Raw genomic sequence first — 125,634 nt, forward strand, 5'->3', positions numbered from 1 at the left:
GAGAGAGAATGAGAGAATGAGAGCGAGCATCTGCTAAACTGAATAGTGGGTCAAACCGAACAGCTTCTCTTGTTTTAAACTTTTAATAACATATATATATATATTTAAAAGTTATATAATAACAATCCTGGCATTTGATACATCGCCTTATCATGTATAAATTGGTCATTTCAATTCACGACTGCTTGTGGGACACTGCTGTGCGCAAATGCAAGGATTATTATTATTATATTTGTGACGTCTTAACGCGCTTCACAGAATATACTGCAAGGTGAATTGACTGTGTATTTTGTGGGCGAAACGCGGCAGCCAATTGCGCACAGCAGCGTCCCCACAAACAGCCGTGGATTGAATGATCAAATTATTATTTGATCACGTCCTCCCGACGTGAAAGGCGCTCTATAAATGGAATCTTGTTGTTGTTGTTATTATTTCTTTTGAAGGAATTGTTACCCGCGGATAAACGATCCCGTGGTTTGGAGAGTCTGCGGTACACAACAATCAAGGTAAAAAATTGATGGAATAATTTAAGCTGCAAAGCTCTCGACTACACAGTAAAGTGAGCTACAAACAGAGTCTCGTAGCCTGAAGTATGTTGGCTTATTGAAAGAAAACTGATCGAATGGCAGTGTTGTTAGGGGTCTATTAAGCTGTTTCTCTTTTTGCAGTCATACAAGACAGGTAACCACACATGAGCTAAAGTAACATAAGGCTTTTTTCTTTTTTTAAAGAAGCTGAAATGAAGCTGGGATTGAAGTGCTTTGGGAAATAATATTAACTTGAACACGAGTGGAATAGAAACACGATTGCAATGGCTGATGTTGCTCCCACACACCGAGATACCAAAACACCAGGATTGATTCATTGCGTCGATGAGTCTCATGGGCTTTTGACCCGATGTCTTATCGCATCATCGAGCCATCACAACAACACGACTAAAGCACCCTTCACACGGGGTAGGTTCTCGGAGTGCTTCACAGGAAACTTGTCTAAGGTTTTGCCCCACCCGGGAATTGAACCCGGGTCCCCTCGCTCGCGATAACCACTGCGCTACGGGACTCCACGAGTCAAATGGGGTTCAAATGGGCCAAAACGAGTCGTCTTCATCGAAAACCTCACCGGTTTGGGAAGAATTCCTTCTGTAGGATCCCAATTTCCGGCACAAACACGATGGGCAGAACGGCCTCCTTCTTTGCTGCATAATTCTACGTATGAACTTACACTCACTCGGCACATTTCACGTTTGGGAAGACATCCCAAAGTGCTCAAAGATGATTCAGGCAGAGCCCCAGGGAATGAGGGTCGGAGCTGAGGAGGGGGTAAGACGAATGAAAGTGCTGGTCAAAGAGATACATTCTGAGGCATTACCTTGAAAGGGGGGGATGGGGAGAGAGAGGGCCCTGATTATATATTTTCCATCAAGAGCGGACATGAGTGGCAAAACAAAATGAAGCAATAAAAATGTTCTTGACGTCAGATTTGATTGCTGATCAGAACAAATTAACACGGCCACTTATCTCCATTATCTATCTGCATTTCGAATCAGGCAATCAAATCAGCGCAAGAGATACAATTCCACTTAATTAATAATGGTAATAATAATAATCCGTGCATTTGATATATCACAGAGAGCTTCACAGAATATACTGTAAAGTGAATTGACCGTATATTTTGTGGGCGAAACGCGGCAGCCAATTGCGCACAGCAGCGTCCCCACAAACAGCCGTGGATTGAGTGGCCAAATTTTTTTTTTTTTAAGTAGATTATTATCCCCAGAAAAGCAATCCGCCAATTGACTAACAACCGGGTTCCTACTTACTGGAGTAAGGAAATTTGCCCAATGTTTCACCCTGCCCAGGAATTGAACCCACGTCACTCTCGCTTGTGAAGTGAGTGCTCTCACCACTGAGCTACAGTCTCCACAATCTGATTTCAGATGTCCTGTCTTCGGAAGTCTCTCAAGCTTTGCAGAAGTGTTTTGACAACCTATGGTTTAAAATTCCGGGCGGCCCTTCCTTGCGCAACTATTTTGTCTTAAACCTTTTATGATTGTGGCGCTACTCGCTGGGGAAAGAGTTTCCGTGTCAGCCTGGCTCGTTCAAGGAAGCCCTCTCATGTCTGTGTCAGAAGGTTGTAGGTTCAAGCCTCCATTCCCCCATGTCAGGGACTTTGAGCTCACAGTTTAGGCTGTCATTTTAACACCTCTGGCCCATTTCAACCTTTTTTTGCCTCAAAATTCTGTTTAAACCAAGGAGAACTTTCATTCGCTCTATAGAAACAAAAATAGCACAAACCTCCCCCATCCCCCCTCTCGACCCTCCTCCACCCCCGCTTTCTCTCTCTCCACCCCTCTCCATCTTCCCTCGTTTCCCTCTACCTCCTCTCTCTTTCTCTCTACTCAAAATACAGTCACTCCACTTTACAGTACGATCTTGTGAAGCACTTTGAGAAGTCTCAACAACATCATCAGTATCAAAGTGCAAGGATTATTATCATTGCTCCCTTCCTCTCCCCTCCTCTCTCTACCCACCTCCTGCCCACACCTTTCTCTCTCTCTCTCTCGCTCCCTCCTCCCAACCCGCTCCCTCCTTCCTCTATCTCTTTCTCACTCTCTTCCGCTCTCCAACTTCCCCCACTTCTCTCTGCCTCCTCTCCTTCTCTCTCTTCCTCTCTACCCCCTTTCCCCCTCTCTCTACCCCCTTTCCTCCTCTTTCTACCCACCTCCTGCTCTCTCCCCCACTTCCTCCCTCTCTCCCTCCCTTTCAACCCTCAACAGCTTTTCTCTATCCCTCTCTCTGATCCTCCCTTCACTTTCCTCTCTACCCCTGTCTCTACACAGCCCCCATTCCTTCACCCACCCCTCTCTCCCTCCTAAACCCACACTCTCTTTTCTTTATCCTTCTCTCTATCCCTTTCCCCCCCCCGCATCTCTCTCTCTCTCCCACCTCCCGCTCTCCCGCCTCCCAACCCTCACCATCCTTTCTCTACCCCCATTCTCTCTCTCTTTCTTATTCTACCCCCACATGCAGAATATTCTGTGAAGCGCTTTGAGACGTCGCGACGATGTGATAAGGCGCGTATCAAATGCAAGGAATATTATTATTATCATTATCATTATTATTATCATCTTCTCCTCTACCCCGTGAGCAAGCTCTGAATTAAAAAATGTCTGGCATTATAATCCAGCCATTTGCGAGCTCGGGGGAGTGTTTCTCTGGCTGGTCTGACGCACATTGGCTATGGATATTTTATGAGAGAACTTATTCATTCGTCCCTTCAGAACTCTGAAGCAGAACCCTGCGTTGGCTGCACAGTTCACTGGATGGTCAGGACAAGCCAAAGACCAACGGTGGGTTAGAGCTGGTTCATTTACCTTAATTGGGCAGCTCCCATCACCCCTCCCATCCCATTTGCATCGATTACATTGCTCTCCGATAATGCCTTAATCTCCTGTGATTCCTTCGCTAATTAATACAGCGTTCGTTCCGAAACATTCTCATTGTAACTCTCTCGGGAAGTGAGTCGAGGACAGACAACCTGTATTTGGGCTGATTTGATGGATATTTATTCAAGGTTACAGTACAGCCAGAGGCTATATCCGCTTCCCGGATCTTACTCTCTCCCTCTGCCCCCCTCTCTCTCTCTCTAAGGTCTTTGCGGACTACACAGAATGGCAGAGAGAGAACACAAGTGAAGTGTGTGGAAGAAGGTTTCTGAGGGCAGGGCTACAGTGGGTGAACGCTAACTCACACATGGTAAAATCACTTTTCCGGAGGTGATAACCCCTTCAAAAAAATAATAAATTGGCCACTCAATCCACGGCTGTTTGTGGGGACACTGCAGTGCGCAATTGGATGCGTGTTTCGCCCACAAATTATACAGACGATTCACTTTACAGTATATTCTGTGAAGAGCTTTGAGACGTCTCGAAGATGTGATCAGGTGCTATATCAAATGCAAGGATTAATATTATTGTAAGGATTATTTTAGGGCAGAAGGAATGGGGAATGAGCGCTGAATCCAATGGTGTGTCAAATTGGGTTCCTTAGGACATCCATTGGATGGTACAAATCCTTAAGGCAGCATCTTAAACATGTTCTTAACAAACTGGTCATGTAACCAGATCCTTAATAACATTCAAACTAATAAGCACTTTCTTGCTTATCAGCGAGACCCAGGCATGAGAGTGTAGGAACAAGATAAAGTCGGGGGCTTTTCGGCTTTGAAAGGAGCCTTTTACACGGAGGATCTTATTATCGCAAACAAGAATGTTGCAGAGTTAGAGAAAGTAAACCCAGAACATTGCTTTAGGATATTGCAAGACATCAGCACAAGAGGGCACGGTGCTGGAGTGAGAAAGGGCAAGGTGGAAACAGATACCAGTAGGTATTTTTTTTTTTACAGTGGTGTCCTGTAGCGTAGAGGTTAGAGCACTCGCCTCGCAAGCGAGAGGACCCAGATTTGATTCCCGTTTGGCAGATCGCTTTCTGGGGGTAATAATTTCTTCAAAAAAAAAATAATTTGGTACCACTCAATCCACAACTGTTGTGGGACGCTGCTGAGCACAATTGGCTGCCGCGTTGCCCACAAATATACAGTCAATTCACTTTACAGTGTGTTCTGTGAAGCGCTTTTGGACGTCCTCCCGACGTGAAAAGCACTATATCAAATGCAAGGATTATTATTATTATTATCCTGTGAAGCGCTTTGAGACGTCTCAAGGACATGATAGGGCGCTGCGTTAAATGCAAGGATTATTATTATTATTATTAACCCAGGGGCAAGGCCACCAAAGAGTTAACGGTGCTCATCGGAACACGTTTCAGTCAGTAACTCGGGGTAATTTACACGGTTTTTCGATGTTTGTGAATGCCTCCACAACTGTGAGTGTAAATGAAATTTGTCCGGCCTCAATTCAACGTGTTGTAACAGTTTAAAAGCTTTGCATTCGAGGAATTTAAAAGAAAACTGGTAACAGGACTGTGAAACTTAACAATCCTTATAATAGTACTAGTAAGAAAAAGCGAAATAAAAACACAGACATTTGCTAAAGTAACAAGACTGCAAGATTGGTTTGGTTGAAGAAGGCCTTTTGCCATCTCTGCTGCGCGTAATTGGTTGCCGCGTTTCGTTCACAAAATACAGACGGTCAATCCACTTTACAGTATGTCCCGTGAAGCGCTTTGAGACGTCTCAATGACGTGATAAGGCGCAATGTCAAATGCGAAGATTATTGTTATTATGAACCGGGAGAAATGGCATTTTGGTTCATGTTCGAGAGTTAAAACTTCTTTTCAAAATCAAAGCTGCAATTACAGACGGCAAAGCGATGCAAGATGCTGACAAGGGGAAGAGGAAAATTATTTTACGCAATTAACCGTGTAATTAACAGCACATCGCAAAGCCTGGCTGACACCTGTCACATCTTAATTGCAGAGAGGCTCACAACAAGAACACAGGGACATGGGGAGAATGACAGTTAAACAAGGCAAAAAATTATTTTGGTTCGTTTTTTTCCTTGCATTGGGAACGTAAGACATCTGTATTCTTCTCTCAGAGGCTAGGGATAAAACTATTTCCTTCTGAAGCTGGAAATAATGACATGGTAACTAGGACTCTGTGTTGCTTTGGGAGGAGATTTTTAATGATATTTTCCTCCTCTCTTGTTTGGGGTTCAGTTTGTAACTTTAACAGCTGAAAAAACAAATCTTTACATTTGCCATAGAGCCTTTTGTGTCAGGAAGATGACTCAAAGCGCTTCACAGAATATATTGTAAAGTGGAGTGACTGTGTATTTTGTGGGTGAAACGCGGCAGCCGATTGCGCACAGTGACGTCTCACAAACAGTTGTGGACTGAATTACCCATTTGTGTTTTTTTTTATTTTTATAAAGGATTCTTAACCCCGAAAAAGTGATCCGTCAATGGACTAACAACCGGATTGCTACGTACTGCCAGCTAAACAGAGGCGGGTGGAGTAAGGAAACTTGCCTACGGTTTCGCCCTGACCATTTGCGAATCGAACCTGGGTACATTGCGTTGCAAAAGGGGTACTTGTGTTCACATTCCCTCCCCCTGAGGGACCACCTGAATAATCACTCGCTGTTTAAAACGTCTTCTTAAAAGCTTGCTGATGACAGCTCAGGTTTTAATGAGCCGGAAGATTTTTACAAAAAAGGTAAAAATAATAAGCGATGATGCGGGTTTAAAAGCCTCGCCTTCAATTATTTATGGACTAAAAGAGAGAGAAAAAGAGAGCGACATAATTAGATTGTAGGCTGTCCATCTCACACCTCCTCTCCGCAATCTCTATTGAGTTCTTTGTGTTGGTTGCAATCAGAGGGGAACGCAGACAATGAGACAAATTTCGGGAGATAACAAGTTAGCTTCTGCGGGCAAATTAGGCTGTTTCCATCACTCTGATTGCAGTTGGCACTGACTTCAGTTGGCACCTGATGGGAAGCGGGAGAGAAGGTTCGACTCTGATGTAATCTAATCTAAAATCTAATCTAAGGCTCCAACCCAATAACCACTTGGGGCTCGTTTAAAGGGAAAATAGCAATTAGCAATCCTCGCCATTTAATGCACAATCTTATCTCGGCGTTGAGACATCTGACGGGATAAACAATAAAGTGGGGTAACTGTGTACTTTGTGGGCATTCAGCAAAAAGGTCTTTTCTTCCAGACAACAATAAACAACAGAGTGATTAGAACCCGAGCCCGACCCGACTGCGAAAAATAGACCCTCAAACCTTCCACAAACCAGCTTGGCCGAGACAGGGATTATTTTAAAAGCATCTCTCTCTACCCGACTATTCGGGGAAAATGCAGATAATACAATGCTGGATAAATCAGCCGCCAAGCTATCCGCCAATCAACTAACAACCGGGTTCCTACTTACTACTAGGTAAACAGAGACGTGTGGGTTAAGGAAACTTGTCTAAGGTTTCGCGCCACCCACGAAAACCCTTAGGCCAGTTTCCTTACTCCACACAAGAAAACATGAAATTCACATAGCGCCCACTGGCTGGCCAGATAGTAAGATCAATTGATGCCGAGAACATAGCATTTGCTATTGACAAGCCATACCTGACAGCTATTTAATATTCTCACCAAACACTTGCACTGACTTGCTTATAACTTCAAGGGTTAAATCAACAGTAATACCTCTTTGGTCTGCATCACGTTCTCTCCATCAAGCATTTGACTTAAGGTCAGATGTCTTAAATCTGACATTAAATCATCTTAAATGATGATGGAGGGTGGTTGTTAAACTGGTTGGAAAAGGGATTGTGTTAATGTACAGGGAGGAGACAGCAAAAATCAATTCAAAATAAAGAGATGCAATACTTCGATATCATTGGAAGGATACAGAAACGTGTCCAGTTCATAGTCAAAGGAGAAAGGTCAAAGGCAGTCACAAGCCATGCTTTCCTCTGTTAATTTCCTGGCTTTTAGTAAATTAACATTTTGGTAATTGTTGGTGGGAATGTTTTTTCACACACTCACAACACACACATACGCAAGGGATGGACAGTCAAGGATTTGGTCCGGAGTCTGGGGGTTGGGATCAGAAGGGGTGAAGGGCAGGGAGGGTGCAGGTAGGAGGGAGACTGAAGGTGGATTCAAAGAGGAGGATCTTGAGACGGGTCTTGAAGGAGGTAAGGGATTTGATATTGGATCTTATCACATGGATGAGATGTCCCAAAGCGCTTCACAGAATATCCAGTAAAGTGGGCGAAACGGGAAAATCAAAGGCGCACAGCAGAGTCCCACAAATAGTCGTGGATTGAGTAACTCCATTTTTTGGTAGGGATTATTAACCCCTGGATAAATGATCCGCAAATCGACTATCAACCAGATGCCTAATCACTGCCAGATAAACAGAAAACTGCCCCACCAGGGAATTGAAGTTGCCCCACCAGGGAATTGAACCCGGGTCCTCTCGCTCTAACCACTACGCCATAGGTCTCCGCAAGAATAAATCAGGCTCAGAGCCTGCTTTTGTAGCAATCTCCTCTGACACAGGTACACAAGTCCCTCGACAGCTCGGCTAAAGCACATGATGCATATGAATTGTACTTCTGTTGAACTCACCAAGTGATGAGTATGCTCTACCCGAAAAAATAAAAATCGCCAGTCGCGACTCTGAACCATCTTTCAACCTTTCCCGTGCAACAATCAGAGGAGATGGTTAGTGAAGGTCATTAAGGGCTCGATTACCTGGAAGCTCTCAGCATTTGATTCCCGTAACGTCTCACTCACAGCCATGAAGTCAATGACCAATTTTATCGGTCGTCCGAGCTGGGGGTTGGGATCAGGAGGCGTGGAGGGCAGTGATGGGGTAGGAGTTGTGACCGAAGGTGCGGTCGAAGAGGAGGATCTTGAGACGGGCCTTGAAGAAGGCAAGGGAGGGAGTGAGGCAAAGGGACTGTGGGATGGAGTTCCAAAGGGTTGGGATAGAAAAGATGAAGGCCCAACTGCCGATGATGGGACAGGTGGGGGCGGAAGGATTTGACCCGAGTTGGGGGTTGGGATCAGGAGGAGGGGAGGGCAGCGAGGGTGCAGATAGGAGGGTGATTGAAGGTGGATTCGAAGAGGAGGGTCTTGAGACGGGTCTTGAAGGAGGTAAGGGATTTGATATTGAACCTTCGTTTTTCTAGCAACGCCACGAGATCCACCTAAACAGGAGCAACAACAATATACAGCGCTTTTCATGTCCCAAGGCTGAGGGTTTGCACCTGAGATGGGGTGTTGGATACACGTTACTTCGGTTTATCAACAATAAACCGCCTTTGGAGGACATCCCAAAGTGGACATACTGTGAAGTGCAGTGACTTATAAGAGGTTGAACAATTCACCCGAAGGATGGTAACTCTGACAATATGGCACTCTCCCCAGCACTGGACTAACAGTGAATTTAAACTCTGCGTAAAATAGCTTTACTCACAAATGTGAGCTTCTCTTGTTTTCTTTTTAAATAAAAGAGAGTGAACGCAGTCTCTCTCTGTCAGACCCTCGCAAGTGCCACTGTTAACATTAACGCGAAACATGAAACAAAAGCGGCTTTACCATACGCAAGGATTATTACATTGCTAAGTTAATGACAAATCCACAGTCACCACACTTCACGGCGAAATTCTGCGAGACGTTTTGAAGACGTGAGAAAACACAATATCAAACGCAAGGATGAAAAATAATAATAATCCTACGCAACCTTGGCGTCATGTTTGACCCCCAATTATCCTTTCTCCCACACATGCGATCCCTCACCATCACCGCCTTCTACCACCTCCAACGCATCGCCCGTCTCCACCAATACATTTCCCCAAAAGCCGCTGAAATCCTGGTCCATGCCCTTGTCACCGCTCGGCTGGACTACTCTAACGCCCTACTCGCCGGTCTCCCATCCACTGCCATCCATAAAATCCAAATCATTCAAAACTCTGTCGCCCACATTCTCATCCGCACCAAACTCCGGTCCCCGATCCCACCAGTCCTGGCCAGACTGCACCGGCTGCCTGTCCCAGTGAGGATCGACACACTCGTATTCAAGTCCCTGCACTCCTCTGTACCTCCGACCACTCTGACCTCCTCTCTCCTCAGCACAGTACCCGTTGCTTTCGTTCCTCCGGGTCTGGCCTCCTCCTCATCCCCCGAGGCCTCCGCTCCACCCTCGGCGGCCGTGCCTTCAGCCACTGTGCCCTGAGGCTCTGGAACTGCCTTCCTCACTCCCTTTGTCTCGCTCCCTCCCTTCCTACTTTCAGGTCTCTACTGAAGACCTTTCTTTTGACCGCGGCTTTGGTCACCTTCCCCCACCTCCCCCACCCTCCCCCCCCGGCTCCTCCCCCTCCCCCCCCGGCTCGGTCCCAGGATCCGTTACTGTAAAGCGCTCTGAGACGCCGTCCGGCGTGGAGAGCACTATATAAATCCAAGTTGCTGTGGTTGTTGTTGATATAGTGTCTTATCCCGTCATTGAGACGTCTCAAAGTGCTTCACAGAGTATCTGAAAGCGGAGTGACTGTGTATTCTGTGGGCGAGTGGCGGCCAATTGAGAAAACATCAGACGAACCGAATCCCCCAGACAATCGAACTTCATTAGAGCACGAGCTCTTGCTAATGAACAGTACGTTGTTTAATGTGAAACCAATCTGTCACCTAGCGGGCAATAAAATAAAGGAGATTTTTGCTAAAAAAAAAGCCTCAGCGATAAATCTTCAGTCCGAAACCACGTAATAAGAGCTCAACGCTGATCACTTTCCTCCAGCAAACATCGATTGCTCGCTTCATGGATGCTTTGTGGGACTTAGTGGGTGTAAATTGGCTGCTGAGTGCATGCCTTCAAATACACAGTGGCAGCACTTGACACAAAAGACCTGTAAGGCACTTGGAGATATTGCAATGTTAAAAGAGGCTTAAAGAGAGCAGAGTGGGATCATGGAGGGAATTGAGAGGCTTAGGGTGAGGATCTTAAACTCAGTCTATTGAGGATCTGGCGGCATGAATCAAGCCAGGTGGGAGGTAGAGATATTTCTGCGGGTCAGCCGGGTGTCTGACACGTGAAAAAATTCCATCACCGTTACTTAGGAGTCTCCAAACCGAGCTGAGAATTCCATACCTCCATCCACCTACACATGAAAATCCCAGAGATAGATTGTCGGAATGGAATGCGCTCTCTCTCTCTCCCCCTGGAGGGATGCATCCTGCTTACCTAATTCCGGAGACTATTAGGCGCAGGTTGGCGAGAGCCAAAGCTTGGGTGGGGAGCCCAGAGTTGGGGTAACGGCTGGAGTCTAACCAGCTAAAACATCACTGATTGCCGTGGAGGGAGCGCTGTCTGGCTCGAATCTGCTGCTTGCCCAACTAAAACCACCCAACCCACCTCACCAGGCAAGGAGCACACACACAGGTAGGTAGGTCATGGTTTGATCGACAGCAGAGACCTGAGATTAATCTCAAATGCACAGCTCGTTAACACTCCCAAAATTTGTCACTCTGGATGTAATTGGATTTTGTCCAGTTTCAAAGTCAGCGGGCTGTCGATGCTGACATTTCAGCTGTTATTTCAGCTGTAGGACGGATTAAGAGAGACAATTACCTGGATATGAATTATGAATGAGATTTCCTCTAATCGCCTGTAACAGTCTCTGTAGTATTTACAAAAAAACATACATGAGCGCAGAAAGCAAAAAAACCCAACCAGCCTCTCAAAGCTTTCTTCCAGTTAATTCCTCAGCAAGGTGGGTTTTTTCTATAACATTAAAAGAAAATGTCATTCTTTTTCCTCAAAAGAATGAATTAACCGCAGTTAGATTGATTCACACCTCGTCAGCGGAAAAAAGAAAACTTGACAGCGGTTGCTAAAATTGGGTCTCGTCAGCCACGAATAGATTTAGGTGTTCAAAATAATGATAATAATAATCCTCGCATTTGATACAGAGCATCACGTCGTTGAGACGTCTCAAAGCGCTTCACAAAATATACTGTAAAGTGAATTGACTGTGTATTTTGTGGGCGAAACGCGGCAGCCAATTGCGCCCAGTTTTTTGAAGGGATTATTACCCCCGGAAAGCGATCCCCTAATTGACTAACAACCGGGCTTCTACTTACTGCTGGTAAACAGAGGCGTGTGGAGTAAAGAAACTTGCCTAAGGTTTTGTCCCGCCCGCCTGGGAATTGAACCCGGGTCCTCTTGCTTGCGAGGTGAGTACTGTATGACTGTGGCTCAAGCAATCTCCCCTTATCTACCAACGGAAACGAATGCTTGCTTTGAAGACGTGAGCTCGAGGGAGCGTGGCACGAGGTGCAATAAAGAGGAGTGAGACTGTGTCTATCTCTTGGTCCTGGCTCTGTCTCGGCAGATTTTCAATCTGATTCAATGCTCGAATGACAAACCTATTTCTTTTCCACCTAAATGTGACTTGTCATCTTCTGACCCGAATGACAAAGGAACAACAGGTAGGTTTCTGATAGTTTCCATTCCAAGCTATTTCCACCAGCCTCCTGGGATTCAGGTCAGCATCGGTTAGTCCAACCCTCAGAGCACAAGTATGTTCCTTCAGATCTCTGTGAAAGGCTCCGAAATATTATAAAGCAACAATTCTGGTTGCCATAGTACAGTAGTGAAGGTTAGGGCCAGAGGGAGAGGGAGAGAGTGGAGGAGTTAAAGAGAATAATGGCTGTGAAGAGAAGAGACTGCTTAAAAAAATATACATCATCTCTCTCCAAGATGACTGCACTGGACTGCAGATGCAAACGGAGCAACAATATTTTATTATATTATAATTATTACTTTTTGAGCGTTCCAAGGCCCTACTATGTGTGAAGGACACTGTATAAATAATAATAATAATAATCCTTGCATTTGATATAGTGCTTTTCATGTCAGGAGGACGTCCCAAAGCGCTTCACAGAACACACTGTAAAGTGAATTGACTGTATATTTGTGGGCGAACGCGGCAGCCAATTGCGCACAGCAATGTCCCACAAACAGTCGTAGATTGAAAATGACCAATTTATTATTGTTTCGGTTTTGGAGGATTATTATTAGGCTCTGTGTGGAGTAAGGAAACCTGCCCAAGGTTTCGCCCTGACCCCCCGGGGATTGAACTCAGGTCTCTCGCTTGCAAAGCGAGTGCTCCAACCACTGAGCCACAGGACTCCGATAAATGCAAGTTGTTGTTTCTAAGATTAATTTTTTTTGGTCAGCCGGGTGTCTGACACATGTGGAAACCCATCACCGTTGCTTAAGAGTCTCCAAACCAAGATGAGAATTCCCCGCCTCCCACCCACACACGGAAATCCCAGAGATAGATTATTGGAGTGGAATGCGCTCTCTCTCTCTTTCTCTCTCCCTGGAGGGACGCATCCTGATTACTTAATTCCGGAGAGTATCAGGCACAGATTGGCAAGAGCCCAATTTGAGGGGGGAGCCCAGAGTGTGCGTTGGGGGTAACAGCAGCAAAGTATTTGTACATTCAAAAAAAATTATGGCAGGAAAGAAACCTGTAAATAAAGTGTAAGGGACTGGATGGAAGTCAATATACAGTGACACATCTGAGTTTTGCGTTGACTGGAAGCCTGAGTGACTGATCAATAACTGTGGCCAAATTCTTTTCAGGGTCAATTTGCCGCCTGTCAGGCACATGTCTTGCTGCAGACAGTATTGTCCCTATCAGCCACCTTTCCCCCCCCCACCCCACTCTGCCCAGGACCTCTCCTGGTCGCTCGCTCACTCTCGTTTGCCAACGTCCTTTACCTCAAGGCAGAAAGAAAAAAATCTTCCTTAAAAATTGGGTTGAATTTCCCCGAAGGAGCCAGAGAGAGAGAGAGCGAGAGAGAGAGTGAGAACCATTAACACTTTTAAGAAACGGGATAGTTTGAGCCCACAGTCTACACTGACTGTTGTTTCATTATTGGAGTCGCTGTTCTTCAGACGAGGTGTTAAACCTGGATCCTGGTGCCTGTTAATAATAATAATAGTCCTTGCATTTGATGCACCTTACCACGGCATTGAGAATATTTTTAGCTTCTGCTTCAAGCTTTCGTTATTATTATTTTTTCTAAACTAGATTGACAGTAAGGCTGGAACGTACTTAATAAACTGTAATATGGGAACTATCATATCGTATTCCCTTTTGCATCATTAACTCCTCTTTGAAGCATCATCTCCTGCCCCCCCCTACCCCCCACCCTTCTCTGTTATACCTTAAAAGCCTCTCCCTCCCAATATGCCCCAGTTCTGACGAAGGGTCGTGGACCCGAATCCTCGACTCACTTGCCTTTTCCCGGAGAGGCTGCCTGAGTGTTCCCAGCGACTTCTGGTTTTATTAATAAACTGTAATGCTATCTTCCCTTTGGTGCAGCCGCTCACAAAACAAGCTGTGGCCACTCTGACTGCAAACAAAAATAATCCTTGCACATGATAAAGCGCCTTATCACATTGTCAAAAGTCTCAAAGTGCTTCACAGAATATACTGCAAAGTGGATTGACGGTGTATTTTCTGGGCGAAATGCGGCAGACAGTTTGCGCACAGCAGTGTTCCAGAAACAGCCACGGAGATTGATTGATTGATTGATTTTATTTGGAGGTTTTTATTGTTTGCAGGATACCAGGAGAGAGAAATTCCAAGGCGGTCATTACGGTAAATTCTGTGAAGTACTTTGAGATGACCTCCTGATGTGAAAAGCACTATATGGAATATAAGTATTATTATTGTTAGAAGCATAAAAACAACAACAACAACAAGATTCCATTTATAAAGCGCCTTTCACGTCAGGAGGACGTCCCAAGGCGCTGCACAGTTGGGTCATGACCCGAGCATTGGGGGGAAATGGTCAGGGTGAGGGGAGGGATGGGAGGGAGCGAGGAGGGGGGAAATGGTCAGGGTGAGGGGAGGGAAGGGAGGGAGCGAGGAGGGGGAAGAGAGTCGAGAGGGGAGCTGAAGGCTCGGTCAAAGAGAAAGATTTTGAGACCGGCCTTGAAGGAGGAAAGGGAGGAAGCGGCGAAGGCACTGGGGATGGAGTTCCAGAGCCTCGGGGCTGAGAGGCTGAAGGCCCGACCACCGATGGTAGGGCGGTTGGGGCGGGGGATGTGGAGCAGACCGGAGCCAGAGGAACGTTTAAAACCTTTAGCACCTATAGTCACTGCTTTTTCCACTCAAACGTAACAGCCGCCTTTGCTGTGGGCACATCCCACAAACACCCCTGAAGTTAATGGTACATTTTATCCTGAGGACTGTCAGTCAGGACATTGGGAGAAACTCCTTTCCCTTTTCGTGATCTTTAATATCCCCTGAACAGGAGTGCAGTCTTGTGGCGTAGTGGTTAGCGCATTTACCTCAGACGCGAGAGGACCCAGGTTCGATTCCCGGGCGGGGCAAAAACTTAGAGAAGTTTCCTTAGTCCACGGGCCGGTTTACCAGGCAGTAAGTAGGATTGTTGATTGGTGGATTTCCATTCTGGGGTTAATAATCCCTTAAAAAAAAATTATTTGGTGACTCAATCCACGACTGTTTGTGGGGACGCTGCTGTGCGCAATTGGCTGGCGATTTTCACCCACAAAATATACAGTTAATTCACTTTACAGTATATTCTGTGAAGCGCTTTATTAGTAATAATCCTTCCATTTGATATAGTTTTTCACGTCTTCTAGACGTCTCAAAGCACTTCACAGAATAAACTGTAATGTGAATTGACTGTATCTGTGTGAGCGGAAAACGGCAGCCAATTGCGCACAGCAGCGTCTCACAAACAGTCAGGGAATGAAGTGACCAATTTATTATTATTTTTTTCTAGAGGGATAATTATCAGCCGTATGGAATAAGGAGATTTGCCCAAGGTTTGGCCCTGCTGGGAATCAAACCCAGGTCTCTCGCTTGCAAAGTGAGTGCTCTAATCACCGAGCTACAGGCAAGGGAAGGCAGGGGATGATGCGTTAAAGAGGTGTTAATGATGCAAAAGGGAATACGATATGATAGTTCCCGTATAACAGTTTATTAAATCTGTTCCAGCCTTACCATCAATCTAGTTTAGAAAAATAATAATAAAAGCTAGAAGCAGAAGCTAAAAATATTCGATGCAAAGGATACAATTATGTTTTTTTTTAAACCAGATAGGAGTACGATATGAAAGATCCCATATTTAGTGGAGCAAGCCATTAATTTTATTCACACAGATCTTGAAGTGGTTAGGATTGGATTGCTGTGTTAGGCTCTAATTGGCCCATCTATCAGCAAAAGACATATGGCAGAAACGCTACACACTTGGAATACAGGGAATATTTTCTGTGTTCTGCCCTCTCCTCCGAGGTATTGTAAATGTAAGACTGTAATGTAGATCGGGTCACAGACATAACCCTGATCTCCTCCCTGCAAACGCCGTGCACGAGCGAGTGCCAAAAGCATTTCGATGATCTAAATGCTACACTTAAAGTGCAGCAGCTAACACACATACACTGTACAACCGACCATTATAATAATCCTTGCATTTGATACAGCGCCTTATCACGTCATTCCACGTTCCACTGCGCAATTGGCTGCCGTGTTTCGCCCACAAAAATTACACAGGCACTCCACTTTATTTTGCAAAGCGCTTTGAGACAACTCAACGACCTGATAAGGCGCTATATCAAATACAAGGATTATTATTATTATTATAATATTATTATAATATAATTATTATTATTATCAATGCACCCCGTGGAGCTCTCAGTCAAGTGACTGATTATTAGGTAGGCAAACTCAGCAGCCAACTGGCACACAGTAACGTACTACAGACAGCCATCAACAGCCATCATATTAGCCGGTGCGGGAGGGGTGAGAAATATCAATAAGAACACAGGGAGAATATCCCTTCTCTGTTCTGAACAGGACACAGATGGTTTGCCGGTATCAAATGCAAGAATAATTATTATTATTATTATTAAGACTGATAAGAACAATAGCATGTCTGACAATGCACCAATCTCCTTACCCCACCCTCACACATGCCTAGTACTGGAGTGCCAGCCTAGACCGGGAGGGGAGTCGGGGGAGAGAGAGAGAGAGAGAGAGAGAGAGAGAGAAAACAAACCATGTTCATCCCCCAATAGCAAGGAGCGTCTAACCAGCACGCCTGGGATTCTGAGCTATTCCCTCAAGGGACCGTTTCCCGCTTCTCCAAACAGTGTTGTGATAATATAATCTCTGTCCAGACTTGCCCTTATAACCTCTGAAGGTACCCGCCTGGTTCAAGCACTTCAAAGAACAAACAGAGATGCAGCTGAAGGGCAGTGAGGTTCAAATCCCTGGGCCGTGCGTTTTAGCTGTCAGGCTGGATATAAGGCAGACTGATATGACAACCATCGTGTTTGCTTCCTTTTTACTTAAAAAAAAGCTACCAGACACGTCTCTCGTACATCACCTGCCTCTCCGGCTAGCAATTTCCCAGGGGACACTCAGCGAGAACTATTTGGTGCTGAAACGAGCGACGGGAAATATATTCACTTGTGTGACATTGTCACCCTTCCCTCCCCTCATCCCATCCCCCAAACTCCAGCATATGCCTTCGTGAGATGAAACAGACATATCGAGCTGCCTGCACACAATCTGTCAGAGGAAATATATTCCAACCCACATCAGAACTTCGGCGACGAAGTTTCAGCTTCAGTGCAGCGCTGGAGGGAGTCCTGCACTATAAGAGAAGTTGTCCTTCCTTCGGATGAGACGTTAAACCCTTATCAACCTGTCCCCTCACTTCGCTCAGTGGGCTTTGGCGTGCTCCACGGTCCCCCGCCCAGCTCGCCTCACCATCGATGGTCAGATCTTCAGCCCCTCTCCTTCCACCCTCTGGAACTCCATCCCACATTCCCTTCGCCTCTCCCTCCGTTGCCTCCTTCAAAGCATGTCTCAAGACCCTCCTCTTCGACCGTGCCTTTGGCCACCCTTCAAACCCACCATGCCCTCCGCCCTATCTTATCCCAACACCCCCACAGCTCGGGTCCAAATCCCTGACTGTCCATCGCCTTGGGATATCGTCCTGATGTAGGCGCTGTGTAAATGTAATTTGTATTGGATTGTAAACCCTCCTTGCCTGGTTTGATGGACCTTAAAAATCCTGCGAATTCATGCACGGGATTTTCTCTCACTGTTTCCTGGCCGATGATTCCTAAATAAAACTCTCTTCACGGCTGTTTGTGGGACGTTGCTGTGCGCAGAATAGCCTGCCCCGTCTGCCTACAAATACATGGTCACAGTAAGATCGTTTCACCCATAAAAATCCGCAGTACAAATATCGCTTTGCAATAAATCCCGTGAAGCTCTTCGAGACGCGTCGAAAACACAATAAGTCGCTGCACCGGAATTAGCTGCTGCGTTCTCCTGCGTAGCATTCATCGCATCTCACAGAGGAGGACATTGACTTGCGGGTCACACACAGTCTACGCGGAGAGAGTGCTTCAGGTGCCCGAGAAAGCCAGAATCAATCTGGTCGAGCACTCAGTGGCAATAACCGGCCGACGTGATGCACTTCCACAACCCGACCTCTTGCTCGGCCTCCCAGGCTGAAAAAAAAAATCACATCTCACTCGACGACAAAAACTAAAATTTGCTACAAAAGAAAAAAAGAAAGGCAGTAATCCCGTATCAGTCCACAGACGAGAGCAAGGAAGCAATTACTTTATGTTCAACTCGTCTCGCGCGCTGGATGAAACTCGCACAGTTTCGAATAAAATTAGTCACTCGTTGGCGGGACATTGCCGTGCGCGATTTCACTGTTGTGTTCGCCTATAAATACAGTCTTTCCTCTTCACAGAAAATAGTGTGAGACCCTCAGAGACATCATGTCATTCTGACGTGATCAGGGGCTTCACCAAATGCAAGCATTATCATCATTATTATTATTATCAGTTACTTGTTTTGTCATCCATGGTCTTCAAGGCCATCCATGGCGTTGCCCCCCTCCTACCTCTCTGACCTGCTGACTCCCTACCAACCTGCCCTCTCCCTCCGTTCAGCGGGCTCTGCCTGCTCCATGTCTCCCGCCCGACCCGCCCTACCATCGGTGGCCGGGCTTTCAGCCTCTCTGCCCACACACTCTGGAACTCCATCCCACAGTCCCTTCGCCTCGCTTCCTCTCTTGCCTCCTTCAAGACCGATCTCAAGACCCTTCTCTTCGACCGTGCCTTTGGTCTCCCTCCCACCTCTCTGCCTTCCCTCACCCATACACCAACCCCCTCCCTCCATGCTCGGGTCCCGACATCTGACTGTCATTGTGTTGTTGTTGTTGTTGCTGTCCACGCTGACAACCTCGGCCATTTTGAGAGCACTTCCCTCTGTATGCTTTTGGCTACCGAGCTTGCCTGCCTACAAACACACAGTAACTACACTCTGCAGCCACAGAGGGCTTTTGAGATGTTTCGACGTTTCGCCCACAAAATATACAGTCAAATCACTTTACACTATACTCTGTGAGGCGCTTTGAGATGGCTCAACAACATGGTAAGGCGCTATATCAAATGCAAGGATTATTATTATATCCAGCGAAGCTCTTTGCGTTGAAACGTCCTCCCTCGAGGCATTAGAAGGCGAGTGTTTTAAATTTAAATATTTTTATTTCTACTAATAAATGATATTTATTTAATTATTATAGTGTATTAATAAATCATTCATCATAATACCTATTGATTCTTCAACTCGGTTGATACATCAACCAAGCTAAGAAGTCGAAGTATTGAGATTGGAGTTAGATTCGAAGCCTAGAATCATTATCATGTAGATTTTTTTTTAAATCACCTAATTTTAGATATACTGCTCAGATGTCCCATCGAAATTCCGTAAGAAATGGGTCAGCCGGGGATTTGTGACACAGGCACAGGAGTTTTTGCTGGAAAATTTCACAATGTAGAACTCACAGCCTTGTTACATTTCAGTTCCACGTAGGAAATTGGTGTTGGCGGTTTTGGGAGAGGGAGGGAGGGGTGCGGAGAGCAAGGCCACTTCTTCTTCCACGACTTGCTTAGGATCTAATACCAAATCCGTACAGGTGATCAAATTAGCAACCGACCTCGGGTAAGAGATAATATTCATAATAATCCTTCCATTTTGATATTGGGCCTTATCACATCGTTGAGATGTCTCAAAGGGCTTCAAAGAACGTACTGGGCAGTAAATTGACTGTGTATTTTGTGCGGCAGCCAATAGTGTCGTAGATTGAGTGACCAAATGTTTTGGGGAGAGGGATTATTAACTCCAGAAAGCGATCCACCAATTGACTAACGACCAGGTTCCTACTTACTACTGGGTAAACAGAGGCGTGTGTGAGGAGTAAGGAAACTTGCCTAAGTTTCTGCCCTGCCTGGAATGGACCCCGGGTCCTCTTGCTTGCAAGGCGAGCGCTCTAACCAATACGCTACAGGACTCTGAGATGACTCCAGGAGGAGTGCGAAGGTAAGGATGGGGAGGGGTGGGTGGTGGGGGTGGGGGGAGATAAAATGATAAGCAAAACCATTTAAATAAATCTCATTGTTCCAATCTCACTTATAATCACTTTGATACAACTCTCCTGACATGGTATGTCGAAAGCAATGTTCTCTGCTAATTTATTTATAGAATAAGGAACCTTGAGCCCCCCCCCCCCCACCCGCCTTCCTCCTCCTCCCTCCAAATGAAAAATATGTTTTGTGGAACTTCTCCAAATGCATAAATAATAAAAAAAATTGGATTATTCCTGCCAACAGCCTTGAATATTGATAACTTTCTGACAATCTGCCAACAAAAATCAATGGAAGGCATTCTCATTGGGGTTTGAAACAATGTCATGTAGAGCATTAGAGATAAAATGAACCTCCTGTGTCCCTTTACCAGTCAAAAAAAAACCTTGCATTTTATACAGTGCCTTTCACGTCAGGACATCTCAAAGGGCTTCACGGCATACAACAACAGCAGCAAATTACACTTGCTTGCACTGGAAATTGTAGTGACTGTGTGGGTGGCTGTACCTTCAGCCACTATGCCCCGAAACTCTGGAACTCTCTACCTCGATCCCTCCCGCTCCCGCTTAAAGACCTTCCTTTTTGATCGTGATTTCGGTCACCGCTCCCAATCCCTCTCCCCTTGGCTCGTTGTCAGACTCCGCCAATGTCAAGTGCCTCCAGGACGTTATCCCGGGTGAAGGGCGCTATGTTGTTGTTGTTTTGTAGTCAAACGCAGCTGCCAATTTGCGCACAGCAACATCCCGCAGACAGCCACAAAGGGCACGGGATCTGGGTTTAATGTCTCTTCCGACATGACGGCACCTCCGACAACTCAGCGCTCTCTCTCCATCCCCCCTGCCAGTCAGCGTCAGTTCAGCTTATGGTGGGGGTTCAAGTTCTGGCGTGGGATTTGAACCCGCAACCTTCTGAACCAGAGAACAACTTGCTGCCAGCTGCGCCAGGCCGTCTGTGTGAATGACGCAACTGCCAACAATAATAGATACCTCCTTCTAAAAGCTGCGCTTGCAATCTCCGAACCAGTCCCTAAATTGGCCGGGTCTGTGATATCTGATTACGCCATTAATATTTACTTCATACAACATCGTTCATCATTCACAAACACAAGCTATTACCCACCTTAACCTATTTCCTCCCTCATTGCGACTGAAAACTTTACTCCAGCAAGTTCCTTAATACATGCCATAAATCATTCATGGCATTGTAAAACTAACAGCGAGGGGGAAAGATCAAGTGAAGTGCCGTGGTGAGAATCTCAAAGTACTTTGCCGTAACTGGGTTTAATCTGGTGCTCCTCCAGTCACCAAGGACCAAGGTGGTGCGATCATGAAAGGAGAGACATGGCGACATTCGCTGATGGAAATGGGCAACGATATTAATCCATGTTTGCATAGCTCTGTCGCCATAATCGAACGTGATCTGCGTTGCAGATCCCACCGCAGCTCAGTTCAGCTCCCGATAGCACTTTGAAAAGGTTTGAAGCTTACCGAATACTCAAGCCAACCCCATTTCAGATCCGCCCAAAATTCGGCAGTTACATTTAATGCTCTTGATCGAAAGGCAGTCACTTCAATTCTGTGGGTAGCGCTCTGGCCTCCTGGTCAGAAGATCGTGGGTCTAAACCCCACGTCAGGGGTCCCTGATCCACAAGCTGAGGTTGACAACAACAACTATTACACTTATAGTGCTTTTTATGTGAGGGGGACATCCCAAGGCGCTGGGCAGTCAAGGATTTGCACCCGAGCTGGGAGTTCAGATCAGGAGGGGTGGAGGGCAAGGAGGGTGGGGATAGGAGGGTGACGGAAGGAGTGGTCAAAGAAGAGGGGTCTTGAGACAACAACGACACGCCCCTCAAGCAGGATAGCGCTTAGAGCGCTTGACAGTGGCGGAGCACGACGCTGAGCCGGGGGAGAGGTGACCATAGGCTTGGTCGAAGAGGAAGCTCTTGAAGGCGGCAAGGGAGGGGGCGAGGTTTAGGGACTGTGGGTTGGAAAGGAAGAAAAGATGAAGGTCCAAACGCCAAGCCCGCTAAATGCACACTCCAGAAACGAGCACCAAATGTGCCGGCCCATCAGATGAGATCGTAAACCAAGACCCTCTGTCTGCCTGTTCAGCTGAACATGGATCCTGTGGCCTTATTCAAAAAGATTCTCCCAGTGACCACGGCAACAATCTGCCTTATTAATTGGCCAGACTCATATTTGTCTACAAACACACAGTCACTACACTTGACAGCAATCCCCTGTGAAGCCCCTGAGACACTAATAATAATCTTAATACTTGCATTTGGTATAACACCTTATTATGTGGTTGAGATGTCTCAAAGAGCTTCACAGGATATACTGTTCAGTTAATTTTGACCGTGTCTTTTGTGGGCGAAACGAAAATACTAACACTGACATTATAGGGACTTTACCAAATGTACGGATTAGTATTTATAACCAAACAAACAATCAATCAATGCTTATACAATAGAGAAAGAGCTCCACCTGTGGGTCTCAGTTGTCACTGCCTCCTCCTCCTGGTCAGACTTGGAAAAATTCAACCTGGAAAAGCAAGTTGAATTTCTGCGGAACAGAAAATCTCAAAGCGCTCAGCGCTGCGCACAGAGCAATAAGTGGGAGAAATTCAGAAGTGATGAAGGATGGCGTGGCAGAAAATAGCCGTAGGTAAAAGAGCAAAGAAGCATTATTAATGCACGTCTGCATTTATATAGCATCCATAATATTAATAATAATCCTTGCATTTCATACAGCGCCTCATAGTGTTGTTGAGGCGTCTCAAAGCGCTTCACAGAATATACTATAAAGTGGAGTGACTGTATGTTTTGTGGGCGAAACGTGGCAGCCAATTGTGCACAGCAGCGTCCCCACAAACAGGTGTGGATTGAGTGACCAAGTTATTATTTTTTTTTGAAGGGAGTATTACCCTCGGAAAAGCGATCCGCCAATCAACTAACAACAGTGTTCCTAATTACTACTGGATAAACAGAGGCATGTGGAGGTTAACCCAAGAGAGCCAAACAATCCTCTGACTCAACCCAGGCAGAAAATTAAGGACAACTTGATTAACGACAGGAAAATCTCAAAATCAGACGCAACAGAAAGTTACCAAATGCTGTGAAGCCTCTTCCCTGGAGCCAGTGATAGATTGATGTCGCATAAATGTTAGACAGCTCTGTTTTCCTCTATATAAATGAGTACATACTCCTTTATGTGTAGGATAATAGAACTGGTGTGTAATAAGCCAGGATAGCTTCTTATCACACACGAGCAAGGGATCATTCTCTGTACCTTTCATCTCAAGCCTATTTCATCTCAACAACAACAAATTGCCACCTTCCAGCAATGCTAATGTACCAGTGTCCTATTTTGACACCGAGTCATCTCTATTCAGTACAGGTTTGATGTCTTGCCAGGGCTGGAAAGAATTAATGGTGAAGAGCACTCTCTCTGCTAGCAGGGGACTCGAAGACAAGAAAAGCTGTGACTAGGCAAGTGAACGCAGAGGTTTGGAAGAACTTCCATCTCCCAGAGGGTATCCAGGGCAGGGAATGATTTGCCAGGGGTGGCTGTAAGCCCAGAGTTGGTTGGGCTCTTTGAAACATTTCTTTTAGGCGAAGAGCACTGTGTAAATGCAAATTTGCTTGCTTCCAGTGTGCCAGTACCTCCTTAGGGTTGGTAGACACCTTCAAGATAAGAAAAAGCCTTGCATTTGATACAGCGCCTTACCATAATAATAATCCTTGCATTTGATATAGCGCTTTTCACATCTTCTAGACATCCCAAAGCGCTTCACCAAATATACTGTAAAATGAATTGACTGTATATTTTGTGGGTGAAACGCAGCAGCCAATTGCGCACAGCGACGTCCCACAAACAGCCGTGGATTGAGTGATTTTTTTTTTGAACGACCACTCTTGCCCTCCACTTTGTCTCTCTGTCTCAAGTTTGACACCATCTGCACATTTAAACGAGACCAAGGAACAATCGGGATGCAGGGAATAATTTCTCTGTTCCCTTGGCGAGGAGTGGAGAGATATCAAAGGCGAGAGATTCTGTTTCTCAATCGCGGCAGTGGGTAGGTTCTTGTCATCAAAGCACAGTGAGAACTGGTTGTTCTGAATCACATCAAATGAAGTTCAACATGTGAGCGAAAGGTTTAATGTCGGTGTGAATTTAATCCCAGGAAACCTGGTTCTGAAAACATACATGTGGTCTCTTAGCGCTCGCGTTTACACTCATAGCCCCGAGGCTTTTGAAAATCATAAAATGTATCCTTGGAGTTCTGTACTTTCGTGGTTAGAGCATTCGCCTAGCAAGCAAGAGGAAGATTCCCAGGCAGGGCAACATGTTGGGCACATTTCCTTACTCCACACGCCTCTGTTTACCTTGGAGTAAATAGGCACCTGGGCGTTAGTCGATTGGCTGATTGTTTTTCCGGGGATAATAATCCCGACAAAAAAAATGTAAAATAATTTGGTCCTTCTGTCCACGACTGTTTGTGGGACTCTGCTGTGCACAATTGGCTATGGCACTTTGTCCACATAATATACAGTCAATTCGCTTTGCAGTATATTCCGTGAAGCGCTTTGAGACATCTCGAAGACGTGATCAGACGCTATATTAAATGCAACGATTATTATTATATTCTCTAAAATCACAAAATTAACAACACTCCAGCCAAGTTACCAAGGAAAGCTCTAAAGTCACACTGCAAAAATGTCCAGGCTATTTCACAGTAATAGTATATGAATGATAGAGGCTTGCAGAGAGATGGTATTAAGGCAGAGTTAGTGAGATTGATTGAACAATAGGCAAAATACTGCAGATACTAGAAATCTGAAATAAAAACAAGTCGCTGGGAACACTCAGCGGGTCAGGCAGCATCTATGGAGAGATGAAAGTGAGTTAACGTTTCAGGTCAATGACCTTTCGTCTGGTCATTGATCTGAAACGTTAATGCACTTTCCTTTCTCCATAGATGCTGCCTGACCCGCTGAGTGTTCCCAGCGACTTCTGAGATTGAATGAACACCGTTCTCTGACACCCAGTGCAAACGGGTTGAGCCAAATGGCCTACTTCTGCACTGTCAATTTCTACAATTCTATGCACCCAGCTTCTAGCAAAAGCATGCAATATAAATGAGTAAATGTCCAGATCGTAATTACACACCAACATAATGAATGCTGGAAACCCTGGAATATAATATAGCATTTAATTATGATCGGAATGAGATTTCACAAGAGAAAGTGAACCAATATTTGCAGTTTAAAGTACTTTACCAGCTTTATAAATTCAAATGAAACATCCTTCCTACCTTCCTGGAATAATTGCCAGCCTTCGAAGAGTTCCAGGGAGACAGTTAATTGAAGGCAACGCACTATCAATACAGAGCCATGATCTATTGAGGTTGTTACCCTCTAGTAATTGATTGCTACATAACTGGTTCAAGACTAGCATTCTCCCCAACACCAGACCTCAATGTCACCTCTGACTAAATGTTCTTTTGTAATGTTCTTTTCGACATGTGAAGCACTCAACGAGCAATTATTTCAAAATTAAGCAATTAACACCATCCTGGGGCGTAAAAGTAGCCAAAGCTATGATTGTTCTCCTCAGACCGGGGAAGGTTACAGGTGTTCAAAATTACAAAAGGTTTTGATAGAGTAGATAGAGAGAAATTGTTTCTACTGGCTGGTGGGTAATCAGGCCACAAAGATAATTGGCAAAAGAACCAGAGGGGTGATGAGCAGAATTTTTTTTCACAGAGTTGTTACGGTCTGGAATGCACTGCCTGAAAGGGAACAGATTTAATAACAACTTTCAATAGAGTTTTAGACAGATACTTGAAAAGGAAAAGATTTGCAAAGATATGGGGTAGGAGCAGGAGGAGTGGGATGGATTGGGTAGCTCTTCCAAAGAGCTTTGAGACATCACAAAGACGTGATAAGGCTCTATGAAATGCAAGGATTATTATTATTATCCTTGAGAAGCACGTCTCTTATTGATAGTTCCAGTGAATGCCCTGGACTCAGTTTCCAATTTTGAATGCTATTCTACCTGGTTTATTCGAGTAATGGAGTACGACCAACTCTATTGCCTCAACTTAAAGCAATTATGGGCACCGTTACCAATCTTACTTGTGGTCGAATTAACTCTCTGAGTAGTAGCATGTGATTTCAGTCCCTGGCCTCAACAATCAAACTGTTTCCCAACTTGCAGTTGAGCATATTTTACAACAATCAAAGCAGTTACAAACTGGCCAGCCTCGTAGACCTGCTTCCTGACACGTCCGGGTCTGGCCTCCTCCTCGTCCCCCGAGTCCTCCGCTCCACCCTCGGCGGCCGTGCCTTCAGCCACTATGCCCCGAGGCTGCCTTCCTCACTCCCCTCCTTCCCATTTTCAGGTCTCTGCTGAAGACATTTCTTTTCGACCGCGCCTTTGGTCACCTTCCCCACCACCCCCCCTCCCCCTGGATCCTCCCCCTCCCCTCGGCTCGGTCCCGGGAGCCGTTACTGTAAAGCGCTCTGAGACGCCGTCCAGCATGGAGGGCGCTATATAAATCCAAGTTGTTGTTGTCAAACTCTTCAGCCAGCTTCAGTGAACTTAGGATCAGTCACTGGGGTCAGGGACTCATCCCGCTCAGCTCCTGTTAACCCCGAAAGCCCAAACCCTAACGGGTAGGGTGATCCTAGCTGGACAAGCACAGGAAAGCTTGCCACACAGCAAACATCAATGGCAAGTTACGCAGTTTTAGCTGCTTGGATTCCAGCAGTTACCCCAATGCACGGGTTGCTTTCTGGAATTGGGTAACCGGGATACATCCCTCCACGGAGAGAGAGCGCATTCCGTTCCAACAGTCTATCTATCTATCTATCTCTAATGTGTAGGCAATCCCACATGGGCTCAGCGGGCTCTGGCCTGCTTCATGTCCCCCATCTCGCCCACCCTCCCATTGGCAGACCTTCAGCCACTCTACCCCTACCCTCCGGAACTCCATCCCGCCTCACCCCCTACCTTGCCTCTTTCAAGACCCATCTCAAAACTTTCCTCTTCAACCGTGCCTTCAAACACCCTCCTTACCCCCCACTGCTCACCGCTCTCCGATTCCGACACCCAGTTCTGGTCTAAAAAAACTGTCTAGGGCCTTGGAATATCCTCCCGATGGAAAAGGCACTACACAAATGTATGTTGTTCTATAGGTGTGATGTGTGGGAAACTGAGCTTGTTTGGATACTCTTAAGAACGGTGATTGGTTTCCGTGTCAAGAGTGAATTTAGCCGTCAAATCAGATTATAGAAAAAAAATTACAAAAAAAAGTGCATCTGCATTGGGATTGAGAAAGCGTTGGCCAGGGAGAAATTTGGAGCCCTGTAGCATATTGGTTAGAGCACTTGTCCTGAATTAGGTTATTAGTCAAATTGGCAGAGCACTTTTCTGGGGGTAATAATCCCTTTCAAAAATGATAATTTGGTCACTCAGTCCACGACCGTTTGTGTGACCACTGCCGTGCACAATTGGCTGCTGCGTTTCGTCCACAAAATAGCCAATTCATTTACCAGTATATTCTGTGAAGCGCTTTGAGACGTCTCTGTGACTTGATAAGGCGCTATATCAAATGCAAGGATTATTATTATTACGTTGTTTCAAGGGAGTGCACTCCCCGTGCACTGGCCGATAATCTATCAGATAAATTGTTTATCGCTTTTCGTAGCACTCAAAAGACATGATGAGGCGCTACATCTAATGCAAGGAATATGATTATTATTATTATTATTGTTACATAAATCAGCCTGGAGGCAGATTTATTTCAGCTTATTAGCTTTTCTATGTGTCCAGAATTTGACAAATTCTTGAAAGTCTTGAATTTGAAGACCCATTTCAGGCCGAATCCCCCTTTAAAAGCAACTATCAAATCTGCTTCCACCACCATTTCAGGCAGCGAGTTTCAGACTTGGCGGAAATTTAATTCCTACTTCCCAACAAGCAAACAAACATTGTGAAATAAGAGGCATTTTTATTTTAATAACACACAATCGTCAGTCTTCGGAAGCTTACGGAGACCTCTTATGTATTGCTGTCATAATCCACAAAGTCTGCATAGACATCGGTTGCTTTTTAAACATTCAAAATGTAACAAATTTGAAAAGATAAGTGTTGGTTTCCAAACCAAATATATAATCGACGCATTTCCTTCTCATTGAACGCTATTTACACAGAAAATAGGGCTCCATAGCAAAAGTGAGAGAGAGAGAGAGAGAGAGTGAGAGAGACAGTGAGAGAGAGTTGTAAACGTTCATTTTATTTTGGCCAAAGCTGCCGCTCTTCGCTCTGTGTTCTGGAACAAAGCTCGGATCAGGCTCTTTGCCTCGTTTGGAGAGAATTCCGCAGCGAGTGGACCTTTCCCGTCCGTCCATCTAAAGAGGGGAAAGGGGGGGGGGGGGAGGAGAAGGGAGAATAAGCAAAAAAAGTTTTAAAGACAGAAATGGCCAACAAATTACAATTAATAACCCCTCCTCCCCCCACCCAATCCTTTTGATATTGAAAGATTCTGATTGTAAAAATTCTGACAACTGTAAGCGAGAGGTCTATAAAGCCAGGGAAATGGGACGTCTCAAGGCACTGGACAGTCCAAGGGGTGGGATGTTGGGGAAAAGAAGGCTGAAAGTATGGTCCGTCTTGAGGTGGACCTTGAAATCTTGAAGGAGATGAGGGAAGGGGCAAGTTGAAAGAAATCCAGGATAATAGCGAGAGTTCCAGAGAATAGGGACAGATAGATCAAAAGCCACATCTCCAATGGCAAGGCGAGAGATGTGATGCATTCCTTCTTATAGGAAATACCTCAGGATACAGTGTATAGTTTGAGCGGGATATGACATGTGCCAGAGACTGCTAGGATCAGCGAACTCGATGGATCTTGGTCTTCTTTTACCCGGCAAATTCTTATGTTCTTATGTAGGATGGTGATGAGAGCGAATGAAGGAGAAAAAGGCCACCATTTACTGACGAACACTCACCTGTCCACCAGCTCTTGTAAACTGGCCTGCAGCACGATCATTAGTTCCTTGAATTTCAGCCATTTGGGCACATAGACCGGAACCTCCTCCTGGTACTTCTTGTTTTTGCTCTTGCTCTCGTCAGACAGCGGCTGAAAGATTTGAGGTCCTTCCTCCAGCATGGTCCTGCACAGTGAATACAGGCGGTCGGCATCTTCTGAGGAAATGTCCTACAGCAGCAACAACAAATTGTATTTACGCAGTGCCCTTCGTGTCGGGAGGATGTCCCAAGGAGCTGGGACGAAGCAGAGAAACTTTCAAGACTGCTATAACCATTCTAACAAAAATCCTTAATACAAAACAAACTGGAGCTCGGATAGATATTTCCCATGAGCACAGACCAGAGAACAGTTCCTTCACCTCATCATTTGTTTCAAAGCAACCCAGTCCATCAAACAATGAGAATTACCGATTTGCTAGGTACTGAACTATACATATTTGGGACAATGGCAATTGAGCCTTCCTACACACAAGCATGCATACATATGCTCATGCACACACACCCCCACACAGACGCACACACACAAATAATTTGGGAAGCAAATTTTCAAAAATGCAACAATACATTCATTGCATTGATCACAAAATGGGCCTCAGGAGAAGTATCTCAATTGCTCATCGGTCTCTCCCTCCCTTGATGAACTCTTAGTTTGCTATCCTACAAGTCACTTGATGTCATTTCTTCGACTCGTTTATTTTCACAGAAAATATTCAGAGTGAGGAGAGAACGAAAATATTGGAGATGCCAAAGATAACAGTTGCGCAGTACGTCAGGTCCATATTGATGCGTCCGTAGGAAGGGACAGTAAAGGACTAGCGTAAGGCCTCACCGGTTCTTCCTTCCCTCAAGCCCGAAACTTTAAATGCCAGACACTATCGTTTGTTTAAAGAAAACAGAGGTGATCCATCATATTAATGTAAAAAGTCAGCTCAGAATGCAATATCTCTTGTTACAAATGTTATCTCCGCGTCCTTTAAATTACCTCTAGTGTTGTGACTTTGTTGACAATCTCTGTAATTGCCGTGTTAAGTAAAGTACCCATGGCTTTGCAGTATATATTAACAGGAAGTACATCTTGCCAAACTTTGCCCAGTCTCTTCAACTGATGGATGACCTGCAATCAGACGAAACAAGCAGATTAAAACCAACTTTTGCCGACTGCGGTGATAATACTCAACTAAGTTACATTCATCTGCAACAGTGTGCTGACCCTGCTCTCCACATAGCAGAACACCAAACAGCCAGACTATTCGCTGATCAGGGACACACATTGGCCATCTTCCTGCAGTTATAAACGCACTTTCTTATTAACGCAGCTTCGCTTTGTGTGATTGGGCAGTATTTAGTTTCCCTAAAAATGGGTCCAACATCGCTCGCAAAACCAAGGCCAACACAAAATGGTCGACAGGTTATTGGGTCATCATTTACAGCATCTGCAGTGGGAAAGCTTGCCACATCAATGATAAACTATGTGGTTTTAGCTGGTTAGACTCCAGCAGTTACCCCAATGCACACTCTGGGCTCCCCCCAAGCCTTGGCTCTCGCCAACCTGTGCCTAATACTTTCCGGAATTTGGTAAGCAGGATGACTTCTGAGAGAGCGCATTCCATTCCAACAACCTACCTCTGGAATTTCCAAGTGTAGGAGGGATACCTGGAAATATGCTTAGGGTTTGGATACTTTTAAGCACAGTGACTGGTTTCCGCGTGTGTCAAGGCACCCGGCTGGGCAAAAAAAACGTCATCACTTCCTGGTGGGAAGCAGCAATGGCGGTAATTTGATGAACCTGAAGTTGTTCCTTTTTTTGCTTTCGACTCGCTCTGTCCGTGCGGGGAGTGAGTGCGGAAATGCTGACCAGCGATCCTGCCGGCTTTAGTGCCGGTTGGGATTATAAAGATTCCATCTACCCCCATCATATAACAGGGCTCTGCACTGTATTACAAAGGTGGGTGGGAAATCATGATTAGGTTCTGAATGACAACATGATGGAAGGTTGGGAGTGAAACCACAGAAGCAATCTACATCAAAGGATCTAGCTGATAGCATCGACTGATGTGTGAGATAAAGCCAAAAGCAAGTTCTGCTCTCGTCACTTACAAGCTATGAAGGCGGCTGATCTTCGAGCTCAATCTCACTTGCAGCTAGAGATTCTAATCTAGGAGTTTTATAGTTTTAACAGTTTTTATAATGCCACTAAATAGGACACATTAGTCTCATAAGGAGGCCGTTCAGTCTGTGTTGCCATTTTATTAGATCACAGAAGATCTTTTTAATCCATCACTTTTCTCTTAATACCTTTCCCACGAATCTGTCTCTCAATCAATGGCCGTTTACAGCCTTCTAGAGCAGTGAATTATACTCCCCAATCTATGTTTTTTTTTCTCTGCATTCACCACGTTCATTTGATTTTCGTATTTAGCACTGGAGAATGTGGTTATTGGCCGTTTGTGGGACATTGCTGTGCGCAGATCGGCTGCTCCGTCCACCTACAAACCCTGTCACTACATTTCACGGTACATTTTACCCACAAAATATACAGTCAATTCACTTTACCGTACATTCTGTGAAGAGCTTTAAGACGTCTCAACAACGTGATAAGGATTATTATTATTAGATCCTGTGCAGTGCTTTGAGACTTCCTCCCAACGACTGCCAGGATGGTGGAAGGCGAACTGGTTGGACTTTGGTGTTCTTGCACCTAGCAAATTCTTATGATGTTCTTATTATGTTTACTTGGTAGCTTGGTTGAAACTTTGACACTCAGCAACAGGAAAGCTAATTATCACAATTAAATGCGTTAGTTTTTCCTGCGTGGCTGGTGCTCATTGGGGACAGCCGTTGCAAAAACAGAGGCTGCGAGAATTGGCTAATTTTGCGTCAAAACAAGCTGCTTAAAATAAATGCCAGTTTCAAACTCCCGCTTGTCATACCATTGTTGAGATCATCTGGTGACAAAGACATCGCCCACACTTCTAGGTGCTAAACTAAGCAGTTGGCACACCATGAACAATCACAAGATCTCCAAGAAAATAAAATGTTTCAGTCGATAATTAAGGTGCTTTATTGAAGTGGTCTCATTCTACCGCCATCCTCCACAGTCATTATTGGGATTGCTATGCTCGATCGGGCAATTTGAGCAGCGGGATACTCAAAAACAATTAATTGCACGGCTTCCGCTTACAATTTATGTGCCTCTAAAGGACAAACTCAGGAAAAAATACGAACAAAATCCCACCGGATATCATTCAGAGTTTTAAGAGCTTGCTACGGAGAAATTAAAAAGTACTAAAGATTTGCAGGGCAAAGTACGACTTGCTGAGTACTTCATCGATACTCCCGTTTTCATGACATAGTCTGATCTAAAAGTCACCCCGAGATCTGCACAGATTTTTGGCCTGATTGATACACTGTACACGACAGAATAATAGTAATTGATATAGTGCCTTATCACCTCGTTGAGTTGTCTTAAAGCGTTTGTACGATTGTAAAGGCAGTCTAACCTGTCTGACGGCTTTGTTCGCAGCCGAGTAATTATCCTCATCGTCGAGGTTGGAAAGGTTTCTTGCATTTGACAACCTTTCCAGCAACTCGTCCCTCTGCGAACGCAGCTGGGCCAAGAAGCACTCGGTCCCTGGCCACGAGAAAAGCATCGAGGTTTCAACAGGAGAAAGCACACACGCAAGCACTCAAACGCACACTCACAAGCACGCGCACACTCACAAGCATGCATACACACACAAGCATGCAAAGTTACACACATTCACTCGCGCACACACAAGCACAAAAGTTTGTCTTCCATATCAACATAGAATGCACTTCAACATCAATATTGCAGTTGAAATGATCAGTTCAAAACTTATAAAGCCACCAATCCATCAGTGGCCGCAACAGATTGATTTTAATCTCGCTTCAGCCACAGAATTTACAATCATGAGCAATTCTGAAGAATGAGGTGAGGGTAAATTAAAATCCATTCAGGCAAAACACACAATTTTCCTCGCCATTTTTTTAAGGGTTTATTACTTGGGATCTTCTGGGGAGAAATAATGAAAGCACAATTATACATCAAGAGTGATGGGAGTACTGTGAGCGACATCTGAAAAAACAACCTTTAAAGTGAGTGCAAAATAGTCTCTTTCCCAACTTCGGAGGTCTGTGCCAGATGCCAATGAGAGGCAAGAGCCATCTCAGTGAGGAAGTGAACAAGACAGGATGAAAGGGAAAAACATACAAGAAGACAAACTGTGCACACACCTGGTCACAGAGAGGAACTTACAATAAGAATGGGACAGATATTTGAACAGAACAAAGTTGCAAGGCAATCGAGAAGGAACTGGGGAGTGGACGTCGGCAGCTCCTTCAAAAAGCTGGCGCAGACACGGTGGGCCAAATGGCCTCTGTGCTGTAGGATTCTATGGTTAAAAAATATTACACTCCTTGCATTTGATATAGCGCCTTATCACGTCTTTGAGACATCTCAACACGCTTCACAGAATATACCGTAAAGTGAATTGCCTGTATATGTTGTCGGCAAAAATAAATATATATATTCTACGAACATCCACATTCTGAAATGCTATCCGCTCTAGAACAGTTTTGTTTAAATGAAAGAAGGAATCTTTGCTGTTCACTGCTAACTGAGTGTTACCATTTCCATTAACAGTGTTGCATTCACGTCGGGCAGCTGGCTTTATTGACGCACTGCGACGTGGGCAGTGTGAAAATCATGCCTATGAAGTGATGCCGCCTGCAGCTAACAAGCAGGATCACAAGGATCCCAGTTCTCCAACTTTCCCAGCCTGGACTGAAGTTTAATCTTTCATCAGCTGGAGAAGGAGAGCAGTGAGTGCTGCCCCCCCAGTGGTAGGTTAGAGCACTTTCCCCGCAAGCGAGAGGACCCAGATTCGATTCCCGGGAGGAATGAAACTCGAGGCAAGTTTCCTTACTTCACACACAAGGCTGTGTTTACCCAGCAGTAAGTAGGAACTGGTTGTTAGTCAATTGGCGGATCGCTTCTGCGGGTAATAATCCCTTAAAAAAAAGTTGAGTTATTCATTCCACGACGGTTTGTGGGACACTGCTGTTTGCAATTGGCTGCCAGTTATGCCCACAAAATGTAGTCAGTTCACTTTACATTATATTCTGTGAAGCGCTTTAAGATGCCTCAACGACAAGGATAATTATACATAATAATAATTATACATTATATCAGTCTCAGACTCAAAACCTCTACCTCTGCCTGAGGAGACGCCCAAGCCCCACTCACTCTCAATCAGAATTCACAGCAACATTCACCGCAGGGAGAAGAGATTTTTTTTAAAAATCACGCATAAATGACCCACATTCCACTTGAGTAACTTGCTCTGTTGGGCTGTGGGCATCTTTTTTTTTCCCCTAAAGAAAGGTTAAACATTTTAACAGGGCAACAAATTGCGGAGGGGGCTGGCGGCCCGGGGTGTGTCGTGTCTAGGATTATCGCAATCAAAGACATTGACTGTGGATTTGTAGCTACCGCTAAGCAGAGTTTCAGTGGCCAAATGAGGACAATATTCACAAGAGTAATAGCAAAAATAATAATAATCTTTGCATTTGATATAGCGCCTTATCACGTCTTCGAGACATCTCAAAGGGCTTCACAGAATATACTGTAAAGTGAATTGCCTGTATATTTTGTGGGCGAAACGCGGCAGTCAACTGAGCACAGCAGCGTCCCCACAAACAGTCGTGGATTTAGTGAACAATTGTTTTTTAAATTTCCTGCTAAATACTAACCTTGTGTTTGATGTAATGCCTTACATTTCGGAAGGCCATCTCAAAAGCGCTTCACGGGATTTACCGCAAAGTGTAGCGAACATGTATTTTGTAGGCGGCCAAATGCTTCCGATAGGAAACGTTTCGAAAGATTAGAATGAGGTCGGTGCTCAAATAAATAAGAAACCCAAAGGGAGCCTACCTAGGCGTCTAAAACTCGGCACCAGGTCGACAAAGGTAGCTGCTCCGTCACAAAGAGGGCTTGGCAAACTATAGCGGAACTGGTGTCCCATGGTGATCAGCTGATGGGCTATATACATGCAGTTGTTGTGGTGAATGGCTGCCAGCTGGGGCAACTTCTGCAGGTTCTCCCTGAATGAGATAAGAGGCGATTGGATTCAGCGAGAGGGGAAGACAGTCGGGTACATGTTTTGATTTACTAAAGCCGCGTACAGTGAGATGAGCAGCCAACAGCTCAGCGGCTTAGTGCACGCACGGACATGTACGAGAGACTTAATGCGGAGGTGAAAATTGTAGCCAGCCATGTGTTAATTAGCACATCATTGAAACAGCCGCCTTCCAGAACTGAACCCACAGATGGGTTGAAATCCCACCGTGTACATGCACAAAATCCCAAAGCCAGCCTGCCGCACCATGCTGGGCCACAGATTGCACGATTGAGTGCTGCTTAGCAGATTCATTCTGATATTATTGCCGAGTTAAAGCCATCTTCCGTCCCCGCAGTTCAACAAAACACGACCCCACCTCGCAATTTTCACCCCCACCCCGTGGTTACAAAACTCTGAACGCAATGGTGAAGAAATGAAAGGGTAGAGGGGATCACAGACTTACTTGTGATAGGTGGGGACCACATCATAGAATAAGTGGAAAATGTTTCGCACTGTGTAGAACAGCTGAACAGCACTGGAGAGAGAAAGCAATATGAAAAAAGATATAATCACCTCCAGGTGCACAAACCCAAAGTCTGCGTAACAATAATCCTTGCATTTGATATAGCGCCTTATCACGTCGTAAAGACGACTCAAAGCGCTTGACAGTAAAGTGTAAAGTGGTGTGTGTGACTGTGCGCATTTCATTGGTTAAACGTAAACGTGAATGTCAAAGTTACTGCAAAATCCAACTCTGTAATTGTGAGAGACTTCAAAAAAAACCTTTTGTTAAATTGATATTGATTTAAAGCAATGCAACGACTGGAAAGTAAAATAGGAACAGACAGAGCTATTCGGACAAGTTCTAAGATACATCTCTCCATTGGGAATTGGGCTGATGAGCTAGTGTACAAAGGAACACTGAAATTGACCAACCGATCACGTACCATCAATGAGCAGCTCATACATCAATTACAGGCCGTCTCTACCATCAATTACAGAAGAAATACCCACTAAGCAAGAGACATTTTGAATCTGAATCTGCAATGCACCAACCAGATAACCCGATGTGGAGTCCTGTAACGTGTTGGTTAAAGCACTCGCCTCACAAGCGAGAGGACCTGGGATCGATTCGCAGGCAGGGTGAAACCATAGGCAAATTTCCTTACTCCACACGCCTGTTTAGCGAGCAGATTACTTAAGAACCCGGATGTTAGCTGATTTGCTTAGCGCTTTTCTGGGAGTAATAATCCCTTCATAAAAAGGATACAAAATTATTTATTCACTCAATCCTTGACTGTTTGTGGGACACTGCTGTGAACAATTGGCTGCCTCTTTTCGCCCACAAATAGTCAATTCACTTTATAGTATATATACTGTAAAGCGCTTTGAGACGCCTCAAAGTCATGATAAGGCACTATATCAAATGCAAGGATTATTACTATAATCTTTTTTCTCAGTTAGTGTGAGACTGCATCAATTCAGCAATTTGTGTTTGTTTCATAGAAGGTACAAACAGCTCAATTAAAATGCGTGGTTAAATGTGAAATCTGTCTAGTTGTTCACTCTATTTCTATTACTTTTAAGTAATGACTCTGTCTGGCTTGTTCATCCCACTTAGAAAAAAAAAGCTTTGATCTGTGACCAGCTGGCAGAGTAAATAAGAATAATCCTTGCATTCTTGCCAGCAGCTCATTACAGAAAGTTGGTATGTAGGCCAGGCAGCCATTTAATAAAGCCTGGCACAGACTAAACCAATATAAACCCTGAAGTGGGCTAGATAAATATGAACATATTGATAACTATCTTCCCTAAAAGGCTGTGGATGCTGGATCCATTCAAATTTTCAATACTGAAGCGGATAGATAGGTCAGGGTATCAAGGGATATGGGGCAAAGGCGAGTATTCTGGAGTCGCGGTACAGATCAGCCATGATCTAATTGAATGGGGCTGAATAGCCCCCGCCTGTTCCTATATCAATAGCAACCAAATTATTCAACCAAGTAAAAATGGCAGCCTCTTGGCTTCATTGTGCCTCTACAATGTCTCCCAACAACAGATGGTGATTGGGACATTGAAATTGTCACTCTACGAGAAACAATATCACCACTATTCAGTAAGTTTCATTTTTGGTTTAATTGGACTAGGTTTGGCCTTGTTAAAGCGTCAGACCCATTTGCAGCAACATTCTTAATGGTTTTATTAAGTGCCAAGTTAGTCCAATCAAATCTCTCCTGCATTCACCATTCAAAATTAGAATGTTAGGTACAGTTTGAAATGAATGCGCTGATTAAAGCACTTTGAGATACCCTCCTGACACGGAAGGCTCTATATAAATGTAAACTGTATTAACAATAATCCTTGCATTTAATATAGTGGCTTATCACATCTCAAACCACTTCACAGAATATACTAGAAAGTGAATTGTATCAAATGAGGCACAATATCTGTATTTTAGTGAAGCACATGCTGTGTGTTTGAGAGGCACACATGTGTACTAAGTGAAACACGTGTGTGTTGATAAATATGACAATAGAGCTCTGTTTCGTTGGCTATACCTGCTTGTCTTTTCCCCCTCTTTACCAGTCTTCAGTTCACACCTGAAGACTTTCCTCGTTGACCATACCTACAGTCGCCTCCCCTCTCTTGCTGGTTCATCATCAAGCTCCACCATGGTTAAGCCCTCAGAAACGCTACCCTACTTGAAAGCCACTGTATAAATTCAAAGCGTTGTTTTTCTTCTTATGTGACATAATAGCATATTTCAAGACAGAACCCAGAACAAAAAAATGCCACCACAAACTAAGAGGCAGAATTTTAGAAGTAGTGGGCCGTAGTAAAGTAAAGCCTTATACAGGGTGACCAAAAAGTCAGGACATCATTTATTTTACTAATAATTACTTTATTTCTTCAAAGAGAGTTCATTGCATTAAAAAAAATCTTCATTTTAAGATTTAAAAATAAATTAAAACACATAAAAAGATATTGTTGCAATGGTATCATGACTTTTTGGTCACCCTGTATAAGGTGGTGGTCGGGGTAGACGAACGTTCCAGTTAAATTGACCATTGACGCTTCTACAAGAGCACACGCAACTCAAACCATGTAATGAAACAGCATCAGGAACAAGGAGACCAAAATCAGGAATGTACTGTAGATACGAGTATCTGCTGCCACCTGGTGCTCCACAAGCAAATGCGAACTGAATGCGAAAAACAGTTTGAAAGTCCTTTTGTACAAAATGTTAACATCTTTAATGTTTGTATCTCAAAGTCCCTTTGAGGTGCTTTCTGTGTTGACACGCTAGTTAATTTTCTGAAACCCTCTCCTGAGCTCAATCCCTCCCGCCTAGCCCCCTCCTCCCCATCATGAGGTCACGCCTGAATACCTTCCTTTTCGACCGTGCTTGTGGGACGGGACGTGTGTGCGTATGTGTGTGTGTGTGTGCGCTCAGTGTTGTGCTCTGCCACTGTCAAGCACTCTGGGACTCTACCCGGCATGAGGGGCTCTATATAAAGCAACTTCTCGTTGTTGACGTAAACACAAGCAAGTTTATACAAAGTTAGCAGCGGAGAGAATGCTGCCCTCTATTGTACAGATTTTCTTCGAAGAAAAAAGTTACATCTGGACATTATATTATTACTTATAACAATAATTATAAATAATCTTTACGTTTGATTATAGCACCTCTCATATAGTATATATATACACACAAACATATAATTATAATAATCCTTGCATTTGATTATAGCTTTTTTCACACCTGAAAATGACTATATTTGTGGGTGAAACACAGCAGCCATTTGCGCACAGCAGCTTCCTCACAATCAGTCGTGGATTGAAATGACCAATTTTTTTTATTTTTTTTTTAGGGATTATTATCAGGCTTGTAGAGTAAGAAACTTGCCCAAGGCTTCACAATGCCGGGAAGCAAACCCAGATCTCTCGCTTGCAAAGCGAGTGCTCTAACCACTGAGCTACAGGACTGCACAATAGCCTGATATTAACAGTGAGAACCTCTATATAGTCTGATATTAACAGTGAGAACCTCTATATAGTCTGATATTAACAGTGACACCTCTATATAGTCTGATATTAACAGTGACACCTCTATATAGTCTGATATTAACAGTGACACCTCTATATAGTCTGATATTAACACTGACACCTCTATATAGTCTGATATTAACAGTGAGAACCTCTATATAGACTGATATTAACAGTGAGAACCTCTATATAGTCTGATATTAACAGTGACACCTCTATATAGTCTGATATTAACAGTGACACCTCTATATAGTCTGATATTAACAGTGAGAACCTCTATATAGACTGATATTAACAGTGAGAACCTCTATATAGTCTGATATTAACAGTGACACCTCTATATAGTCTGATATTAACAGTGACACCTCTATATAGCCTGATATTAACAGTGACACCTCTTCATAGTTTATATGTGTATATATACACACACACACAAAAAGCTGTGTTTGGTTGATTATAAGTGACGCAGCAACATAGTTTGGTACCATCATTCAAAACAGTGAGTCAGAGCCTAAAGAGCAAAAGCGGAAGAAAGAAATTCACTCATTTAAGTCATTGCGACCAATATAAATATATTCAATATAAAAATGCGCAAAGTACGAATTATGTCAAACTTGCATAGAATATTATCTCTTGAAGGGACTTACAACAACAACAACAACAAATTTGTATATCGCCTTTCACGTCGGGAGGATGTCCCAAGGCGCAGATGACTTCGGCAGATGTACGACTTAGGTAAGCGACTGCACAATTTATACAGATCAGACCTGCCCAAGTTTTACTTTATTTCTCACCCTGTGAGCTCCTGTCAAAAGAGGACTTAAATAGTCATGTTCGGAACTGTCCTCTGAGAAAAGTACAGCGTTAAGACAGAATCTCTGTGATAAGTAACCATAGGTCGGAGACGATATACAAATTACTTTTGTAATCCAGGAAGTGAAAGTGTACTCATCAACTTATCCTGGATTTCTCCCACTCCCTCTTGAGGAATGAAATAATTACAGATGTGAAGGAAGCAGATGCACGGTATACAGACACTTATAATCAGTCCCACCAGGAACATTGCAGCCGTACAAGTGACAGCTATTATATTCAGTGAAATATTACACAAGACATGGTGGGGGTGGACAGACAGATCAGCATCTTAGAAACTTGAGCATGGAGGCAAACTTGCAATCTTACGTGAGAACATCAGAATTGCTAGACAAAAGACCACCAAGATCCATCCAGTCGCCTTCCGCCATCCTGGCAGACACATGCGCAGGTCATGTCCCAAACTATATGCTGTACCCCACAATATTATTTCCCAATAGAAATCTATCTGATTTGTGATGTACCTTGAAATGTCACAAAGGACTTGCATAATTTTTGTCAAGTGTAACGACTCCGTTTTCTTAATGCATCCAAACAGGAGAGATTATAAATGGTATTACAATTATTAGAATCTGCAAGAAAATGAGATTCTCATGAGGTGAACACCGCTATTTATGTGGCTGACCCTAAAAGCTACAACTACAGAGGTCATTACCAAAACATTAGTATCAGCTACAAAGCCTGTGAAAAGAACCTGTAGGGAGTGTATTTAACAAAATAAATATTTGAATAGCCAGTTCAATGTTGTATTTAAAACCCAGCGAGAAACACTGCTGAAAAGAGTAAATTCATCCGGGGTTAATAATCTCTTCCAAACCAAAAATATTAACAATAATTTGGTCAATCAATCCAAGACTGTTTGTGGGACGCTGCTGTGCGCAATTGGCTACTGCGTTTCGTACACCAAATACACAAATCAATTCACTTTACAGTATATTCTGTGAAGCACTTTGAGACGTCTCGAAGACGTGCTATATAAAATACAAGGATTATTATATTATTATCACTGTCTGTCTGACCCATCTCTTACCACTCATTGGTTGCATCCGTGGCTTCTGACAGGGTTTGGTAGGCCAACTCGATCAGGTTCTGGACAGATTCGCTAATGCGGCAGGCAGGCAGGCACAGCGAGCGGTAACCGAGCTGCTTCTCGTTCCCTAAACTCACTATATCTTGGGCAGCCGGGCTGGTCACTTTCGGCACTTTTGCCTTCCTGGCCGGGGCGGGTAGTTTTGGTAAAGGCATTTTAGAATCTAGGGGTATCTGAAGGTGAAAAAACAAAAAATAGTCGACCGAGATTTCAGATTAGCAATTTTGTATCACATTCAAATTTGTCTTGCAAAACGAAAGCTAGAATTAGAGAATACAATTTTCATTTATATTGCGCATTTTATGTGGGGTGGCGGTGGTGGCGGGGGGAGAGAGCGCTTCACACTAATTGTTGAGCAACCAAGCTGGAGGAGAATTATACAGCCTTAAATGAGCATTCAGCCATTAGCCATGGGCTGACAGGGCTATTTAGTTGCACTCCTATGTCATTTCTCCATTTATAATAATAGTAGTCCTAACATTCGATATATCGCCTTTTCACATCGTTGAGAAGTCTCAAAAGCGCTTCAAAGAATATAAAGTGCACTGACTATTTTTTGTGGGTAAAACGCGTGCAGCAGTTTCCCACAAACAGTTGTTTTAAGCTGCAAGGCTAACCAAACAAGGTTTCAGAACAACAAAGTCTTTCTCACTTAGTCACCCAGATCACGAGCAGCTTTGCTGAGATCTCCAGACTTGCTATTGGCAGGTTTTTGTCAAGTTACATCCTAACCTGCAAGGTGCAATGTTCCACATCCTGAACATAGCACACCTGAAGATTCAAACATCATTTGCCCACAAAATAGTCACTCCACTTTACAATATATTCATTCTGTGCAGCAGAACGTCTCAAGACGTCTCAATGATGTGATAAAGCACTATATCAAATGCAAGGATTATTATCATACATAAGCAAATGTAGTGCTGATTGGTGTTTTTAATAACACTACAGTACTTTACAGGGAACAGTCCGATGCTCTACTTGAGGCGCTACATTGACCACACTGGCAGGCAGACCTTCAGCCTCTCTGACTCCACCCTCTGGAACTTAAACCCAGTCCTTCCACCTTTCCCCCCAAGACCCGTCTAAAGACCCTCCTCTTCATCCTTCGGTCACCCTCCTACCTCTACCTTGCCCGCCCTCCACCCCTGCTGATCCCAACCAACAACAACAACAAAATTCCATTTATAGAGCACCTTTCACGTCGGGAGGACGTCCCAAGGCGCTGAAACCACCAGCTTGGGTTTGGATTCCCGACTGTCCAAGTGAAAGGCGCTATACAAATGTAATTTTGTATTGTTGGATTGCATTTAGGTGCTTCACCTTCACAGTGTTGTGGATCTCGGTCGTCATGAGGATCCTAGCAGTCACAATCACGTCTTGGCATTTTTTGCTGGCAAAGTGAGTGTTTATGTTCCTGGCGTATTCCAGCAGGTCAGTGGAATCACTGTTTAAAACCTGCAACTCTCTGAGTTTGTCCTCAAACCTTTCCGTTTCTTTTATCACCTAGGGGAGGAGAAAGAAATTTTTAAAAATCAGCCCATTACAATGCAGTGTCTGAAGGGGACTTAAACCATCGCGTTAAGCATTCAGAGAGATCACTGACCGTGAAGGGTACTATATAGAATCATAGAACCTTACAGCACAGAAGGAGGCCAACTCGGCCCATCGTGCCTGCGTTGACTTTTTGAAAGAGCAATCCAATTAGTTCCACTCTCCTGTGTCTTTCCCCATAGCCTCGCTAAAAAAAATTTCAAGTAACTATCCAATTCCCTTTTGAAACATATAAAGTTGTTGTAGTAAAGGGGTCAGCCTCAGCCTGTATTTCAAAACATAAAGTAAACAATTTGCATTTAACTAGCGCACTTCACGTGGGGTGGAGTCCTAGAGCGCTTGACAGTGGCGGAGTCTGACTCCGAGTCAGGGGCTTCCCGGGTATCCTTTAAATCCAAGACTTCTGAAGCGATCCAAGCTTTCTTTACTCAGCAGATTCCAACGGTTGCCAATTAATTTTCCTGATCTGCCAGCAGGCAAGCTTTAGTGTCGCACATCTTCTTACCTCTTCATATTGCTCCAGTTGGCTGCTGTTGGCTGGTATCGAATTTACTAAACAGTTCTTAATAATGCTTTCGGATAAATCCTTCCAGATCATGGCACCCAGCATCTCTGCCAGGATTACATCCTGCTTTGGATTAAAGTCCACAGAATCCCCAACAGGCGCATCTAATACCAACATGAAAGGAAAAGATAAAACAGATTTTAACCATTCAATGCTAACCTTTCTTAAAAAAGTTATAAATGATGCAGGTAAAATTATTTCACAAAACAGCTGTTAGAATAATCCTTGCATTTGATATAGCGCCTCATTGAGACACCTCAAAGCGCTTCACAGAATATATCATAAAGTGGACAAAACGCTAAATGCAGATCCTGGAAATCTGAAACAAAAATAGAACTCAGCAGGTCAGGTAGCATCTATGGAGAAAGGAAAGTGAGTCAACGTTTCGGGTCCACAAAACGGTTCTGACGAAGGGTCGTGGACCTGAAACGTTGACTCACTTTCCTTTCTCCATAGATTGTGCCTGACCTGTTGAGTGTTCTCAGCGACTTCCTACATTGTAAAGTGGATTGACTGTACATTTTGTGGATGAAACGTGGCAGACTATTGCGTTTTATTTAGTTTTGAAAGGATTATTACCTATGGAATGCGATCTGCCAATCAGCTAACAACTGGGTTCCTACTTATCGTAGGTAAACTATTAGTTAGGGGAGAGAGTACCAATCACAATTTTGTAGTCTTTGAGAAGGAGATTGGAAGAGAGGGAAAGATTAAAAAAAGGACATACTTAGCAGATGTTGATGGAGAAAGCCCATGACAACAACCATCTTGCGGTAAACCTCAACCGGCGTTGTGTGATTTGACTTGCTTTTCATTGCACTGAAGCGCAAAATGGCGTCGTGTGTCTGAAGTTCAATCTCAACATCGAGGAATGGATCGACTATCAGTGGCTTCAGGATATATTTCAGCAGCTTCTGACCTGTAACATTCAGAAATGTGCATGCCATGAGCTTTAAAGGACCTGGTGGGAGAGGAGGCTGGAACATATGCACAAAATTATATGACTCATTCAGTCAAGTGCGGAGTCATTTACTCCACAAATTGGAAGCTTATTATTTTGGATTGTAAGTGAAGTTTTACCAATTACATTTTATATGCCTGCTAAGCCATTATACTCAATTCCGACTAACCCAGCCAAGAATGGAACAGCAAACTACAACAACTTGCATTTACATGGCGCCCTATAGGAAGAATATGTGGAATGCAATGTGGTGAGATTAGCAGCCCCCATTCCACCACCCTCTTCTGCACCAATCATATTCTCCCCTCACCTTGCCCTTTATCCAACATGGAATTAAAACCAGTTTGTAATGGATAACACCCATAGTAATATTTGTATTTGGAAAAAATAATTATTTGAGCCAAATTTACAGGGGAAACTTTCTTACTGAAGAATTTCAACTTGCTGTTCAGTTCACCGAGGATGGCAAAGGCCTGAAGGATGGAAACCAGTAGAGGCTCCAGGTCACTCTTTTTCTTCGGTGTCATGTTACACAAGCGCAGCTCGGTCTTCAAAGTCCACTCAAGTAAATCATCCGCTGGACAAGACATAGGGGAAATTCAAGATTAGTTCCAGGGCTATTCTCACTTGCTACAAGTCAAGCTGGAAGCCAGGTGCACTGCTCTTCCAGTTAACACAGGTCCATTGACTACCCCAATCACCAACACCATAAGTGAAGCAGCACTATTCTAAAGATTGCTGTAACAGTCATAAACCCCAATTTTTTTCTTACACGGAATTACAACCTGTTCAGCTCCATTTGGAATGTATAACACTCGTGTTCCACAATATTAATTCTGCGCATGAAAAAAAGCGCACAAAATTCACAAATAAAACTTTCTTACTAAAGAATTTGCTGAAGGAGGATTATTAAACACTTTTTATCAAGAGGACAATACAACACATCCCAACGGAGCAAGAGAATGAAACAGAAGAGACAGGGAGAGAGAGGATAAAAAAAAATGTGGTACTTTGAACATTACAATTTTAGAATGTACAACCCATTGGCAAAAGATGCAAAAGTTTTCAAATGAATTTTTTCAAATTAACAAGACTTATTTTCAGAACTATTTTACTTTTGTGCTGTGAGCTGCCTCACCCTTTGTCGGAGCTGGTGAAGGGGGCAGGTTCCAGACAGCCAGCTTCCGCCACTCCTCGTTCAGATGATACAGCAGGTTCTCCTTCTGGATGATGAGCTCAGTGCTCAATGCCTGCAGGATCTTCAGCTCAAAGCCCTTCCTTGATTTGAGCTGTTGAAGGCTGCACTGAGCCTGCCAGAAACAAGCAAGCACACAGTTCAATGTTAAATCCTTTCATACAAAGTTCAAATCTCCAGCTTCACAAATCTTAACAGCGTTGTGACAAAAATGTCCTGCGTCCTTATAACAACAACAAACATTTACATAGCGCCTTTCATGTCGCGAGGATGTCCCAAAGCAGAGTATTGCGTCAGCCTGGCACACTGGTAGCACTCTCGCCTCTGAGTCACAAGGTTGTGGGTTCAAGCACGTCTGGACTTGGAATCGCATCGTCTATGTCGAGATTCCAATGCAGTGCTGAGTGGGGAAGGGTGTGTTGAGTTATTAGAGGTGCGTCCTGTGGATGAGATGTTAAACTGAGGTCCCGTCTGCCTTTTCAGATGGAAGTTAAAGATCCCATGACACTATACGAAAAGTGAAGGGAATTTCTCTCTCCCGGTGTCCCAGGCAATAAATCTCCCAAATAAATTGGTCACTCATGGCTGTTTGCGGGATATTGCTGTGCGCAAACTGGCTTCCTTCCACATTGCGCTCACAAAATACAGTCAATCCACTTTACAGTTCATACCAAAGTACTCTGAGACGTCTCGACAACATGATAAGGCACTATATATAGAATAATAGAAAGACTTTCAAATGAGATATTAAACAGTCTGCCAATCATATCAGTGAAGTGACAACTCCAACAAACTTTTTTGTAAGGTGTCCCCATTGCTCGAAATGAACATAAATAGTAAACAGTAAAGTTATTTCAAAAGCCACTTGTGTGGGGTGGGTGAGCCTTACCTTGTTGAGGTGAGTAGCAGCTTTGGAGTAGTTCTTTTCTAACAAAGCTCGGTGGTTGCTTTCAAGGGCAGTATCAAACTGAGGGAAAAAAAGCAAGAAAAAATATTGTTATTAAAACAAATCATTAACATAGGAACAGGAGTGGGCCATTCAGCCCTTCGATCCTGTTCCACAATTTAATTAGATCATGGCTGATCTGTACCTCGACTAATCCTTTCAATTCCAATTTCCTGCTTTCTCTCCATATCCCTTAATATCCTGACCAACCAAAAATCTATCAACTTCACTCTTGAAGGTGCGGCTGGATCCAGGATACCAAACACAACGAGTATTCTCAGAGATCTTGAATTCCAAAATGTACAATCTCTGGACTAAACTCTGGCATCACAAAACCTAGACTAGCAAACTAAAACTCCTATACAGAGTAAGTGATCAGATTTGGCTCACAGCGCTGGGATATTGTCAGATTTTGTAAATCTCAATTTAACACTTCACATCACAACAAAAAATTACATTAGTATAGCGGCTTTCACACTGGGAGGACGCCCCACCGATTTGCCAATAAAAGGAATAGTCACTTCATTTGGTAACAATTACTGGTTATGTACTTTAAGACTCGCTTTAGTTGCTATCTCAAATGTATATTTATTATTAAATTGATTGTCTTTATATTTTAAAAATATACAAGTATTTAAAGGACAAACTCTGGTTGCCAACAAACATTCACTGAAGACAAATCATAAAATACACCTCTTCTTCCCCTTCCCCCCATGCCCAACCCCCAACTCACCTCCTGTAGCTGCCTCAGCACACTGAGTAAAAGTGTGCTTTTTTCCAGCTGTTGCTTCAACTCACTGAACTCAGTCACAGCAACTCGGAGGTCACGTTGCACCTGTACAGGCAAAGCAAGATCACAGGGCTGATTTAAGGATTGAAGTGCAAAGCAATCAGGTATTCTGTGCGCCAGGATAATTTCAAGAGGTTTCTGTTTTATTCAGAATCAAACCCATCCACACTCGTAGATTCACAATAGAAAACGTTAATTAAACTTCTCTCAACTCTTTGAACCCACGGTCACAATACGAGATATGCAATCTGCCAGGCAGCTAAAAAGAGCACTTGAAGGCTTTATTATTTTACATTATTTTGTACATATGTAATGGCCTTTTAGCGGCTTGTAGTCGCAGCTTCTTGGGGGGCAGAATAATTGCAGCAGCCGGTTGTTCTGCCCTCCAACTACCTCTCAATGCCACGGCCTCAGTATACTGAGTGCTCCCAGCAACTTCTGTTTTTATTTATTTCAGATTTCCAGCCTCTGCAGTATTTTGCTCATTTCCTTCTTGAAGATCCTCTTCAGTCAATACCTCGTTTTCAATCTGTGATTTCAGAAGGTCGATCTCCATCGAGATTCCATCCACCTGAGATACCAAATCCTCTGCATTTTTCAAACTTGGGATAAACTCCTCGTACTTCTTGTTGATCATGTCGCACACCTCACCCTGAGATAAAACAAAGCCGTCTTACAAGTGTCACAAGTCTTTTCTTCGCCTCAGCAGCACAACAAACCGACAGGAAAATTACAGCAACCGCTTGACTTATTCATTACAACCAGAAAACTCCCCCTTCCTCAGCAGCAATCCTCTCCCTTCACCTGCACACCCCCCACCACCAGGAGCCTCTCCCCCACCCCCACCACTCTCCCCCTCCCGAACCCCTCTTTCCCCCCTTCCGAACCCCTCTCCCGAACCCCTCTCCCCGAACCCCTCTCTCCCACCCTCTCCCCCCCTCCCGAACCCCTCTCTCCCCCTCCCCGACCCCCTCTCCCCGAACCCCTCTCTCCCACCTTCTGCCCCCTTCCCGACCCTCTCTCTCCCCCTCCCCGACCCCCTCTCCCCCCCTCTCCCCGAACCCCTCTCCCCGACCCTCTCTCCCTCCCTCCCGACCCCCTCTCCCCGAACCCTCTCCCCCCTCCCGAACCCCTCTCCCCCCCTCCCGACCCCTCTCTCCCACCCTCTCCCCCCTCCACGACCATCTCTCCCCGCCTCCCGAACTCCCCTCCCCGACCCTCTCTCTCCCCCTCCCCGACCCTCTCTCTCTCTCTCTCTCCCCTGAAGACTCCCTCGGGTCCCTCTCCCCCTCACGCCAGCGCCAGCCCCAGCCCGGCCCCCTCCCCGGTGCCAGGCTCGCGGCCTGGTGGCCTCCTCAGGGCCCCCGCTTTGCTTTTCCTTCTTACAACAACAATAATAATATTTTTTTTTAAAAAAAACTCCTATTTCACGTCCTTACCTTCACCTCGTCCACCCTGCGCGACAGTTTGCTGATCTTGATGCCGATATCCTCCTTCTCCAGCTTCCCCGACGACGCCAACACCTCAGCGACGAACGACGACATCTTCCTTCCTCCCCTTCCCGCCGGCGGCGGCCGACGCCGACCGTTAGCGGCCGAGCTGCCTCTCACTGCGCAGACTCCGCCCCGCCACGCCTGCCGGGAGCTGTAGTTCTTTTTTCTCCCCCCCCCCTTCTTCACGTCAGCGCCCTCGTTCTGCGCCTGCCCCGCACCCGCGAAGCACTCCGGGAGTTGTAGTTCGCGCACTCTCTCCCGATCTCCGGCTTGCGGGCTGCGACCCACTCCGGACGCATGCGCGTCGCGCGCATAGAGCTTATGGGAGTTGTAGTTCTCTTGCTGCCGCCCCGCCTCGCTTGTAACTACAACTCCCGTGAACCATCGCGCTTTCTATTCAAACCCAAAGGCGGGAGGGCAGGCAGTCCACCCACCATCCACGTGGGAAGAGGATCTCTTGAATTATTTACTACTACTACTAATAATAATCCTTGCATTTGATATAGCGCTTTTCACGTCGCGAGGACGTCCCAAAGCGCTCCACAGAATATACTGTAAAGTGAATTGACTGTATATTTGTGGGCGAACGCGGCAGTCAATTGCGCACAGCAATAATAATAATAATAATAATAATCCTCGCATTTGATATAGCGCTTTTCATGTCTTCTAGACGTCCTAAAGAGCTTCACAGAATATACTGTAAAGTGAACTGTCCCAGATTGAAAATGACCAATTTATTATTGTTTTTGGTTTTGGAGGGATTATTATTAGGCTCTGTGTGGAGTAAGGAAACTTGCCCAAGGTTTCGCCCTCTGCCTGGAATTGAACTCAGGTCTCTCACTTGTAAAGCGAGTGCTCTAACCACTGAGCTACAGGACTCCACTAATCTACAGAAGCTCGCAAAGTAATATTATTAATAATAATAATCCTTGCATTTGATATAGCCCGGTGTTGAGACGTCTCAAAGCACTTCACAGAATACATTGTAAAATGAATTGACTGTATATTTTGTGGGCGAAACCCAGCAGCCCGATTGTGTTCAGCAGCACAATTATGGACTGAATGACCAAATTATTATTTTTTTGAAGTGATTCTTACCCCCTGAAAGTGACTAACCAACCGGGTTCCTACTTACTGCTAGGTAAACGGGAGTGTGGAGTAAGGAAACTTGCCTGAGAACCGAACTCAGATCCTCTCACTTACGAGGCGAGTGGTCTAACCAGTGTGCTACACGTCCCCATTATGCAGTAAAAGCAAGATCATTGGTGGTGGGGGGGCAACATTCGCACCAGATAAATATGGTAAAATTCAGTAAGCTCGGGAATTATTTTTGTTTATTGAACCGAGGTGAACATCAAGGCTGAAGATTGACATTAGTAGACATGAAAAGAAGGGACAAATATAGACTGGGGGTGTGGGGTGTGGGAGTCAGGCGTTGAAACAAGCTTTTAAAAGAGTTCGGAGCTCATAGCACTTTTTGAAAGAGATTCTGGAGGAAAGTACCACGAGTCAAATAAGAGAAAGAGTTTCCAGGGAAATAAGTATGAGAAGCTGTAGTGAAATACTCCATGCAGTTTAGTTTGGCTGCTGCTCAGACAGAAGAATGTACAACAGGTCATCAATGATCAGGGCACAATATCAGTTAAGGTCTCTTTGTGGTTTGGACGAGATGCTCATCATGCTCAGTTGCTCAGTTCTGATGAAGGGTCGTGGACCCGAAACGTTAATTCACTTCCCTTTCTCCATAGATGCTGCCTGACCTGCTGAGCGTTCCCAACCACTTCTGTTTCAGTTTCAGATTTCCAGCATCTGCAATATTTGCGTTTTGTTTATACGAGACAGTCTACTGCTAATTCATTATTGATGAGGCACATTGCCTTAGGAGCCAGAGGAGGCAACTTGCTGATATAGCCTCAAGCAATTCATCAAACAGCAGCCTGCTTCACATTTCGCCCCCCACTCTCCCTTCTGATCCCCCACACCAACGGGCAAGCGTTTTTGGCCATTCTCCTCCATTCTGGAGGCCCTCCCCTCGCGCCCCCTGGCTCCCTTCCCGCTTTCAAACCCAACCCCAACCGGATATTAAACCAGATCCTCTTTCTTTGGGGTGGGGAGTTATCGCGACGTTAAATGCTTCAGTGGGAAGGCTGGAGTTTAAGTGGCTTTCTCTCTCAATTTTAATCCCCACTTGGATTCAGAGTCAGACCTGATCACCAATGCGGTGGAATTATATCTCCAAATCGGACTCCTTAACGTCCACGCTCATTTCCTCCGTGATATTGTGAATCATGGAAGCCAGATTTCCATCGTAGTCTTCCTTATGCTGAGCGGCAGGGCAGGTGAGTGCCAGGTGATCCCAGTTCAGGCTGAGCACAGATTGCTCATTCATCTCCAGTTCCTTCGCCTCCTCCATGTCTTTGGCGCTGCCCGGTTGTATATTCAACTCAAACGTCTTGTCAAACAGGTTGTAGTCGACCTTGAAGGCGCCTTTGTCCATCGTGATGCATGACTCAAACCGGTGACCCCACAGAATCTCATCCTCTGTGTAGGATGTCCTGGCCTGGCAAGTCATTCCTGTACAAGAACATTCAACAACATGTATTAAAATCGCGCAACTTCACTCTGAATAACGTCTCGGAGTGTTTCACAACAACATTGTTTGGACACTGGGCCAAAACATAATAATGATAATAATAATCCTTGCATTTGATATAGCACCTTATCACGTCGTTGAGTGCCTTGGGACATACTCCTGATTTGAAAGGCGCTATACAAATGTAATGTGTTGTTGTTGTTGAGACGTCTCAAAGCGCTTCACAGGATACATTGTAAAGTTAATTGAAACACGGCGGCCAGTTTGCCCACAGCAGTGTCCCACAAACAGCCGTGGTCTGAGTGACCAATTTTATTTGGGGAAATTTTTGTCTAGAACATCAGGAGAGAGAAACTCTTTTTGAATAGTGATGCTGGATCTTTAATGTCCACCTTAACAGGTAGACGGGGAGCTTGGTTTAACGTCTCATCCAAAGGACAGCACCTCTGACAATGCAACACGCCCTCACCGTGCAGTGGAGAGTCAGCTTACATTGTGTAAATTCGAGTCCCGACCTCGGGGCTTGAACCCACAACCTTCTGACACACATGTGCCCTCCCGTGCCACCCGGACGCTACAGGGTTTAACCGAACTCACCAGTCGATTCCACGATACCCTCTAAAATTACGATGATCTCAAATTGCTCCTGCCTCAACGTCTCGGACCGCATCTCCCAGAAGGGGCTCTCATCGTTGATGTGGTGGCAGATGATCTGAGGTTCTACAAGGAAGAGCCTGTCCTTGCCAGTGTCGTAGCCAAGGTTGATTTCCGATTGCTCCAAAGGGATGAATTCCCCTTCCTCGGTGTGCCTGGACTTGATGAGCTTGGCTCGGATCTTGGCATCCACCATGTGACTGTCCCTCAAGTCTCCCAGACGGAACATGAGCTGGAGCTTCTTGTCCCTGTGGGACACCACACAGTGTTTGCTGAACTTTAGGGTCTCGGCGCGTTTTTTGGGGCGGGCGATCTTGACGAACATGCAGCCCACCATCATTGCGTCGATCATGGACCCCACGATGGACTGGGCCATGAGCATCAGGAGCCCCGTCACACAATTGGAAGTCACCATGCGCGAGCCGTAGCCAATGGTCCTTTGACTCTCAACGGAGAAGAGTAAGGCAGAGACAAAGCTATCTACGTTCTCAAAGCAAGGCTCCCAGTCCTCCTCGCCTTGGTGGTTTAGGTCGTCCCAAATAAATGCAGTCAGGAAATACACGATGCCAAAAAGCACCCACGTCACCATGTAACACATGGTGAAGATGAAAAGGAACCATCTATACTTCAGGTCGACAATGGTGGTGAAAATGTCAGACAGGAAGCGCATGTTCTCCCCGATGTCCCCCAGGTTGACCTTGCATTTGCCGTCCTTCATCACGTAACGCTGGCGTTTCTGCTTCCCCAACGCTGTGGCGAAGATTGGTCGATCATCATCCATCAGCTTGCACCTCTGCCGCAGGGATTTCTCCGAACCGGCCTTGGACAGGGCACTCCGGGAGAGAGTCCTGGTGCTCCGGGTGTAGTTTGGGATGCTGAGATCGCTCCCGGAGTGCCTGGGGTATACCCTGCCCCCCATGGAAATCCGGCGGTTGTGGGGCAAGTCGTCCGTGTTGATGGGGACACTCAACCTCTGTCTGGTGGACACTGCCGCTGGAGCCTGGCTGTACCTCCTCTGGTTGGGGGAGCGGACGCCAGGGAGGTTCGGGAACATTCCCGTCCACCTGGCAGAGGGGCACACGTTGTTTTGTAGCAGCCCTAGGCTTTCGTCCGTCACCGAGATGGCCACCGTCTCCGGCTGCAAGAGAGAAATTTTCCATCACCATTGAGAAAATCTTCTCCGTTCAAAATGAATCTGGGAAATTCTCTCCCGGTTTTCCGACCGGGCTCGTCAAGTCTCCTCAGAGCTGAATTGGCTCCAAGGTGACACGTTTGCCAACGGAATGTCGGAGTCGAGCCAGCTCTCTGTGGTGGTCTCGCTAGTCCAGTCCCTGAGCCAGGAAGGACCACAGTATATTCCAGGGTACTCACTGCTGATGACAACACAGCCCAACCTGGCTCAATGGCAGGACCAGGAAGGGCAGACCAGTGACAGGGGCAGGGAATCCTCCCCCTCAGCTCCTGTTAACCCTGAGCGCTTCTGCACCAGTGTTTTCTTCCCCAGGGGGCGAAGGCAACAGGTTATTCTTTGCGCTTGGGGACACCCCGAGTATTGAAGTGCGTCTCTCACCTTCTGCAGGAAAAGGGAATATCTGCTGGTGTTGATCAGAGGCTTCGGTAGGTACGCTAGCAAATGCTTCCCCTCGGGGGTTTGGGCCGGGGGATGGAGTTCCTTCTGGATCTGTTCTTGCCGTTCCTCGTGGTGGTGGAAGTGAGGTGGGTATAAACCCCACAAGCCCCCTTACCCCTTTGCAGGTCCATGCTGTAGCTCGTAATAACATTGGCCATCGTGCGATGCTCCTCACTGCCGGTGTCCACCCATTAAACACATGGCAATGATCCTGGAATACAAAAGAGACCAATTATTCCTTTTTTTTTGGTCAGCCGGGTGTCAGACGCACACGGATTTTCCCCGTGTTGAAAGTTCCCGCGGCGTTATTTGAATAGAGAAGGGAATTTCTCTCTCCTGGTCTTCCTGGCCGACAATCCTCCAAATAAAATTGATCACTCCCTCCATGGCTGTTTGTGGGACACTGCTGTGTGCAAACTGGCCGCCATGTTCCACCCATAAAATCCACAGTCACTCCACTTTACAGTATATCCTGTGAAGCGCTTTGAGACGTCTCGACGACAACAACAATGACTTGCATTTATACAGCGCCCTTCACGCAGGGTGGAGTCCCGGAGCGCTTGACAGCGGCAGAGTCTGACCCCGAGCCAGGGGGGAGAGGGAGGGGTTAGATGAACCGTAAGCCCAGTTAAAAAGGAAGGTCTTTAGGTGCGGTTTGAGAGTGGGAAGGGAGGGGGCAAGGCGGAGGGATTGAGGGAGAGAGTTTCAGAGTTTCAGGTTGTTGTGGCTGACGGCAAATTTGACATCTTTTTTAACAAGCAATCGCACACAAGGATAATAATGGTCTAAAAAAAAACCTGACCTTAATCCCGAGGAGGATACGAACGGATCTGGTCGTGTCACTATTAGAGCAGAACATTATGTCAAAATCTTTTAAAACAGACTATGAATGTGTTACATTTAAAAGAATTAAAAGGAATCTCAATTTTAATTTGGGGAAAAAATTCCTTCTCTATCGTTCTTCAGAATTTATCACAGACCTAAACCTCAGCTCAAAGTGAGATCTCATTAGCTCTCATTCCCTCTCTTGTGACTCTGAGGTCAGGGGGAGATTACAGAAGTACCTCAATGTCTTACACAATTCCTTGCTCCTTTGCTGTCCTGCAGCTCAGTGGTTAGAGGCACTCGCCTCGCAAGTGAGATTCCTGGGTTCAATTCCCGGCAGGTCCAAACCTTGGGCAAGTTTCCTTGCTCCACACACACGGGCCTGATTATAATCCCTCAGGAAAAAAAGAATAATAATTTGGTCACTCAATCCACGAGGGTTTGTGGGACGCTGCTGTCCGCAATTGTCTGCCGTGTTTTGCCCACAAATATACAGTCAATTCACTTTACAGTATACAGCGGTTTGAGATGTCTCGAAGACACGAAAAGCACTCTATCAAACGCAAGGATTATTATTCTTTCTTTACTGCTCTGGTAACGATTTCAAGATCCTCTCAAGCCCTGGCACCACTTTACTTTTCTGACCTCCTCTATACCCCCACTCCAATACCAGCTGCCTCCACTCCGCTGGCTCTGGCCTCCTGCTCGTCCCTCGTCCTCTCTGCTCCACCATTCGGGGCTGCGCTTTCAACCACTACGGCCCAAGTTTTGGAGCTCTCTCCCCCAATCCCTCTGCCTTGCCCCTCCCACCTTCCCCTCTTTTAGATCACGACTGAAGACCTTCCTCTTCGACCGTGCTTGCAGTCACCTCCTCCCTCCCTCATCCCAGCTCGGTGTCAGGCTCCGCCATTGTTAAGCGCTCTGGGACGCTATAATGCATGAAGGACTCTGTGTAAATACACATTTTATTGTAAAGATTTTCACAGACTACAGTATGAAAACAGGTCATTCAGCCCAACTAGTCTATGCCAGTGTTTATTCTCCACCCATTCCTTCTCCCACCCAAACCCTTATTTTCCCCTCTCCCTCATATATCTCTCTCACTTCCTCTTAAACACATCAACACTCTCTGATTCAACCATTGCTTCAGGCAACATTCTCACTATCCTTTTTGTGACGTAATTCCTCCAGAATTTTCTCACTCACTATCCTATATTATACATTTCACCCACAAAATACAAAATAATAATAATAATAATCCATGCATGTCCTTTAGTGCCTTATCATGTCATTGAGATATCTCAAAGCACTTCACAGAATATAATGTAAAGTGGATTAAGTGTGTATTTTATAGGCAAAACGGGGCAGCCAATCGCACACAGTATTCCACTAACAGTTATGGATTGAGTGACCAAATAATTATTATTATCATTATTTTTGAAGGGATTATTACCCCCAGAAAGCGATCCGCAAATTGACTGGGTGCCTACTTACTGCTGGGTAACAGAGGGGTGTGGAGTAAGGAGACTTGCCTAGTGTTTCACTCTGACCGGGAATCGAACGACCGATTTAGTCTCTTTCCCCCCATACAAATCCAGTAGACACAGGACTGCCATGCGCTGGGACGGGTATTTGACTGTAAAGAAGCTGCCTTTGCCCACCCTGACCTGTTGAGGTCATTGCTGGCAGCAGATGTAAAACATAATCCAATTCTTCAAACCAGACAGAATGCATTTAATCAAATTTATTGCAGTCTGAGGGATTCATTAGCCTTTTAAAGGCTGTGATTAAGATAAAGCCTTTCAGGCTGGAACACAGAGGGGCTTCATTCGTAAGATCTTTTGGAAGGATCCAGTGGGATTTGTGCTTAATCCTCACCCTCTCCCATGCCCCCTTCCCCCTTTCCTATGGTACCAAAATAGATCGTTAAAAACATAAGAATTTGCTAGACAAAAGAAGACCAAGGTCCATACATGTCGTGTCCCAAACTATAGACTGTATCCCCCAGATATTATTTCCTGAAGAAATCTATTCAATTTGCTTTTGAAAGAATCAACACTTTCTGCTTCCACATCTGTCATCGGTCCGAGACTACATTTAAAACTCGCTTACTGAAATAGTGTTTCCACAAACTCATTTTCAATTTATCCCCCTTCAATCGCAGGCCGTGCTTTGTTGGCTGTTTGTGGAAACCTGACGTTTCTCAGACTGCACTAATCTCACTTTAGCCAAGCAGGGGTTTGGGGCTCAGTTGGCTTCATTACCAACCGCCACCCCCACCACCACCACCCCACCGGCCAGTTAAAGAGTGGAAACACAGCTGGGCTTCCCCTGATCCTGATAGAGATCAGAGTCCCACATTGGTGGGTAGGGAATCCAGAACAAGTGGGGTATCATTTTAAAATGAGTGCTAGGCCATTTAGGAGTGAAATTAGGAAGCTTTTTTTTACACAAAGGGTAGTGGAAATATGGAACTCTCTCTCCCAAAAGGCTGTGGATGCTGGATCCATAAAAATTTTGAAGACTGAGGTGGATAGATGTTAGGTCAGGTATCAAGGGATATGGGGCAAAGGCAGGTAATTGAAGTTGAGGTAAATGTCAGCCATGATCTAATAGAATGGCTGAACAGGCTCTAGGGGCTGAATGGCCTATTCCTGTTCCTATGTTCCTATGGAAGTTTAGGACACAATATAGATCACAGTCTGTGACACTGAGCATAAAGACACCTCTCAATGTCTGTTAAGTCATAGAATCCTAGAATACAGAAGGAGGCCATTCGGCCCATCATGCTTGTGCCAACTCTTTGAAAGAGCTATCAATTACTCCCCCTCCCCCCGCTCTTTCCCCAAAGCCTTACAAAGTTTTCCTTTCCAAGTAAATATCCGATTCCCTTTTGAAAGCTATCATTGAATCTGCTTCCACTACCCTTTTAGGCAGTGCATTCCAGACCGTAACAACTCGCTGTGTGAAAAAAAAGTCTCCTCATCTCCCCTCTGATTCTTTGGCTAATTTTCTTAAAAGTGTCCTCAGAAACAACAATAATAATTATTGTTGCATTTGATATAGCATCTTATCATGTTGTTGAGACGTCTCAAAGCGCTTCACAGAATAGAGTGTAAAGTGAATTGACTGTATATTTTGTGGGTAAAATGATGGACCTCCTCCTGAGCTGTACATTTCTATGGGTGTAAACCTGTTGCAGTGGAAGGTAAACTTAACACCCACAGATCCCCCCTACCTGAGGTCTGGACGGAATTGAATTGAAAGCCTTGAAAGGGAAGGGAGCTCTCCTCGACCTCACAACGAGCTGATGGGATTAGCGCTCTCCTCTCTCTCCGAAGGAATCATTCGCTCGAACTCGGAAGGAACATCAACGCAAACCCTAACCCAGCTGCTGCATTTCCTTGGACCTCTCGACCTCCTGCTGGCCTGAGTTTGCCTGAGTCCTTCGCTGTGGGAGCTGTTCAGAGGTGGGGGTGTGAGGTGGGGGGAGTTGAGAGGCTGGACACTCGCTTGCAATCCCATGGAGATGTAACCTGTGTATTAATCTGCCTCAATGTCACAAAGTATTACTTTTGCATGAGTTAATCAGAGCGGCTGGGAGTGGGGGAGGGATTCTCCCCACTCGGCAACTGTTAACACTGCAAGACAAAGCCCCGAATAACAACAACAAATTACATTTGTGTCACGTCAGGAGGACGTTAGGGTTAGGGTGACCATTTTGAATCCCGTAGCATAGTGGTTAGAGCCCTCGCCTCACAAGGGAGAGAACCCGGTTTCGATTCCCGTGTGGGGCAAAACCGTAGGCAAGTTTGAGACGTCTCAACGACATAATAAGGCGCTGTGTGCTACATATGCAAGGATTATTATTATTAAGACGGTCTCTCTCTCTCAGGGTATAGATTATTATTTAAAGACAGGAAGACAAGGCAACCCAACCCTACTTGGTTTGGAGAAAAACGTAACTATTCTCTGACATTTGCAGTTAAGAAATATTAACCAATCTTCATTCCAGTCAATAGCCGGTCTGGTTGACGCGCCTACCGGTGGACGGGAAGGGGATTGCACGATGCCATTTCTGCAAAGGAATTTTCCACCCTCCCCCTTCCCTGTCAGGGAGATTCCCTCCCTCACTCTGTGCCTCCTTCGAGGGAACGGTCTTCACCGGAGCACGAGGGAGATTCAGGTGAAGAAGACCCTAAAGTCGTCGTTCGTCGAATGGCCAATCACTTTCTGGGGGTAATAATCCCTCAAAAAAAAAGAACAAGAAAAATGTAATTCAATTAAAATTTGGTCACTCAATCCACGACCGTTTGTGGGACCCCGTTGTGCGCGATTGGCTTCGCTCACAAAATACATAGTCACTCCACTTTACCGTATATTCTGTGAAGCGTTTGAGACAACTCAATATTGAATGCAAGGATGATTATTAAATAATAATAAAATTCTTCAGCCGTAAAATATAGCCGTGAGGCGCTGTGTCAAACGCGAGGGTCATTAGCACATTCAAAAGAAATCTTGAATCGGAAATATGGCTGAATGAACAAAAAGGACGAAAACTAAAAAAAGAAACTTTACCACTCAAAATTTACTGCAATTACAATTGACATTTGACTTAAGAGTTTTGGCAAGCTTCAGGCGATAAATGAACGGCTTGGATCTAACTTGGTGACATGATCTCAGCTTTCTGCAAGTTAATAAGTAACAGGGTCGTGTATCATTGCGTTGTACCAGGCCATTGAGTTCCAATTGCTAATATGTATTAAAACCTTTCATTTTCATTATCTTGCATTATTCATAACCTGCAGTGAATCACCCGTGCAGAAACTCGTGCCTCTGTTTACCAGCAGTGAGTAAGAACCCGGTTGTTAGTCAATTGGTGGATGGCTTTCTCGGGGGTAATAATCCCTCCAAAAAAAATCCAGTCGCTCAATCAATCCACTATTTGTGGGACGCTGCTGTGCGCAATTCGCTGCCGCATTTGGCCCACAAAATACACAGTCGCTTTACAGTATATTCTGTGAAGCGTTATGAGACGTCTCAATGACCTAATAAGGCGCTACATCAAATGCAAGGATTATTACGTTATATTATTATATTGTATGTAAAACAACAGAATGACCCACATCACAGACAGAGGTGTTATCAATCTCACTCAATCCAATTGTCCTATGTGCTAGTCCACGATTTACCACCAGATGCCCTCAGTTCCATATCCAAAGTAGGTCTATTGGAATAAAACACACAACAACAAAAAATGACACCTGTGAGGAGCCTTTCACGTTGGGCGGACGTCCCAAATCAGAGATTTCCACCCAAGCTGGGCGTTCTGATCAGGAGAGGTGGAGGGCAGGGAGGGTAGGGGTGGGAGGGTGACCAAAGGCGCAGTCATAGAGGCCCCCCCCTGACCCCCCACACACAGAAACTTCAAGACTACAACAGGATTTAAGGAATTTTGGATTTCGGTGTAGGGAACAATTCTCATTTACACAGCGCCACCCCCTCTCCCCCACCCCACCTTGGTCAGCGTCCCAGAGCGCTTGATATGGCGGAGCACGAAGCCAAGCTGGGGGGAGGGGAGGTGACCGTAGGCACGGTCGAATAGGAAGTTCTTTAGGCGCGACTTGAAGATGGGGAGGCAAGGGGCAGGTTGGAGGGAGGGATAGAGCAAGAGTGTTCCAGAGTTTCGGGAAGCAATGGCTGAAAGCGCAGCCACCAGTGGTGGAGGGGAGGGCACGAGGGACATGCAGGAGGCCGGAGCCAGTCGAGCGGAGGCAGCGGATAGTGGGTTGGGGGGTAAGTAAGCAGGTCGGAGAGGCAGGGAGGTGCCAAGGCGTGAAGGGGCTTGAAAACGAGTGTGAGGATCTTGAAATCGATCCGTTCGGTGATGGGGAGCCAGTGGAGCCCGGCCAGAACTGGTGTGACGGGGGTACGGAGTTCAGCACGGGCGAGTACGCGGGCGGCGGAGTTTTGGATCAGCTGGATCCTGTGCATGGTGGAACTGGGGAGACCCGCAGAGAGGGTATTTGAAAACTCTACAAAAAACACAGTCACTGCACATAAAAGCAGGTTCCTTGCGAAGACATTGTGGGAGTTCTAGATCAACTTAAATGCAGAGATTATTATTATTATTATTATTATTTTCTGGGACAACTGAGGTGCCAGTATAATAGGTGGGGTGGGATGGCTGGGGGAGGAGAGAGCAACATCTGGTGGAGCAGCTGATTACTGTATCACTGATCTCTCTCTCTATCTCTCTCAGTCACTCACTCACTCACTCACTCACTCACTCCTGTCCTTAGTTCATCAGTTTCGGAAATATCGTCACGTATGCGAAAGAAAAGTTAACTTTCAAAATCAGCTGTTCCTTAAGTCAGCGACCAGAGAGATAAACACTTGCACACACACACACACACACACAGCTAATTAATATCTAATTTATTCCACGTCTATAATTCCACCCGCTTGTAAAGGTAAGTTATTTTATTTTGCAATGTGAATTGCAACAAGTTTCTGGCGTGAGATTGTTTCATATGGAAATTTTTGATTTTTTTTAATATATATGTGCGTATAATAATGTATATTTCAGCACCTTGGGTCATCCTCTCGATGTGAAAGGCGCTCTACAAATGTAAATTTGTTGTTGTTATAATAATCCTTTCATTTGATATCTAATGTATTCTGCGGAGTGCTTTGAGACGTCTAGAAGACGTGATAAGACGCTACATCAAATGCAAGGATTATTATTATATATAGCACTTTAACACGTCTCAAAGAGCTTCACAGAATATACTATAAAGTGGAGTGACTGTGTATTTCGTGCGGGAAAACCGAAACCGATTGCACACAGTAGTTTATATAAATAGAAACTTATAGAAATTTGTAGAAAATGTGTATTATTTATCCCTCCCCATTGCACATTTTTTAAAAAATCATCAATCATCAATCAGAAAAGAAAATTGCAAACACTCCCCCCCCCATTTATTTGTGTCACATCCTCTGTTCTAGGTTTTTTTTAAAAAAGATTATTGCTTAAAAGTCTGTAAAAATGCTATTTGAGAGCTCTTCCCCCCACCCCTAATTTTTTTTAAAAAAAAGCGTGATCTTATTCTCCCCCCACCACCAAAAAATTGGGAGGGGGGGGGGATAATATCACACTTTTAAAAAGAACATAATTGAACCAACAATAATACAAAAAAATCTCCCTGTCATATCCTCTGTTCGTGCTTTTTTTTAAAGGTTGTGGTTTAAAAGTCTGTACGAATGCAATCTGAGCCCCCACCGCCCCCCCCCACCCACTCCCCCGCACCCCCACCATCAAAAAAACAACAGCCTTTGTGTGTTTTGGGGGATGGGATAAGATATTGTCGTTTCTGCGCCGTGGATTTTAATGCACTTAATGTGATTTTCCCAACATATGGTCCCCCGCTTGCTCGCCTCGTTAATGATCCTTTTTTTCCCCCTTCATTAATAGCCTTAAAATCACCCTTTAGCCGTTGCAATGCAGTTGAGTTGTGAGTTGCTGTGCGACCGCAAGTAACCTCTCTGATATGACCGAGAGTAATCCCAGAAGTCCACTGCAGCAGAGAAGAGAAACGCCATCACTTCACTAAACGTTAGATAGAATAGAATAGAATAGATCAAAGGCAGATACACAGACAGATAGACAGACAGACCCAACCCTGGATGGCAATGATGTAGATAGAGTGCTGCACAATATTATTATTGCCAAATAAAATTAATTAAAAATTAACAAATCACACACCTTCTCCTCCAATGATTAGCTCATTGTTTAAAATAAATTCTACGGATTAGTCACCACTGTTTGTGGGGACGCTGCTGTGCGCAATTGGCTGCCACGTTTCGCCCACAAAATATACAGTCGCCACACTTGACACTGTATCCTGTGAAACGCTTTGAGACGTCTCAAAGACGTGATTAGGGCACTGTATCAAATGCAAGGATTATTATTATTATTAATGCTCTTCAAAAAAAATTCATACTGTATTTCCTTTGCTGTCGCTGTTCATTCCTTGATTCGGTGGTTCCCTTATTTTTGCAATGCCATTTCTTTCCAGAGCAAACAATAATAATAATTATTAATAATAATAATCCTTGCATTGGATACAGCGCCTTATCACATCTTCAAGACGTCTCAAAGCGCTTCACAGAATATACTGTCAACTGAATTGACTGCATATTTTGTGGGTGAAACACGGCAGACAATTTGCGCACAGCAGCGTCCCACAAACAGTCATGGATTGAGTGACCGAATTATTATTTTTATTTTAAGTTTTCTGAAGGGATTATTGCCCCCCAGAAAGCGATCTGCCAGTCCTGACATGGGGGCTTGAACCCAGAACCTTCTGCCTCAGACGCGAGAGCACTATCACTGCGCGAGGCTGACACAATACAACAACAGCTTGCGTTTAGATCGCGCCCTTCACGTGGGGTAGCGTCCCGGAGCGCTCGACAGTGGCGGAGTCTGACCCCGAACCCGGGCCCTCTCGCTTGCGAGGCGAGGGCGCTAACCACTACACTACAGTACTCCAAATTGGCTTCACGACCGCAATCCCTTGCGAAGCCCTACGCAGTTATCTCTACCCGATGCAAGGACCTGGTGGGTCCCACCCTTGCTTAGAAACATTGCAAACTTTGATGAGAGAGAGAGAGGGACAGAGATGGGGCAGGGGAGGTGGGGGTGTTGAGGTAGGGGTGGGGTAAGAGAAGATGGCCAAAAAAATAGATGAAATTAGGAATATTCAGAACAACGCCTTTGGATGCGTTTCCTTTTTAACTAAATCAGCTCTTCCCTTTTTCTATGACATAACCTCCAGAGAGAGAGAGAGAGAGAGAGACAGACAGACAGAGAGAGAGAGAGAATAGAGAGAGAGAGAGAGAGGAGATGAGAAGACCTACATAGATAGCAGCTGTCACATTTGGGAGAGGAATACAATTTGAAGAGAGATGCAAAAAAAATTATGGTCTCACAACATTTGAGTCGTTGTGCAATTGTGCTCTGGTGAGTTGCATTTTTATTTCAAGGATATGGCTCATTTTTTGGGGGGTAAAATAAAGTGGACAATTCAGCAACAGGTAGAAAATCTTGACTTGCATCCCCCCCCCCCACCCCCACCCACCCAACCCACCACCCACCCACCCAACCCACCACCACCCCATCACCATCACCAACCCATCACCTCTCAAAGATGCTCAGTCAATTTTCATTGGGATGTTTTGGGGTGTGTGTGTGTGGGTGGGGGGGTGGGGGGGGTTGGGGGGGGAGAGAAGAGAGGAAAGGGAAGAGGCAATGAGGAGGGGGAGAAGGTGGGGGAAATGGGGAGAATGGGGAGAATGGGGAGGGAGAGAGGGAGAGGAGGATGAGAAAAAAAATGTGATGTAAATGACCGCATTTTCCTACTCAAATGATGTGGGACGAGAGAGAATAGATACACACACACACACACACACATCATCTGTCTATTTATTTATCTGTCTGGAGAAAGCATTCCACTTGGGTTGTGGGTGTGGGGGGAGAAAAAAAGGGAGAGACAGACTGAGAGATACAGAGAAAGAGAGAGAGAGAGGGAGAGGTGGGTGAATGGATGGATGAGTGAATGAAGAATGAATGAATGAATATGAATGAAAGGATGGATGTAGTAATAAGAGTCTTGTTCATTGCAATCTTGGTGTGTGAGGGTGTGTGTGAGGGTGTGTGTGAGGGTGTGTGTGAGGGTGTGTGTGTGTCTGTGTGTGTATTTGATGCATCGTTGAGATGATGTCAATTTAAAGGTCCGCGTTAAAAAGTGCATTAATTCCATCCGTTCCCACAGATGGTTCTCTCTCCTCTCTTTCTACCTCTCTTATCTCTCTCTCTCTCTTTCTCTCCTTCTATCTCACCATCTCTCCCCCCTTTTCCCTCCCGTGAGCACATTAAGGGGATAATTGGAAGGGGGAAAAATGGCTTCAGGCATTGCAACCATTTCTGGCTCCAAATCCATAAATCTCCCCAATATATATATATATAATATATATAATATTGGTATTTTTGCCTCTCCCTTATTCTTTGCAATGGATTTGAATTGCATTAATTCTCCCCCCCCACCTCCCCCCCCACCCCCACACACACACACATACATCTTTTGCAAAAAAAAATCCAATCCAATATCTCTGGACAGTCAACAGAAATGGATGGTTCTGTGTGTGTGTTTTTTTGTGTATTTTATACTTATTCAGTTGTTTGTCGAACGAATAAACCGATCCCTTATTCTTCAGTCCATTTGTGCATTTGGTCAAATGTAATTTCAGTCAAAGGCTTTTCCCACCTAATCCAACCTAATCCACATTTTTTTTGATGTTTTATTATATATAGATATAGATATATAGATATAGTTACTGGATTTATTTTAGTTATGTTGTGACATCTGTCAGAATGTCTAGTGTTTTTTTAATGCAGTTTTTTTTCTCCCTCTCATTACCTCCCTCTCACTCTCTCTCTCTCTCCCTCCATCTCTCTGTGGTGATGCAGAATAAAATTAATAATTCAGAAAGCTCTGTAAATCCATACAGTTATGCAGGAGTCTATCTCATCTTCTCTCTGCCTCCACCCATCTTCCTATGTTGGTGCGGGGGTTTTAAAAACAAAAACACACCAATCTCCTATTCTCTCTATGTTTTAACCTTTGCTTTTTCATTTTGTTTCGCCCGCAAAACATACAGTCAATTCACTTTACAGTATATTCTGTGAAGCGCTTTGAGACATCTCAATGATGTGATAAGGCGCTATATTAAATGCAAGGATTATGGTTATCTCCCCTGAGAGGACATAGCTCTGGTCAACAGTAGAGTCCTGCCCAATAGTGTGTCAATTCATTCTTTCACCTCAAAGTGATTTTTTTTTTGGTAAATGTTGATTTCTGAAGACTTTGTCTGGTACAGAAACATTTCCTTTCTATGATGTAATGTAACGGTCGTCAGGATGAAATATGTGACCTATAGCATCCTTCCTACTCCGATCCCTACCCCCTCCACCAACTTCCTCCTTCCCTCTCTATAAATTCAGTCAATCCACTTTACAGTGTATCCTGTGAAGCGCTTTGAGATATCCTTCTGAAGTAAGGAGGTGCCATATCAAATGCAAGGACTATTATCATTATTATATTATCTTAAACTGAGGTCCCTTCAGATAGATGCCAATGAGGACTGATGCTATCAGCAATATGGTGAAGTTTCTCCTAATGTCATGGCCAACAGTTCTCCACCTAAGTTGATCATTCACTTTGTGGCTGTTTGCGGGACTTGGGCTTGGGGACAAAATACACAGTAAATCCTTTGAGACGTCCTCCTGACGTGGAAGGTACTGTATCCCCAATTGGCCACAAAATGTTTGGATGAATCACTCTGGGACGCTACCCTGCGCGAGGGGCACGATACAAAACGCAAGTTGTTGTTATTGTTGTATTAAATACATGTATTATTGTTATTTTATTGTTGACTTATTTTTGGTCAGACGAGTGTCTGATACATGCGGAAACCCATCACCGTACTTCAGAGTCTACAAACCACAATGAGAATTCATTAAATCCCACTTACACAATGGAAAATCCAGAGATAAATCGTTGGAATGGAATGTACTCCCTCTCTCTCTCTCTCACTCTCTGGAGGGATGCATCCTGCTTACCTAATTCCGGAAAGAATTAGGCACAGGTTGGCAAGAGCCAAGGCTTTGGGGACTCCAACATTTATTATTTTATTTCTTAAATAATTTTAAAAATATTATTTTATTAACCTGCATTTGGAGCGTGTTGGGTCTAGTTGATCTGCAAAAATTACTTCGGTCAATAGAAATATCTGGACACCTATTGATTTCAAATATTCATTTAGGTCATTAAACACACTTGGTATATGTTGCTTCCCATTGATCTGTAACTCTTACCCCCTCAAACAAGAAGATTAAATCATCAGATGCATTTACTTGCAATTGAAATTCGTGCCTTAATGCAGTAATTAGGGAACATTAGAGTTGGCATTGTACAAGGATGAGATCAAATGGACGAAGGGTTTTTCTTCATCCAAATATTTTGCAGCCATTTTGGGATAGAGAGCACTTTGATAAAAATAATATAATAATCCTTGCACTTGATATAGCACTTTATCAGGTTGTCGAGGTGCCTCAAAGCTCTTCACACCATATATTGTCAAGTGGAGTTGACTCTGTATCATAGATTGAGTGACGCAATTCTTATTATTTTTTGAAGGGATTATTACCCCCTGAAAAGTGATCTGCCAATCGATTGACAACCAGGTTCGTACTTACTGCTGGCAAACAGGCGCGTGGAGTGAGGAAACTTGCCTAAAGTATTGCCCTGCCCGGGAATCGAACCCGGGTCCTCTCGCTTGCGAGGCGAGCGCTCTAACATTACACTACAAGACTCCACACAGCCCACAACATGACATCACCAGAGTATGATGTCGTTATGATCAGATTCCCACCATGTGATGATGTGACATCCTGTTCTGCTGATGTCATGTTCTCGGGTTCCTCAATGTCATCGAACATCTGATCTTTGTTTAGCATTGTTCACGTTTGGTGTCTTTTTTATATTAAATATTAAGTAATTGCCTCGAATCCACTTCACAAAGACAACTTGGGGGAAAGGGGAAGGGGTTGGTGGGTGGGAATGGGGGAGAGAATCCCTAATCAACAAGCAGATGGGAAAGGAGTTTCTTTTCTCTCTCCCGGTGTCCTGACCGACAATCATGGCTGTTTGTGGGGCTATGTTGTGTAATACAGCTCCTCGTCTTCGAGATGTCTCAAAGCGCTTCACAGAACACACTGTAAAGTGTAGTGACTGTGCATTTGTGGGCGAAGGAGGCGAGAAGGGAGAGGGGGAACGGGTCCGAGCGTTTCTGTTCATATTCAAGTCACTTACAGCATTAGTCTCACAAAGGTGCAAGTTCTCACCTGTCCCTTCCACCCCCTCTTACTCCCCCCTTACATCCTTTGTGAGGGCACACGTCTCGCATGCGAGAGGACCTGGGTTCAATTCCTGGGCCGGGCAAAACCTTAGGCAAGTTTCCTTACTCCACACGCCTCTGTTTACCCAGTAGTAAGTAGGAACCCGGTTGTTGGTTGATGGGGGATCGCTTTCCGTGGGCAACAATCCCTTCAAAAAAATAAATAATAATTTGGACACTCAATCCATGATTGTTTGTGGGACACTGCTGTGTGCAATTGGCTGCCGCTTTTCACCCCCAAATTGACTTTACAGTATATTCTGTGAAGAGCTTTGAAGGGACTATATTGAATGCAAAGATTATTATTATTGAGGCTCTCCTGACTGGCTCCGATCAGCGCCTCCTCACCTCAGGCGCTGACAGCATCACCATCCATGGTTGTGCCCTCCGTCTTGCTAAGCCAGTCCGGAACCTTGGGATTTGTTTGACCCTCAACTATCCTTTCTACCCCACATGTGCACCATGACCCACTCTGCTTTGCCCCATCTCTGCAACATCGCCCACCTCCGCCTCTGCCTCACACCGCAGGCCGCCAAAACCCTCATACACCTTCCCTGGATCCATCCCTCCTCTCCAGCTACTGCCCCCTCTAACCTCCCATTCCTCTCCAAGGTCCTGGAACGAGTCGTCGCGTCCCAGTTCCGCTCCTTTCTCTCTCGCCATTCCCTCTTTGAACCCCTCCAATCCGGCTTCCGCGCTGCCCGGAAACAGCCCTGGTCAAAGTCACAAATGACATGCTGAACATCTGTGATCAGGGCTCCCTCTGCCTCCTTATCCTCCTCAACCTCTCTGCCACTTTCGACACTGTCGACCACTCCATCCTCATACTCTGCCTCTCAGCTTTACTTAATTTTGACGGCTGCTCCACGTCCCCCGACCCACTCGCCCCACCATTGGCGGGAGAGCCTTCAGCCACTCTGCCCCCAACCTCTGGAATTCCATCCCCCAGTCACTCTGCCTCTCCCCCTCCTTAGCCTCCTTCAAGTCCCGCCTCAAGACCCTCCTCTTCGACCATGCCATCGGCCACCCCCCTTTCCCTGCCCTCCCTTCTCCCCACCGACCCCAGCTCGGGTCTGAAATGCTGTACACTGTCCAGCGCCTTGGGACGTCCTCCCGACGTGAAAGGCGCTATACAAATGTAATCTTATTGTTGTTGTTATACACGCCTTCATTACATTGAGGCTCGACTATGCAACCTCATTGCTTGGACCTCCTGAACTCCTCCCTTCAGAGGCTGCAGATCATCCAGAACTCTGCAGCCCGTGTCCTCTCCCGCATCAGGCTCCGTAACCCTATCGTCCTGATCCTCGCCCGACTCCATTGGCTTCCCATCACACAGAGGATACAGTTCAGGATCCCGGTCCTCACCTTCAAAGCCCTCCACGGTCTTGCTCCCTCCTACTTCTGCGACCTCCTAACCCCCTACCATCCTGCCCGCTCCCTCCGCTCAGTGGGCTCCGGCCTGCTTCATGACCCCCACCTCACTCGCCCCATTATTGTCGGGCGGGGCTTCCGTCACTTTGACCCCACCCTCTGGAACTCCATCCCGCAGTCCCTCCGTCTCACCCTCTCCCTCGCCACCTTCAAGACCCATCTCAAGAACCTCCTCTTTGACCGCACTTTCGATCCCCCTGCTTCCCCCCCTGCCCTCCCTCCTTCCCCCACCCCGACCCCCAGCTCGGGTCCGTAACTCTGTCTGTTCAGCGCCTTGGGACCTCCTCCCGACCTAAAAAGCGCTTTACAAATGTAATTTTCTTGTTGTTGTAATCTTAACAATGAACCTTATTCACATCAGAAATCCCTTTACACAAAGAATGCTGTAGTGACAGAATCGGGGTGTTTAAAAGGTGGATAAGATACCAAACCACCTTGATTCCTTTGCATTTTGGTTTTCCAATTGCATATTGAAGGACAACTGTAATTGCCCCTAATTACTGGAACGCTCTGTCCCCCCCCTTCCATCCCCACATCTTTCACCTATCTCTAAATAAATATAATAATAAGAATTTGGTCACTCAATCCACGACTGTTTGTGGTACATTGTGTGCACAATTGGCTGCTGCGTTTCATCCACAAAATATATATATATTTTAAATATATATATTCAATTCACTTTACAGTATTTTCTGTGAAAAGCTTCGAGACGTCCCAACGACGCGATAAGGCAGGGGACCTGGGTTGGATTACCAGGCCGGGCGAAATGCAAGGATTATTATTATTATTATTGTTCAATCCCAACTGAAAACCTCTTCATCCACACCTATGGTCACGTCCCTTTCACCTTCTCCCTCGGTGTCCAACTCCGCCATTGTGAAGCCCTCTGAAATATTCTCCTGTGTGAAGGGTGCTGTATATTGTGCGCTTGCTGTTGTGATTTCCTCTGTATCCTTGTGTTCGCTCACGGTTACTGTCTGCCGGTTCCCTGGCCAACAAATCCCCCCCCCAAATAGAATTGGTCGCTCACTCCATTGCTGTTTATGGGACGCTGCTGTGCGCAAACTGGCTGCTATGTTTCGCTCACAAAAATATCACAGTATATTCTATGAAGCGCTTTGAGATGTATCCTTTGAGATATCTGAATGACATGGTAAGACACTATATCAAATGCAGTATAATTATTAATAAGATCAATCCCATTTCACCTAAGTCTCTCTCTCTCTCTCTCTCTCTCTTGTAGAGTATGGCTGAAAAGCCAATTGACCCTGGCTGCGTATCGATTGCGTTGGAAGACACGGTGTGCAATGGGGGAGCCCAGGATGCCCCACTGCTAACCACCCACCTCAAGAAAGTAGAGAACCACATCACGGAAGCACAGAGATTCACCCACCTTCCCAAACGCCCTGCTGTGGACATAGAGTTCAATGACCTCTCCTACTCAGTCAGTGAAGGGTCCATCTGGAAGAAAAGAGGTAAGGAGGTGAAACGCTTGGCATTCACACAGCGCCCTTCACCCTTTGGAAGTCCTGCAGCGTAGGATTTAGAGCACTCGCCTCACAAGCTTGAGGACCCGGGTTCGATTCCCGGGCGGGGCGAAACTTTAGGCAAGTTTCCTTACTCCACACACCTCTGTTGACCCAGCAGTAAGTAGGAACATGGTTGTTAGTCGATTAGCGAATTGCTTTTCGGGAGTAATAATCCCTACAAAAATACAATAAGATAAAATGTAAAAAAATGCGGTCACTCAATCCACCACTGTTTATGGGAAGCTGCTGTGTGTAATTGGCCGTGTTTCACCCACAATATACAGTCAATTCACTTTACTGTATATTCTGCGAAGCGCTTTGAGATGTCTCGAAGACGTGATAAGGCGCTGTATCAAGTGCAAGCATTATTATTATTCATTCAGGGCAGCGTGACGTGGAGTAACAACCACTTATTGTGTCCAATTCGATTATCAATGCAACATTGACCTCAACAACAACAACAACAAATTACATACATTTACACAGCGTTTTTCACATCGGAAGGACGTCCCAAGGCGCTGGACAGTTAAGCGTTTGCACCTGGCCTGGGGGTTCGAATCAAGAGGGGTGGAGGGCAAGGGTGGGGGGTGTGGGAATGGTTGTGTGGCCGAATGCATCGTTAAAGAGGAGGGTCTTGAAACGGGCCTTGAAGGAGGCGAGGGAGGGGGCGAGGAGAAGGGACTGTGGGATAGAGTTCCAAAGGGCCGGGTGGGGGACATGGAGCAGGTCAGTGCCTTCTGAATGGAGGGAGTGGGGAGGATGGCAGGGTAACGGCTACTTTAAGGCTGAGATCGTAACAATTTTATGGCTACTTAAGTCTGTTTCCTTGGGGGCTTTTGACTTGCAAAAATGCAAGATTTTTTTGGTTTGTCTCTCTCTCTCTCTCTTTATTCTCTCTCCTCTATCTCTTCCCAGTTTCTTGCTGCATAAAAAGCAGAAATTCTATCGATTCCATTGGTCAAGTAACATGAACTTTACCACGGTGTTCGCTGGGTGGGTGGGTGGGTTGGGTGATTCCAAGTCCCGATGTGGTGCTTGAACTCACAACCTTCGGCCTCAGAGGCGAGAGCGGTACCACAATCTGACACAAAGATTAGCAGAAACAGGGACGAGAAGACAGGAGAAGACAGTAACTTTATCACTTGATTTAGAAGAATATCAATAAGCAATCTAGGCTTCAGCCTTGTGTGTTGTGAAGTCCATACGTATATACTCTTATAGATAGATTTCTGTTAGGAAAAATGTCTCGGAATATAATGTTGACAAGGTATGTATGATCTGGACGAGGACATTGAATGCAAGTATCTAAATTCGCGGATGACACTAAACTCGGTGGGAGAGTAAGTTCTGAGGATGATGCAAAAAGATTGCAATGGGATATATATAGTCGAGGGGAGTGGGCGAGGAGGTGGCAGATGGAATTTAATGTGGGGAAGTGTGAAGTTATTCACCCAGGTAGAAAAATAGAAAAACAGATTATTTTTCAGAGGGGGAGAGAATAGACAGTGTTAGTGTGCAGAGGGATTTGGGTGTCCTTGTACACCAGTCTCAAAAAGTTAGTTTGCAGGTGCAGCAGCAACTAAGAAGGCGTTCGCGTTCATTGCAAAGGGTTTAGAGTAAAGAGTAGGGAAGTCTTGCTGCAACTGTATAGGGCCTTGTGAGACCGCACCGAGAGGATCGTGTGCAGTTTTGGTCCTTATTTAAAAAAGGACATACTTGCCCTCGAGGGGTGCAGCGTAGATTCACTCGGTTAGTGCCTGGAATGAGGGGACTGACCTATGAGGAGAGGCTGAATAAACTGGGGCTGTACTCTCTGGAGAACAGAAGAATTAGGGGGGATCTTATTGAAACATATAAGGTTCTTAAAGGGCTGATAAAGTAGACACTGAGGGACTGTTTCCCCTGGAAGGAGAATCTATAACCGGGGGTCACAGTCTGAAAATTCAAGGGTCAGCCTTTTAGAACAGAGTTGAGGAAACATTTCTTCACTCAGAGGGCCGTGAATTTATGGAACTCACTACCGCAGAAGGCTGTAGATGTCAGTCCTTGAACATCTTCAAGGCTGAGACTGATAGATTTTTAAAAAATAGAGGGATTAGGGGATATGGGGATAGGGCTGGTAATTAGAATTAGGTCTGAAGATCAGCCATGATCTAATCCAATGGCGGGGCACAGGCTCGAGGGGCCGAATGGCCTACTCCTGCTCCTAATTCTTATGTTCTTATGTTCTTATGTATAGTTTGAGTGGGACACGACATGTCATACGACTGCCAGGATGGTGCCAGGTGAACTGGATGGACCTTAGTCTTCTTTCACCGAGCAAATTCTTATGTTCTTAAGTCCTCTGGACCTCAATCCAATTACTGCCTTGCCGCTCTCTCTCTCTCTCTCTCTGTCTCTCACTCTCTCTCCGTCTCCAGCTCTTTCTGTATATTGATGACTGGAAGCTCTGGAGGCCACAGAGGCTTTTGAATACCTTGAACCATGGAGATGCCAAGTGTGGCAACTGGCCAATGAGTCATGAGGTCTGGCTTTAATGTTCTAGAGTACTTTGCTGAGAATTAAACTCAGGAGTTTTAATGATGATGATAATCATAATACTCCTTGCATTATAGCGCCTTATTACATCATTGTATTACATTGTCTCAAAGCGCTTCATAGAATATTCTGTAAAGAGGATTAATTTGTGGGTGAAGTATGGCATCCAATTATGCACAGCAGTGTCCCACAAACAGTCGTGGGTTGAATGCCCAAATTTTTTGGGGGGAGGGATTGGTTGGATCCTTAACATCGACCAAAACCATCTCATCTGAAGGACAGCACCTCAAGTGGGGATTGGGGGGGTGAGGTGGAGAGAATGAATCTTTTAGAGATGTCAGCATGGGCTTGATAGGCCGAATGGCCTCCTTCTTTCTGTATGCTTAAAATCCCACCATTTTCCAGTCTCGACGTTGGGCAGTTTAGTGCTCAGTGCAGTATTTACCTGGGATTGTGAGCGAGCAGTAAGCAGATCTGTTATTTACAGCAGCTGATTAGCCAGACTTGGAGTGTTGCCACCAGTCAGACATGCACATTTGGCTTTGCTGAGACCCTTTGTGTCCTCTGGGGGATTTGCGTTGTTCCCAGTGAGACTCCACGTCTGACCTATTACCTACTTAGCTATCGATCTCCTACGAGGGGAAAGTGATGCCTCTCATATCTCGCTCGTGGTGACCGGTGCGGGAAGCATTTCATGGGTAACTGCTGTATCTGTGCCAGGACGTGCCATTGTGACCTTCCTGGTTCAGCACACATCTCAAAGGGACGGCGTCTTAAAGAGAGTCTTAAAGGGACAACATCTTCTCAGTGACTGCCATCTGGTGATGTTATGGAGGTTGATATCAACCAAAATCATGAGTTTGTCCTGAACCAACTCAACACTCATCATGTATGTTTTGACACCTGTATTTGCTATGAGTTGCCGTGATAAGGAAAGGGTGTTAATTCCTCCCCTTCAACAAATACAAGGCAGTGGATTGCTGTAGCTCAGTGGTTAGAGCGTTCGCCTCGCAAGCGAGAGGACTTGAGTTTGATTCCCGGTCAGGGTGAAACCTGACAGGGTGGTTAGGCAAGTTTCCTTACTCCACACACATGCCTCTGTTTACCCAGCAGTAAGTAGGAACCCGGTTGTTGGTCAATTGGCAGATCACTTTCCTGATAATCGCTTAAAATAATTTGGTCCCTCAATCCACGACTGTTTGCGGGACATTGCTGTGGGCAATTTTCTGCAGCTTTTCACCCACAAAATATACAGTCAATTCACAGTGCATTCTGTGAAGCGCTTTGAGACGTCTCAAAGACGTGATCAGGCGCTATATCAAATGCAAGGATTATTATTATCAGTGTTGGTAAAATGGATGAACGAGTGTGGCAGGGAAGAGGTTAAGACCAAGTTGCCTCAACTGCAAATTTGGTGAAATAAAGCGAAATCAAATCCCACCTAAGAAGCTTAATGCTTCCGAGGATGTTTTTGTTTTAATTGCAGACCTGATCATGTGCTTAACTTGATTAGAAGAAACATGAGGTGGCAGATGAGAGACAACTGGGCCTAACTCATTAGCTAGTTCATTCAGTCTAATTGAACGCTATCCAAATTATTCCACTGCCTGGAAATCTGTATGAATTTAGTGCGTGTGTGTTTGTGTGTATTTAACTGCTTGTGAAATCCGAGAACTTCACTTTGTGCATTGGTTTCAGGAAATGGAGCCACATATTGAATTGAGACTCGTGTAGGTGGTTTGTGTAGCTGAGCAGAGCTTAGTGCTCACCTGCTTTGTAAAGCCATGGTGGTCAACTTGTGTCCTGGGGCTGTCAAGAGTGCAATCCCCCCCCCCGCCCCCCGTAGCATAGTGGTTGGAGTGCTCGCCTTGCAGTGAGAGGACCCGAGTTCGATTCCCAGGCAGGGCCACACCTTAGGCAAGTTACCTTATTCCACAAACACACATACACACACACACACACACACGCCTCTGTTTACTTAGCAGTAAGTAGAAACCCTGTTGTTAATCAATTAGCGTATCACTTTCTGAGGGTAATAATCCCTTCAAAAAAAGTCTGGCCAAGTCCGTGTTTGATCGGTACGGTAGTGCGTTTTCAGTATTTTTTCTTGGACGGATGTATGGCATACATCAAGAAACATTCAATCAAGAAAATGTATTTTGCTGGCCGACCATAAAGCTTGGGTTAGGCGACATGAAGCAAAATTGCGGTGGTTGGGGAGGGGGTAGGGAAGGGGGAATTGTTACCAGGACGGGTGGTTTAGGCCAGGACTTATTTGAGAACTGTCTCGATGCTATAATAGGAATTTGGGTTCAAGGAAAAGATGGGCTCTCTTCAGCTAAACTGATCTTCTGATAACTTTTGGTTCTTGTGAGCGTGGAGGAGATGGTAAGTGGAAATGAGCTGTGTGATATTATCACCAGTGATGATTATCAGCTGACCAAAATGAGGATACTGGTCTCATTTTGAGTCTTTAAAAAAGTGCGGCTTGTTTCGGAAACGAGGGGAACAGGGACTGAAAGCAAAGCTCTTTCACCCAGTCAGCATAACCACGATGAGCCAACTGACCTCCTTTCTCTGTTGTTAATCTGCATTGTACCAACAAGATTCTCCAATCTTGAACACCTTGTGTGCCACCCTGGTTCAGTCGCCAGCGGTCTTGCCTCCGAGTCAGAAGGTTGTGGGTTCAAGCCCCACGTCAGGACTACAGCTCACGTTAGTCAACACTGACATTCCAAAGCAGCACTGGGGGCAGAGTTTACATTATCAGAGGTGCCGTCAGAGATGAGACGTTTAGGTCCTATTTGTGTCTATTCTGGTGGACTTTAAAGATCCTGTGACACTACTCGAAAAGTGAAGAGACTTTCTCTCTCTCTCTCTCCTGGTGAACTCGTCGACAGATAAAACTGTTCATTTGTTGCACGTCTGTCTATGGGACTTTGCTGTGTGTGATCAAGCCGCCTACAAATACAGTCACTCCACTTCACGGTAAATATCCCGTGAAGCGCTTTGTGACGTCCTCCCCAAGTGACGGGCGTTGTGCCAAAGGCAAGGATCATTACTGATAAAATTTTAGCATGGTGTAAAGTTGTGGTGTAAAATCCCCTACATCACATGTAGAACATCCACCCCTCCCCCACTCTGTTAAACAGAACAAGGTTGCACGCAGTTTCCAGTCTGGGTAGAAGTAATTAGCCAAATGCATTACTTGTGGGCGCGCACACGCACGCACACACAGACACACAGACACACGTGGCTGAATCAAAATTTATGGTTATTAATGTGCCAACAGCATTCTTGGCTTTTCTGTAAGCAGTCAGGGTCCCATTTACTGTTAGAGCAACCATGTAGTTCTTTTTGCCTAAACACACAGTCACTACACTTCATGCTAAAATCCCGTCGAGCTCCAAGAGACGTCCTGATGAGCCTCAATAACAAATGGATTATTATTAATAAGGGCTTCGCTGTATCACGGGTGTCCTGTTGGCCTGGGGGTACAGGAAATGAGGTACACTTCTGGATTGGGTTGTCTGGCTCCCTCTAATCATAGACTCATAAAACTACGCAGCACAGAAGGAGGCCGTTTGGCCCATCGTGTTGTACCGGCTCTTTGAAAAAGCTATCTGAATTAATCCCACTCCTCCGCACTCTCCCCGTAGCCCTGCAAACTCCTCAAATATCTATCAACTTCTCTTTTGAAGGTTGTTATCGAAACTGCTTCAACCATCCTTTCAGGAAGAGCATAACAGGTCAGAACAACTCCCCTCTGGTTCTCATCTTAAATCTGTGTCCTCTGATTACCGACCCACCCACAAGTGGAAACAGTTTCTCCTTATTAACTCTATCAAATCCCCTCATTAGAATACATTGGAATATACAGTACAGAAACGGGCTATTTGGCCCAACTGGTCTATGCCGGTGTTTATGCTCCACCTGAGCCTCCTCCTGCCCTTCCTCAACTAAGCCTTCAAGCATAACCTTCTTTTCCTTTTTCCCTCATGTACCTCTCCAGCTTCCCCTTAAATACATCTATGCCATTTGCCTCAACAACTCTCTGTGTGAAGAAATTTCTTCTAACTTCCCTATTTGATCAATTTGTGACTATTTTATATTGATGGCCACTGGTTTTGAACTCCCCCACAAGTGGAAACATCTTCCCTATGTCGACCCTATCAAAACCTTTCATCATTTTAAAGACCTCTATCAGGTCACCCCTTACCCTCTTCAAGAGAAAAGAGTCCAAGTATGTTCAGCCTTTCCTGATAGGTATAACCTCTCAGTTGTGGGATCATCCGTGTGAATCTCCTTTGCTCCCTCTCCAGTGCCTGTACATCCCTTCTATAATGTGGGGACCAGAACTTCACACAGTATTTGGAGTGTGGTCTAAACAAGATTCTACAGGAATTTACCATAACTTCCCCACTTTTCATTTCTATCCGTCTAGAAATGAACCCCAATGTCCGGTTTTCCTTTTTTATGGCCTTATTAACCTGCGTTGCTACTTTTAGTGAATTGTGTACGCGTACCCCTCGATCCCTTTGCTCCTTTACCCCATTTAGGTTTTTATTTTCCAGGATGTATGTGTCTTCCTTCTACTAAAATGTACCGCCTCACACTTTTCTACATTGAAATGCATTTGCCATTTAAATGCCCACTCAGCAAGTTTATTAATGTCTTGCTGTAATGTGTTGCAATCCTCCTCTGTTTTAACTACTCCCCCTAATTTGATGGCGTTCGCAAATTTTGAAATTGTCCTTCTGATTCCCGAGTCCAAATCATTAATGTACATTGTGAACGACAGTGGTCCGAATACCAATCCTTGTGGAACACCACTGCCCACCCCCTGCCAGTCTGAGTAGTTACCCTTTACCCCCATGTTTTCTGGTTTGCAGCAGCTTTCTATCCATTCTGCTATTTTTCCCCTGACTCCACATGGTCTGACCTTATTCATTAGTCTATTATGTGGCACCTTTTCATAATTTTGAACACTTCTATTAAATCTCCCCTTAATCTTCTCTACTCCAAGTGGTGACCTGATGCCCCCGGACCTCAGGTTGGAGGCCATTTTTTTTCCATGGACCCGTTATATTGCAGTGTTTGCATTTACGAACCCGAAACACTGGGTTAGAATGGGTGGGGAGGTGGGTTGCTTTACTCAATGGAGGCCAACTTGCACTGTTCCTTAATCAAATTTCTTGATAACTTGTTGTGGACCTGGACTGGACAGCTATGGGGGTGAAGCCCCATCCCTTCCCCCCACACACACATTTTTTGATCAAACACTGGGGGCAGGGAGTCACCCACTCAGCTCCTGTTAACCCTGCAAGCCAAAGCCCTAACGGTTAGGGTGCTCCTAGTTGGACAACCAGCAGGAAAGCTTGCTAGACAACGATTTCAATGACAAGCTATGTAGTTTTAGATGGTTAGACTCCAGCAGTTACCCCAACGCATGCTCTGGGTTCCCCCCAAGCCTTGGCTCTTGCCAACCTGCACCCAATACTTTCCGGAATTAGGTATGCAGGATGTGTTCCTCAAGGGAGAGAGAGAGGACGCATTCCATTCCAACAATCTATCTCTCTGGGATTTCTATGTGTAGATGGAATGCATGGAAATCTCGGCTTGGTTTGGAGACTCTTAAACCACGATGTTCCCGCGTGTGTCAGACACCTGGGGATTGCAGGATGGTTACCTGATGGATGGGGAGGGAAGGTGGAAGGTGAGGCCGCTCTTTCCACATCTCTCCGTCCCCAATTTTTTTTCGCAGTGGGGTGGGGGGTCGGGGGAGTCAGTCTGGACGATTCACGTGAGGAAAGAGAACAAGGGCTGCACCTTGACCTTCCCTCTTCAGAGCTGCAGATGTCAGCATGTGGTTGGAGACTGAGAACTTATGTGGTGTGGGCTGACTGAGAGACAGATTGTGGCCCACGGCTGTTTGTAACCGTGCAATGAACTGCAGTAACCCCGCTCAGGATGCGTGCATGATCCACGGTTGAAATAATCTGTTCGACTGCAACGGGCACCCACCGTACAACGCTAAACAAATGACAGCTCGCATTTGAATAGCGCCCTTCAGGCATGTTAGCATCTCAGAGAAGGGTTGGAGGCCGAGTAAGGGAGGTGGGGCTGACCAAAGGTGCGGTCGGAGAGGTTAATATTAGTAATAATAACAATAAGAATGAGAATAATCCTTGTGTTTGGGGAAGCCCCGCAAGTAAAATTGATCACTCAATTTGTGCGCAATTGGCAGCTGCGTTTCGCCCACAAAATACACAGTCACTGCAGTTTACAGTGTATCCTGTGAAGCGCTTTGAGACGTCTCAATCGGCGTGATAAGGCGCTGGGTCAAATGCGAGGATCATTATTGTTATTAAAATTGCGTCTGGGAAACGGTTGGAGAAAGCGAGTGTGTGGTTTGGGATGAGCGCCGGAGCGGCCAGGCGTGCGGTCCGTGTTGCAGCGTTTTTCCGAGAGCTTAAGTCAGGGATCTGCGAGCGAGCGAGAGAGAGAGAGAGAGAGAGGGGGAGGGAGGGAGAGAGAGAGAGAAAGCAGGGGAGAGCAAGGCTGGGTTACTAACAGCCGTCGACCTGTAGTAACCCTTATCTTCTCTTCCTGCGCTGTAGATGACAGCAGCGAGATAGAGACTGAGCTGTCACACGCACACGCAAACTGCCGCAGGGAGAAAGCAAGAGAGAGAGAGAGTGAGAGAGGGGGCTGGGGTGTGAACTGACTGATGCTCGGCTATGCAAAGCGAGGTCTTGCGATAAGGGGCTGTTGTCTGTAGATGCATTGGTCGAGGGGGGGTGTGTGTGTGGGGGCAGGTCTGGGGGAAGGGGAGTAGTTTAGGGCTCACATGCAAAATCCACGGAATAAATTAACTAAACAAAAATGCAAAAATATAGGGTACATTTGTGTTTTCGTTGTAGGCTTCTTTTTTTCCTGCCAAAGCACGACTTAACGCTTTCTTTCACTTTGTATTTTTTTTCTCCCCCCCCCCCCCCCCATGCCACTCTCTCTCACTCTCTCTCTCTCTTACCACAGGTTCCTTCCTTTCTGAATGTACGTGTGATTTTATTCACGTAAACTTGGCAGTCGTAGGAGGCAACCATTTTGTCCTGTCGAGTCTGTGTCACTCCTACCTTTATTATTATTATTATTATTATTATTATAATTTCCACTTTGCAGCCTTCATCCAAACTGATCCTGCGATCTCCCCTCTCTTTTGTGAGCGAAACGGGGCAGCCTTTGCGCACAGCAGTGTCCCACAAACAGTCGTGGATCGAGTGACCACATTTTTTCGGGAGGCATTATTAATAATAATAATAATAACCCCTCGCATTTGATTTAAAGGCTTATCACATCGCTGAGGCATTCAAAGCGCTTCACAGCATGGATTGCAAAGTGGAGTGACTCTCTTTTTTGTGGGCAAAGATATTATTACCCCCGGAAAGCGATCCGCCGATTGACTAACAAGCCGGCTCCTGCGTACCGATCGTTAAACAGAGGCGTGTAGAGTAAGGAAGCTTGTCTGAGGTTTTGCGCTGACTCGAACGGGAATCAAACCCGGATCCCCTCGCTTGCGAGGCAAGTGCTCCAACCAATATGTTACAGGTCTCCACATATTTAATATTTCATCACCTATGAGTCTCCGAGCGCTCAGAGAGGTATATTTGGCAGCGGTGTTTGTGGTTTTCTTAATTTCACTGACATTTTAATTATTAATGAATACAACTCTCCGTTGAACTCAGCCCCAATGGTACCTGTCCAACCCTGTATTAACAACAGCTGAGTAAGCTTGTAGCCATAAGAAATGCGGTGGCCAATTGCACACAACAGTGTCCCACAAACAGTCATGGATTGAGTGACCCAATTTAAAAAAAAAAACTTTTGAGGGATTATTACTCCCTGAAAGCGATCCGCCAATCGACTAACAACCGGGTTCCTACTTACTGCCGGGTAAACAGAAGCGCGTGGAGCAAGGAAACTTGCCTAAGGTTTCGCCCTGCCCGTCCGGGAATCGACCCTAGCTCCTCTCGCTCACTACGCTATGGGATTCCACGTGCCGAGTGCATTAAAATGATGGGCTGAAGGGCTTTTTCCTGCCCTGTGTGATGTTGTTCTGTGATTCCCCCTGGGATTGTGAAGTCAACGTAAATCAAGGCAGATTGCGTTGCTGTGGCGAGGTTCGCAGTGTCGCATTCCTCTCAGCAGGTCTGACACTGTGCAATAATCCTTCACTGGCGTTAAGACCATTTGCTGTGTTTAAAAGCCCTGTGGTCTCACTGAACTCTCCATTTCCTTAATGGACACCCGGCTGTCTGTCCAAAGCTCCCGTGTTCATTTCCGCCCAGGATAAATTGCCATACAGGACCCAACCTGTTTCCTCTTCGCTCTTAAAAGATAGTCCCTGAGGGGGAGGTTGATGGAGGTTGATGTGTGTTTTGTTAGTACAAATGTAACTTGTTGTTGTTTTTGTTGTTGTACAGTATAGTGAATGCAACTCTGACAAAGAGAGTGCCTCAATCAAGCCTCGTTGAGACGCCTCAAAGCGCTTCTCAGAACATACTGTGTATTGGATTGATTGTGTACTTTGTGGGTGAAATGCGGCAGTTGCGCACGGCAGCGTATCCACAGACAGTCGTGGATTGAGTGATCAGATTATTATTGTTATTATTTCTTTTTTGGAGGGATTATTACACCCTGAAAGCAATCCGCCAATCGACTAACAACCGGTTTCCTGCTAACTGCTATGAAAACAGAGGTGTGTGGAGTAAACTTGCCGAAGGTTTTGCCCTGACCCGCCCGGGAATCAAATACAGGTCTTCTCACTTACGAGGCGGGTGTTCTAACCACTACGCTACAGGATTCCAGTGAATGGATGTACTTGGAGCGCTCTGAGACTCTACCCCATTTGAAGAGCGCTCTATAAATACAAGCTGCTGTTGTTGATTTAGTTTTGTTCATTTTTCCCTTGATTTTGTGGGAAGGGGGTAAGAGAGGAGGGGTGGGGGAGAGGAGAGGAGAGAGGGGAGGGAATGGATCTACATTCTACATGGAGTCCTGTAGCTCAGTGGTTAGTTAGAGCACTCGCTTTGCAAGCGAGAGACCTGAGTTCAATTCCAGGCAGAGGGCGAAACCTTGGGCAAGTTTCCTTACTCCACACAGAGCCTAATAATAATCCCTCCAAAACCAAAAACAATAATAAATTGGTCATTTTCAATCCATGACTGTTTGTGGGACATTGCTGTGCGCAATTGGCCGCCGCGTTCGCCCACAAATATACAGTCAATTCACTTTACAGTGTGTTCTGTGAAGCGCTTTGGGACGTCCTCCCGACGTGAAAAGCGCTATATCAAATGCGAGGATTATTATTATTATTATTATTATTAGATCCTGAGCTCATTCCTGCCCCGTTGCTGCTCTTAGGTTAGCTAACACTGCCGTTCTAAATTCTGCCAGTGGGTCGATCGATCGATACAACAGCGCTGATTCCTGGAAGAGAAGTGAGGGTGACGTCAGGCAATGGGAGTAATTCAGTCTTTTGTGACTGATCTAATCTAATAATAGCTGTATTACCTGAAGTAAAAATGCATTAGCCACTGCTACCAGCTCTTTTAAGGCCCTTTGCTTGTTGCCAGCCTGAGAGAGCCCTATCTCTGCTAATTCGCTGCCACGTAGCGATAATCTGATGGCTTCATTTGGGTCGTGGAAAAGCTGGCATAGGATTCAGCAGAAAGGCTTCAAAGGGGGAGTCTTGCTGTCAGACACCTCGAACCGTTACACACAGGAATTTAGGATTATAACAATCCTTGCATTTGATACTGCGCTTATCACGCCATTGAGGCGTCTCAAAGCGCTTCAAAGGCTATACTGTAAAGTGGAGTGACTGTGTTTTGTGGGTGAGACACAGCAGCCAATCGCACACCTAAAAATATAAATATCTAAAAAATATATAAAACACCTGACTTTCATTGTTGCTCTTTCTCTCTCATTCTTTCTGTCTCTTTTGTTGTCTTTTCTCCCTTTCTCTCTCGCTCTCAGTCCTTTGATGAACAAACAACAACTTGCATTTGTACAGCGTCTCTGAGAGCTTAACAGTGGTGGAGCCTGACACCGAGCCGGGGGCGGAGGGAGGGAGGGAGGGAGGGAGGAGGTGATTGTAAGTACGGTTCTCGAAGAGGAAGGTCTTCAGTCGTGATCTAAAAGAGGACAAGGAGGGGGAAAGGCGGAGCAATTGGGAGAGAGAGAGAGAGAGTTTGAAATCCCTAATTCACTAACATAACCCTCGACATAGGCCGGGAAGAGAGAAAAAAGTATGCTGGTTAATTCCCGTTTGTGGAACGCTGCTGTGAGCAATTGGCTGCCGCGTTTCGGCCACGAAAATACGGTCAATCCACTTTACCGTATATTCCGTGAAGCGCTTTGAGACGTCTCAAGGACTGTATCAAATGCAAGGATTATTATTATTATCAAAGTGACCTAAATTCACATCCAGACTCCTCACCCTCACCCCCAGAGGAAAGATCAGTGCTCATCATCTTGCCCTGATGTTACAGTGAATAAGAAGCCTCCGAGGCACTGATATGAATAGTTTATTACCAATAACTCCATCCGTTATTTAATCCGTGCTCTCGTTACCGTGGCAACGGCTGCAGATAGCACCAAGAGAATTATGGACTACCTCACTTAACCTCTCTCTGTCAAAGAGAAATCTTGCGAAGGCGAGAGTGAAGGAGCTGGGTTATAATGATAATAATTAATAATTAATAATCCTTGCATTTGATGTGGCGCCTTATCTGGTTGTCAAACTGTATCTGAATACCTCTCACAATTTTTTCCTGTGGTGCGTAGTGACTGTGCGTTTTAATAATGTTACTAATAATGCTTGCTTTGCTGCAGCGCCTTATCACCTCGTTGAGACGTCTCAAAGCGCTTCACGGAATATGCTGCCGCGTTCGCCCACAAATATACAGTCAATTCACTTTACAGTGTGTTCTGTGAAGCGCTTCAGGATGTCCTCCCGACGTGAAAAGCGCTATATCAAATGCAAGGATTATTATTATTATACTGTAAAGTGAATTGACTGTATATTTTGCGGGTGGAACGTAGCAGCCAATTGCACGCAACAGCGTCCTACAAACAGCCGTGGATTGAGTGACCAATTCTTTTTTTGGACGGATTATTACCCCCGGAAAGCGATTCACGAGTAACAACTGAGTCCCTACTTACTGCTGGTAAATGGAGGTGTGTGGAGTACGGAAACTTGCCTAAGGTTTCTCCCCATCCAGGAATTGAACCCTCTTGCTTGAGAGGCGAGCGCTCTAACCACTGAGCTACAGGACACCCTTTCTCCCCCTTCCCCCCCCCCCCCCACTCCGTCCGTGCGGAATTCTCCCTTTTGGTGTGTTGTCCTCCTCTCCACCAACACCAAACACTTCTTTTTCTTTCTTTCAAGGCTACAAGACTCTCCTGAAATGTCTGTCTGGGAAATTCTGCAGTCGAGAGCTGATTGGCATCATGGGACCTTCAGGCGCCGGCAAATCAACCTTCATGAACATCCTGGCTGGTTACAGGTGAGCCTCAGTAACAATCAGGTCCAACTCTCTTCCTCTATCAGCTGCTGAGGGCTCCGAGACTCTATCCCGCGTGAAGAGCAAATGCCATTCAAATGCAAGTTGTTTTGTCCCCTCTGTCTCGCTTCCCCCACCACATCCCTTCCTTTTCCATCCTCTAAGCTCGTCCTCAAGACCCTCCTATTTGACCGTTGCCTTCGGTCACCCTCCCCTCACCCCTCCCCCCTTGCCCTCCACTCCTCTTGATTTCAATCCCACAGCTCGGGTGCAAACCCTTCACTCCAGTGACTTGGGACGTCCTCCTGACATGCTGTGGGGAAAACCTTCCCTTTCGACCTCCACCACCACTGCCGCCCCACACACCCCCCCCTCATCCTGGCTCGGAGTCAGGCTCCTCCACCGTTAAACTCGCTGAGACGCTACTGAGGAAAGTGCATAATTGCGTTTTCTTCCCGTCGCTTCCAGGAAAACCGGGATGAAGGGTCAGATCCAGGTGAACGGACAGCCTCGCGACCTGAGGACCTTCAGGAAGATGTCCTGTTACATCATGCAGGATGACATGCTTCTGCCGCATCTTTCCGTGCTGGAAGCCATGATGGTACGTACGATCACATTACAGCCCTTTACAGTCAAGCTCGCATAAGTCTTCAATCCCACGAGTGTTTGTGGGGCACTGCTGTGTGCAATTGGCTGCCCACTAAAATACACAGTCACTCCACTTTACAGTATATTCTGTGAAGCACTTTGAGACGCCTCGAAGACGTGATAAGGCGCTGTATCAATTGCAAGGATTATTATTATTATTATTATTGTTATCATCATCACAATCTGGGTGTTCGTACCTTGCCCAGAGTTTCACTTGTTAGGTGTTGAAATGTTCCACTCGAATTTTCACAGGTTTCAGCCAATCTGAAACTCAACGAGAAAATGGAAGTCAAGAAGGAACTGGTGAGTAAATGTCTTTTTCCTCCATCAGAAACTTGCACGTATGCGAGAAGAGAAGAGTTTCTCTCCCGGTGTCCTGGCCGAAAACCCCCCGCCCGATAAAATGAGCTATAAGCTTCACGGCTGTTTGCGGACGTCGCTGTCCACAAATTGGCTGCCGCATTGGCCCACAAAATGCACCGTCACAGCACTTTACGATCACGTGGGTCAGCCTAGCGCAGTCATCTTGGAATCCGAAGGTTGTGGGTTCAAGCCCACCCCCACGTCAGGAGTTTGAATCACGCAGTGTAAGCTGACGCTCCAATGCAGCACTGGTGGGGGTGGAGTGTTGCATTATCGAAGATGCCATCATTCAGATTAGATCCAAAGTTAAACCAAGGTCTCGTCTGCCTGCTCGAAAAGAGAAGGCAATTTTTCTCTCTCTCCCCTGGGAGAAAATTGGTCACTCACTCCATGGTTGTGGGACGCTGCTGTGTACAAATTGGCTGCCGCATTGGCCCACAAAATACACAGTCACTCCACTTTACAGTGTATCCTGTGAAGAGCTTTGAGATCTCTGGACGATGTGAATAAGGCACTCTATCAAATGCAATTATTATTATTATTCATTATCCAGCGCCTTTCACTTAAAACATAAATCACAGAGAAACAGTTTAACACAACGTAATTGGGAATGTATGGTGTGTCCCTCCAGAGAGAGAGAGAGAGAGAGAGTGAACGTGCCATCAATTCTAGAGACGGGGGAAATTTCCATGTATAATAAGGTGATGTACACATGAGGAACTATCAGTCTGGTTTGGAGACTCTCAAGCACAGTGACGGGGTTTCAGACACCTGGCCAACCAAAATTATTATTATTAATAATAATAATATTATTTTCCTCTTGAAGGTGAATGAGATATTGACTGCTCTGGGCTTGCTGGAGTGTTATAACACACGGACTCTCTCCTTGTCTGGAGGTCAGCGCAAGAGGCTGGCTATCGCCTTGGAGCTGGTCAACAATCCCCCCGTCATGTTCTTCGATGAACCAACAAGGTACGAGTCTCCTCAACAACAACATTTACGCAGCGGCTTTCACGTCAGGAGGATATCCCGAGGCATTGGACAGTCAGGGATTTGGACGAGAGCTGGGGTTTGGGATCAGGAGGGGTGGAGGGCAGGGAGGGTAGGAGTGGGAGGGTGACCGAAGGCGCACTCGAAGTGGAGGGTCTTGAGACGGGCCTTGAAGGAGATAAGGGAGGGAGGGAGGGAGGGAGGGAGGCAAAGGGACTGTGGGATGGAGTTCCAAAGGGTGGGGGTAAAGAGGCTGTCGAAATTCCTTGTTGGGGTGTTGGGGGGGGTGAAGGGGAAGAGTTAGACGGTGTTCGGCCATTGTTTACGGTGGAGATTTGTACAGAGAGTGGGAACGTGGACAGGCTCAACGCTGTAAAGGGACAAGACTTTTGGGAGGGGCAGGTCGAGAGGTCCTGGGTGGGTCAGATTAACTCTCTGTGGGCGTCTCCGAGAGTATTGAGTTGTGGCATGTTGAGTTGAGATAAGATGTGTGTTGTTGCTTGGTAGGTCCTTTCCAGCGACCAGTGAGATCCAGTACGTTAAACCGATCTCCCCGTGTGTCTGTTCAGGTGGACGTTAAAGATCCCACGGCACTCTTCGAAAAGAGAAAGGAGTTTCTCTCTCCGGGTGTCCTGGCCAACAATTTCCCCACATAAAATCAGTTGCTCACTTTATGGCTCCATGGGACACTGCTGTGCGCCAACTGACTGCCCTGTTTCGCCCACAAAATACAGTCACTCCACTTTACAGTGTATGCTGTGAAGCGCTTTGAGACGTCTCAATGTGATAAGGCGCTGTATCAAATGCAACGCTGAGTATTATTAATTATTATTGATGTGCTTTCTCATTCATTTTCTGTCTCTGGGTTCCCCTTTCCTCCCTCTCTCTACTTCTCTCTCCCTCCCTCCCTCTCTCTCTCTCTTTCTCTCTCTCTCCCTCTTGGTCTCCATCTTCTCCTCTCTTGCCTTCTCGCTTTCCCTCTCGGTCTCCTCTCGCACCTTCTCTCTCTCTCCATCCTTCTGTCCTTCTCTGTCTCACTCTCTCGCGCTCTCCTTTTTCTCCTCATCTCTCTCTCCCTCCCTCACACCCCCTCTCTCTCTCTCTCTCTCAGCGGGCTGGACAGTGCCTCCTGTTTCCAGGTGGTGTCCCTGATGAAGTCTTTGGCCCAGGGTGGGAGAACCATCATCTGTACCATCCATCAGCCCAGCGCCAAACTCTTTGAGATGTTTGACAAGGTAAGCGGTTCAAAGTATTCGAAAAGAAAAGGAAATTTCTCTCTCTCACTCTCTCTCTCTCTCTCCTGGTGTCCTGGCCGGCAATCCCCCAAATAAAATTGGTCGCTCACTCCATAGCTGTTTGTGGGAAGTTGCTGTGTGCAAAATGTCCACCACTTTTTGCCCACAACTCTTTGAGGTGTTCGACAAGATAACCTGCCGTTCCCGAGGTAACAGGATACGCGACAGGTGGGGCAAGTGCTCACCTCGAAGCCGCTAATCAAATTTAAGCTCCGACCAGTCTAACTCCAGGGTAAAACTTAACCCCATTTATCCCCCCTGAAGGACGCTACGCTGTCTGACCTGAATTCAGTTGTCTTTTTATGTAATTTACCCCAACCCAACCCTCAAATTTGGAGTAAATCCCAGTAGCATTGGAATGTCTCCCATGTGCCTCACATTTTGCAGTGAAGTGACTGGTGATCAGTCACAATGACAACGACTTGCATTTATATAGTCCCCCTCCCACATGGTGGCGCCGCAGAACACTTGTTTCAATCGTCTCAATGGGGCAACTGAACTGTGTTAACATTTCTTCAGCCCCCACCCGAACACACACACACGTACAGAGCAATGAGTTCCATATAGACTTGTCTGCTCCCTCTGCTCCATGGGCTCCGGCCTGCTCCAAGTCCCCTGCTCGCTCCACCTCACCATCAGCCTCTCTGCCGCAGTGCCTTCGCCTCACCCCCTCCATTGCCTCCTTCAAGGCCCGTTTCAAGACCTTCCTCTTCGACCGCACCTTCGGTCACCCTCCCTGCCCGCCACCCCTCCCGATCCCAACACAAATTCCAAATCCCTGACTGTAGAGAACCTTGGGGCGTCCTCCTGACGTGAAAGTCACTGTGTAAATGTCACTTGTTGTTGAATGACCAGTTAATCCGTATTTTGGTGACAAGGGGTGAGGATGGAATATTAGCACTGGGAGACAACGCTGCCAGCTTCACGTTGGCTGTGTCAGCCTGGCCCAGTGAGCTCAAGTCCTGACGTGGGGCTGCTCTACATTCTCAGTGCCTGAAGCTCCAGGTCAGAGGAACCTTTGCTCGTCCTCCATCAACATTGAGGAAAGGGGGGCAACTGAAATCAACCGCATTGGTGTCCGCTGCTCTCTGTTGGCATTTGATGGTACTGCGGGTCAATGAACACACGTTTGGTTTTGTGTTCATCTCTCCCGCTTCAAATGCGTTCAAAGGCACATATACACACACGTACCAATCTTTGTTGGGTAGTGCTGTGAGTTGGGGCAGAAGTCTAGGCTTATGTTCTGTGCTGTGCTGGGAGGCGATGCTGGAGTGGCGGAGGCGATGTCCTTTGAGTGAGATGTTAGATCACGTCAAAGGTCCCCTTATTCCAAAAGAGATTGTAACTTCATCCAAATATCCTGGCCAACAATCCCCCCACAGACAGCCATGAAGTGAGCGACCAATTTGATTTGAGAAATTATTGACCAGGTCACCGTGGAGAGAGGGAGAGAAACTCTATTCCTTTTTCGAATAGTGTTACGGGATTGTTAATGTCCAACTGAATAGGAGACATTGGCTTAACGTCTGGTCTGAAGCACTGGAGTGTTTGGATGGACTGTGAGCTCCAAGTTCCAATTTGGGGCTTGAACCTACAACCTTCTGAGACAGAAGTCAGAGTCCTACCGGCACGATAATAAGCAAACTTATCTACGCAGTCCTGTAACGCAGTGGTCAGAGCATTCTCCTCGCAAGCGAGAGGACCCGGGTTCAAATCCCAGCCGGGCGGGGCAAAATCTTATGCACGTTTTCTTACCCCACGCGCCTCTGTTTACTTAGCAGTAAGTAGGAACCTGGTTGCCAATGTTAGTGGATTGGCAGATCACTTTCCTGGGGTAATAATCTCTTCAATAAATAAATAATAGTAATTTGGTTACTGAATCCATGACTGTTTGTGGGACGCTGCTGTGCGCAATTGGTTGCCGCGTTTTGCCCACAAAATACGTCTCAACGATGTGATAAGGCGCGATATCAAAGGCAAGGATTATCATTATTATTACTATATTATTATGTGTTCTAAAGCAGGTCCCCTTTCTCCGTCTTGCAGCTCTTCATTCTGAGCCAAGGGCAGTGCATATACAAAGGGATCGTTCCCAGTCTCATCCCCTTCCTTAAAGGAGTCGGTCTGTACTGTCCAACTTACCACAACCCGGCTGACTTCAGTACGTAACCACATAAGTATTATTTTTTTCATAACTCTCCCCCCACCCCCCCCCACCACCACCATCAAACCCCCTTTCTTCACCGCTTCAGAAATTGCCCTTCAGTTGTGTCACATTATTGACATTACTATTATCAGCCTCTCTGTCCCAACCCTTTGCAACTCTGTCCCACAGTCGCTTCGCCTTGCCCCCTTCCTTGCCTCCTTCATGGCCCGTCTCGACTTTCCTCTTGAGGGGTAGGGGGCAGGGAGGGTGGGGGGGGCAGGGTGACCGAAGGTGCGGTCGCAGAGGAAGGTCGTGAGACGGGCCTTAAAGGAAGTGAGGGAGAGAGGGGGAGAGATTCCAGGATGGAGTTCCAAAGGATGGGGCAGAGAGGCTGATAACCAATAATAATAATTGATGTAATTTGTTGTCGTCCTCTCTCCCGGACAGTTATTGAAGTGGCCTCGGGGGAATATGGAGACCTGAACCCGATGCTCTTCAAAGCAGTGCAGGACGGGATGTGCAGTATGGCGGAGAAGAAGAACGCATCCAACAGCAGTGACGTGTCGGCCTGGAAGTCAGCGAGTCTGACGGTGAGTGCACAGTACGTCGGCAGGGGCTGGCCCGCTGCGACTCACAGCTCTCTCACACACCGGTCTGATGAAACCTTCCTCTTCGACCGTATTTACGGCCACCCCCCCTCCCCCCGGCTCGGAGTCAGGCTCCGCCGCTGTTAGGCGCTCTGAGACGCTGCCCTGCGCGGAGGGCGCTATACAAGTGCGAATTGCTATTGAAACCGCATGGAACAGGCTCGGTGGGCTGAATGGCCTCCTTCTGTTCCTGTACGTCTCAGTCTCACACGCGCAGTTTACGTTTTAAACGGTGCCTTTCGCGTCGGGAGGACGTCTTGAAACGCACAAAATAATTATTTAATAGTTGCTGTGTATTAACGATTGTTGTGTTAAGACACGTCTCCTTAATCCGTCTCGGAGCGATGATAATAATAATATTCCTCGCATTTCATGTAGCGCCTTATCAATGCTGCGTTACGTTGCTTTTTCCTGTTCAGGATACCGGCCCCATCGAGAAACACACGTTCGCCACAAGCTCCTTCAACCAGTTTTGTATCCTCTTCAAGAGAACATTTATCTCCATACTGAGAGACACGGTAAGGTTCTGCCCAATATCATCTGCAAAGTCGATCCCTGAGGAGGAGGGGGGTGGGGAGGGTAATTCCTTGGAGCTGAACTGGTTCCCAGGTGAAATGTTTGGCAATCGAATGTCGGTATCGAGCCGGCCCTCTGTGGCCATCTCTAGTCCAGGTGCTGAGCCACCCGCAGTATTCAAGGGGACTCACTGCCCATCGGCAGGACCAGGAAGGGCAGATCAGTCACTGGGGGTAGGGAATCCTCCCACTCAGCTCCTGTTAATTCTGAAAGCCAAAGCCCTAACGGGTGGTTCTAGCTGGACAGGGGCGGGAAAGGTTACTAGGCATTGCTGTTAGTGGCAAGCAATGTGGTTTTAACCCCATTCCCCAAGCCTTGGCTCTCACCAACCTGTACCCAATACTTTCCGGAATTGGGGAAGCAGAATGCGTCATAGTAGAGGGAGAGAGAGAGAGAGAGAGAGAGAGAGAGAGTGCACTCTTCATTCCAGAGCTGTAAATTTCCCTGAGTAGGTGGGCTGTGGAACATGCAATCTCTCACTCCTTCCAGAAACCCAGGCATTTGGTCAAAATAATAATCCTTGCCTTTGGTATAATGCCTTATCATGTCTTCGAGACGTCTCAAAGCGCTTTACAGAAGATACTGTAAAGTATAGTGACTGTGTGTTTTGTGGGCGAAATGCAGCAACTAATTGCGCACAGCAGTGTCCCACAAGCAGTCGAGAATTGAGTGACCAAAGTATTGTTATTTTTGGGGGAGGAATTATTACCCCTGGAAAACAACTGGATGTTTCTGTTAAGAAACACCAGCACCAGCGGAGTTGGGGGAATAATTTGTAATGTCATTTGTTGTTGTCACCATTGCTCTGATTCTCATCTCTACCCTCCCCCAGGTTCTGACTCATCTGCGCTTTATGTCCCACATCTGTATCGGGGTCCTGATCGGCCTCCTGTACCTGAACATCGGCAACGAGGCAGAGAAAGTCTTCAACAACACTGGTTTCCTCTTCTTCTCCATGCTCTTCCTCATGTTCGCTGCCCTCATGCCAACCGTCCTGACCTGTAAGGGAGACAGCCATCTTAACTTAACCCAAAAGCTAACAAAGTTTTCTTTTTTTCTTGCATTTTTTAAAAAAAATTGAAATCTTTATAATAATGATGATATTAATTATTATTAATTCTGGCAGCATAAGAACATAAGAAATGCTAGGTGATAAAAGACTAAGGCTCATCTAGTTTATCTTCCACCTTCCTGGCAGTCGCATGTGCATATGTCCCAAACTCCCAATGGAATATATCCCATAGTGTTATTTCCTGAAAGAAAACGAACTAATCTGTGTTTGAAAGAATCAACATTTCCTGCTTCAGCCGTCTCCCTCGGGAGCCTGTTCCACAGGTTCACTATCGCTCACTGAGATAGTGTTTGCGTAGATTTGTTCTGAATTTACCCCTTCAATCGCAGGCCGTGTGTCCTCTGGTTTTACTCTTCTGGATAAGTTGGAACAGTCTGCAATGATCTATATTGTTGTGGCCCTTTAGAATCTTAAAGACAGCGATCATGTCGCCTCTCAATCTTCCCTTTCCCAGTGTGAGCCCAATTTACATAGTCGCTCTTCATAATCCATTCCCTCAATCATTTTGGTTGTCCTCCTCTGTATCTTGATTTCTCCAATATCCTTTTTGTATTGCAGAAGTGTACACAGTACCGGTCTCACCAATGATTTATACAGCGGTGGGATTACCCCACTATTTCGGCTGCTATTGATCTTTTTATACATCACAACATCTGATTTGCTTTACTCACTGACGCAGAGCATTTTCGGTAGAGCTTCGGGTCCTTTTCATTTTCCATACATATTATTTTCCTTCCATTCAATAGTCCCTTCCAGGATTTTTTGTTCCCATGTGAAGTACTTTACATTTCTCCACATTGAATTTCATCTGCCACCGATTTGCCCAATTCCCAAGTATGTTCAAAACCTCCTGTAACTTATCTTGTTCAGCTTCGCAATCTACCGCCTCCATTAGCTTGGTGTCATCTGCAAACTTAGTCATTGTGCTTGCGACTCCTAGTCCCAGATTTATAAAAATATTAAACAAAAGAGGTCCCAAAACAAACCCTTGTGGAACTCCACTGGTAATTTCTTCCCAGTCTGATGACATTCCTAGTACCACCGCCCTCAGGGGTTCTTCCGGTCAACCAATTGAGTAATGTGCCGCCACTGATTCCCGATTTCTTTACTTTCAGTACCAGTCTCTCAAGAGGAACAGTATCAAAGGCCTTACTAAAATCCAGATATACAACATCCACAGCCTCACCCTTATCAAGCTTCCTTGTCACACCGTCAAAGGAAACCAGTAAATTAGATTGGCAAGACCTTCCCCACATGAACCCATATTGACTATCATTTATGATTTTATTTCTGTCCAGACGCTCTATGGTTTTAACCTTCATAAGAGTCTCCATAAATTTTATCCACAATGAACATCAAAGTTACTGGTCTGTAGTTTCCTGGGTTATTTTGTTACCTTTCTTAAAAGCAGGAGTAACATCTGTCTTTCTCCAGTCCCCCGACACCTCTGCATTATTCAGTGATTTTTGAAAGCTGTGTGCCGGCGTTTCTGCGACTTCCTCCCTTAGTTCCTTAAGGTTCCTTGGAAACAATTTATCCGGCCCCTGAGAATTATTTACCTTAAGTTTACACAGCTGTTTGGCGACCGTGTTGGTAGTGATATGAATAGCGTTGCAACTTTTCTCTGCGACATCCTTCAGTTCTCTTTCCAGATCAGATAGGTTACCCATCTCCTTGGTAAAGACTGATGCAAAGAACTTATTTGGCACTATTGCAGCCTGTGCAGTGTTATTTCTCATGTTGTCTCCTGAACCCACCCTCGGTGGTCCTATTCTATTGTTTGTTTGTCGTCTACTCTTAACGTAACTAAAAAGCGTTTTTTTTATTAACCTTCACATCTCTTGCCGTGTTCAATTCAAATCTTTTCTTTGCCATTCTGGTGCCTTTTTTTTTCGCGGTGCCATCTGGTATTGAGTCCGCATTATTTCCATGCCATTTTCCTTCATCAAATGCTTTTTTTGGTCCTCTTTATGATTTGCTTTTTGTAGCCCCGTCCAACCAGGCAGGAGTGCCTTTAAACTTGGTACCTTTGCGTCGCATGGGTACACACATTGTTCCATTGCCTTCATCATCACCTCCTTGAAGGAACTCCATAGGCTCTCCACTCCCTTTGCCATATTTAAGCCTGCCAGGCCCACTCCGCTAAGACTTCAAGCCCATAAAGTCAGTCCTCTTGAAATTTGGAGGTTTTGTTTGGTTTTTTAGAAACTCACCAGTTCTTGTGATGTCAAATGTGACTGCATTGTGATCGCCGTTGCTTAATGCTCCTCCAACCTTTATGTTGAAGATTTGGTCGTCCCTGTTGCTCATTATCAAATCCAAGATGTTATCTCCTCTTGTTGGCTCTTTTACAAATTGAGTCATAAAACAATCTTCCTTTAACTCTAGAAACCCTTTCCCCAATTTACCAGTAGACGCATTATTGTCCCAATCAATTTCAGATAGGTTAAAATCTCCAACCACTATGGTTGGTCCCTTACTAGTGGCCTTCCTTATCTCACCCCACTGTTCCAGATCGAGGCTTTTAGTTTCTTTTTCACCAACCTTTGGAGTTAGACCCATTACACTGGTACGTCTTAGGGTTTTCCCTATTTGGTTTGAGTGCTCTCTTATACGGACCGCAACCACCCCTGTGCCTAATGTAAACCTAACTAAACTATCCATCCTGCCTGCCAATGCCTCCACCCCACTTTTGTTTAGGTGGCGTCTATCTGGTCTGTATAGATGCCCCCTCTTCCATTGTTTGAAGAAACAAAAGCCTAATTCCCTACACCAATGTCTTAGCCACGTCTTAGCCAACAACAACACCAAGATTCCATTTATAGAGCGCCTTTCACGTTGGGAGGACGTCCCAAAGCGCTGGACAGTTGGGTCAGGACCCGAGCAATGGGGAAATGGTCAGGATGAAGGGAGGGAGCAAGGAGGGGGTAGAGAGTCGAGAGGGGAGCTGAAGACATGGACAAAGTGAAAGGTCTTGAGACCGGCCTTGAAGGAGGAAAGGGAGGAAGCGGCGAAGGCACCGGGGGATAGAGTTCCAGAGCCTCGGGGCTGAGAGGCTGAAGGCCACCGATGGTAGGGTGGTTGGGGCGGGGGATGTGGAGCAGACCGGAGCCAGAGGAACGGAGGGTACGGGCAGGTAGGTAGGGGGATAGTAGGTCAGAGAAGTAGGAGGGAGCGAGGCCGTGAATGGCCTTGTAGGTGAAGATGAGGATCTTGAAATCGATCCTCTGGGGAATGGGGAGCCAGTGGAGGCGAGCGAGGACGAGGGTAAGGGCGAGGGTGAGGGTGAGGGTGGGAGTGATGTGGGAGCGGTGTCTGGTGCAGGACAGTACACGAGCTGCAGAGTTCTGAATGACCTGCAGTGTGGAGGGAGGGCCGGGAAGGCCGACGAGAAGAGAGTTGCCATAGTCCAGCCTTGAGGTGATAAAGGCGTGGACCACAGATTCAGCGGCGTGAGGTAGTGCCGTAGTGTGGCCTAATTAGCTAATCCCTAACACCTGCCCAGTGACTAACTGACAATTTGGCTTCTTTCCTGTTTCTCTTGAAAAAATCTCTCTTGCTCAAGAAATAATTCCCACTCTTTTGCTAAAAGAAAGAGTTCTCGCTTGGTTCTCTAGTTCTCTCTTGCTCATGAATTCCCACTCTCACCAAATTCCTTAACAGAATTTTCACTCTGTTCCATCTCACTCAGTTCCCTCCTCACTCTGCTGGGCTCTCTGCTCAGACAATAAACAATATTGTTTATTGCTCGGTAACAATAAAGTATCATTGATAATAATAATAATGAACCTTGCATTTGATATAGCACCTTACCATGTCATTGAGACATCCCATAGAGCTCCACAGGATATGCTGTAAAGTGTAGTGACTGTGTATGGTGACTTCTTATCCTTCAAAAGGAATGTGATGATTGCTTGATTGAAAAAGAGGATTATTAAAGTTTGGGGAAGGGATTGGGGGAGGATTATTATGCAGAGATTATATTAGATTAGATGTTTCAAATGGTGTGAAATACCAGCACAGACTGGAACAGTGGATTTGCAGGGCTTTAATAATAATAATAATAATAATAATCCTTGCATAGCTCCTCCTCATGTTGTTGAGACGTCTCAAAGAGCTTCACAGAATATACTGTAAAGTGGAGTGACTGTGTATTTTGTGGGCGAAACACGGCAGCTAATTGCACGTAACAGTGTCCCACAAACAGTCGTGGATTTAGTGACCAAATTATTATTGTTATTTTTTAAAGGGAATATTACACCCACCCACATACACACACAGGATTGAGTGACCAAATTAGTTTTATTGTTTTTTTTAACGTCTTAAGACTTACAAATCTCTCTCTGTTTCCCCCTCTCTCTTTGTCTCTCGTCTTAGTTCCTCTGGAGATGGCAGTTTTCCTGAGGGAACACCTGAACTACTGGTACAGCCTCAAGGCTTATTACCTAGCAAAGACCATGGCAGATGTGCCCTTCCAGGTAAAACACTGTGTAACGAGCAAGCTTGCCTCTGCTCTGACCCCAGCCTGTGTCTCAGTCATTCAATGCTCTCGCCTCCAAGTCAGAAGGTTGTGTGTTCAAGCCCTACATTGTGGGGTAAGGAAACTTGCCTAAGATATTGAACGTTGCATTGTCGGAGGTGCCGTCCTTCAGATGAGACGTTAAACGGGTCTATGGTTTGTTCGTGTGGATGTTATAGATCCCTATTGTGGCGGTGGGGAGGAGCGGGAGGGTGGGGAAGAGAGAGAAGTTTCTCCCGTTGTCCTGGTCGACGATCACTTGGATAAATCAATGGTTTATCTTGGAGCTGTTTGTGTGGGACAGTGAGAGTGTTAGTATGGCATTGTTCTCCCTTCTCCCCCTCCCCACCCACAACCCCATCCCCACTCCCCACGGAACAAGGAGAACAGAAAATTGGGAGAGAGAGCGAGCGAGAGACATAAATAACTGGGGCTCTTCCGAATCTGATTGCTTGCTGTATCCCCATCCTCCCAAACCCCCTCTCTCCCTCCCATTTCCATCTGTTAGGAAATAATATCTGAGGGATACAGGATAGAGTTTGGGGACACGACATGTCAAGCGACGGCCAGGATGGTGGAAGGCGAACTGGATGGACCTTGGTCTGCTTTTGTCCAGCAAATTCTTATTTTGTTATGTCGTTGTGACCTTGCAGGTGATCTGCCCCATAGTGTACTGCAGTATCGTGTACTGGATGACAGCACAACCCCCCGAGGCTGTCCGCTTCCTCTTGTTTGCCACACTTGCCACAGCCACGGCTTTGGTGGCTCAATCTCTGGGGCTCCTGATAGGAGCAGCTTCCACGTCTTTACAGGTAATAACAGCAAGAACTTGCATTTTACACAGCGGCCATCACGTAGGGCAGCGTCTCGGGAGCGCTTGACAGTTGCAAAGCCTGACCCGAGCCGGCAGGAGTGGAGCGGTCACTGTAGGAGAGGAAGGTCTTCAAGTGCAATCTGTAGGAGGGATTGAGGCAGAGAGTTTGAGTTTCGGGTTGAACGCTCGGCTGCCGATGGCGGAGCGGAGGGGCTGAGAGACATGAGGAAGCCATGTTTGGAGACACTATATCAAACGCAAGCTGTTGCCTTAATAATAATAATAATAATCCTGTCATTTGATACAGCACCATATCATGTCTTCGAGACATCTCAAAGCGCTTCACGGGATATACTATAAAGCGAATTGTTTGTATATTTGTGGGCGAAACACGGCAGCCAATTGCGCACAGCAGCGTCCCCACAAACAGTCGTGGATTGAGTGACCAAATTATTATTATTTTTTATTGTCATTTGGTCCTAATGGTCTCTCCCCCTCCCGCAGGTTGCTACATTTGTGGGGCCGGTCACTGCTATCCCGGTGCTCCTGTTTTCCGGGTTCTTTGTCAGTTTTAACACAATTCCCACCTACCTGCAGTGGAGCTCCTACCTCTCGTATGTCCGGTGGGTGCTGTCTCTCTCCGTGTTGGGAAGGGATCAGGGGGGTGGAGCTGTCTTTGGGGTGCTGGGGTGCTGTGGGGGTGGGGGTTGGTGGGGAAGGGGTCGTTGGCGGAGTGTTTGTGGTGGAATCTCAATCGGTGAGACAATCTGTGACATGAACATTGGCGAATTGACCAAGGCCAATAGGAAATTTTTGGAAATAATTGCCAGAAGTTGCGCTGAGATTTTACAAATTTTGCGGAAAATTGCAACAGGAATGTATATAGACGGACGGTGGAAGCGGAAAGTGGCGTTTGTTTTAAGAGCAAATTAGATAGATTTCTGTTAGGAAATAATATTTTGGGATACAGTATATGGTTTGGGGCGCGACATGTCAAGCGACTGCCAGGATGGTGGAAGGCAAAACTGGATGGACCTCGGTCTTCTTTCACTCAGCATATTCTTAAGCAGCTTCTCCTAAACTCTCTCTTAAATCGCACGACATCAACAACAAATTACACTTGTTTAGCGCCCTTCGCGTCGGAAAGATGTCCCAGGACGCTTGACAGTCAGGGGATTTGGACTACAAGATCCCACTATCTTATATTCGTGTCTCCCTTAGTTACGGGCGTATTTATGCTGACCTTATCGAATCCTTAGGTACCTTAACATTGTTCGTTTTGTTTCTTTCCTTTGCTTCATCAAAACAGTTACGGCTTCGAGGGTGTTATCTTATCCATATACGGCCTGGACAGAAAAAACCTGGACTGCAAAGACAATTGTCTCTTCCAGGACCCGAAGAACGTCCTGGAACAGCTGGACGTGGTGAACGCAAAGCTCTACTTGGATTTCATCATCCTGGGCGTTTTCTTTGTCGTTTTGCGCCTCTTGGCGTACTTGGTGCTTCGCTATAAAGTCAAGGCTGAAAGATAAAAAGGGAGCGAATAAGATATTGGCGTTGGCCGTGCAGCCGATGGAGGCTATGGCAGTGTCTCCACATCTACAGGAGGGATTGATTCTAATCTTCGCCAAGGCTGGGCTTAAGTACTGTGTCTAATAGGGCCTCGAAGCCTGAACTCTGATTTAAAAGAAACTGTGAACTCCGTGGTGGTTTGCATTGGACGTCCGTCTGTCCGTCTCCATCTGTTTTTTTTTTGATTGCGTGTGTGTTGACTTCTGCCACTCCCGAGTCGATTTCCTTTCGGCCCTTTATCTTTCGAAATGAATCTTTCAGTCCGCCTGCAAGACACTTTATTATCAGGAGAACCAGGTCTCTCGCGCTTGAAGGGTTAAGCTCGCTCCTTCCTGCAGCTCGGGCCGGCAACCGAACCGCCATTGGGGTCGGAACCTTCTAACGAACCGTTGATCGGGTTCTCGCGTGGAAATCCGTTTCCCACCCCCACCCTCTCCTCACCCCACACACCCCCCCCCCCGTTCCCCCCACCTGATCTCTCTTCAGAATAAAACCAAAAGAGCAAGAGAGAGGGAGCGTGAGAGCGAGGGAGAGGGAAAGAAAGAGATATAATTTAATTCCAGAACAGACAGGATTGTGGATTTAAAAAAAAGATTTTTAAAAAAAAGCACATTTTTGTAAAGCTTACATACACTTTAATCCGTTCACTCGAAACGCATGACAGCACGGCACATCCCTGTATAAACTGTGATTTTAACACGCTAGCGGACACAAAATACACGCACATACGCGCACACACGCCGTCCACACACAAGCACACACACACACACACACGCACAGACGCACCCAAAAAAAGGCAAAGGCGATATTATCCTTAGCTTTACATGTTACATTAATGGCCAGAAATGGGGAAAAAAAAGAATATATATGTATATAAGGTTTTTTTTTTTGGTTCGAAGTTTAAAAAGTATATTTAAAGAAACGAAAAAAAGTCTCTCGGAAGTGTTTAAAAAAAAGATTCAGAATAACCACTGTTAAGTTAAGCGATTTGTGCAGAACTTTTGTATGTCGCACTTTTGTTGTGTGGGTGACGGAGATTTTATTCAGCGATGATTGAAGATTAAAACTCACATAAGTCTGATCCGTATAAATCGTATAATCGGCTAAGTGGTACATCTGCCCCAAGTCCCATTGAATTTATTAGTTTTGCTTCATAACTCCTACTTTGCATAATTCATAATCAATGCCGTGTCCGAACTGATTCAACTTATGTGAGGTTTAATGTATTATTTGCGCAGATGAGCCTCTTGTCTCTCCCACACCCCAGTGATCTCAAGAAGTTTGTATCCTGCCATTCAAACTCTGATGTTCATTCAGAGTGAAGACAATAATAATAATCCTTACATTTGATATTAGCGCCATATCATTAGGTCGAGATGTGTCAAAGAGCTTCACAGGATACACTGTAAAGTGGATTGACCGCGTATTTTGTGAGCGAAACACGGCAATTGCGCACAGGGGTCGGTGTTCCCCCACAAACAGCGGTGGATTGAGTGACCAATTTTGGGGGGAGGAGAGCGATCCTGAAAAAGATAATGTGCTTCGCTGCTCAGGTGCTATTTTCTATTAGTTATCTTTGTTTAAAAAGCACTGTTTTACTTCAACAGCCAAGAAAAAGGGGGTGAGGAAAGGCGGAAGAGAAGAAGCTTACGTTGTTGAACAATGCGCCATTTCATAAAGAACTTGATGTGCTAATAGCACGTCGGTGTGTGTCAATGTGTGGGGGGGGTGGGGGTCGGAGGAAAGTTCTACACTTTAGAAGCAGGTTCTAGATTTGCTGTATTTGTGTAGGGATTCGGGAACTCCAGAATTTGGCGCAGCTTCAATTCCGGAGCCTTTTTTTGTCCCCACTCCAATGTTTCAACCCCCGCAATGTTCATGACTTTGCGCTCTGGTGTGGGAGATAATTTGTCTGTACAGTTTTTGTTTGTGTCTGCTTTTAATTGGTTGAACACAGCAATATTTTTGACGTGATTGATTTTTTTCGTTCCCCCACCACCACCATTTTGAGCTCACGCGTTCCAGGTTAGTTTTATAAAGTTATGCAGATAGCGACAAGTTCGAGAGAGATTACGACCTTCAGGGAAATCTCTCCTCTGATCCACTTTCAAAAATGTGAATTACAGCCTAAAATCTCTGTATATAGCTGTCTCCAACCAATAAAATAGGCCATCGTAAAATAGACTGGCACTTTGAGGCTAACTGTCCCACTCTATCCCTGGAGTATTTGTACAAATCTTTCCGAACGCGCAGAGCTTGACTGAAATATTAATTATGATCAATATTATGGTTGAAATATGAATTGTTGATTTTCACCCACAAAATACACAGTCGATCTATTTTACCGTATATTCTGTGAAGCGCTTTGAGACGTCTCGACGACGTGATAAGGTGCTGTATCGAATGAAGGATTATTAATTATGATGAATAAAATATTAATTACCATTATTAATATAAAAGGCTGCATGTAATCCCAATGAGGCATTCCTTCAGAGTGACTTTGCGCGGAAACAGGCCATTATCTCCAACTATTCCATGTGTTCTCACGGAGGAAAAGTTCGGCAAAGTTGTTGCCTTTTCCCAAAGTTGCATCAAAGCAAAACTCTCGTCTGTCTTTCTGACTCCTTTGAACTCTGCCCCCTTCCCCACCCTTCACAATACTTTCCACCCTCTTGATAATTAATAATAATAATCCTTGCATTTGATACAGCGCCTTATCACATTGTTGAGATGTCTCAAAGCGCTTCATAGAGTATATTTAAAGTGTATTTTGTGGTGGATTGAGTGACCAAATGTTTTTTTTGGAGGGTTTATTACCTCTGGAATGAGATCCACCGATCGACTAACACCCGGGTTCCTACTTACTGCTGTGTAAACAGAGGCGTGTGGGTGGAGTAAGGAAACTTGCCTAAAGTTTCGCCCTGACCGGGAATCGAACCCGGGTCCTCTCGCTTGCGAGACGAGCGCTCTAACCACTGCACAATAGGACTCCTGTAAGCACTGGATTTGTCTAAGGATTGGGTGAGCGGTTGCGATGGGAAGAAACCAACTCAAGTCCAGAGTTTGTTCTGATTGTCTCAGTGTTCGTTTATATACCTCGGCTCTGACCACAAGCCCTGAATTTATGTAACATTTCTTTGTATCATTTTATATATAATACACATATATATATATACTTATTAAATTTAGGACAATGTAATGTGCTGTAAAATACTGTGTGACTTTTGGTCAGAAACTGAGAGAATCGATCTGTGCCCTCATCGTCTGTGTGGCCTCCGCACAGGAGATCACACGGCTGACTTTGAATTTTTTTTTTTATTTGGAGCAAAATAAACAGATTCCTCTCCTTCGAGTCGGACAAATGGGAATTCCATCCCGGGAACCCGGGCTAACCTCCCAACTCCGTGCGCTTCCCGAACAAGAAGTTTCCCGCGATGGAGAATTTCGAATGGGATTACTTATTAAGGAATATAGTGATATTGATAATAATAATAATAATCCTCGCATTTGATACATCGCGTCATCACGTCTTCGAGACGTCTCAAAGCGCCTCACGGAGTATACTGTCAGGTGTAGTGACTGTGTGTTTTGTGGGCGAGACGCGGCAGCCAATTGAGCTCAGCGGCGTCCCACGAACAGTCGTGGTATGAGTGACCAAATTCTTTTTCTTTTTTTTTGAGGGGCTATTACCCCGTTAAGAAATGGTGCAAATTCTCTCTCTTTCTCTCTCTCTTTTTCACTCTTAAATAACTGCAGTATCAATGCAAACCAAAGGATCTAAATGGCAATATGATTTTCTGAAATGGACTGTAAGCATGTTCCACAGGAGTTTGCACGTTGGCAAAGACACGGTAATCTGCAATGTATTGTTTACTCAAGAATGAATAATAATAATCTTAATAATAATCCTTGCCTTTCATACAGCGCCTCATCACGTCTCCGAGACATCCCAAAGCGCTTCACCGAATACACTGTAAAGTGAATTAATTGTGTAGTTTGTGGGCGAAACGCGGCAGCCAATTGCGCACAGCAGCGTCCCACAGAGAGCCGTGGATTGAGTGACCACATTTTTAAAAACAATTTGAAGGGATTATTGCTCCCAGTTACACTGAATAATCACATTAAATATTTTCGGCCGAGATATATTGACAACACGATGACTTAAGCGGTAGTGACAAGGTAAGCCAGGGTGATGCTATCAAGCGTTTGCTATAATAATCCTTCCGTTTCATCACACCATCACCCCAGTCCTCGCCGGGCTCCACTGGCTCCCCATCACCGAACGGATCGACTTCAAGATCCTCTCAGTCGTTTTCAAATCCCTTCCTGCCCCGCACCTCCCTGCCTCTCCGACCTGCTTATCCCCCCCCCACTCTACCACCTGTTGCCTCCACTCGGTTGGTCCCACCTCCTATTTGACCCTCGTGCCCTCCGCTCCACCATCAGAAGCGGCGCTTTCACCCACTACGCCCCAAAACTCTGGAACTCTCTCCCTCGATCCCTCCGCCTTGCTCCCCTCCCTCCCCATCTTCAAATCCCGCCTAAAGACCTTCCCTGTTTGATCGTACTTACGGTCACCTGCCCCTTCCCTCTCCCCCCCCCCCCCGGCTCGGTGTCAGACTCTGCCACTGTCAAGCACTCCGGGACGCTAGCCCACATGAAGGGGGTGGTGGTGGAGATGGGGGGAGTGGGTAGAATGAGGTGAAACCGAAGGTGCGGATTCACATGTGGGAATCTAGTTTGCATTATTCTTAAGCGTAGTTGATGGGGTTCACCCACGTGGCGAGCGATTTGAGTACTATTTACATTCATACAGCGCCTTTCACGTTGGGTGGGTGCAGGTGGGTGGTGGGAGGAGGGGGGTTGAAAGGAAAGGGGTGGGAACTTAATTTCTTAATAGGGGAGATGACCAAAAGTGTGGTCAATGAGGTACATCTTGAGGTAGACTCTGAGCTGAGGGAGCGAGCGAGCGAGTTGGATAATGTTCCAAATTGAAAGAGACATTCGCTCCATGTTCAGACTCGCAAAGACTCCTGTAGAAAATGCCATCAGGGATCCTACCCTCAAATTATTATTATGTGGTGTCCCACTAGCGTAGTGGCTAGAGCCCTCGCCTCGCAAGCAAGAGGACCCGGGTTCGATTCCCGGCGGGGGCAAAGCTTAGGCAAGTTTCCTTATTCCACTCGCCTCTGTTTACGCAGCAGGAAGTAGGAACCCAGTTGTTAGTCCACGGCAGATCGCTTTCTGGAGGGAATAATGCCGCCAATGAAAAAAAATTGGTCACTCAATCCACAGCTGTTTGTGGGACGCTGCTGTGCGCAATTGGCTGCTTTGTTTCGCCCACAAAATATACAGTCAATTCACTTTGCAGTATATTCTGTGTACTGTAAACCTCCCCCCACCCCCACCCCGCTGCCTACCAGGTGTCCCTATAGTAGAACCAATTGATTTCAAGACCGTCTGACCCTCGTCTTCATGCCCTGGTATCTCACTCCCTCGCCGACCTGCTTTGACCTTCTTTCTCCCCACTTTAGTTCCCGCTGCCTCCGCTCGGCTGGCTCCAGACTCCTGCCTGTCCCTCGTCCCCTTCGCTCCACCATCGGCGGCAGCACTTTCAGCCGCTGCTCCCCGAAGCTTTGGAACTGTCTCCCCCGATCCCTCCGCCTTTGTCCGCACTCTCCTTCCCCTCTTTTAGATCACAGCTGAAGACTCTCCTCTTCGACCGCACTTATGGTCACCTCTTCCCCTCCCACTGGCTCAGTGTCAGGCTCTGCCATCGTTAAACTGCCCCACGTGAAGGGCACTGTGTAAATGCAAGTTGTTGCTGTTGTATCAGAATGCAAGGATTATTATTATTGTTGTTGTAGATATGCTGATCACAAATCAATATTTATACCGATGACCTTTGTTCCTCTGTACATTTTACTCTGTAAAAGTCTCTGTTAACATTAATTATTAATAAAACAAATAATTTATATCCCGGTTCATTGCAGGCGACAGAGTTATTTTGTAAAGGGTTTCAGTTAAGTTCTCCCATTGATGTTAAAGCTTTAAGACGTCTCAACGACGCGATAATAGTAATCGTTAGGATGTAAAGCTTTATTGAGGCGTCTCAAAGCACTTCACAGAACACACTGAAAGCGAATTGACGGTATATTTTGTGATGAGGTGGTGTATCAGCTTCAAGGATTATTGTTATTATTAGTTACCATAAAAAATCATGTGAAGCGCTTTGAGACGTCTTCATGTTGTGAAAGGCGCTGTATCGGGTTATTAGCCCTCAGGTGGGACTCGATCCTAACGTCTGACGGAGCAGCAAACAGTTAAGTCTCAGCCTCGCACTTCTCTCTGCTCATTTAGGGGCTGTCACGCGGAGGGAGGGAGGGAGGGAGAGAGAGAGGGAGGGAGGGAGGGAGGGAGAGCGTCACCGTGTGAGAGTGAGAGTATTGGAGGAGGGAGTGAGTGGGTGAGTGTCACAGTGAGAGGGTGTCAGTCACTCTGTGTCTCAGTGAGTGGAATAATGTGTCAGGTATTGGATTACAATATGGACGCACTATCAGTGTGAGTGTAACTGACAATCCGTGTGTGAGTGTACGACAGTGCGTGTAGCAATGTGTCAGTATCAGTGTCACAGTGTTACAATGTGTCGCAGTGTGTCACAATGTATCAGTGTGTGTTACAATGTGTGTTACAATGTGTCGGTGTGTTACAATGTGTCGCTGTGTGTTACAATGTGTCGCTGTGTGTTACAATGTGTTGCTGTGTGTTACAATGTGTCGCTGTGTGTTACAATGTGTCGCTGTGTGTTACAATGTGTCGCTGTGTGTTACAATGTGTCGCTGTGTGTTACAATGTGTCGCTGTGTGTTACAATGTGTCGGAATGTTTTACAATGTGTCGCTGTGTGTTACAATGTGCCGCTGTGTGTTACAATGTGTCACTGTGTGTTACAATGTGTCGCTGTGTGTTACAATGTGTCGGTGTTGATGTCAGACTGTGTCAGGAGCTGCGATTGGCCGATGTTTGGAGGTGAACTCCAGCCATCAACCAATGAGACCCTTTGTTACAGCCCAGTCACTACGCCAGTCCGACTGAAGGGAGAGAGAGAGAGAGAGAGTGAGAAAACAGTGAGAGAAAGAGTGTCAGATAAACAAAGTGTGTGAGAGAGAAAGAACGTGTGAGAGCGAGAGAGAGAGAGAGAGAGAGAGAAAGTGTGCGGTAGAGCGAGGGAGAGAGGGAACGAATGAGTGTGTGGGAGGGGAGGAAGAGTGTTGTTGTAGAGTGAGCGAAGGAAGAGGGGAGAGAGAGCGAAAGTCTGAGGGAGAGAGAGAGAGTGAGAGAGTGCGTGTGTGCGTCTCAGAGAGAGGGAGAGAGAGAAGGAGGAAAAGCGAAAGAAAAGAGAGACCGTAGATGTGAAGAAGTGAGAGTGAAAGTGAGTAAAAGTGGGGAGGGGGGAGGGCGGGGGGGGGGAGAGCCTTCACGGGTAGTTTTGGGGGGAGAGAGAGAGACAGGGTCCGCTGCACAAGATTTACAGCGAAGTGTAGTGACTGTGTGTTTTGTAAGGGAGAGCGCGAGCAGCCGACCTGCGCCCAGCGACGACGTCCCCCAAATATAGCCGTGAAGTGAGCGAGAGAGCGAGCGGTGATTTTTTACGCTGGGGCGGGGGGGGGGAGGGCGGGGGGAGGGGGGGGGAGGGCGGGGGGAGGGGCGGGGGGCGGGGGAGGGCGGGGGGAGGGCGGGGGGGAGGGCGGGGGGGGAGGGCGGGGCGGGGGGAGGGGGCGGGGGGGAGGGCGGGGAGGGGGGGAGGGGCGGGGGGGGGAGGGCGGGGGGAGGGCGGGGGGAGGGCGGGGGGGAGGGCGGGGGGAGGGCGGGGGGAGGGCGGGGGGAGGCGGGGGGGGAGGGACGGGGTGAGGGGGCGGGGGGGGGGGAGGGCGGGGGGGAGGGCGGGGGGAGGAAGGGGAGGGCGGTGGGGGAGGGGGGGGGGGAGTGTGGGGGGAGGCGGGGGGGGGAGTGTGGGGGGAGGGGGGGGGGGAGTGTGGGGGAGGGGTGGGGGGGAGTGTGGGGGATTGTCGGGCATTAATTCAGGACGAATGTCATTTGAATTTGATCCCCAATGAACTAATTAACAAACGGATCTAATACGGAACGAACGGCTTTGGGACGACCGTCTGACGGTGACTGCGCGACACGAATGTAATTAGTTGTTGTTTGTTCCTGTCGGTTGTCGGTTGTCGGTTGTCGGTTGTCGTTGTTGTCGTCGTCGGTTGTAACCTCAGCTGTGAAGCCGGGTGTTGTGGAGGTGGTGGGAGGGGGGGAGTCGATCTCCCGGAACTGCCCATGGATCCGACGCAAGAAGACACCGGAGCGGAGGCCGGAGTGTGGGGGGAGATCACAGCGCCCACCGCGACACCGTGTGGAACAGAGTTTGCCGACCGCGCCCTGAGGTACCCGCAACGCCCTGACACTCGCCCACCTGCTCGCTCCGTCCGCTCCGTACCGAACCCCCCCCCCACCCAACACACCCTATCCCCCCAACTCCCCCACCCGCCTTCCCCTCCACTCTCCACCACCCCCGCCCCCGCCCTGCCTTCAGCCCCCCCCCACCCTCTAGAACTCTACCCCACAACCCCTCCGCCTCGTGCCCCCACCCCCCATTTCGAGGCCCGTCTGGACACCCTCCTTTTAATAATAATAATAATAATAATCCTCGCATTTGATATAGCGCTTTTCACGTCGGGAGGACGTCCCAAAGCGCTTCACAGAACACACTGTAAAGTGAATTGACTGTATATTTGTGGGTGAACGCAGCAGCCAATTGCGCACAGCAATGTCCCACAAACAGTCGTAGATTGAAAATGACCAATTTATTATTGTTTTTGGTTTTATTTGGAGGGATTATTATTAGGCTCTGTGTGGAGTAAGGAAACTTGCCTAAGGTTTCAAACTCAGGTCTCTCGCTTGCAAAGCGAGTGCTCTAACCATTGAGCTACAGGACTCCACTTTTCGCCCCTCCCCTCAACCACCCCCCCCCTCCGCGCTTTCGGCCGCCCCCCTCGAGTGGCAGGGAGGGCCGGTCAGGCGATGGGGAAGTTTGCCGCGTCCCAAGGTACCGGCGGACGTTCCTGCCTGACGATCCCCCCACCCCGTGGTCTCCCTCCCAGCGATCCCGCCCGGACGCCTCCTCCCGACTCCGGCCCGAGAGCTGAGGAGCCCAGGGACTCCACCAGCGACCTCTGCCCATCCGACTCTGAGACCCCGAGCCACGGTCAGGAGCCGGTGGAGCAGCAGCAGCAGCACCGGGCGGGAGACCCCGAGCCCCCGGGTTACAGTGACCGGGCGGACGGGTTGCCCCCCCACCTCCTGAGCTCCTCGGGGCTCAAATGGTCGACCGACATCCCGGAGGACGGCTCGGTGGGACCGGGCCTCGGGGACCCCCCCCTGGGAGCGGAGACGTGGGGCCGCGGGCCAGAGGACGGTGCGGCCGGGAAAGGTTCGGGGCCGGAGGCGGCGGCGTTCCTGGACGGGGAACGGACCCGGGAGGACCCGGACGCGGTGCCCATTCCCGCCGCCGGACGGCTGACCGCGGATTCCGCAGCGCAGGTAAAGCACAAACCAGGAATGCGTCCCGGAGCGTTGGGGCTGAAAATTGGAAGAATATTTATAATCATAATAATCCCGGGGTTTGACCCGGCGCCTGAGCCCGCCGTCGAGACGTCTCAAAGCGCTTCCCGGGATACGCTGTAAAGTGTAGTGACTGTGTATAAGGACGGGGTTAGGCTTCCCGGTGGGATCTGTTCAGAGCCGAGGAACGGGTCAAAAAAACAACAATTCCCGCCGCCATCTAACAGCGAGCTTCCGAAATTACAGACGGAGTGCGAGACGGCAGAGGCAGAAGTCAACACGGACCAGGATATCGGGAATTTTATGGTGAGTCCGGAGTCGTGTAGAAGTGCTGACCTAACCCGGTTGCCGAGCCCCACGTTCCGTAGCTTCCCGGCTCCTGGCATTTGCAGGGATGCGTTAAGATCGCTGGGAAAACCCGTCCTTGCACCTCCTCACACGGCCCCCGATCACATTGTCGAGACGTCTCAAAAGCGCTTCACAGGGTTTACCGTGAAGGGAATTGACTATACTCTGTGGCCGATTAAGTCGTCAGTCAACCAAAAGCAGAAGAGGCTTTAAGACGTTTTCTTTTATGTTGCTCTTTCATGCCCGCCCGCCTCGCTCCAAATGTACATCTTCGACCGTGCTTTTGGGGCACCTTTCCCCCCACCCCCACCCACCAGCCCCCTCCCCAGCCCCAGGCTCAAGTGTCCAGCCAGCATCGTCAAGCTCTTCGTGGCGTCCTCCCAGTGTGAGCGGCACTGAACGCAAGTGTAAACTGTGTATCAATGGCCAAGTTGTGTGGGTTTAGTTGGTTAGACTCCAGCAGTTACCCCAACGCACACTCTGGGCTCCCCCCCCCCCACCCCACCCTTCTCAAGCCTTGGCTCTCGCCAACCTGCGCCTAATACTCTCCGGAATTAGGTAAACAGGGTACCAGACACCCGGTGCAAAAAAAGCAACTGTTAGCTGCGTCTCACATGTTTCTCTCCCCACCCACCCCCCACCCCCCCACCCACCCCCACCCCACCCCCACCCCACCCCACCGCCCACCCCCCACCCCACACCACCGCACACTCCATTGTCGTTGCGACTTTAGAAAGCGGTGACCTGCGAGAGGGAGGTTCTGAAGGAGAGATACCAGGAAGTCCTGGATCGGCACAGGCAGCTGGAAAACCAATTACAGATTAAAATCCGATGTCTTCAGCAGCAGGCGGAGGAGGAGAAGAACATCTGCCAGGTACCAGCCTTCCTGCGTCTCCATCGTCCTCCGTGGCGTCCAGCGGTGTAGAGGTTTAGAGCGCGGGGAATCGGGCAAGTGTCATTTTTAGGAGAAGCATGGTGTAAACGGGACATAGTCAGCGAGTTCAGTCACTTCACATAAGAGCCAAGAGGGGGAAAAAAAACCAGGACAACAATTGCTATTTATTTAACGAATAATTTAACGGGAGGATGTCTCAAAGCGCTTTGCACAGCTGACTTGGAAGATTGATGAGGATTGTGTCCCCCACTTTTAACCAACTGGAGAAATGCCAAGTATTTTTACTTACACTCACGAAATACACAGTCCCTCCACTTTACAGTGCATCCTGCGAAGCGCTTCGAGGCGTCCCAATGAGGCGATGAGCCACTATATCAAATGTAAAGATTATTATTGTTACTGTATTGAAACGCACGGTCACTACGCACCACAGAAATAAAAAAACGTGCGAAGCATTCGGATTACAGTTACAGCACGACGAGGTGCCGCATCAAACGTGAGGATTATTAATTATTCATTATTATCATTACAACCCGGCTCTTTATACGCTCGCCTTTGCTCGATTTTTTTTTGACCCAAGAGCGATTAAGTGAGGTGATTATGGTAATAATAATAATAATAATAATAATGACAATAATAATCCTTGCGTCCGCCGTCACGTCTTCGAGACGTCTCAAAGCGCGTCACGGAATGTACTGCCAAGTGAATCGACTGCATATATTTTGTGGGCGAAGCAAAATTCATAATTTATGGTTCATAATTCTCCCGGCACTTGGAGGTGTCGGCTGCCGTTGCCGCGGTAACAAGAGGACGGATCGACGACGCGGTAAGGCACTAAAACAAACGCCAGGAATATGATTATGAATATTATTATTATTATTATTATTATCACCGTTGTTGTCACTAATCGTCTTAGGAGAATGGAAAGCAGATTCAGGAGGTGAAGACCAAGTTGGAAGAACTGAAGAAGAAGTCTGAGAGGGAGAAGAAGGAGTATCTTCAGAAGGAACAGGAGATGAAGAGTGAAATCGAGAAACTTTACGAAACCGGGAAGCAGTAAGAGCGAGATTAACCGAGAAGCCTTCGGGCGGGTGTGCGTGCTGTGGGGGGCCTGCGCGGTCCGCGCGTGCGCGCGCGCGCGCTCCCAACGTGTGGCCTGTGTTCCGTGTGCGCGCGTGTGCGATCCCTGCATGTGCGTGTTGGCCGCGTGGTTCAGTTCACGTCCTGAGATTCCCACTTGTATTTCTCGCACGGCACCCATTGTAATCTTGTTATGCAGGACTTTGTGGGGTCCCGTAGCTCATCGGTTAAGAGCACTCGCCTCGCAAGCGAGAGACCCGGGTTCGATTCCCGGACGGGGCGAAACCTTGGGCGAGTTTCCTTACTCCACACACACACACACACGTCTCTGTTTACGCGGCAGTAAGTAAGAACCCGGTTGTGAGTCAATTGGCGGATCTCTTTTCTGGGGTAATAATCCCTTCAACAAAATAATAATTTGGTCACTCGGCTGTTTGCGGGGACGCTGCTGTGCGCAATTGGCTGCCGCCGGGTTTCGCCCACAAATATACAGTCAATTCACTTTACAGTATTCTCTGTGAAGCGCTTTGTGACGTCTGAATGACGTGGAGCGCTGTATCAAATGCAAGGATTATTATTATTATTATTACTATTATATTACCCACGTCTGTCCACCAGGTGGCGGCGTCTGACTTAACCACAGATGGCATTGCCATGGGGTAGGGGTAAAAATGCGAGATTTCATAACTGTTTCGGTGTGATATTTACTGTTTGTGCGGCGAAACCGTCACCCGAGCGGTTAACCGTCCAGTGCCTTGGGACATCCTCCCGACGTGAAAGGTGCTATGCTCTGTAATGGGAGTCCTGTCGCTCAGTGGTTAGAGCTCTTGCCTCGGGCAAGTCTCCTTACTCCACACACCTGATAATAATTCCTCAAGAGAAAAAAAACAATAATCACACAGTCACTTAATCCACGGCTGTCTGTGGGACGCTGCTGTGCGCAATTGGCTGCCGCAATTTCGCCCACAAAATATACAGTCAATTCACTTTACAGCCTATTCTGCGAAGCGCTTTGAGACGTCTCAATGACGTGACAAAGCGCTGTACCAAATGCCAGGATCATTATAATTTGCTGCTGTTGTTGTTGTTGTTCCAGGTTAATGAAGGAGCAGGAGGAGAAGGGGATCCAGGTGGCAATCTTAATCAGCGAGCAGGCGGAGAAAAAGTAGGTGCTCGAGGTGTTATTAAATCAGACGTCACTTAGATACGAAGTGAGCGCTGTTATATGAGCAAAACATAGCAGCTAATTTGTGCCACCGACATCCTACACATCGCAATGAGATACGCAATTGAGTTGTTTTTGGATTTTGGGGTTGAAGTTGGACGAGCAAGTTTCAAAGACGTCCCAAAGGGCTTCACAGAATATACGGTGAAGTAAATTGACGGTGTATTTTGTGGGCCAAACGCGGTAGCCAATTGCGCACACTATGGATTGAAGTGACCAATTTAATATTGTTTTTTTGAAGGAATTATTGCTCCCTGGAAAAGCTCCCTGACCGATCGCCTAACAACCGGGTTCCTACTTACCGTAAGGTAAACAGAGGCGCGTGTGTGGAGTAAGGAAACTTGCCCAACCTTCCGCTCTGCCCGGCTGGGAATCGAACCCAGGTCCTCTCGCTTGCGAGGCGAGTGCTCTAACCACTGAGCTACAGGACTCAACAGGTGTGAGGGGAGGGCGAGGTTAACATCAACAGTGAGATGGACAGACCCAACTCGTGACACGTTGGTTCATTAATCGCGACCTTCTCCCTTTCTCCTGTCCCTGCCACAGGGAGAAGGTCAATGGGGACTTGGCGAGAGCCAGGCAGCATCACAACGAGGTGAACAAGAAGATACTAGCGGAGACAGAGAGAGCGTTAAAAGCCGAGGTGTGTGCCAAGAAGCTGGTGTAGGCTTGTCCCCTTCCTCTCTCCCTCCCTCCCATTTTCTCATCTCTCAGTAGCCTCCTGTGTTCCTCTGCCACTCTCCCGTCACTATGTTCTCTCTCCTCTGCTCCCAGCAGGGCTTCCCCTATCCCCAATAAGTTGTGCGTCAAAACATTTCTCGTGATCTCCCCCATTTGCTTCATTGCTGGCTATTGGCTCAGTGGGTAGCAGTCTCTCTCTCGCTCTCTCTCTCTCTCTCTCTCGCTGGTAAATCCACTTCTGCGAAGGGCTTTGAGATGTCTTGAAGACGCAATGAGTCGCTGCGTCGAATACGAGGATTATTCCCTTTCAGGTGATTTCCCTGGAGAGCAAAAGGCAACTGGCGGTGATGATGTTGGACCAGGCGGAGATGGAGGCGGAGATGCAGATTCGGAACTCGGGGTCAGTGTCCTTCCATTCGCGTCCGAGTAGAGTTAGTGTGTGTGTGGTGTGTGTACGTTTGTGTTTGTCCATGTGGTGTGTGTGTTTGGTGTGTGTGTGTGGAGGTGAGTGTGTGGCGTGTGTGTGGGGATGGGTGTGTGATGTTGGTTTGTGTGTGTGGGGGTGGGTGGTGGGTGGTGGTGTGTGTGGGGGGCTGGGTGTGTGGGGTCGGTTTGTGTGTGGGGGTGTGTGTGTGGGTGTGGTGTGTGTGTGGGGGTGGGTGGTGTGTGTGGGGGTGGGTGGTGGTGTGTGTGGGGGGCTGGGTGTGTGGTGTGGGTTTGTGTGTGGGTGGTCGGTAAGAGAGATGCCTCTCAATGGGGTGGGTGTAGGGGTGGGGGGTCTTTTAAAAGTGGGGAGAGAGATGACATAGGGGTTTGGAATGACTCCCACCCCCACCCCCAACCCCACCACCCCAGCTCAGGTGCAATCCCTGATCTGTCCAGCAACAAGGGACGTCCTTCTGACGTAAGTATTAATTTTATCGTTGTTGTTCTGGAGATGTGGGGAGGGGGAGATGATGGAGGGCGGAGGGGTTTTGTGTGGGGGGGTTGTAGCAGCTGGGGGCTTGACCCCTCTGAAGGAGCTTTCTACCATTTTCCCTTTTTCCTGCAGGTCTCTGCCCATCAACTCAGGCCATCTGCAGGAGTGGCAAGTGAGGCTGAGTGATATTCGTATACAGAAGGAGAGTTTGAAGGCAGGTACCGGGGGTGTCAGAGTGTGGCGTAAATTGTTGATGTTGTTGGATGATGTTCGCGGATCGAGATGACGTTAAAGATCCTGTGGCACTGCTGGAAAAGTGAAAAGAGTTTCTCTCTCTCTCTGTCTCTCTCTCTCTGTGTCTCTCTGGCCAACAATCCCCAAAATAAAATAACTTTTCCTCTCTGGTGGCTGTTTGTGGGACGTCGCTGCGCACAAATCGACTGCCGAGTACGGCTACGAGGTACACACTCGCTCCGCTTGACAGTAAATCACGTGAAGCTTGTTGTGGTGACCGGGAGAGAGAGAGAGAAACTCCCTTCTCTTTTCAAATAGCGCCACAGGGATCTTTAACGTCCAACTGACAGGTAGACCCGGGACCTGGGTTTGACGGTCCCATCTGAAGGACGGCACCTCCGGTAAACAACATAGCGTCGATTGTTGTATGATCGCGTTTTATCGTCTTTCAGAAGCAGTATAGCGCTCAGATCGAGATGGTGAAAAATGGGGCCAAGCTCAGCAGTCTTTCCATCATTCCACCCCCCAACCTGCTCCCAGCCCCCGCAGAGGTTACGGTAAGGCAGTCAAACGGACTCGCACACTTACACCTCCACTCAGAGCAAGACAAGAGTCCCATAGCTCAGCGGTTAGAGCACTTGCCTCACAAGCGAGAGGACCTGGGTCCGAATCCCGGGTGGGTCAGGGCAGAGCGAAACCTTAGGCAAGTTTTTTTACTCCACACATACCCACACCCACACACATCCACACACACACCTCTGTTTACCCAGCGGTCAGTAGTAACCCACTTGTTAAGTTAATTGTCGGATCGCTTTCCGGAGGTAATAAAAAATAATAACAATTTTTTAAAAAATGCAGCGTCTCAATCCACGACTGTTTGTGAGACGCTGCTGTGCGTAATTCGCTGCCACGTTTCGCCCCCAAAATATAGAGTCAATTCACTTTACAGTATATCCTGTGAAATGCTTTGAGACGTCTCAAAGACGTGATAAGGCGCTGTATCAAATGCACAGATTATTATTGTTATTTACAGGCTGACGCCATGCTGAAAGGAAGGTGGCCGGGCTCCATCCCTCTGAATGCCTTTCAAACCCTCAGCGTAGCTCCGGTTACGCCACACTTCCCAACTCCGTTCTTCCCCAGCAGCTCAGGATCGACTCCGCCCTCCCTCCCCGGGGCCTTCTATCGCAGGAATCTCCCGGGAGCTCCCCCGGGGTTGGGCGGATACTCGGAGGCCGAGGGGATGGGATGTCCCCCTGCCCCCAGGACCGTGGCCAAACTGGACAAACTTCTGGAGAAACTGCAAGCGAAGTTGCCTCATTGTAGCCGGTAGGTTCCGTTAATAATAATAATAATAATAATAATAATAATCCTTGCATTTGATTTGGGCCCTCATCACGTCTTCGGGAGGTCTCAAAGGGCTTCACAGGATATACTGTACAATGGAGTGACTGTGTATTTTGTGGACGAGACACGGCAGCCACACAGCAGCGTCCCACAAACAGTTGTGGATTGAGCGACCTCCTCCCCCCACCCCCCCTCAAAGGTTGGGGCTTACTTGGGGGGGCAGGGGATGGGGAAGGGGGAGTAAATGGTAGGGCCTAAGCTGCTGCTATAATAATCTTGGCTTCAGTAAATGCAAATTGTTGCTGTGATAATATTGGCTTCAGCCTCTATTGTGTTGTGACCATGTCCACCTCTGGCTTCCCCGCTCCTTCCAGAGCTCAGTTGACGCAGCAGATCAAGCAGATCAAGATGTCGCGGGGATCAATCGCTGACCTCTCTGTGGACGAGCTAATGAATCTAGTGGCTCAGAGACTGAATGAAGCTGAACAGGTCCGTCTCTTCTCCCAGACACCCCCCCCCCCACCACCCCGTTCGCTCTACACCGTCACAAACCCATGAAAATGCAATGCCAGTCGTGGGTGCAGCAGTTAGAGCGCTCGCCTCGCAAGCGAGAGGACCTGGGTTCGATTCCCGGGCAGAGCAAAACCTTAGGCAAGTTTCCTAACTCCACACACACGCCTCTGTTTACCGAGCAGTAAGTAGGAACCTGGTTGTTAGTCAATTGTTAGGTCTCAATGGGTAAACAACAACAAAATGACATTACACAACGCCTTTCACGTCGAGAAGACATCTCAAGCCGCTGGACAGTGAGGGATTCAGACCCGAGCTGGGGGTTGGTATCAGGAGGGGGTGGAGGGCAGGGGAGGGTGGGGGTAGGAGGGTGACCGAAGGCGTAGTCAAAGAGGAGGGTCTTGAGATGGGCCTTGAAGGAGATAAAGGAGGGGGCGAAGAGAATGGACTGTGGGATGGGGGCAGAGAGGCTGAAGGCCCGACCGCTGATTTTTTAATGTGTTTGTTTGTGTGTGTGTTGCTGTATATCGCAATCACTTCTGTCCGAACCAAGTAGAATTGGGTCTCATTGTCATCCAATCTTTCTCTTGTCTGGAGACCAACCGGTCGGTTTCTGTGTGTGATAAGTTACCGGCTCGCACGCGCTTTCTGGAAGGTTTCAGCCTGAGGGCGTGAGGGAGCTTTGGAAGCCCTTTTGGAAAGACCTGCGCTTGGCCCAATATATCTTTCTGTTAATAATAATCCTCGCATTTGATACAGCGCCTGATTAAGTCATTGAGACATCTCAAAGCGCTTCACAGGGTAGACTGCAAAGCGGAGTGACTGTGTGTTTTGTGGGCGGAACGCGGGCAGCCAGTTTTCACGTAGCATCGTCCCACAAACAGCCGTGGATGGTGTGGGGGTGAGGTGATCCATTTTTATTTGGGGGATTGTTAGCCAGGACATCGAGAGAGCGAGAGAGAGAGAGAGAGAGAGAGAGAGAGAGAAACTCCCTTCTCTTTTCGAATAGTGCTAAGGGGATCTTTAACATCCACCTGAATAAGCAGACGGGGAGTTTGGTTTAAACATCTCATCCGAAAGAACGGTTTATTCCTTTTATTAGCTGTCTATCTAGTTCCCTGTTGAAAGCCAATTGGGATTGTGCCCCGAAAGGGTCGGGGGCGGAGTGGGTTAGTGTTTGTTTTCAAACGTTTTCAAGATGGAGGCGCTGCGATTGGGAAAATCTCTTTAACGCCTCGTTGGTTTTTTTTTCATATCAGTCCCCTGGGAGCCCCCGCCTTTGCCTGATGTGCCAGAAGGTCGTGCGGGGGAACGAGGTACATCCCATGAGCTGTTCGCACATCGTCCACAAGGAGGTAAGGGGGTCTTCGGGCCGTCGCTCCGCGCTCCCACGCCCACCGTCCCCCGAAGAAGTGTTTGACAACCCTTGCCCCTGCCCCAGCCCTCCTCCCCCACCCGCCCCCCACCTCCGTATCTGGCCTTAGCCCCCCCACCCCCACGCCACCCCAACCAAAGAAAACCGTCCGCTCGCACTCACTCCGTCATTGTTTGGGGGGACGGACACCGCTGTGCACACTTGGCCGGTGCCTTCGCCTGCACAAATAAGTCACTGCGCTTTACGTTAAATCCTACGAACCTCTTTGAGACGTCCTCCCGACTTGAAAGGCGCCGTAACAAACGGCTGCAATATTATTATCATTATTATGTTATTACAGTTTAAATCATTATGTAGAGGTAATTTCTTCGTGGTTGTCAGCGATGGGTCAGCCTGATTTATACATGAATCGATGGGTGTTGCTTTTCTGAATACGTTTGAGCTTCCCCAAAATAACTACTTTTTGTAGGAGGTTGTTATCTTGTTCACCAGTTACCTTGTCAAGCCGTTTCTGAATAGTCTTGTTAGCAGTCCCAGTTACACTGGTAATTATGGGAACTATGTTTATTTTACATCACCGCATGTGTCCGCATTCAATTTGTGGATCATCATATTTCTTGATTCTCTCTCGTTTCTTGTTTTTCACATTATAATCACTTGGGAGAGCCACATCATTAATAATGTCACATGTACGTACAATCTATTTGATTCTTTGTGATAATATCTGGTCTGTTGCAGATAATTGTCCTGTCTACATGTACTTGTAAATCCCATTATTATTATTATTATTATTATTATTATATTGCGCTGCAAACACTTGAAGAGCGAATTGGGGACAGTCGTGTGTTGTGTTGTGTTGCTGCTCCTGCCAGGAATTGGTTGGGATCTCGAGTTGGCGAGTTCGCTGAGTGTGAGATGCCAAGAGACAGAAAGGAGGCAAACATGTCTGTTTTATTCTAACCTTGGTTCTCGGTGCTTGTTTTTATTTTGCCAGTGCATCAAATATTGGGCGCAGTCCAACAAGAACAGCGCCTGTCCCTTCTGTCCCACGCTGAGGTGACCAATGTGTATCCACGAGTCTTGACAGAAGCTTGGATCGCAACGAGGATTCATCTTCCAAACCTACTCCTCCATCAGTGATGGGGGGGGGGGTGGGTGGGGAGAGAGAGGAGGGGGGGTAGTAAAAAAAAAAGGCCCTGCCATCTTCTCTTGACCAAAAACTGAACTCGAACATGGAATGGGTCATCAGATTATTATTAGTAGTAGTAAAAGTCATTTTGTTATAAATGTGGACCAAAGTGTTCACTGACCACATGGCTATCAAGAAAGTAAGGATATTGTCCCCATGTGTGGAGACTGAGGTAAAGAGGAATGTGTTTTTATATATATATATACATGTATATCGATAAATATATATCAATGGTTGAACGCTCAATAAAGGTATGGTTGATAAACTGTGTGTCCCATTGCCCATGACATTCACCTACAAAATACAGTCAATTCACTTTACAGTATAATCTGTGAAGCGCTTTGAGACGTCTCGAAGGCTCTAAATCAAACGCGAGGGTTAGTATTATTATCATCATCCCCCGAAGTCCACGTGTACTAACGCAGAGAGTCGGAAGGTTTCATTCACCCAGCTTTGTTTTTTTTATCATGAATTATTAGGATTAGTCCCTCAGAAACGGAATAATTGCAATTGCTTTTCATGTAATATTAATGAAATCCGCATCCGATTTCAACCCCCGTCATTGAAAATTAACAGCTATTGATTTTAACAGTAAAATGATTCAAAACTTCCTTCTGCCTGTTAGGAGGAGGCGTGCGGTGTGTCAATTAACCCTCCTCAGCAATGGATCGCCTCAGGAAAGAAGATTCGACTGCTATTTTTGTACGTCTTTTTTTCTCTGTTACAGAAAGAAAATGTGCAGCAACGTGTGGGACTGGGAAGAAGTAATGAGCTGGATGGTGAGAGGAAGCTTAACGGTGTGTGTTGTGTCTGTGTGTGTGTGGGTGTGTGGGTGGGTGTAATAATCTCTTAATAATAATTTGGTCACTCAGTCCACGGCTGTTTGTGGGACGCCGCTGTGCGCCGCGTTTCGGCCACAAAATATACAGCCGCTACACTTTACAGTTTATTCTGTGAAGCGCTTTGAGACGTCTCGAAGACGTGGTGAGGCGCTATAATTCGGATGAGATGTTAAACCAGCATGCAACAAACACACGTGTTCACGTAGGATGCCAATGTACTTTAAGCGTTCTGAGACGCTGCCCTGCGCGAAGGGCGCGATATAAATGCAAATTGTTGTTGTCATACAGTACACGCGCTCTCACATACGGCTAACGCATACCCACCGGAGATGTACTTAATCCCATCAGCCCAGGCTGGACTCAAACACACAAGCTTTGGAGATGAAAGGCTGGTGAGTAACTTTGACACCCAGCGCTGGATTTAAGTTAAAACAGGAAAGGGTTTCTAAATTCTACTGAAGTACAAAGACTCCCAAACAGACACAATATTCCTGCCCCGTGTCGGCTTCTCTTCATTCATTCCTCTGCGTCTATTCTGCCTTTCACTGTGAATACACGGCACGCTCCGCAGATGTGACTTGAATCCTTCCAATTTTAAGTCGGTTTTGGAGCTTGGCTCTTTATTTATTCAGTTCCTTTCTTCCTTCTATCCCCCCCAACCCCCCCCCGCCACCATCTCCCCTCATTCCACTGACCTCCCAGTCGTTCGGGGTTAATTTGCGGGGATGTTGCCGTGTGTAAATTGGCTGCCGCCTTTCCCAGCGGAATAAAAACTTGAAGCAAAGCCGTTTGAGATGTTTCACTGGGATAATTGGTTGCTGGCCTCCCCGCTGTTTGTAGGACGTCACCTGCAGAAAATGCCCGGTCACCGCGCTTCACGGAGAAGCACTTTTGAGGCGTGAAAGACGTTGCATCGAATGCGAGGGAAATACAAAATGATTGCGAAGTCGGTGCTTTTGTTTTGTTTCGTTTTTATTAACAACTTAATAAAACAATAATTACGTGGACCAATTCATTTACAGAAATCCTAATTTTACGGAGTACCGTTTTCTCTGGGGTGAGGGGGGAGGGGTGAGGGGGGCGCGTAGGGGTGGGGGCAAAGAGAGACACGGAGACAGAAAAGCTATAAAAGTGACCAATTGTTAATGGGTCAAAGTAGGGACTACAAACTATACAATTGTTCATTACCCTACTTTAGTATTCATACCTTTACATTTGCTTTCATAAACCACTGCTTTCTTCCTCTCTCCCCTGAAATTTGCTAAATATCCTTCCAGGTGGTTAAAGGGGAGTTAGGAAAAGGTCACCAATCGTGAGGTCGTTTGCAAAATTAAAACAAGCGTTTCTTTTTTGTTTTTCCCGCTGCATAGCCCTTTTAATCGGTGAAGTGTGAGTCCCACCACCCCACCACCACCCACCTTACCCCCCCTCCTCCAATGGTCGTTGTTCTTCACCGCCTTACGCTAACCAGAGGAACGCAACACTTGAGAAATCACACCAGATGACGGGGGGGGCGGGAAATCCTTGCTTTCTGTCTGTGGTGGGCGCGAGAGTATTAGCACCAGATGACCATTTGCTTAATATACTAGGTCTCTCAATGGATTGAGTGCAAGACGTGAAGGCCAAACACATTATGGGTTGAAATCCCAGTGGGTTCACTCAGCGCTTTGCTCCCTAAATTAATACCTTCCTTCTGGAGAGAGGTGAGGCTTTTTCTCCCTGGCAATGTGCTGGGGATAATCACTGTCAATGGCTTGCCCCTCATCTCCTTGATGAGATATTATCTCCAGCCCTGCGAGCTAAAGCCCCGATGGGACATCTTGTCTAACGTGGGGGCATAGGGGAGCTTCCACATTGGACGGAACTTGTGAAATGCAGTATGCTGGCGAACAGCTCAAGGCAATCAAAAATGATCATTGCCTACAGCAATGGTGGTCAACTCGTGGCTCATGGGGTGATATCAAGAAACTGCCTTGTCCAACATTTGTCTAAGTCCAGGTAAGTCTGTGTTAAATCCGTATTTTGTTTCCAGTAGCTACTGAATAGATATACTTATGATGTGGCCGTAAATCATAGAATCATAGCAGAAGACCATTTGGCCCATCATTCCTGTGTTGGCTCTTGAAAGAGCTATCCAACTAGTCCACTCCTCCGCTCTTACCTGATAGCCCTCGCTAATTGTTTTCCTTTTCAAGTACCTATCCAATTCCCTTTTGAAAGCCACTATCGAATCTGCTTCCACCCACTCTCTCAGACATCACGTTCCAGATTATAACAACTCTCTGGGTAACAAAAAATTGAAGTAATCAAGAAATATTCAAACCAAGAAAAATGTATTGGGTTGACTGAGGTCAGCTCTGGTCCAACAGACTGACAACCAGACAAGGAACATTAATCAATATGAAACTTATCCTCTCTGTAAGGTCCCTCGGAATTTACACCAACCTGTTTTATATCAGACCAGCAGAACAATAATAATAATAATAATCCTTGCATTTGATACAGCGCCTTATCACATCTTCGAGGCATCTCAAAGCGCTTCACAGAAAGTGCATTGACTATATTTTGTGGGCGAAAAGAGAATCGCGTGAACTGAGAAATAATGCATTTTAAACGAGCAATCTTTTTCACAAAAACTACAAAAATACTTTTATCATTTTAATTGTGCGTCAGTGTATATTTATATATATATATTCTCTTCCACTCTTGTTCTTATCTCTCTCTCTCTGCTTCAAACAGCACCATTTGCCCAGAGGAGATTGTACGAACCATGAATTGATGCAGCCTCGAATCAATCCTATTTATTATGTGAAGAGTCCCAATAAGGTATGGTTGGTTCTCTGTGATATTGCTGCCAGCCTCTGTTCTTTCCCTTCTCCCCGACCTCCCTTCCCTTGCCAAGAATAATAATAATCCTTGCATTTGATACAGCGCCTTATCGCGTCGCTGAGATGTCTCAAAGCGCTTCGCAGGATACCCTGTAAAGTGTGTAGATTGGCCGTGTATTTTGTGGGCGAAACAATATTATTCAACTCAGCAGTGCCGGAAAAATTGGTGCTCTCCTCCTTCCCCCCCCCCCCCGTCCAAACACCATCCCCTCCTAAAGGTTTTCGATATTTATGGCACGCAAGACAGATAGCTGATGTGCCTGTGGTTGACTCGGGATGAGCTATCCATGCAGTACTACTGTTTTCCCCCCACCGCATCCTTTTTATATAACCAAATAGGAAAGCTTTTCGACGGGGATAATGTTACACTCTCTTATCTGCCTGGATGCTGGGCTTTCCCTCGGGAGCAAAGGAGGATAAAGTTGGTGGGATTTCTGTCCTGGAGTAGGTTTCTTTAACATCGCACTTTTAGTCACCTTCCCCTCGTCTCCAGGAAGCACTTTAAGACTCCTCCCGACGTGTAAAATTGCTGTGACTGTGGAGAAACTAAGCACATTAAGATCGAGCTGGACCTGGGAATGGGGGGGGAGGTGTATTAATTCTGTCAAGGACTTTGAATCAACAATGCACGATACGCGCTTGTCCACTCCCTCCGCTCAGTGGGCTCCGACCTGCACCATTTTGCCCCGGCTTGCCCTGCCTGCCCCACCATCAGCGGTCAGGCCTTCAGCCTCTCCGCCCCCACCGATTGGAACTCCATCCCACAGTCCCTTCGCCTCCTCCCTCGGCTCCTCCAAGGCCCGTCTCGAAAACCTCCTCTTCGAACCGCCCGTTTGATTACCCTCCACCCCAACCCCCAGGTCAGCTCAGGTGCAAACTCCTGACTGTGCAGCGCTTTGGGATGTCCTCTCGGCGATTGCGAAAGGCAATGTGGTGTAAGTGTAATCTGTTGTTGTTGCGCTTAAACAAACCCTTGTGCAGTGTAGGCCTAGCTGTGCAAATGACAACAACAGCAACTGACATTTGTACAGAGCCCTTCACATCAAGAGAACGGCCCAAGACTCTGGAACGCAACACAAGTCACCGTAACATAACACACAGGGAAAGGCATGAGCTCAGCCATGGAACGAATGCGATGGGTGCAGTGGGTGCGGGGGGGAGGGGGGGGGGTGTGTGATTTGAGGCGCTGGTAACGAAAACACATTTGCCAAAAGAAAAAACATTTGGCAAACAAAAAATATCAATTGCGTTGATGGGGACGGGTGGGTGGGGTTGGGTGGGGGTGGGGTTGGGGGGGAGGGGTGGCGGGAGGGAGGGTGGTGGGGGGGGGCGAGGGGCGTTTTTCAGCCCGTTCAACGTTTTGGAAACCTTGTAAAATTTCACATTTCTTTACAAAGAGATCTGTTGAGAAACATTGCAAATTAGATGATTAGAGTCATCAGCCCACATACTACCTCCCCCCCCCCCTCCGCCACTCACCCCCACCCCCACAGAGCAGATCCTACTCTACATCTTCTCACAGCGTGGCTCACTGGTAAAATCGGTCGCCAAGGCAACCGGACAGACTTGGCGCTGGGCGGGCGGGAGGGAAAAAGGATTTTTTTTGAACAAATAGAAGCAGAATAATGTTTCTCGAAAGGAGAGTGGCTCAGAATTGGAGCCAAAGAAGTCAGGGAGAAATGAATAGAAAACTGATCTCCTTGACAAGGCAAGCCATCCATTGGCAGTGGAAGCTCAAATTCCTGTGAGCAACGCGGACTATCTTAAAGGTTTTTCAACGAATATATATATTACACACACACACGCACTCGCACACGCGCACGCACACACCTGATGAGCTATTTCGAGCCTTACGACTTTTTTTTTTTCTCTTTTTATCGTACAAATCATTCTTATGGCTTGTAAACATAAAATAAGCGACGACAACAACTTGCATTTATATGGCAGCCCCTCTCACTCACTCATTCCCTCACTCACGCGCACACGCAGGCTAGCCTCCCAGAGCGCTTGACAGCGGCGGAGCACGATGCCGGGGGTGGTGGGGGGTAAGGGGAGGTGACCGTAGGCACGGTCCAAGAGGAAGGTCTTATGGCGCGACCTGAAGATGGGGAAGGAAGGGGGTGAGGCGGAGGGATAGAGGATACGTACACACGACAGACACGCACTGGGGTCAATGCATGCTGCATACAAGCTAGAGAGATGTTTTGCTCAAAGAATATTTCTGTTATATATCTATATATATATCCCTTTGCTAAGGTCTCAGAGGACATTCCTCCTCCACCACCAACCCCCCCCAACACTGTCTTTTAAGAGATTAAGACCAAACCAAAGAGCTGTGTGTGATCTGGTGAATAATCTGCTCTATGGTGTAATCCAGAGGGATGAGATCGGATAATAATCCTAATGATAGTAATCCTTGCATTTGATGTGGCGCCTCATCAGGTCTTCGAGATGTCTCGAAGCGCTTCACACAATACACTGTAATATGGAGTGACTGTGTATTTTGTGGGCAAAAAGCGTCCCACAAACCAGTCATGAATTTAATGACCATTTTTTTGAAGGGATTGAAGTCGTGGATTGAAGTGACCGGGAGAGAGAGAGCTCACCAACTGTCAGTGAACGGTTAAGTGACAGTAAATTCAAACCCCCCTCTCTTTATGCGATGGCCTGGTTGTAAAGTACTGTTGGAGATAGCCAGCTCTGTGGGCGATCATTATAGACTGGATTCATCCATCAGTGGGACAAATGGCATTGCATTACTGCAAGGATATAGCCAAAGGTCCTCTCGTCCAGCCAGAGCGTGTCAACTTGTTAGTCATCTGCTTGGCGGAGTGCTCACTGAATGAGTGGGTAATATCTGGCGTGGAGTCGAACGTTGTAATGGAACAGACTTTCTTGTTATGTCAGGTTAGCGCTGAGGAGAGTTTTTGTTAAAGCAGACTTTTTTTTTGCAACAATTTAATGTGTGTTATTTCCTCATTTTTTTTGTTTTTAATATAGTTAAAAAATGTAGGTCGGCAGTAAAATGTACCTCAATAGCACCAATCAATCCCCGTGATTTGACCGCAAAGCCTGTCGAACCCCCCCAGAACTTTGGGCAAATGTTTTCTATTAGCGCAGCTCATCAGGTATACGTGGAAGGGTAGACCAGTCTGTCACTGGAGGCAGGTAATACTCCCCACTCAGCTCCTGTTAACCCTGCAAGCCAAAGCCCTAAAGGGTAGGGTCAGGTGGTCTTAGCTGGATAAGCACCGGGAACGCTTGACAGACCGCAATATCGATGGCAAGCTCTGTGGGTTTAGTTGGTTAGACTCCAGCAGTTACCCCAACGCACACTCTGGGCTCTCCCCACGCCTTGGCTCTTGCCAACC

At 46.5% G+C, this 125,634-nt stretch overlaps 4 protein-coding genes across 4 annotated transcripts; 2 read left to right on the plus strand and 2 right to left on the minus strand.

Moving 5' to 3' along the window:
• Nucleotides 1-27,967: 27,967 nt before the first annotated feature.
• On the minus strand, nt 27,968-48,806 carry zw10 (zw10 kinetochore protein). Its single transcript, XM_007908790.2, has 16 exons — nt 48,628-48,806; nt 47,706-47,840; nt 47,132-47,233; nt 46,342-46,419; nt 45,396-45,567; nt 44,685-44,834; nt 44,024-44,215; nt 43,237-43,400; nt 42,501-42,683; nt 41,118-41,350; nt 35,631-35,702; nt 34,981-35,150; nt 32,528-32,658; nt 30,010-30,141; nt 28,988-29,196; nt 27,968-28,387 (listed from the first exon to the last, which is right to left on the minus strand). Exons 1-16 carry the CDS (start codon nt 48,730-48,732, stop codon nt 28,267-28,269), a joined length of 2,349 nt encoding a protein of 782 aa, XP_007906981.1. The 5' UTR covers nt 48,733-48,806; the 3' UTR covers nt 27,968-28,266.
• A 2,049-nt stretch (nt 48,807-50,855) lies between these two features.
• Nucleotides 50,856-52,715, minus strand: LOC103188714 (G protein-activated inward rectifier potassium channel 4-like). Its single transcript, XM_007908789.2, has 2 exons — nt 51,872-52,715; nt 50,856-51,255 (listed from the first exon to the last, which is right to left on the minus strand). Exons 1-2 carry the CDS (start codon nt 52,707-52,709, stop codon nt 50,909-50,911), a joined length of 1,185 nt encoding a protein of 394 aa, XP_007906980.2. The 5' UTR covers nt 52,710-52,715; the 3' UTR covers nt 50,856-50,908.
• Nucleotides 52,716-63,078: 10,363 nt separating this feature from the next.
• On the plus strand, nt 63,079-99,552 carry abcg4a (ATP-binding cassette, sub-family G (WHITE), member 4a). Its single transcript, XM_042343976.1, has 15 exons — nt 63,079-63,405; nt 70,078-70,309; nt 84,354-84,471; nt 84,937-85,069; nt 85,369-85,419; nt 86,306-86,451; nt 87,581-87,704; nt 89,811-89,925; nt 90,358-90,500; nt 90,977-91,075; nt 91,966-92,134; nt 96,583-96,683; nt 97,378-97,536; nt 98,043-98,161; nt 98,848-99,552. Exons 2-15 carry the CDS (start codon nt 70,081-70,083, stop codon nt 99,068-99,070), a joined length of 1,929 nt encoding a protein of 642 aa, XP_042199910.1. The 5' UTR covers nt 63,079-63,405; nt 70,078-70,080; the 3' UTR covers nt 99,071-99,552.
• Nucleotides 99,553-107,385: 7,833 nt separating this feature from the next.
• rnf214 (ring finger protein 214) lies at nt 107,386-118,798 on the plus strand. Its single transcript, XM_007908786.2, has 14 exons — nt 107,386-107,553; nt 108,271-108,709; nt 108,977-109,036; nt 109,812-109,952; nt 110,890-111,029; nt 112,150-112,218; nt 112,825-112,921; nt 113,271-113,359; nt 114,011-114,092; nt 114,565-114,669; nt 115,146-115,441; nt 115,834-115,948; nt 117,229-117,324; nt 118,339-118,798. Exons 1-14 carry the CDS (start codon nt 107,447-107,449, stop codon nt 118,402-118,404), a joined length of 1,902 nt encoding a protein of 633 aa, XP_007906977.2. The 5' UTR covers nt 107,386-107,446; the 3' UTR covers nt 118,405-118,798.
• Nucleotides 118,799-125,634: the final 6,836 nt, after the last annotated feature.

Source organism: Callorhinchus milii, unplaced genomic scaffold, assembly GCF_018977255.1.
Source record: "Callorhinchus milii isolate IMCB2004 unplaced genomic scaffold, IMCB_Cmil_1.0 Scaffold25, whole genome shotgun sequence".
Lineage (NCBI taxonomy): Eukaryota > Metazoa > Chordata > Chondrichthyes > Chimaeriformes > Callorhinchidae > Callorhinchus > Callorhinchus milii.

Bases quoted from the DNA above. Each gene is read 5' to 3' on its own strand.
- zw10 (XM_007908790.2), bottom strand. From the start codon at position 48,732: ATGTCGTCGTTCGTCGCTGAGGTGTTGGCGTCGTCGGGGAAGCTGGAG. The intron at 47,841-48,627 runs GTAAGGACGTGA...GTTTTATCTCAG, and splicing joins GCAGGGTGGACGAGGTGAAG to GGTGAGGTGTGCGACATGAT. The intron at 45,568-46,341 runs GTAAGGCTCACC...TGTTTCTGGCAG, and splicing joins CTGCTACTCACCTCAACAAG to GCTCAGTGCAGCCTTCAACA.
- LOC103188714 (XM_007908789.2), bottom strand. From the start codon at position 52,709: ATGGATGATGATCGACCAATCTTCGCCACAGCGTTGGGGAAGCAGAAA. The intron at 51,256-51,871 runs GTGAGTTCGGTT...GTTCTTGTACAG, and splicing joins GGGTATCGTGGAATCGACTG to GAATGACTTGCCAGGCCAGG.
- abcg4a (XM_042343976.1), top strand. From the start codon at position 70,081: ATGGCTGAAAAGCCAATTGACCCTGGCTGCGTATCGATTGCGTTGGAA. The intron at 89,926-90,357 runs GTACGTAACCAC...TCTCCCGGACAG, and splicing joins CCACAACCCGGCTGACTTCA to TTATTGAAGTGGCCTCGGGG. The intron at 96,684-97,377 runs GTAAAACACTGT...GTGACCTTGCAG, and splicing joins TGGCAGATGTGCCCTTCCAG to GTGATCTGCCCCATAGTGTA.
- rnf214 (XM_007908786.2), top strand. From the start codon at position 107,447: ATGGATCCGACGCAAGAAGACACCGGAGCGGAGGCCGGAGTGTGGGGG. The intron at 113,360-114,010 runs GTCAGTGTCCTT...TTTTTCCTGCAG, and splicing joins ATGCAGATTCGGAACTCGGG to GTCTCTGCCCATCAACTCAG. The intron at 115,949-117,228 runs GTCCGTCTCTTC...TTTTCATATCAG, and splicing joins GACTGAATGAAGCTGAACAG to TCCCCTGGGAGCCCCCGCCT.